We start from the raw sequence: 138187 nt of genomic DNA, 5'->3' as shown, positions 1-138187 counted from the left end.
TCACTTAGGAAATGAAGGTTCTGTGATCAATAATGCTGAACAAAGAGAAGAGGCTTTGATGCACCCCACATACAAACAGTACCCAAAAAAAAAAAGATGCAGTACAAAAGTCATGCATAGAACAAATGTCAAAAAAGTACGACTAGAGTACATTAGGACATTGCGAACACGTCATCAAACTCCTTTGTGTTTAAATTCACAACACCCAAATTTATCTAAGACATAGGGAGGCCTTGAAGACCACTATGAACAGGCCACTTGAGCCTAATCATACTAATACCAAACACACACACCCTAAATAAAAGTACTTGCAAGACTATACAGAATCACAGACTCAAAAAAACCGTACAGGTCAGAGTCCAAGGTTTAAAAGAATCAGCAGGTCAACAAATTTCATCAAAGAATGCCATCATGAAAGGAAGATGAAAAGAAATGAAAAAACAGCTCCAGCGACGGATGAAAATAAAACTAACCTAAACACTAAGCTTTAAAAAAAAATTAAAACAGAACCAAAATGGGTTTATAGCTCACAATACTCTGCCAGACAACTACATCTTCAAGACTTACCTTCTTTCTGACAATTTTAACCATCTCGCCTAGTATATTTCTCTCTGCAATTTGAACATGGACATAATCACCACAGTTCTTCACCATTGTCTCCAAAAGCTACGAAATATAGCACACAATTAACCAAAAGTAAAGAAACGGTTCCATATCTGACATTTAAATATAAAAAAAGCATGCAGATGGTTCAAATTGGAAGGTGAAGAAGATTAAAAGGATTTCAGTAAAAAATTACCGTCAAGGCTAGAAATTGAACTTTGGAGCTCTTATGCTGCAAACGTCTCTTTACAGCTTTCACGACATCTTTTGCCTGCCTGATAAATTTAACACGTCCACATCAATGAACAATCACAAACAAATTTTTTTAGAAGAAAGAGAAAAGGACAGCGCAAAACACACTATAACTGTTATACAACAAAATACCACATAACACAGCTCTTAAGAACAGAAAGAAAAATTAATACATAAATCTGCCTACGTTTCAGGTACCAAACGGGGAAAAATCCAGAAACAGGTGAGGAAATTAGAACAGGGCAAAGTGTTAATTTTATCTTTCCACCAGAAATCTACATATCTATAGAAATATTCTCGTTTTGAAAGAGTGTTATCCGCTACTTCTAAATCCTCATCTGTTTCTGGAATTAATTAATCAATCCAAAAAATTGACATACTCGAGATATTTCAATCCAATACATACTCCAGAAATTTCAAATTGTATAAAGAAGCCATATAAAATAATTCGACAATAATATATGTATATCATTAGAAAATCATTTACTTCACTCACTCTTCTCTCTCTCAGGCATACACACATATGCATACATACAAATCCTAGCGAAAAACAAAAGGAAAAAAAAAAACAACAACTGATACTGGTATTAGGCAGATAATTGTCAAAAGCAAATAAATTTCCAATCAATCAGAAACCCTAAGCTGACGGAAAATCAAAAGTCAACTCAAAAAACCAAAACAAAAAGAAAAAAACAAAACCAAGATAAAGCAAAAAGCTTTGAAGCACATATATTACCAATGATGAGAATTGACGGAATCACAGATATCTATGTTCATAGTCCAATCAGGGCTTATCAGAAGATCGCTCGTCGCCTTGTCGACAGCCACAGTCGCTGAAGACGACGATGATGACGACGACGCTACTATCATCTCTCTCTCTCTCTCTCTCTCTCTCTCTCTCTCTCTCTAAGACTTTCTGGTGCAGCAGAAACTTCCCCTCGGTCTAAAAATGAAACAGAATCGCAACTAACAAGATAGCCCACAACAACTCACTTTCCCGGAAAATTCCCCGCCATGCTTTTCTTGTTTGGATAGGTGGAAACTTCGAAACCCTAATAAGCTTTTGGGAAATTTGCAGTCTTTTACAGGAAAGAAATTGGATTTTGGATTTTTCTTTCCTTCTTTTATCTCTTTCTTTACCAAAATGCTTTCATTTCAATTTCCTCTTCGCTCTCCCTTTATATTTCTTTGTTCAATCTCTCTCTCTCTCTCTCTACGCCTATCCTAAGCTGTCGCCAAGTTTAGTATCCTTTTCCGGAACTAGTTGAATTTCAACAGCTCACGCGCCACGTGGATAAAACGCGCGAAGAGCTTCCGCCTAACCGCATAGCTCTTTATTATACGGTCACTATACTGTATTTGTGTACAGTCAGACCATGGGAAAATGTCCTTTTACTTTTCTTTTTTGGTAATTTTTATTTTTTTAATTTTGGTCATATTTATTTTATATTATATTATATTTATTCTTACGAGTGATCCTAAATTCATAGTAAAGGTAAGGCTGGGGTGGTCACTTAGTCTCAGTGGTGGTGATAATAAGCATAGAAAAGTCATAATGGGGACTTTTGTGGATAAGAAAGCAAGTATTGTATGTCTCGATCGGGGCCGGCCTTGTCTCTCTTTTATGTGTTCCACTTTTCATGGATATAAACCAAGCTTTCCACCAAGAGTTATTTGCATTTCTTTTATGTGTTCTCACTGCACAAGTATAGGAGTGTGTAACGTGAATAGCTCCATTCTAAAATTAGTCTAGTATTGGGAAATATGAGCTATTTTATCCTAACAACATCCACATGTAATTTTTATGAAATGATTATTTGATTAATTATATGGCAATAATCTAACCTAGTGACTTTTTCTTGCCTACAAGAACCTCCTAGCTAGGCGGGTGTTGTTGCTATTTCTTTGCTAGTTTTTACAACTTTAGAAGTAGTTTCGTATATGAATATAATTAAAATTAAAACTAGATATGTTTTCTTCTGTGGAGGCACAAATCAAATTAAAACTAGTAGTTTATTAGAGTTTAACCTTTCAAGTTTGTTTTTGGGGTCAATAACTTTTAAGTCAAGTATGGTCCAATAAGACATGCTACGGAATCAAAAAAGAGAAAATTTTCAAACTACAAGAGCCTGAGGTCATTCTTCTTTTATTTTGGATTATAATGCCATAAGATCCTTTTGTTTAATTTATATTTCCATCTAGTGGGGATCATTTTTTAACCCAAATAAAAAAACAAAAAACAAAACCTTGAGATCGCCATCCCTTTTAAAATTTTGCAGGTGGATCCTTAGCTATGTTTGCTTTTATACAGAAAAACACAGCAACGCAAAGGACCCACTAATATTGTAGTGTTTTGGAACAATTGCTCTTCCAAGAAAAGTTTTGAATTTGAGTTCTAGCATCCGTATAATGTGTGTGAGTTTAATATCTATCGCCCCTCTCAATATAAAAGATCCTAAAATAACCATACACAACAACAAATACTCATATGATCCTATTAAGGATAATATTAAAGAGATCATAATGGGATGATGGTTATGTTTCTGTAGACCTTTGACTTCAGCAATGTGATAATTAAAGACCAATTAATAAATCTGTCACACCTCATCCATGTCTAATCCACAACCATTTCAAATGATTAAATTTAAATCCTCCACGCCTAAAAGAAGCATACTAGGAACATTTGATACCATGCCCAAATTGCATGAGAGAAGAGTGGAATTAAACTTTCCTCGTGACCCTTTTCATTAGGTTAAAGGGATCCAATTTTTATTGACCCCAAAAGAAAAAAGGGATCCAATTTTTAATGCAAAGTGGTAGGTAAGAGCTAAAAGGGAATTTCCATATTAATAGAGGGCAGTTTACTTCACAGGCCAAAGCAAATTGTAAAAGAAAAACATTCCATGGATGTCTGTCTGTCAATAATGCCCAGCTAAATTTAATATAGAATTCCAACAGAACTGCATGCTAGTCAAAGCTGCTTCTTCTTCTTCTTCTTTTAAATTTTTTTAAATGTATTTATTTAATTTAATTTTGATAGGCCCGTGAGTGCTGGTTTGGTAGCTCGATCCAAACCGTGAGTGCTAGACATGAAAATAATGATGAAGCCATGTTTGATGTTTGTGCAAATCAATGTTATATACAATCAGCCTCCAATTACTGCACAACCACAAGATCTTCAAAACCATATGATTTTCCTCGATATATCCTCTCAATCTTGACGTTGACCACCCACACTTATACCAGACAATTTGGTTGACTGGTCTTCCCTTCTCTTTCGGCTTACAAGTCTCTCAATTGTGCTACCACATGCACCACTCATTGTTAATCAACACAGTTAAGCACAATAATTAAATTGGCTGCTTTTTCTTTTTTTCTTTCTTATATATAGATATTTTGGTTTTCAGCAGGTTTTGAATAATATGGGTTCGAATAAACATTGGATAGTACGAAGTGCTTAAACAAGAATTCTTGAATATCGAACAACCAGAACTATTACTCATTATAATAAAAAATTTCCATAATGAAAAATATAAATCAAAATTCTATAATTGATCATATAATATGATAAATTAATTGATGTATATTGCCATATCAATTAATGTCGTTGATTATAGATACGCAAATTTCTATAATTTCTTTGTGAATTAAACTTTATTCGTGTCACAAACTACATTATACATGTAATAACTCAGTTGTTTTGACAATTGCTTGAATTTTAGATCAAACTCAACTAGAACATATCCCTTTCATTAACCCTTGTCCAATAGTTTCCTTTCAATGTTTTCCAAGAAAGAAAGACAACAGCTCATCATTTCCGTCCAACAAAACAGCGGCCCATAATTTCCTTCCAAGAAAATAACAACATCACATCATCACGTAAATTATGAGATAACTTCCAACTTTGGACCATAGCGTTTTGTCAACCATATAATTAATATAGAAAGGAGGAAAGAGCCAAACCTATTTACATAGAATTTGTAGAACAAGAATTCATCAATTCTCATGTCTTAGTAGTCAACGATGACTCTGAAAGAAACATTACATTCCACGTACATATGATTATGACGTGGCCTTATCTATAAATACAACAAGGAAACCTTATTATTAACATAAATCAAGGGCTTGATCAGATTAATCTCTCTTAATTAGCATAATGATGATGCTAATACGAAGTGTACTGTTCCCTAACTCTGTTCCCATCATCAGCCGTCGGTACTGCAGCCCCACCATCCTGTTGATATTAGAATTGTAAGAAAAGGCATGCTCTCCTTCACTGTAGGCAACCTTGTAGTCACTGACATCGATGTCAATATCATCTTCAAAGGGGAACAAAAACACTCTCACTCCACCGGGCGTCCACTCTTAATTGACTTTGCTGGAAATCCCATTCCCATTCTCATTCTACCCCGATGTAAGGTTTGTTAATTAATTAACAACTGTCATTTATGAGATTTGAATTAACATCTTCGTTTCATGCGATAGTCTTGTTGATTTGTTTATATGTGCATATATAGGTAGTTCGTGAGTTTCGACGATAGATGGCAAGTGTTTAGGGGCGATAGCAAAGAATCAAGGGATTTGATTTTTAGTGCTAACTTGCTAAGTGATCTTCAGGGTTCCAATTGAAGACCACATTGCATGTTTTCTTAGCAAATAACACCACTGAGAATGCACCTGACTTCAAAATCAAAGGAAGTTGGCTCCAACGATCTTGCGTCATATATGCTGGGAACCCTTCTACCATCATTTCCCAAGTTAAGATCGATATATTTCCTTAATTTGTTGATAAACTACTTGTTATAGTGATTTCATTTGTTTACTTCTTTCCTTTATAGAAAAATATAATGACTCAGAATGTTGTAAGAAATATTGCAGATGCATAAGAAGCAGACCGCTAACTTGTTTGCCAAGGATACTTTCATAGTGACAATTTCTTCTGGCATTGATTATGCATTCATAGTTGCGCTTATTGTGATTCTTGATGCAACTAACCTTGATAATGGCGATTATTATCAAGGATTGAGTTCATCAAGTCCAATCAATTCGATCTATTATGTTTGTGCATGCCCTTTGCCTTTGTGGTTAATCTTGCCCCGGGCCCTCCTTTTCTTTTTTTGCTTGTTTTTTAAAATCCATTTCAATGCTAATAACTTGAGTTCTAGCACCAAAGTATTGTATCCCAAGATACTGTATTTGGATTTCCTCTTCTTCCAATATCTCGGATCGCTTAAATTGATAAATTGCAAAGTGAACATGCCCCGACAGAAATTAAATATACTAAAATGTAAAAGTTTTTCATAGTTTAAGTTACACAACAGGTCTTGATTGGTTTGAATGACATAAGTATAATTAAGGAAATCATTTTATTCAATTCATATGATGAAAATTCAAGTAGCAGCTAACTTATTACAAATGAATTATGATCAGCTTCGCTAATCTTCCCCCTTTCGATCCTGATTAATCTCATGAAGAATCACCACAACAGCAACTATAAATCCGAAATCAACCTGAGGGTACACTGTCACTGAAAACGCATCCTGTCCTAACACACGATTTTTAACACCGACTTGCTTATGCATCTGTAACATAAATATAAATATCACCACTCATTCATTTCTATCATTTACCTTAAAACAATAGAAAAGAAATCAATGGAACGAATTTAACTATATGATTGATCTTACTTGTGCAATGATGGTGTTCTCTTTAGTATATATGGTGCATGATCTTTCCTTAAAACTGCCTTTGACCTTGAAATCATGGGTGTCTTCTTTTGTGTTAGAAGCCAAGAACACATCCAATTCAGTCTTTAGTTGAATAATCCCCGACTTCTTGGCACTAAAAAGTAGTTCTTTGCTGTCTGAGCTATCTCCTTTGTATACTTGCCATCTCCTATGTGCTGTCAATATCTAATGCTCAAAATTAAAAAAACAAACACAACAATTTAGAACAAGCAGTATTATTAATTGGCACATGCAAATTACAATGTCATTTAATTTTTGTATGTACCTTTTGTCGAAATGTGACGATAGGAGCACCGGCGCTGTCAACCAACACACGATGATCATGAAGGCTGAGAACAGAACCTTTAACGTTGAACATGACGTTGCCGTTAACATCGGAGATAGCGAATGAGCCCTCCTTAATGGTCATGAGCTTCTCGCTAATGACTAGATCCACAGGGTAGGATGATAGGAACTGCGAGTTGACCACGACCACGGGGTTCGACAGAGGCGGAGCGCTTGGTCCAGCTGAAGGCACAGGCACCGCGAACGACATCGTATTCTATTGTATTGTCACACACTAGCTGAGGGCACAAGAGAGGCATATCATCGAAATTGGCTGGCAGTTGCAGAATTTATTGAGTTCCTTGACTTGTTCAAAGTTGAATGGTTCTGATTAAATCTTGAGGTTGTAAATTCTAACTCACACTTACAAATTACAATCATATAACTTCTTATTTTTAGTCTTTTGTAATTCTAGTCCAAATAACCCCGAACCACCTATAAATATTTATTAAAAAGGTATTCTAGTCAGGTAGAATTCTATAGTTAGGGTCTTATATAAGGCCCTTAGATAAAGCTCTATCTCTTAATTGTTGGATCAAGTTAGTTAGTCATCAAATCAAATTAGTTAATTTGATTCAACGGTTAAGAGATAAGACCTCATTTAAAGGTCGCTAACAGTGAAATTAAAAGACGTCAAGAAGACTATGAACTAACAAAAGAATTTGTTGGTGGTGGGAACTTGTAACGGGCTTATATGCCTCAATGATCAGCACATTTCCACATTAATTTGGAACCCGTGTATTAGAAAGTTTTTGTTTTTGCCTCTGCCTTGTGTTACCCTATTCGGGCATATGCATTTGGCTATGATTCGCGTACCGACGACTATAAGGTTTTGAGAATTGTAAAGCATGTCTGCTATGAACATGAAGTTGAGATTCGTCCGTGGCCAGGGGATCCTGGAAGATTCTTAGTGGTTTTTTTTTTTTTTGGGTTGAAGTTGCAATTCATTGCAAACCCTCAAAGGGGTAGAAAACAGCACAAACAAAGCCAAGCAAAAGCACCGGCCATAAAACTAACAGAAAACAAATAGGAACAAATCTAGCTAATTAAAACTAGTACAATATAACATGAAGATCATGTTCCCAAGCCAAAAACTAAAATGTCATAAGCAAAAAAAAAAGGCATTTAGCCCACATAAAAGCATATAGCCCACAAAGAGGCATTACGCCCACATTCAGCATAAAGCCCACAGTAAATATAAAATATAGGACACAGGAAACCTAGCTACCACAACCAAAGAGAAACTTCAAGCCGCCACCATCAGCAAAGAGAAACTCCACAACTGTAGATGGACAAACCACCAATCACCACCATGAAGAACCAAACATCCGTAGGTCTGCAAACCAAGCCAAACATCCCTCAAAACATAGCCCACCTGAGATTCACTAACATATCCAGAATTAACCTAACTAATACATCCAAAAGACAACATCCAACAAAAAAAGAATGAGAAAACCTATTCCATAGTCAGGAGGAAAGAACCAAGAACCTGGAAGGAGGTGGTGCAAACACCCGAGCTAGAGCTCTACACACCTTCCAATAAATGCAGGCCAAAATGCGTTTAAAATTTGTAGCTGCAAACTAAGGATGAGGCCAGATCAAATGGGAGGTGAAGGAATCCAGATGAACCATGGATTTTGGGTCAGCATGAAGCAGGACCAGGGTAAAGATGGTGGTGATAGGGGAAATCATGCCTATGGTCTTCATACCACCAAATTGGAAAAAAGGGGAGAAAGAGGGAAGTGTAATTCAAGGAGTAAGTAGGAGGGGAGGAGGGGTAGACCACCTTCCCCCCAAGATGCAGCGTTGAAGGGGTGGGGGTTTTTTTTTGCTAGGGTTAGAGAGAGAGAGAGAGAGAGAGAGAGAGAGAGAGATGCAGCGCTAAGATTGCTTTGCTGGTGTTCCTGCCTAAACTTCCTGCTTGGACGGCCCTAGACAACCTACTGATGATAATAAACACGCTTTTGTTAATGGTGTGTTGCATTAGATGTGGCAGTTTGTTATACACGAGGACGATAAGCTCATTGTGTCTAGGGGTGTGCACGGTTCGATTCAGGCTGGTTTTTGCCCCAAATTGGAACCAAAACTAGTATTATTTATTCGGTTCAGCTCGGTCTAGTTTTAAAAAAAAATTTATAAAATCCAATTCGGGTTGAACTAGTTTCAATTTGGTTCTAGTCTGGTTTGGTTTTGACCGAATTATTATTGTTATTATTATTTCAAATAATTTTTTTATACAAATTTCAATTGAAATTTTATTTTTTGGCTTGAAAATTAACAAATTATCCAATTTCATACAAAAAGAAATATTGAGGCTAGAAAAGAGAGATGTTTTGAAATTGAACTTGGGTAAATATTAATTATGAGATTAAAAATATAGCATTGGATATAAATAAATATTAAAATTATATATTTTTTAATTTGGCATGTTTAGTTCAGTCTGGTTCGGTTTGTTGGGTATAAAATTGGAACAGGAACCGATTAGAAACAGTTTGGTTCGATATTTTTAATTAGGTTTGATTTTTTGGTCAACAAGTTTTTTTCGATTTTTTTGGGTCCAGTTTAATTCGGTTGATCAGTTATTCGGTTTTGATGCCCACCCTTAATTGTGTCATTTGATTTGTCCGCTGAATTATTTGGCAAGATCCTGTTGCTCAAAGAAACTCTGCGGAGACGCAGAAGAAGGGGTGTGGGAACAGATTTTTGCTTTGTTTCAAGATACGGAGAATCGCTTGCTTTCTTTAAGCAGCATGAAAGCAGCGGTCCGATGAAAGTGTTTATGTTTCTTGTTTTCACTTGCGAGTGATGAAAGAGTATAGTGTTGCAGAATCATGGGCTAAATTCTTCACTATACGCCCGCAAGAAATTGTGCTAAGGCCGCTTGGTTGTGAAGGAATGTTGGTGAAGCCGTTTGGCTTTAGAAAGGTTGGTGAAGTTGTGTTCGTATCATACTCGTAGGGATGTTGGGTGATCTAAAGTTGGAATATATGGCACAATAGCCAGTACCGGTTTATGGATTCTTTTATTAATCATGTGTATGGTATGGTTTTGTTTGGAAATTATGTCTACGGTATGGTAATATGCAGTTGGTAGTGACACAACATGCAGTGGCAAATCCAAGATTGTTCCTCTATAGGATCATAATCTTGAATATTAAAAAAACACACACACACATTGAGTGTTGACCTAGTGAGGGTAAAGAGGGGGGTCCAAAACGAACAATATCGTGCACGGCGGAGCCGATTCTAAGATGTGGCAAATTTTGCCATTGTAGTTAAGTATTTGTAGCAATTCAAGGACATGTTAGTATTCTTGTCAATTTCTTTAAAGATGCAATGAGTAATTTCGTCAACCCAAAACCTTGGGCGTAAAACCTGGTTTGAAATTCTCCCTATTTCATATTAGGGCTCAAAATTCAACCACTAATCCCAATTTTTGAAGAACCCTAAATCCAAATGACCAATTTCAAGCCCTAATATGAAATTAGGGGAGTTTCAGACGAGCTTTTATGCTCAAGGATTTTGGGTTGGCCAAATTGCCCCTTGCATCGTTAATGAAATTGACAGGAATACTAACTTGTCCTTAAATTGCTACAAATATGAAACTACATGATCAAAATTGATGGAATTGAAAATACAGGTAAAAAATGGTTGAAGTGCCAAACTACAAGGACCAAAAGTAACATTTAACATTTAAAAAAACCTTTACGGAATGGACTTTAGAAACACACCCAAAACCCATTTATAATATAACAAAAAAGCTTTTAACTTCTTTTAAATTGCAAAACTGCCATAGATTTCTTAAAACAAACCTAACCCCAAAATCTCATAAAAAATTTCAAAACACTCAATAGGGCATGAAAGTAATTTAATAATGAAAATTAAATTTAATAGGACCAGCTTTCATTTTTTGGGTTTGTTTATAGAAATTAAATGGTGTAGAGTTTATCTATCTTATTAGTGCTAAGAATGAGTATATGACTAAATATCTCTTGAATTAATGGATATGTTGTGCTCATAATGTTTTTTTTTCTCATTCAAAAAAGTAGGTTTTTGTTTTTATTTTATTTTTTTGCTATGAGGCAGATCGGGAACTCATTCCCTAATGAAGGCGGGAATGAAGAATCCCCAATTTGAATATTGCATGAAGAGGATGTGAGAAAAATACATAACGGAGATAAAGATGGGTATATAATACTTAAGTCGGTCGAAACATCGGCATATAATCTCCTCAATCCCAAATCCCTACTTTTGTTGAGTTCCTGAAGGAACCAGGTTTCCAAGTTTATCTCTTTCTTCCTTTTTTTGGTTTGGTTTATCTAAATCTCAAATCCTTAAAAGAAGGCTTATTTATCGTAGTGCCCCTTGAAACTTTGGTCAAATTTCACTTTACTCTCTGAAAGTTAAAATGACTCAGAGTACCTTCTTAACCAAGGGTTGGTGGTTCACTTTGCCCTCTACTATTAACTCTGTTAAAACTTCTATTAAAAACGCTGATGTGGCACAAATAGGACCCACTTTTGGTTGAAATATATGTCACCTAAGTGCCACATGTAAAAAAATACAATAAAATATTTTATTTAAAATTTTTAACAAATAGAAAAAAAGGAAAAGAAAATAACATTACTTCTCTCTTCTCTCTCCCTCTTCCTATCTTTTGTTTGGTAAACATTAATGGTAAAGATAAGCAACAAAGCACATGCCATTAAAGAAATTATTGTCCTTGAATTTTAATTACTGAAATTCTGTGCTTGAATTTTAAGCAGCAAAGCACAGCTCCAAATCGAAAGTCAAACCCATTCAAACATCATACAAACCAAGAGGGATAATACCCAAAACCATTCAAGAAATCAAAACCAAGAGGCTGGGGCGCTCCTTTTGTTTATAAATTAAATTTTGTTTTTGTTTTATGGTTTAGAAAATATTTGGAGTTTTTGGGTTCTGTTTGGTAGGCAAGAAAATTTCAACAAGAAGTTGAGATTTTGGAGGTGGGTTTGGTTGGGGAATGAGTGATGTGAGGATTTTTGGGCTGCGAAGCTGGTTAGATGGAAGGGAGGCGCTGTGGGGCAGTGATGGCTAACCAAGTGGGTTGGTTGGGGGAAGGGAGTCGGGTACAGAGAAAGAAAGAGGGGGACAGAAGAGAGAAGGGGAGAGAGAGTAATGTAATTTTCTTTTTCTTTTTTATAAATAAAATATTTTATTATTTTTTTTCACATGTGGCACTTACATGGCATATATTTCAACGAAAGAGTGGATCCTATTTGTGCCACATCAGTGTTTTTAACAGAATTTTTAACAGAGTTAATAGTGGGGGGGCAAAGTGAACTACCAAACCTTAGTTAAGGGGGTACTCTGGGTCATTTTAACTTTCAAGGGGTAAAGTGAAATTTGACCAAAATTTGAAGGGCACCACAGTAAATAAGCCTTAAAAGAATGATGAGAGATAAAAGGGAACAAACATTCTAAACCCAGTTAAAGTAGAGAACGGATCTCTTCCAAACATTGTCACCTAGTTAAACTCAAATAGCATTGTTAGTGAACAAAATTCCGAAGTAACCACAGATTTATATTTTATATTTTATAGTATTTATTTATTGCTATATTTCCTTTGTTGAATCGGATTTGTAGAAGGGTCGGTGGAAACGTCTATATATTCTCCCCAGCCCCATATTAAATTAGAGCAAAAAGAAAACTTGTATTAGAGAGATTGTTAATCAGATCAATGGAAACAATCTCAGTGGGCAAGGTTCCTGAAGCAACCGGACCAAAAAAACGAATTAGATGCACGGAAGCAATGACCAGGCCAAAAAAAGGAATTAGATGCACGGCAGCAATGACAAGGCCAAAAAAAAGAATTAGATGGACGGAAGCAGTGCCATCGGACAACAGATTTAACGTTCCTGAAGATATCATCCACGACATCCTGCTGTTGTTGCCCATCAGATCTCTACTCACATGCACCGCAGTGTGCAAATCATGGAGGTCTCTAATCCAAAGCTCTGCTTTCATCCACACCCGCCTCAACCGCACAATCATTCAATCCAAGAAGCAAAACGACGATGGTCAGCTCCTACTGATTAACTATTACAGCGACAGAGAAAAAGCACGTATTTTCTCGCTGCATTGGGATAGTAGCCCTTCTTTCAGTGAGTATTCCAAGCTTATAAATCCATTCGTAACTGCTTACAATCAAATTAAAGAAGGTCATAAAAAGAAATATTGCTGTGAAGAGGTGGTCGGAACATGTAACGGGCTCGTATGCCTGCATGGTGTCACTGCCACATTAATTTGGAACCCTTGTATTAGGAAGTTTGTGATTTTGCCTCCGCCTAGTGTTGTTAACTTAATGGAAGTTAAGGTTACATGGAACCCAAATAACTATAAATCGAGCTATGCATTTGGATACGATTCACTTACCAACGACTATAAGGTTTTGAGAAGTGTGTGTTGTTATCTCGGCTTTAGGCGTGCAGTTGAGATTTGGTCCTTATCCAGCGGCTCCTGGAAGAGGCTTAGTGATGATGTTGTTCCTGCAAAATTCTCGCTTGGAGAATTTTCTCAGAGGCACGCTGCTTTTGTTAATGGTGTTCTGCATTGGATTCATAGGGACGAGGACAACACGTTCATTGTGTCATTTGATTTGTCCACTGAATTATTTGGCAAGATCCTCATGCCCAAAGCAGCTGTGAGAAGGAGTAAGAAGTCGTACGCCACCCACCTCGTACACGTGAGAAAAGAGGTTTCCGATCTTTCAAGATACCGGGACTCCCTTGCTTTTTTTGAGAGTCGTCACAAAAATATGGATTGTGTTCGTGTTCACATGTGGGTGATGAAAGAGTATGGTGTTGCAGGATCCTGGGCTAAATTATTCACTATATCCCCGCAAGAAGTTGTGGTCGGGCCGCTTGGTTTCAGAAAGAGTGGCCAAGTAGTGCTCGCGTTGCATCGGGGTGGGCGTGATGGACAATTTTGTCGGTCGATGGACCCTGACACCAAACAATTTGAGGATTTTCGAGTGGAAGGGAGCTGCACCAAGTCCTACCTCTTCATGGATTCTTTTGTAGAGAGCATTGTTTTACTTGATCGACCCAATGCTATTTCATACTAGAACAGTTTGGGTTGGTTCCAACTAGCATTATTTGGGCTTTATTTTCTCTCTTTTTCTGAATTTTCCTCTTCCCATGGAACTCCCTCTTGAAACATTTCCGCAGACTCGAGGCGGGAAATCCTTCTCTATACAAGTTCTCGGAGGAGGTTTTAGATTCCTCCAATATCCTGCCCTCAGAAAATTATCTGCGTTTGTGGTTGGCTTTTCTTTTTTACTGTTGTTTCCTTTGCACTGATTATCTACGTTCGTGGTTGTTTTTTATTATTATTATTTTTAATTAGTTATTTTCTTTGGAACTTATGTCTATTTGAAAGAAGGTTTATTTGTTGAAATGCTCAATCTCGTTTCCAAATAGTTCTAGTTTGCTCTTTGAAGTTCCAAATGACTCAATTTCCCCTTTAACTTCCATTCCGTCACCAGGTTGCCTCATTCTACTAGTTTTCATATGAAAACAGTTAAACGTGGCGCGGGTATTTTGATAAATTTAACTATTCAAAATTCAAATTAAATATAAAAAATGCTTTAAATTATTTAAAATAGGTAAAAAAAATTATGATTAAAAAAATCCCATCTTTTTTTTTTCTCCCTCAATCGTTGGCCCTCACCACCTTTTCCCTCGTCTCAACCAACCTACCCCTAACCAACCCTATCTCTCCTCTCAATTCTCTCTCTTTCTTTTGCACACACCGAGGGAGATCTAGATTGCCATAAACTCGAAATCTGAAGTCAATTTAGTGATTTTGTTTGTGAATTTTGAGCTGGTTGAGATGAGGGAGAAAGTGGTGGGGACTGACGACTAGGAAGGAAGAAAAAGAGGAGACATTTTTATCTTTATTTTTTTTATACATATTTTAAATAATTTCAAGCATTTTTATATTTAATTTTTAATAGTTAAATTTATCAAAATACCCATGTCACTTCAGCTTATTTAATGATTTTATCTGAAACCTTGTTCATGGAATGGGGCAACATTGGTCATGGAATGGAAGTTTATGGGGAAAATTGAGTCATTTAAAATGTTAGGGCAAACTAAGACTATTTGGAAACCACAAAGGGCATTTCAACAAATAAGCCTTGAAAGAAAAAGTGCATGTTTCAATCTTAAGTATGCCCAACGTAACTTTCTATTACTATTTATACCTTAAAATTTCTCTAATAATGGTTTGTTTACTAATCAGGAATTTAATTTCACCTATGGAGGATTTATGCGCTTAATGCACATCAAAGAATTGAAAAGTAAGTGGGGTCCACACAAAATTAGGAATTGAATTCCTGATTTTTGAGGAATTTAATTCTTGGATAACTAATACTTGCATAACTAATCTATTAGGAATTTGATTTTTTTTTAATCCATTATATCCTCACACAATTTTGAAATTTTCAAAATTTTCATATACTTTATTCCAACAATGAGAACATTTTACTCATACCCCAATTCCATATGTTTTAGTAAACAACTTCAATATGAATGCAGAATCTAACTCCCATGAATCCATATAATTTAGTAAACAATTTCAATAGAAATCCGGAATCTAATTCTCCTCAATCCGACTCCTCTTCATTTCAATTCCGCTTAATCCATACGGATTAGTAAATATATCATAATTGTGTCCTAGCATTTTGTTGCACAATGGCTTCATGCAAATAGTATTCGTTCATTTACACGAGTTTATTCATAGGTCACTACTAAGAGCCTTTCCATCCATGAGCCCAGCCCGAGGCTAGGGGAAAAAAAAATAAATTTGTGTTCCAAATGGAGCAGCCCGAGGGGGGGTATGGGACCCACCAACTCGGGCCGCCCGGCGCCTTCACCGAGGTCCAAAACGAGGGTGCGACGTCAACGCTACAAGATCGCTCAAGATTCCCCCGATTTGATTTTTTCCTATTGCCACGTGGCGTCGTTTGGGCTCTCCGATATGATTTTTTCCTCCAATCCAACGACAGCCAATTTTTTTGCAATAAAATACTAGAAAAAATTCGAAATTTTTTTAAAAATACCCAAAAATTAATGAATTTTTTTCTATAAATACCAGCCAATTTTTTTTTAAATTTATCTAAAATTTGAAATTGAAAATTTTATCCGATTATGAGATATGAATAGTATTGACATGTAGGAACCTAAAATCTAATCCTAAAATATTATCCAAATTAATTATTGAGGTAAAAAAAATTGTGAATAAAACAAAAAAATGAATAGTAACTGCCCTTAGTAAGGGCAACGGGTGAAACACAAAATTCGATTTGCAAGGGCAACCACTATTTACGTGAATAGTAATGCTCTTCCCCTTTGCCATGTCTAAGGGCAAATGGGTGGAATTGCTCTAAGAAAGCATAATATAAGCTACGGATGCACCCGTGACTTGGTCTACAGTTTGGATGGCTTGCATTGATTCTCACATAAAATTAATGGTTTTCACTAAAGCTGGGTGCATGGTACTTGTTACCCAGTCCAAAGCCGAAAAAGTGGTCAAGCGAGATGGCACCCGGCCCACGACCCGAGCACGAATAAAACAACAAATTTATACTCGACATGTATTTATAAAAAAACCCAAGCACTATTTAAACATAGAAACACACCCAAAATCAACCCCAAAGTCAGGTGTGTTTATAAATGGGTTTTGAGTGTGTGTAATGATGAGTTTTGGGTGTGTTTATATGTTTAAATAGTGCATAATTTCAACTCTCATTTTGGGTGTTTTAGTGAAACTCCCATAAAACAACTAACTCGGTCGATACATGATACACAGGCATGTATCCTCCTCAATCCCAAATCCCTAGTTCTGTTTCTTCGACGGAATCAGATAGATGGAAGAGAGTTGCTGAAAGAACCAGGTTTCCAGGTTTATCTCTCACTTTTGTTTTGCTTGGTTGATCTCAATCCCGAATCCCTAACATTTGTTTCTTCCCTTGTAAAATAAAAAAGATGATGAAAAGAAAAAGGAACAAACCTTCTAACCCAGTTAAAGTAGAGAACGGATGTCTTCCATACATTGTTATTACCCAGTTAACAAAGTTTCCTGGAGGAACCAGGTATATATTTTCTTTTTTCCTTTTTGTTAGTGTTTATTTATTGCTATATTGCTATATTGCCTTTGTTGAATCGGATTTCTAGGGGGTCGGTGGACCCAATGCTATTTCATACTAGATCAGGTTGTTGGATTGGTTCTAATTAATTTGGAGCATTGTGTGGTCTTAATTTAGGTTAGATTGGTTCTAATTAGTATTGTGTGGTTTTATTTTGAAAGTTACGCGTCTCTTGTATGATCAAAGACCAAGGAATAGCACATTTTTCATTCGTAAGTATTCATTCAATTCAACTGTCTCTGGTTCAAAGCTCTGCTTTGCTTTGATCATCCAAATCCAATCCAACAACCAAAACCACGACATTCAACTCCTGCTGTTACACACTTCCGATCCAAAGTTTATAGATCTATATTCGTAGCTAGCTTACAGTGAAATGGAATTTTGAATGATTTAGTACGGTTAGCTAATTACGGGTAGAAGTGGGAGTATTGAGCAAGCGTCTTTCTGGAATATCCAGACATCGGATTCTAGAATCTAGATATGCAAACTCCTACACCCAACGAACCCTATTAGGCGTCAGGGCAAAGTGGCGGAATTGACCAACTGGTAGCATAACTTTTCTTGTCTGCTCGTGACAAAACCCCCCTTTTTTTTTTTTTTTTTGGGGTGGTCAAAATCTGCTTTTCCTTGAAACCCCAACGAAGGGGAAGGGCAAGAAACAGCCCCAGAACAACGGTACATAAACACAAATACACCTACACAAAGGGAAAGGTCAAACTAAGCTAACCAAGTTTATATTAGATTGCTTCCCCTCGAAAACTCCGTTTAACATGGCGGGCAAGGGAGATTCTCGTGACAAAACTTAAAAATGAGTTACAAGTAGGACATGAATCTACTTTGCTGCATGTCCAACTCTAATCCGGTATCTCAATTCAATTCTAAAAATTGAAATTGGCGAGCGCACTTCTTTTTTAATCACTTTTCTCTATTTTTTTTTTCTTTTACATTTTTGTATGAATAATTGAACACTCATTCATGGTAACAACAATACAATGATACAAAGAATCAAATAATGAAAGAGAGGACTTCAAAAAGATTTAAGTATTTAATGCTACTGCAGAAGTATTCTAAGTATTTAAGTATTCAAGTATTCAATTACAGAAGCATTCACTTGTTGCAGCACAAAAAGACGATCTAGAAATTGAAATGTAGCATTTTACACTATTAAAAATTTGGGTAAAAACCACGATCCAAAGGCCACAAATTTTTTTTTTATGTTGTTTTCTTTTACATTGGTCACATATATGCAGTATTTATGTCATATGCAGAAAAGACACCATAGTTTCGTGTCTAACTTGAACAGAAGAAGAAAATTATTGTGCTTAATTAATTTAGGCACAACTTTCATGGCCTTTAGAGAGTACAAATAGACAACTTTTGTACCTAATGGTTCTAAATATATATATATATATATACATATTTACTTTTTTGTAAAAGAAATATCGTTACCTATATATAGGGCTGGGCATCTTAAACCGAAATACCAAAATAGTACCCTAACCGTACCATACCATACCGATTTCATACCGTACGGTACCAATAGAGTATGGTATGGTAGCGGTATCAAGATTTTGGTACTAGTCAATACCATACCGTATCGAATAGTACTGAAATATAATTTTTGATTCATTTGATAATTAAAAGCTGTTTTTTGTATATGGTTTCTTTCATTGATTGTATTAGCATAAATTTCCATGTATGCATCATAAAAATTGACTTAGCTTTCTTATTGGGTATGGAGCTGCATAGGACTCGAAAATTCTCCTTCACCATTTGGATTTTAACTATTTTGGTTTGTAAGTCATAAGGCATGAGTTTTAACCATTTGGATTTGATGAATATGTTGATGGATAATTATTGATTTGGTTGATTTGGATATTGAATATGTTGATTAAGATTTGGATATTGAATATGTTGAATCTTTGAATTTGTAACTTAGGCATCACTTATTTTAGTGAATGAATATGTTGAATATTGAATTTGTTCATTTTTTAGTTGTGTCATTTTGGTACTGGTACCGATTTGACATGATACGGTACAGTACCAATTTTGGCAAACCATAATCTTATACTATACCATATCGCTTTAAATTTCCGGTATTTGTAGCGATACGTACTCAATACCGTACCATATCGTACATCGTGCCCACCTCTACCTATATAAAGCACGGATACTAAATTTGTGTGCCGTATTGCACACATTCCAAAGTATGGTGCCTATATAGCACAAATACTGCAATTGTGTCTCTTTAGGTTGCCCATAGAGCACGAATACGAAATTTTTTTGTCTCTTTAAATCACATCATGTCTCATAAACTAAGAAGTTGAATATATGGGCCACATTTATATCTTTCGTGCCTAAACATTTTGTTTTGCACACATATTATAGTCTATATAAAATGGTCAAATATACACAATTTCTATTTTCAAACAAAATTCCTGATTTTCATGCTTTTAGTATATATTTTTTAAGAAGTAGTTTTTGCGGAAATGCCAAAATTTTATTTTATTAATATGCTAAGTAACTTTAGGACACGCCTACAATGATTTGTGTTTAATATTAATTTTTTTTTAAAAAAGTATAACAAAATAATAATTTTCATGACTAATTGTTTAAAACAGTTAGATAATAAGGCATGGAAGACTTTAAACCGTGCCTAAAGCTCTCACTGTTTTCAACTTTATTTTCTCTTTTCTCGTCGTCGCTCTCATTCCTCGCTCTTGCGCGCGCGCGCTCTCTCTCTCTCTCTCTCTTTCTCTCAACTCTCGACTCTCGATCCACCTCCTCCTTTCTCTCTCAATCTCTCTATCTCACTCAGATCCTCCTCCTCTCTCTCTCGTTCTCTCTCTCTCTCTGCATCTGGGATTGAGTCCAAATGATGGTTTGAATTTTTATTTTTGGATTTTTGGATTTTTGGATTTTTGAATTTTGGGGTTTTCTCGGACGTGAGTTGCTCTTTGCTCTGCCATCTGAATGCCGGGTATGCAGGTAAGCCTCCTCGTTCCTGGATAGTGAATTTATGAATTTTGTTTAATGAGATTTGGTGAATATTGTGAAGTCTCTGTATATACTTTAACTTTGAGTTCCATTGTGATATGATAACATAATTAAAGTCTGTGTGAGTGTCTTAATCTCTTGAGCATAGCCAAAATTAATGGTTGATAAGTGAGGTCTCCAATAATCGGCAAAAAAGAAAGACAAATTTATAAGAATAAAGTTTACCAACACTGATCAATTCAGAAGAACATATGCAAAACAAGTTATAGAACCACCAATTTAAAAGATAGATTGTAAGCAAGCAATCAACAATTGTCAAAATTTTGCTACTAGGTTGCTCATAGAACCTTCAATATCTAAATCCTTGCAACATACCAAATAACATGACAGAACCAAAATAATAAATAGCGCCAGACTGAACTAGTTTCAGGTTACAACCATCCTTCAGACCCTTGGTTTGATATTCTTTTGGAAGAAGAAAGATGTGGTTTGATATTCCTGGATGGGAAACAGATTTTGATTTGAGTCCAGATTTTTTTTTTGTTCTGTGTTTAGGCTTCTGTCAAGGTTTCGATGTTGGATGTATATTTTATCTGGTACTCCGTGAAATTCTAGTTAGTTGTCCTTATTGTTATACAACTTATCTTGACTATTTTTTGTTTTGGCTTTACATTAACCAGGTTTTTGGAGAATTTCAACTTGGATGCATATTTTCAAAACTCTAGTTAGTTTCACATTTTGTTTTAGATTTGCGTTAACTTGTAAATTTGATTAATAAACATATTCAAATTTTGACTGTCATGTACATATTTTGTAACATTTTTCTTGGTTTGATACACTTCACTGTATATGGTTTAGCTCGTCGGAATATTGAGCACAAAGATCAGTTTTCGTGCTTTACAAAGGTGGACACTGACGACATATTTGTGACCTATAACCAATGGAAACTCCTATACAGACAACCGACAATTTAAAAGTGGCTGCAGCGTGGTTATTGGCATAAAGCACATATATCTGTGGTTTTGGGCATTGAAGAGCACTAATAAAAATTGTGTCCAAATCCAAACCCAATTATTGTGGTAGTGTTAACACCTGTTACAAAAAGCTTTCTTTCAAAATGACTAAGAATAGGTGGAGGTTGCATATCGGTCACTTCTCTCTTCACCCAGAATTAATCCAATGTAAACCAGCAGAAAAGAAGATGAAACTCCAAAAAATCATCTGCAACGAAGCTGCCAACAAAGATGGGACTTAGCATAAACTTCACAAACTTTCCCAAGTAAAATCAATGTTCACAAACTTTCCCAAGTAAAATCAATGTATGTATATTTTATACTAACAAACTCAATGCATATATGTTCAAGTATAACATACCTTAACTCGAGTTTGCTAATCAACTCCTCCTGCTAATCAGCCCCCTTTGCAATTCCATCTGTTAATATGCAATACAATACACAATAAAATCATTATGCTATAATATAACCAGATTATTGCAAAACACTAACAAAGCTATTTATAGCTACATACTTGACAACATCTTATTCCATTTCTTCATTTGTCTTCTCTTCCACTTCTTCATTTTTGTTTTCACCCACTGCACCATTTGCAGTTTCTTCCAAGTCATCATCACCCTTATTTTCTTCCAATGAACCCTCATTTTCTTCCACTTCACTCTCATTTTCTTCCATTTCATTTTCATGGCCACAATTCCATCTTCGTCCCTTAACAATACAAACAAAAGCAAAATAAATATTATTTTTCATTTCCATCACTTAACAATCAATGCACAATAAATCAATGTTATATAACTACATAACTGGAAAAACACCTGATAGCATTATTTTCATCATTTGCTTGCACATCATCGTCTCCTTGCACAACATCATCATCATTTCGATCTCCGTCCCTTAACAATACAAACCAAAAGTAAAATCAATATTATTTCCCATTTCCATTTCAGCTTGACATTCAATGCAAAATAAATCTTGTATAACTATATAATTACCTAATTGGGTAGAGTTCTATCCATTTCAGCTTGGCAAAGAATTGTGTGATATCTAGTGTTGGCACACAATCACCAAGTTCAGTACCTTCAAACCTTGTTGTGTAAGGTTCTTCAAGTCCTCCTCTTGCACAAAATGATATTTGTGCTGAAAGTTCATCATAATTGGCGCAGGATTGATAAAAAATCCAGCCCAATAAGTTGAAATGCTCATCACGAACTTGTATACCTCCATCACTATGAAACCTGAAAAGTTAAATAAACAACAAGTGATGAGATGTAAAGAAAATTAAAAGAACTGAAGATGTAAAAATTTATTAATATAGAATGTATTTTAAACCTTATACTATCTCTCACAACTCGGTTGTCATCCTGGTACCAATTCTCAAGCTCTGTATCAGCGTTATCCCTATAGCAATTTAAACATTACTAATTATTACATAAGCCATACTAATGATCACTAATCAAACAAATATAAAAGAATTTACCTCCTCTTAAAAAGGCATATTGATTCAAGTAGAACTTCACTCAATAGCTGATGTGGGCGTCCAAGTCTCGCGATCCTCCTTCCGTCCAGTAGAGTCTCAGACCATATGTAAAACATAACATCAAAAGTTCCAGTCATAAAATTCAACGTGGCCAGGTTTCTCAATTCGAACTTGACACGGTTGTCATCTTCCAACAACCCTCTCTGGAAACTTCCTATAAAGCTACCCGTCACTGTTGTCATTCGATATACTGGTATATTGCAAGACGGCTGCTCATCAGCAAATAGGAACCTAAAATAATTAATAGATGGTTAGCCATATATACATTTATAAGTGCATAAAGAAACCTGAGATAATTAATAACAAAAAAAAGATGTTTAGTTATATATAAGTGATCCAAAAAAGAAGAAGAATGCTGGCTCACCTGTTGACTCCAATATAGATGGATTTTCGAACATTTGGGTCACCACATGGAACAACCATAATAGCCCTTTCTGGTGAGCTATCCAGCGGAGCCTCTGGATCATTTGGTATTTCTGAAAAAAAATGAATAAATAAGTGCAAAATTAAAGAAATATTAAAGATATTAAATTAACAACCTTCTATGATAAGTAAAAAATAAAAATAAATAAATATTTAAACAACCTTCAAAATCCACCATTATTAACGCCTCCTGCAAAAATCATATTAAAAAATTAATAAACTATATATAATCAAGAAAACCCATATATAATCAATAGCAACCGTATAGTATAAAGAAACACAAATATAATCAAGACCCTATATATATACTCCCATATTTTATGCATAACCCATATATAATCAAGAGAACCCGTATGGTATAAAGGAACACAAATATAATCTAGAACCTATATATGTATATGGTATAAAGGAACACATATAATCAAGAACCTATAAATGTACTCACGAACCCATATTTTATGCATAACCCATATATAATCAAGGAACCGGTATGGTATAAAGGACCACAAATATAATCAAGAACCTATATATGTATATGGTATAAAGGAACACAAATATAATCAAGAACCTATAGATGTACTCAAGAACCCATGCATAACTATGAAATTTTGGAACGAGAGATGGAGGGAGAGATGGAGAGGGAGGTAAAATGTCAGAGATGGAACCTGTATAGAATCTTGAGGACCAATGAGAGAAGCACGAAGAACAAGGTTCTATTATCTCAGAAATGGTACTGCTGTGTGATTGAGAATGCCTTAACAAAGTGTATAGAATCTTGAGGAGCAATGAGAGAGAAGCCTGAGGAACAAGGTTCTATTATCTCAGAAATGGTACTGCTGTGTGATTGAGAACGCCTTAACAAAGTGTATAGAATCTTGAGGAGCAATGAGAGAAGCCTCCGGAACAAGTTTCTATTATCTCAGAAATGGTACTGCTGTGTGATTGAGAATGCCTTAACAAATTAAGGCCTTAACAAACAAGCACACTAGTGCCACGTTATACTGTGAACACGCAAACAATATCTTACTACATCTAACAAACTCCTAGACCAAAATGGGCGAGTAATAGACCGGATTATGTATATATAATTCTTGAGGGCGGGAATGGAGAGCTAACTAGACCGGATTTTTGTGTATATATATATATTTATAAATTTCAACTAAAATTGTATTCATTGAGCTTAAAAATTCACAAAATGACCCAATTTCTTGTAAAAAGAGACGATTGAGTATATAAAAGAGAGGTGCTTTAAAGTTGGGTTTGGAGAGATATTAATTATGGTATTAGAAATTTAGCATTGGACTTGAATAATTTAAAAAATAAAATAAAAAAATACAAAGCCGGTCCAGTTCGGTTCAATGCCTGTTTGTTGACTTTTTAGTCAACACGATTTTTTTCATGTTTTTTCATATGGTGCAGCTCGGTCTTCCGATTTTCCGGTCTCAATGCCCACACCTAACTAATTATGAGAGAGAGATGATTTGATTATTTGAATTTTAGAGGAATGTGAGAGACTCAATTTCGAGTGCAAGAATGATGTTTAAAACTCCCCAGTTGCCCATAATTAGATACGCATGTATAAAAATTGAGTCAACGAAACATGAATGGAAACATAACCTTCGTTAGGGGTGAATATGTATGCCGAACAAATCGAATATTGGCTGTACTAGATCCAATGTCTAATTTGATATAGGTACTATTTATTTAATTTTATAATTGATAAGAAAATCGAATTACTGGATTAAAGTTGCGGATTGACTAATACTCAACTCACAATCAACCGAACCAAAGCCAAGTATTACAATTATACTCAGTATTCGATTCGTTCGCCATTAATGAAGCTTCTTATATCAGACTTTTTTGTTTTAGCAATGGAGTGCAAAATGAAAATTACCCTACCCTTGGATTAAAGCATGTCAAGATTACTAGCTAGCCTTGGATTTGGAACGCAATGGACGAACGTTGTATACTGAATCTGATGAGTCCGAGAATATTCATGCGGTTCTTGTGGAAGATGTCGCACTCCACAAGCTGGCATCCTTGAATACTGAATCTGATCCCACAAGAACTACGGTGCCAGCTTGTGGAAGATGTCGCACTCCACAAGCTGGCAACAGAAACGCGGTAAGAAGAAATTTGTTGTTGAGGGTGTTTGCAATCCCCCTTCAAAAAGGAAAAAAATTTCTTCCGTCGCTTAGCCTAGGTTGCTCTCTAAAACTTACTAGAGGAACCTTGGGGGTTAGAGCTGGTGCTAAAGGGGGGCCTAGACAGGCACAAGGCTCCACTGGTGTTGCTCAGTATGCAATCAATGATTCAATGCTTTGTTAGGTGGTGGTGAGTCCATGAAAAGAGTTGACAGGTGGAATTAGAAGAGGGATACGGCCACTTGGCACCACTTGTAGTACTCAAGAGTGCACCCGATGAAACAAAGCTGTGTGAGGTGGTGGTTAGCCCATCCAAAAAGTTGGAAATCCTTGAACTGAGGGCTAGGAATGGTAAGGTTGACGGCGGTGATGGCTGGCCTTTGACAGCCAAAGGGGTCCATGATACTATCATTATGGGATTGTCATGGTAGGGGCGTTTTCATTCTTCATAATAAGGTGCTTTTATGCTCTATAAGTCCCTTTACACTCTGCCTCTGTCTTTTCGACGGTGGTGTCGGTAGTTTAGTTTTTGCGCTGGTATCTTTGCTTTTCCTTAATATGCTTTTTCTCTATCGATTCCTTGTGGCTTTGTCTCGGTGTCTGATTTTCTCAAGAGGGAGGAGGAAATTGATTGGCGTAGATGAAGAGTGGTGGAGGAGGAGGACACAAGAATATGAGAAGTCGGACAAAATTTATTATTATAATAATTATTATTATAGTAAATTGAGCTTAAAACCATAAAATTCATTTTTAATCACATACAACCCTTTCCTTTTATTTTTCTATTTAAAATACCAATTTTTTAAAAATAAAACCCGATGACTAAGATCCAAGTAAGCAAGTTACCTAATCTAGCTTAAAATCTGAATTATTCTATTTTTCGGATTCCAACACTACCCCTATTTACAAGTTAAAGTGTTATGTGGGGTTGTAACTTGTAACTAATGACACACGTTTAATTTGAAAAGATCTTCACATAGTTGTAATTGATGTAGGAATTAATTTAGAAACTTATTTGAAATTAAAAAATTCAATGTTAACATATTAGTAAAGTTTTGGTTTATTTAATAATTTTTTTTTTGTTTTCCTTTTATGAATTATACTAATAGTAATCTATTTTATTATAGTTTTATGAATAATAGTGTACATTCTAATTATGTTGAAAAATATTTTGATAATTTATTTATTGTTTGTTTTATGAAAACATTTTTTTTTTAAATGAACCTATTTTTTCTCTGAATAAAGTACCTATTATTTGTTTTATGAAAAATATATATTTTTTAAATGAACCTATTTTCTCTCTCCAAATAATGTACTTTCTTTTTTTTCTCAAATAATGTACCTATTAAAACAATGTATGTATTTTTTAAAAACAAACCTATTTTTCCTCTCCAAATAATGTACCTATACACATTTATAGGTATATTGTAAAATAATTTACCTATGGGTAAATAATGTACCTATATTTTCTATAAATAATTATGTACGTAATTTTAATTTACGAAAAATGTACGGAAATTTCAATTACAAAGTAACTGACTTAGTTTTTTTAAAAAAATTGGTAAATAATATACCTCTATTTTATTTAAATAATATATTTATATTTTATACGTATATATTTATATTTATATTTTTCATAGGTACATTGTTGGATATGTAATTTACAGATTTTTTTTTTTTTTGGGTTTGCAATTTTAGGGGCGATATGTAAGAAGGAATGACAACCAAAAGAAATGAGGTGATTGATATGCTATTAATAGGGAGTATTAATTACAAGGGAATTTCACTAAAACACCCAAAATGTGAGCTGAAATTATAAAAAAACTCAACACCCAAAACACTTTATAAACACACCCAAAATTCATCATTACACACACTCAAAACCCATTTATAAACACACCCCAAAAAATATACAATTGTTGACTTTAGGGTTGATTTTGGGTGTGTTTCTATGTTTAAATAGTGTTTGGGTTTTTTTATAAATACATGTCTAGGATTGGGTTTATTTATAAATTTGTATAATTACAATTATGGCAGTTAATGAAATGCTTGAAATAAATTAGAAATAAAATATGAAGATTGGTGGCAACGATGTAAAAATATAGGAATATTATGACCTCTTATATCCTAATAGTCATTTAAATTTGAAATTGGATTTTACACATAGATTTATAGAGTGATGGGTATATGTCTAGGAAATAGAAAATATAGGGATCTATATTGGACAAATTATTAAATATATTAACCGAAATGAATGAAAATAAGATAACTTAAAATGAAATTGAAATTAAATGAGGTGGCATGTCCAAGTAAGATGTCACATTATGTGGTATGAAAATGTGATAAGAGTAGCATTACTCATACTAAAACATTAATCTGCCTTTTTCTTTTGGTAACTAGTCATGTTTAAGCTCAAGTCAACGAGAAATTATAAAGCGGTGCCACTCAAAATTTCTCCAAAAGCAGAGGCATAAACATTCATTTATTCATTTGTAAGAGTCCAGAAAACACAATAGAAGTAGTCTTGGAAATTCCAATAGGGTTAAGTGACATTACAAGTGAAAATCACTAATTTATTCATTATAATTATAATTTTATTGTAATTAAGAAGGAGCATCAGGAAGGATTCACATCAAAGCTCCAGTCTTCCCCGCTCCTATCCATATTAATCTCGTGAAGAATGACCACAACAGCAACTATAAAGGCGTAATCGACATGAGGGTACACAGTAACTCCAAATGCATCTCTTCCAAACAAAGCACTTTTAACATCATGTTTCTCGTGCATCTGCATTCACATTAATACATTATATATGTTATATCATCATCATGCATCATGCATCATGATGAAACTGATGGATAATATGCTAAATCTTACTTCAGCAATGATGGTGTTGTCTCCAGTGTATATGGTGCATGATTTCTCCCCCCAACTTCCTTTGACCTTGAAATCATATTGCTCTTCTTTTGTATTAGCAGCCAAGAACACATCTAATTCAGTCTTTAACTGGAAAAACGATGACTTCTTCGCAGTGAAAAGTAAATCTTTGGCGTCTGAGCTCTCTCCTCTATATACGTGCCATCTCCTATGGGCTGTCAATATCTAAATCAACCCAAATAAGAGCACTATGATCAAACTAGATCAAAGCAGAAACATGGGGGGTGTAATTTTTTAGTGCTTTAGAGCTGTTTTGATTTGATCTTATATGAGATCAACATGGGGGTGTAAATTCTAATTAACCAATTTAACTTAATTACTGCGATTCACTATAACTATCTCAGTACGTACACGTGTCGCCAACCCATGAAATACAAAAACAGGTCGGTACCTTTTGTCGAAAAGAGAGGATCGGAGTGTCGGCGCCGTCGACCAAAACGCGGCGGTCGTGAAGGCTGAACAGGGAGCCTTTGATCTTGAACATGAGATTGCCGTTGACATCGGAGACTGTGAATGTACCTTCTTGAGGCTCATCATCTTCTCCGTGATCACCAGATCCACTGGGTACGTTGCGTGGAACTGTGGGCTGACCACGGTCACTGGGTTCGCCAGTGGCTGAGCGCTCGGCCCAGCTGCCGGCACCGGCACCTTATACGACATATCGTTAGTTTCTCACCCACACTTGCAGAGCTTGATTGTTTTTGGGGTGTGATCACTGATCGGATAGATTGGGTAATATTTATTGAAGGATTTTTTTTTTTGGTTCTGATATTTATTGAAGGATGAGAATAGAGAAATGAGATAAGAGTTGACCGAGCTGGGCTTCGTTCGTTTGCGTTGACGTGTTCACATAGTGGGAGGGAATCTGTCGGCGTGTCTGAATCCGATTGAGAGTGAAAATTGCAATTGCGTGAAGTGGCGGAGCCTCAAGGATTGACATATCCAAGCGTAATAAATCCCATATCCAATAATGACATGGATGAAAGACAAATATTTCATTTCCAATTTTGTGATTTGAAAATTATTTATTTTAAATGTTATTGACTCAGTTATTTCTGTGTAAATAAGTATAATGTAATCTTTACATATGCATGTAACAAGGGAGAAAGCAAAAAAAATAAAAGAACAAAAAGCAAGAGCTAGTTGTGATTTTGAATATTTAGGGGCATAATTAAAGTTCTATTATTAGGAATATTTGTTGCACCAATTACTTGTAATTACCTTATGTCGAAGAGTGAGAGGGTCAAAAACTTTATTTATGGAAACACAATCTTGGTGAGTTTGCTTATAATCTTAATATTTGTTGCATCACTATACTTAATAATTTATACGTGTTCATATGCATAATCATACTTAACATTTTATTTTGTTTTATATAATCATGATTATACTTATGGACACGTGTCAAGTGATGAGAAAGATTGTAAGCATACACCTTGGGTTAAAGTATGATGAGCAAAAATACTCCCTTACGTAAATCTCCTTTTATACATAAGATCATGGGAAATAAGTTTTTAGGGCAAATCGTACGTGTTTAGTATATTAGAGGCTTTCCTGATTACTTGCAAAATTTGAGAAATTTGAAACAGAAAGAAACCAATAGAAAGTAGAGAACGTGGAGAAAGAGATAAACATGAGGGCAACAAAGGTTGAAAATTTAGAAGAAGAAAAGATATGCGAGGAATGTGAGATTTTAGCCACAAATGTCAGATCAATACGAGTGAGTGCATCATCGCATTCATATTTCATTTATCAAATAAATTATAATCGAGCAACATATACTAAAATAAATCTTAATATTTATGAATATTAACAAAGGCAAAGGCCAAAGGGATAGCAACAAAGATGCATTGTTTCCTCATTCGAGTAACAAAGTAGATCCAAACTAATCTACTCAATCCTTGGTATTAATTTTAATTTTCATTAATCTCATCAAGAATCACAATAAGCGCGATGATGAACGCATAGTCAATGCCTGGGTACACTGTCACCATGAAATTGTCCTTTCCAAACAGCACGCTTTGAATTGTCCGCTTCTTATGCATCTGCAATATTTTCCCCACAAAGATATTATATCGCTGTCAGTACACAGTGGATGCAGTAATTAATTAATATTAATGTAGTTGATTAGAAGATTAATTAATCTTACTTGGGCAACGATGGTGGAAGAGTTCCCACCATATATGACACAAGATCGTTCAAACCAACTTCCTTTGATCCTGAAGTCAGGTGCTTTCTCGGCTATGTTATTTGCTAAGAAAATATCCAATTTGGTCTTAAATTGGAACATCGAAGACCTCTTAGCACTAAAAATCAGATCCCTTGTTTCTGTGCTATCCCCTCTAAAAACTTGCCATCTATCATGTGCACTTACGAACTGCACATAAATATACATATGAGTCAGTTAAGTACATACAAGAAAATTAGTATAATCTCTTGTAAATGTTCTCTTGCTAGATTGTGTGTCAATTTATTATCAGACTACGAATTCAAACTATTATGTTTTACCAAATTCACAATCTAAAAATATTAGGCTCTTACCCTATAAACCTAAACGTTCACAAACAAGGCTTAAAGTGCAAAAGCTACATAAAAATATACATGGTTTTTTTCATGTGTTATGTTAACTAACAAAGTTTTACCTTCTTTCTTAGAGTAATGATGGGATAACCAGCTGTGTCAAGTAAGATCCTGTGGTCACGAAGGCTTAAATGAGCTCCTTTGACGTTAAAAATGATGTTGCCATTGATATCAGAGACTACAAAGTTGCCATCGGTTATGGTCAAAACTTTTCTAACAATTGCAAGATCTACGGGTTGGGGGCTGCAGAAGTGAGGGCTGACGATCGCAACGGCGGGATGAGCATAGGCTATTGTCCCGGGATCAGCGTACTCTAATGATGCCGGATTAGCGTAGGCTAACGATGGTGCGCTAGCTTCTGGTTGTTTCATGGTAAGAGAAATGGCGGATACCGATGAGCACCTGTATTTTGATTTGGTTTAGGATGGAAAGAACGGCAACAATGTTTGGTGAATGGTGAGATTGATCTTTTATGAAATGAGCATGCCAAAACGTGTTTCTTGTATTGACCGTTTCCCTTCAAAACAAAGCAAGTCAAGCCAATGCGTAGAACTTGAAATTGTCGACTTTTAAACAAATACTATAGTCTATAGAGGGTTCTGGAAACGTGGCTTGGTTTATTCCTCACAATTCAATCCTCTTATTAGACCAACTTTTTGGTTCAAAGTTTGAAGTTGGAAGTTTATCTCATAATTTATATTAGACGAAGTCATGGCGACAAGCTCATTCCTATTGGGAATCCAACTCCAAGAATAGTCAGAAGCCTACGCCAATTAGTAATTCGATCTACAAAAAAGCCCAAACATAGTTGGAGAGCCCGAAAAAATAATTTCATCTCTTACATGCCACACAAGAGCCATGCAGAAGCTGAGGGGCATTTGTGGGAGCAAATATTTCCATCTCCAATCACAGCACGCCATGTGGAAAAGAAGATTATCTATTTTAATTAATTAATTGAACCAGTTTATCTGGCCAATTAATTAATTAGGATAAATATCTTAATTAAATGATATTATCTTTATTTAATAAAATAATATCATTAATTAAGATATTATCCTAATAAAGAGAAGATAATGTCATTATCTCAGATATTATCTTCATAAAAAGAGATAATATCATTTAATTCAGATATTATCTCCATAAAAAGAGATAATATCATTAAATCAGATATTATCTCAGTCCGACTCAATCTCTACGAATTTGGGTAGAGAATAAACTCAGCATATTCTCTACGAAACCCTAGCCCCGAGGCTCCTATAAATAGATGACTTCATTCATCATTCAAGGTACATCTAAACCTACTCCTTATACCCGAGAAAAATACCCGAAGCTCTTTCTCCCTCTCCACTCTCCATATTTTCTCCACACGGCTCCGGCCACCACACACGGCTCCGGCCGTCCGGTTCACACCCCACATAAACACTACTCCGTACCCTTTGCAAATATTCTCCCGTGAGATTATTTGCACAAACATGTATGGTGAAGACAATTTTGTTTGGAAGTGTTATTATATATCCCAGCAAAAAATAAAGTGTTATTTTATTTAGTAAATTGAGATTAGACCCATAAAATTCATTTTTAATCACCTACAGCCACTACAACAAAAAGTGGCAACAATTACCAAATATCACCAAATAATGGTGACTGTTGCCACTTTTTTTTTTTTTTTTTGGTGAGTCCTTCCCTTTGTTTTTCTATTTAAAATACCCATTTTTTTTCAAATAAAACTCAATCACTAGGATTGAAGGATATTAGGTAAATATATATAATTGAGGGTGTAGGTATAAATAAATAAAAATCATTTATCCGACCTATAGGAGGTTAAGAGGGAGTATTTGAACTAATTTGATTGTAGGCCATTATTACAGGAGTACAAATATAAATGTGTAGTGAGAGGTATAATTCTTTTGCATAAAATTAGGGGATGAAAAACAGTCAGCCATCAAATAAAGATCTAGTGGCAAAATTTGTAAATAAATCAACTTACATGGACACATTGGCATCCAATTTTAAAATTGGATTTTACTTAAACATTGTATTTTTATTAGTGGGTTATCTATCTATATATATAAAGCAAAAGGCAGAGAATGGTGAAACATTCAAAATACCAGAAAATGTCCTTGGTTAATGCAAACATTAAGAATTGAAATTATTAATTAAATGAGGATAATATGATAAATTCACACTTTTTCATATTAAAAAAATTAAAATTAAAAGAAAAATCAAATAATAGATCCTATTTTTATGGAACACAACTATCCATTATCTTTTTTAATTCTAAAAATAAAAGAAAAAAGAAAAAAGAAAACCAATTGTTGCATGTGCAAGAGGCTAGTCGTTTATGATATTTGAGTTACAAAGGCCTATTTTAGCATGACCCTTTTATTCTCTCTTTTTCAAACAAAATTATGGGTTGGTTCATGGGCCGGTTCATTTTTTCCGTAGAATTATAATTCAAATTGTTATTCAGATCGCTATGGGTAAATGGATTTGAACTCAAATACATAGTGGGGAGTACATTCACTCTAACCAACTTAAGTCATATGTTTTAGTTGTGGGATATAAGTTGTTGAGGCCAAATCGTTTTCCATTATACTAAATGAAGAATTACCTAATTTGCATGAAATTTAAGAAATCTGAAAGAATAATAAACCAATATATGGAAATTAGAGAGCCAATTAACGAGGAGCACTTGTGGAGGAGAAACATGTGAACATGAGGAGCAGCAAACGTGGAGAAATATATATATATATATATGAACATGAGAAGCAGATCGCAATGATCACGACTAGAGTCAAATAATAAACTCATTATGCACCAAACCAAAGGCTGTTTGTGACTTTCAAGTTCGTCATCATCCTCGTCATCAATTGCCCATCACATGGCATTCAACAAAGGAAGATTATACTGGAATTGGGCAACATAATGACATTCATTGGATGCATTCGTCAAGGGTCAATGATTAATTTACATATTTCACACTTATTCAATCTGGAGACACATCAAGCATGCAGTATTCTAAACCCTTTTAATAGTTGCTAGTTATACACGCACAAAACAACAAACAAACAAAATCTTAAGAGGCTGTGGTGTGAATTTTAAAAAATTGTCACATAAACTTTGAAACATATCATAATTACACAATTTCGTGATTCTTAAAACATCTTCGTACTGATACGTAGATGGTAGTAATTATATTATGCGCAACGTTCAACATCACAAAAACAATATTATTTTTATTGTTGTAACAAAACTTCTTTAAATAAAAAAATCCAACACGTTTACAATGCCCTATCATGAGTATGAATGAATAAATTAGGCCAAAGGGACAAATATGCGTCGTTTCCTAATTAAAGTAAGAAGTGGATCTAAACTAATCAACTCATGATCCTAATCCTTGATACATTAAGTTGGAACAGTAGGAATACTAGCAGTGTTAATCTCATCAAGAATCACAATAAGCGCGACGATGAATGCATAATCAATCCCAGGATACACTGTCACCATGAAATGGTCCTTTCCAAGCAACTCACTTTTAACTGTGCGCTTCTTATGCATCTGCAATGTTTTCCCACAGCATATTACATCCCAATCAGTCAGTACGTAGTAAATATGCTAGAAGTAATAAATGTTAATGTAGTTGATCATGATTCATAAACTTAATTAAAGTAATCTTACTTGGGCAACAATGGAGTCGTCCCCAGCATATATGACGCAGGATTTTTCAGACCAACTTCCTTTGACCTTGAAGTCAGGTACCTTCTCTGTTGTGTTATGTGCTAAGAAAACATCTAATTTGGTCTTAAATTGGACCATTGAAGATCTCTTAGTACTAAAAATCAGATCCCTGGATTTTGTGCTTTTCCCCCTAAAAACTTGCCATCTCTCATGTGCAGACATCAACTACACAAAAAGATACGAATAAGTCAGTTAACTACAATAGAAATACGTAGTATAAACTATGATAAATATTATCTTACTTGACATTACGACAACTTATATTGTTGTCAAACTACGAATTTGGACTATTGATGAAGCAATCTTACTCTATAAACTCTAATGTCCACAAACAAACAGCTGGCTTAAAGTGCAAAAGCTACATAAATAGATACCATGGTGTTATGGTGATTAACAAGGTTTTACCTTCTGTCTTAGTGTGATAATGGGATAACCAGCCGCGTCAAGTAAATGATCTCCTTTGACTTTCAAAATGATGTTGCCATTGACATCAGTGACTACAAAGCTGCCATGGGTTATGGTTAGAAGTTTTCTAACAATTGCAATATCCACTGGGTAGGGGCTGCAGAAGTGAGGGCTGACAACCGCAACGGCGGGATGAGCATATGCTACTGATGGTGCGCTAGCTTTTGGTTGTGTCATGGTATGAAATATGTCGCCGATGAGCACCTGTATTTTGATTTAGGTTTGGGAAAGAAAGACAATAGTGTTTGGTGAATGGTGAATGGTGAGAGCGCGCATGCTTTTATGGGGAATAATCAGTTTACTTTGGGTCCAAGCGAAAACGTGTTTCGTACATTGTCCGTTTTCGTCTACAACAAAGCAAGTCCAACCAATGCGTAGACTTTTAAGCAGCATTCTAAATCTAATTAAGGGTCTTAAATGAAGGCTTGGTTTATTTGCCGTGGAGCTGCAACCCATAATTTAGGCCATGGGTCTTTTCATCAAACAAAAACATTAAGAATGACATGTCGTTCCATGATGTACGACCCTAATGTTTGACTTGGCTTCTATTAATTAATCAATATTCTTGTAGCATATGATTCCGGAAACAGAGCACCTCGTGTGTATGTAATCCATACATTAGTTACATGATGAAGCTTGGAAGGTCCCATTATATGAACATTTGGGCCCAAAATGTGTCTGCTTCCCTTGCCACACTCACGTGCTATACGGACGGTGCTATCGCTTTGGAAAATTGAGGCCATTTAAGTAACTCACTTTCAACTAAGGTCTTAAATATCGATAGTTTCGGAAATATCGGTGGTTCAAAAACACGGAAATATCGATAGAAATATTGAGAAAATATCGATATCAATAAAAATTAAATAAAAACCACGGAAATTATGATAAATACATGGAAATTTTTAATGAAACTTTAGAAGAAGTTTATTTAGTCAATCATCTATTATTTTGACATAAAAATTGGAAGGATATGCATTGCATAGTGGGTTTGTGTGATTTAAGTTGATTATATTGTGACCTAACAAACTCTGTGACTTAGAAAATCTGAAGTAATTAATGAAAGAGAATTAAACACCCCTTAGTAATTTATTTATAATTTTTAGTAAAATATTTTACACTTTATAAATTGCATGATAAGATACATGAGTAACCTTATTTCATGTTATTCACTGGACATGGTACACGTTGTTATATCTATTAATTTATCAAAAATTGAAAAATAATTAAAGATGTAAACCAACTTGATTTGTCATGAAAATTAGGCACTTTACCATGCTTAAAAAATAATAGTGAAGATTGAAAATTAACTAAGAACATAAATAAATTTATCCAATGAAGAATTAAATAAGAAATAAAGAAAATGATTATAGAAATTTAAGTAATTAAGCAACAATTTATTTCACTTTATTCATTGGACATGGTACACGTTCTTATATTTATTATTTATCAAAAATTGAAAAATAATTAAAGATGTAAACCAATTTGATTTTTCATGAAAATTAGGTATTTTACCATGCTTAAAAAATAATAATGAAGATTGAAAATTAACTAAGAACATAAATAAATTTATCCAAGGAAGAATTAAATAGCAAATAATGAAAATGATTATAGAAATGTAAGTAATTAAGCAACAATTTGAAGGAGAATTTAGTAATGTAAATACTGATAATGAATAATAAAATAATAAATAACATTAAATGGATTATCATTCACATTTCCCACTTCCCAAGTACTTTCATGTTTCCCTACCTCCCTCTCCCACTTCCCAAGGTTTTTTTTTCCTTTTTTATTGTTTGAACTTCACAAGGTTGCAGACGCAACCTTGCCTTCTCTCTCTCTTTTGGGCATTCACCCATCTCTCCCTTATTTATTTATTATTTATTCCTCTTCTTCCTAACACACACACACTCTCTCTCTCCCACTTCCCAAGGTTTTTTTTCCCTTTTTTATTGTTTGAACTTCACAAGGTTGCACGCAACCTTGCCTTCTCTCTCTCTTTTGGGCATTCACCCATCTCTCCCTTTTTTATTTATTTATTTTTTATCTATTCATCTTCTACCTAACACACACACACAATCTCTCTCTCCCTTTCTTCTTCTATCTCTACATCTCTCTCCCTCTCTTTATCTTCTTCCTCTTCCCTCTTCTCTCTCCTCCATTATAATCCAAAACAGTAAACACATAAACACCCACTCCATACCTTTTTTCCCTCTTCTTCCCTTCTCTCTCTTGCTCTCCTCTATCTGCTTTTTTTTTTCTTTCTTCTTCTATCTCTCTGTCTCTTTCCCTGCTTCCTCTTCCCTCTTCTCTCTCGCTTCATCACAATCCAAAACAGCAAAACATAAAAACACACTCCATAATATTTTTTTTTCCTCTTATTCCCTTCTCTCTCGCTCTCCTCTTTCTGGTTTTTCTCTTTTTCTGAGTTGAGAGACAGAGAAAAGCTAAGTTTCGGAGGCTGAGGGATTCTCTGAAGGCTGAGTTTAATTTTGTAAGTTCATATCGCGATATTATCGATAATATCGAGATATATTGTCCATTTAAAGCTGCAAATTGAACGAAAATATTGTTATTGAAATATCGGCGAAATTATCGAGGAAATTATCAATAAATTGACGATATATATATGGAAATGTGCTAAAATATCGCTGCCCCAAAAAAATGATAATTTCGCCAATATTTCGGCGAAATTATCGATATTTTGTTCTATGCTCCCAACTATGCAGGGGTCTGGCATGAACTAACTGATGAAGCCTACATTCATCTAATGCCAATGAACTAACTGACGAAGCCTACATTCATCTAATGCCAATGAACTAGCTGATGAAATACGTGTACAATGTGTCAATATATTCTAAATTAAGCTATAAATAAACTGATCTAAGTTTCAAATTTGTGGTGTGTTGGTTTATTATATTATCGTCTTTCTCAATAGTAAATGTTCTAGATGGTTTTTTTTTCTTCGTCAATTAATATATAAATTCTATTTAAGCCTGACATTGTTTGCTATACCATGGTCTTACATGGTGTCATTGCATAAGGGGATTACGAGAACGCCGATGAGCTGTTTGATGAATTGCTTCTGTTGGGTTGGTTCCTGATGTTTATGCTTACAATGTGTATGTAAATGGATTGTGTAAGCAAAATAAGGTGAAAGATGGATTAAAGATGGTTTCTTCCATGGAAGAGTTGGGGTGCAAGCCTAATTTGAGTATTTATAACATTTTATTGAAGGGTTTATGCAATAATGGTGAGCTTAGTAGGGCCAGAGAGCTTGTGAGTGAGATGACATTAAAGGGTATTGGGGTTTACTTGCAGACACATAGGATTATGCTGGATGGTCTGTTTGTAAATAAAATTAGGGGATGAAAAATGGTTAGCCACCAAATAAAGATTTAATGGCAAAATTTGTAAATAAATCAACTTACATAGACACATTGTCACCCAATTTTAAAATTGAATTTTACTTAAACATTGTATTATTATTGGTGGGTTTTCGTCTATGATATTTGAGTTACAAAGGCCTATTTTAGCATGACCCTTTTATTCTCTCTTTTTCAAACAAAATTATGGGTTGGTTTATGGGCCGGTTCATTTTTTCTGTAGAATCATACTTCAAATTGTTATTTGGATCGCTAAAGGTAAATGGATTTGAACTCAAATACATAGTGAAGAGTACATTCACTCTAACTAACTTGAGTCATATGTTTTAATTGTGGGATATAAGTTGTTGAGGCCAAATCGTTTTCCAATATACTAAATGAAGAATTACCTAATATGCATGAAATTTAAGAAATCTGAAAGAGTAATATACCAATATATGGAAATTAGAGAGCCAATTAACGAGGAGCACTTGTGGAGGAGAAACATGTGAACATGAGGAGCAGCAAACGTGGAGAAATATATATATATATATATATATATATATATATATGAACATGAGAAGCAGATCGCAATGATCACGACTAGAGTCAAATAAACTCATTATGCACCAAACCGAAGGCTGTTTATGACTTTCAAGTTCGTCATCATCCTCGTCAATTGCCCATCACATGGCATTCAACAAAGGAAGATTATACTGGAATTTGGCAACATAATGACATTCATTGGACACATTCGTCAAGGGTCAATGATTAATTTACATATTTCACACACTTAGGGCTCGTTTGGGACTGCTTCTCTAGGAAGTACTTCTACTCATAAGTGCTTCTAACAAAAGCGCTTTTGTTATAAAAATCTTGAATTTTCATAAAAAATTAAAGTGCTTCGTAAAAACTTGGGTGTGCTTCTAAAGAAGCACATAGCAAACTTCTCAGAAGCGCTTCTATGACTCGAAACACTTCTAAACTTTTTGTCAAATGTCAATTATCAGAAAGAACTTTTGGCCCTTTCAGAAGCACTCCCAAATAGGCCCTTATTAAATTACATGCACAAAACAACAAACAAACAAAATCTTAAGAGGCTGTCGTGTGAATTTTAAAAAATTATCACATAAATTTTGAAACATAACATAATTACACAACTTCGTAATTCTTAAAACATCTTCGTATTGATACGTAGATGGTAGTAATTATATTATACACAACGTTCAACAAAAACAATATTATTTTTATTGTTGTAACAAAACTTCTTTAAATAATAAAAAATCCAACATGTTTACAATGCCCTATCATGAGTATGAATGAATAAATTAGGCCAAAGGGACAAATATGCGTCCTTTTCTAATTAAAGTAGGAAGTGGATCTAAACTGATCAACTCATGGTCCTAATCCTTGACGTATTACGTTGGAACAGTAGGAAATACGAGCAGTGATAATCTCATCAAGAATCACAATAAGCGCGACGATGAATGCATAATCAATCCCAGGATACACTGTCACCATGAAATGGTCCTTTCCAAGCAACTCACTTTTAACTGTGCGTTTCTTATGCATCTGCAATGTTTTCCCACAGCATATTACATCCCAATCAGTCAGTACGCAGTAAAAATGCTAGAGGTAATAAATGTTAATGTAGTTGATCATGATTCATAAACTTAATTAAAGTAATCTTACTTGGGCAACAATGGTGGAGTCGTCCCCAGCATATATGACGCAGGATTTTTCAGACCAACTTCCTTTGACCTTGAAGTCAGGTACCTTCTCTGTTGTGTTATGTGCTAAAAAAACATCTAATTTGATGTGAAATTGGACCATTGAAGATCTCTTAGTACTAAAAATCAGATCCCTGGATTTTGTGCTTTCCCCCCTAAAAACTTGCCATCTCTCATGTGCAGTCATCAACTACACAAAAAGATACGAATAAGTCAGTTAACTACAATAGAAATACGTAGTATAAACTAGGATAAATATTATCTTACTTGACATTGCGACAACTTATATTGTTGTCAAACTACGAATTTGGACTATTGATGAAGCAATCTTACTCTATAAACTCTAATGTCCACAAACAAGCAGCTGGCTTAAAGTGCAAAAGCTACATAAATAGATACCATGGTGTTATGGTGATTAACAAGGTTTTACCTTCTGTCTTAGTGTGATAATGGGATTACCAGCCGCGTCAAGTAAATGATCTCCTTTGACTTTCAAAATGATGTTGCCATTGACATCAGTGACTACAAATTTGCCATGGGTTATGGTTAGAAGTTTTCTAACAATTGCAATATCCACGGGGTAGGGGCTGCAGAATTGAGGGCTGACAACCGCAACGGCGGGATGAGCATATGCTGCCGTTCCTGTATTAGCGTATGCTAATGATGGTGCGCTAGCTTCTGGTTGTGTCATGGTATGAAATATGTCGCCGATGAGCACCTGTCTTTTGATTTAGGTTTGGGAAAGAAAGACAATAGTGTTTGGTGAATGGTGAATGGTGAGAGCGCATATGCTTTTATGGGGAATAATCAGTTCACTTTGGGTCCAAGCGAAGACGTGTTTTCGACTACAACAAAGCAAGTCCAACCGATACGTAGACTTTTAAGCAGCATTCTAAATCTAAAGGGGTCTTAAGTGACGGCTTCGTTAATTTGCCGTGGAGCTGCAACCCATAGTTTAGGCCATGGGTCTTTTCATCAAACAAAAACATTAAGAATTACATGTCGTTCCATGATGTACGACCCTAATGTTTGACTTGGCTTCTATTAATTAATCAATATTCTTGTAGCATATGATTCCGGAAACAGAGCACCTCGTGTGTATGTAATCCATACATTAGTTACATGATGAAGCTCGGAAGGTCCCATTATATGAACATTTGGGCCCAAAATGTGTCTGCTTCCCTTGCCACACTCACGTGCTACGGACGGTGCTATCGCTTTGGAAAATTGAGGCCATTTAAGGGTCCGTCTGGTAACGTTTTCGGAGGATGTTTTCTGAGAATATTTTCAGAGAATGAAAACAAGAAAACAAATTTGCATTTTCAGGAAATGAAAATGCGTTTGGTAGATTAATAAAAAACATCTTTAGAAAACAAAAACAATGAAAACGTGTCTGGTAGTACAATTTGATAATAATAATAATAATAATATGTGAGTTATTTTTCAAGTGTATTTTTGCGAATTTATGTTCTAAAAAATATTTTAAAAAATGTATAATTTGACAAATAAAAAATTATATTGTTTTTTAAAAGTTAAATTTATTTTTATCTCTTTATTTTTTCTTCCTCTTTTCCTCTTTTCTTCTTTTTTCCTTTTCTTTCTTTCTCTTTTCTTCTCCCTTCCCAGGCCGTTCCTTTCTTTCTTCCTCTACTTTCTTTTTATTCTCCCTGCCCAGTCGTTCCTCTTTTTTACTATCTCTTCATGCCGTCGCACCCACTCCTTCCTTCCATGGCATGAATCCCATCAACCCACCTCTCTCTCTCTCTCTCTCTCTCTCTCTCTCTCTCTCTCTCTCTAATTGGGTGGTGATGGCGATGGTGATGCTTTGATTGGGTATGGGCGGTGGAGGTGCTAGGGTCGATTGCTCTTTTACTAGGTGGCGAGATGTGTTGGTGGTGGTGTTGGTATTGGTGTCGGTTGGGTTTGATAGATGGTGGTGATGTGGGGACTGGGTCTGTGAGGTTTGGTGGCAGTGGCAGAGTTAGTGGCGGTTGCGGTGATGATTGTCTGACAGTCGTGGCTGTGGTGAATTTGATTTTCGTTTATGTTTTGGTTTGATTTTCGTTTCGTTTCTGTTTTGTTGGGTAGAATGATGGGGTTGTATGTTTCTGTTTATGTTTTAGGCGTTTGTTTCCTGTGAGAATGAAAACACATTTTTTCTGTTTTTCCGAAATACACATGATGTTGTTCTCATTTTATGAAAACATTCTCAGTGTTTTCTGTTTTAGTCCACCGAACGAATTCTTGGTTTGTTTTTGTTCTCAGAAAATGAAAACGGGCGTTGAAAACTTAAACGAACGGCCCCTAAGTAATTCACTCCCAACTATGCAGGGGCCTCGCATGAACTAACTGATGAAACCTACATTCATCTAATGCCAATGAACTAACTGATTAAACCTACATTCATCTAATGCCAATGAACTAGCTGATGAAACACATGTACAATGTGTCAATATATTCTAAATTACGCTATAAATAAACTGTTCTAAGTTTCAAATATGTGGCGTGTTGGTTTATTATATTATCGTCTTTCTCAATAAGGAAATGCTCTAGATGGTTTTTTTTTCTTCGTCAATTAATATATAAATTCTATTTTAAGTGAAATTAAGGTATAAATAAACTTATCTAAGTTTCAAATTTAAAAGCTCACCTAATGAGATCTTTCTCGGGCCTATTTTCATCTTCAAACCATCCATCCTCTGGATCAATGTCCTTTGTATTATAAAATGTCTCAATACATTCAATCAGATATATACCTTAGAATGCCAATGAGCTTAGGGGTCTACAAACAAATATATATGTGTTGGTGTCATCTTCTTTCCAAATCTTCAACTTGACCTCAAACCTCCCAAGAATGTCATTATCTTTTGATTTATATCGCACCCAATTATGATCAAACAACAAATCTCTATCCAGAAGATTACACCTGCTCATTCGTAGACCCCTAAGCTCATTGGCAATGGAAGGTATATATCTGACTAAATATATTAACACATTTTATAATACAGAGGACGTTGATCCAGAGGATGGGTGGTTCGAAGATGATAATAGGCCAGACAAGGACCAAATTAGGTGAGCTTTTAAATTTGAAACTAAGATCAGTTTATTTATAACTTAATTTCACCTGATTAGAATTTATATATTAATTGATGAAGAAAAAAATCTAAAATTGAGGTTATCTTCATGTGCAACCATTGTTATCGTTACTCGCTTCAAGAATTGATTAGGGCATTAAAATATAGAATTACGGGTTAGTTCATGAGTTAGGGTGAAAAAAGCTTATAACCATCTCAACAATTCAGCTTGAAATTTATGTTGTATTAGAGCATCAACAATCATGCTCCTTATATTTTAGTTAAAATTTAGCTACTAGAAAGCTATTTTAGGAGCTCCTTGAAAATTCCAACTCCAACCATGCTCCCTAGTTTAGGAAATCATAAATGATTTATTCCTTTTTTTAGTTTAGCATAAATCCTCCCTCTTCATATATATATAAAAAGGTAAGCATTAAATAAATGAACACTTAAAATAGCATTAAAGTAAAGCATAATTTAATTATAGGGAGTCACTAGGAGTCATTTCTCTCTTCTCATATTTAGGAGCTCCTGGAGATCTTTCTATTTTAGGAGTTGGATATGAAACATGGTTTGAGGTGGGTTTTCTCACTTCTTCCTACATTTTATCTAAGGAGATGGTTTAAGGAGTCCAATCCAAATAGGAACTCTGGGAGAGGAAGAAAGAAAAAAGAAGAGGAGTATATATCCAATCCGAAGCGTTGAAATCATCCCACAGTCAAAAATAGAATTCCGTAACCAATTTGCATTGCTGGACTCTGTAATGGAGAAGCTCCGTACATAAATATATAGGATCTGGATCCTCTGCTTGGATTTTCTCTGCCATTGTCTGCTTTACTTTTCTTCTATGAGCGTCACCTCATTAGGTTCCGGATCCTATGCTTGGATTTTCTCAATCATGGTCTGCTTTACTTTTTTTCTATGTGCGCCACTTCATTAAAATTTCATCTAAGGGACTCTCCCTCCATTTGGATGAAGGAATTGAAAATTACATAAAATTCTAAAATAACGGAATTTAGATTTCCATCATTTCAAGTTTGAAGATTTTAGTGTTTGGATTTATGTATGTCAAATTTTGTAAATGACATAATTTTATAAATGGCATTATGGAAATTATGAAATGACGTCTATTTTGGTGGAAATTAAACTCGGGAATTTGATGCCCCAATTTCCACGATTTTTTCCATGCGTCATTTAATAAATTATGTGCTTAAGTTGCCAAACAAGGGAATTGTCAAATTCTCCTCTTAAATTCCTAACTTTTAGCTAAATTTTGAGTTATTTTCCCTCATCCAAACAAAGGGTAATGTTAACACATCACACACAAAACCCAAATAGCTCACAATTTTTATTTTAGAAGAAAAAAAAATCCCATTTGAACTAACTTGAGTTAACGTAGTCTTCTTCCTTCATCAATTTTTTTCAACATCCCAGCACGCTCTCTTTTCCAACCTCACAGTCTCTCCTCTTCCCATATGAAATTCAGTTCTTGCTAATGCCTAAAATTTCATCATGCAATTATGATACTACTTTCATATCATAAACCCAATCTCTCAAGTATGAAAAAACATCTTAACCAAAACAACAAATAGTGAGCATAGTTGGCTGCATCTATTTTTCTTGGAAGACGAATGGCCTTCCTAGAGCAATCTTTACTCATGTATAATCTATTATTTTAATATTTTTTCACAGAATTTCTTGATTTTGTAATTCTAGTTATGGTTTTTTTATATATATATATAAATTGTGAGCTATTTGGGTTTTTTGTGTGATGTGTCCAAGGTCTTAAATATCAATAGTTTCGGAAATATCGATGGTTCAAAAACAAGGAAGTATTGATGGAAATATCGGGAAAATATCGATATCGATAAAAATTGGATAAAAACACGGAAATTGTGATAAATACATGAAATTTTTAATGAAACTTTAGAAGATCGTTTATTTAGTCAATCATCTAATATTTTGACACAAAAAATTGGAAGGAAATGCATTGCATAGTAGGTTTGAGTTATTTAAGTTGATTATATTGCGAGCTGACAAACTCTGTGACTTAGAAAATATGGAGTAATTAATGAAGAGAATTAAACACCTCATAGTAATTTATTTATCATTTTTTAGTACAATATTTTATGCTTTATAAATTGCATGGTAAGATACATGTGTAACCTTATTTCACATTATTCATTGGACATGGTACACGTTCTTATATTTATTATTTATCAAAAATTGAAAAATAATTAAACCAACTTGACTTTTCATGAAAATTAGGCACTTTATCATACTTAAAAAAAAAGGGAGTTTCACTAAAACATCCAAAATGGGAGTTGAAATTATAAAAAACCCCAAGCACTATTTAAACATATAAACACACCCAAAACCCATCATTACACACACTCAAAACTCATTTATAAACACACCCAAAAAGTTGACTTTGGGGTTGATTTTGGGTGTGTTTCTATGTTTAAATAGTGCTAGGGTTTTTTTATAAATACATGTCTAGGATTGGGTTTATTTATAAATTTGTATAAAAAATAATAGTGAAGATTGAAAATTAACTAAGAACATAAATAAATTTATCAAATGAAGAATTAATAGTAAACAAAGAAAATAATTATAGAAATTTAAGTAATTAAGCAACAATTTGAAGAGGAATTTAGTAATGTAAATACTTATAAAGAATAATAAAATAATCAATAACATTAAATGGATTAAATAGAAAAGAAATAAATTATATTAAGTAATTAAGTAACTGATGATAAGTAATTATGTTAATTTCTATTTTGAGAAACAGCTCGCATGTATTATAAATACATATTTCATAGCTTATTATCACAAAGTGATAATTGGCATGATGGTTAAGTGGCTGCAGACCTTAAAATAGGGAAGGGGTTTGAACCCCTACATGCGTGAAGTGAGTTTTCTTTAATTTTTGAATGTTCAAATTGCGAGATCCTGCTCACAGAAATAAAAAAGAAATAAAAAAACATTAGATAAAAGCCCATGGATTTGCCTTGTGAACTTAAAACAGTAGCGTACCTTCAATTCAAATTCAACGTGCTAAGCCTGCCTTCAATCCTTGTCAGCATCTCTAGCTACAGAAAAGAGAGAAGATAACTTAATACTGCACATCTCAGTTGGAATTTAGGTGGAGTGTAATAAACTTGTACGCATAGAAAAATATATGCTAATGCCAAGAAAATACCTCTCTCCTTTGCAATACCAAAGTTTGCTGACATGCTGATAGATAAGTCTCAAGCTACAAACTTGAGTTATATGGTAAGGCATATGATAAGACATATGGGTGCTAAACCTGCAGTTCGAGAGCATTGCTGGCCCTCAGTTCAGCCTTCAGTCTTTCCAACTCTCTTTCCCCAGCAGCAGCCACGTTCTATTAAATAATAAAAATTCAGTGCATAGATTAAAAGACTGAGTACAAAGCAAAAGCTAAACTTTGATGCCTAATTTAGAGATTTTATGCAAGGAACACACATGAAGAGCATCGTTAACATGAGATAGATCATTGTATTATATTTTGACTCAAAATTCTAACATTGACCACAACCACTATTGGTGTACAGAAAAGAAGCCAGAGTGGCCCCTCTATGATAAATCAAGCCTTCCATATATGTTTCCAATCATGAAACCGAATATAACCAAATTGTGATAGACATTACATGGACAGCCCTTGACCACACGATCCAAGTTCTTATGATTAAGGCACCACACAAAAAGAAAGGGAAAACTTTACACTACAAAGCTACGGCTTTCCAATCTAGATGGATGAGCAAAAAACTAATCTCCCTAAACTCTGCTGAAACAGAAGCCCAAAGTGAGGCCCAGACTCTTAGTGAAAGGGTGGAATTGATGGGAGAGGGCTTAAGTCGGAGGATGGGTGGGATGTGTGGGGGCATGGTGAAGACGTCATAATTTTTGTGGAAAGGCTATAATGAGGGCTTAAAGTAAAGAGGTTATTTGAGGAGGTCAAATCTCACCATCAACAAATGTAAAGAAATCATGGGACTTAAACATTTTAAATGTTTTGATGGTCGGATCGATCTCCTCAAATAACCTCCTCACTTTAACTCCTCATTGTAGAAGCTCCTTAATTTTTGTGATACATTTTAGAAAAAAGTTTCATGGGCCGAGCTCATTTGCCGTAGAACCCTAACCCAAACGTAAACTGGGCCGTGGGTCTTTCCATCCAACAAAAAAATGATGTACGAGATAAACGGGAGATTTTTTTTATTTTTATTTTGGAGCAGAACGAGAGATTTGTTTGACATGGCTTTTATTGTCGTTACTCCTGCTCCCACCATTTTCTTTCGCTTCCAAGCTGAAGGAGTTAAGAAATTGCAGAAATGGGAAGAGCCCCATGAGACCTTGAGTTGAAACAAGTAGATGATCCGCAATAATCTGAATTTCGAATTTTTCAAAAATGGTGAGAGCCTCTGCTCTAAAACCCAGCAGCAAATTTTTCCTGAGAAAACACAGGAAATGGCCAGTCTCTCCCCACAACACCAAATGGCACCAAACCTTCAATCAAAACCAGGCCTTTCAAAGCCTCAAAAAATCATCACCGCCTCAAAACCAACCCCAACATCTTCTCTCCACACTCATTTACTCCTTCAACAGCTATAACTGTGAACCAAACCCTGAAGCGTACAACTTTGTCATCAAAACCCTGACCAAAACCTCCCAATTCAATGACATCGCTTCAGTTCTTGACCGCCTTGAATTCGTCGAGAAATTCAACACACCCGAATACATTTTCGCCCATCTCATTAGTTTTTATGGCCAATCTAAGAGAACCCAGGGCGCCATTGATCTTTTTTACAGGATTCCAAAGTTCAGGTGCGTCCCTTCTGCTCACTCGCTCAACTCCTTGCTGTATGTGCTTTGTGGGTCTAGGGAAGGTCTTAAAATGGTGCCTGAGATTTTGCTGAGGAGCCATATTATGAGCATTCGGCTCGAAGAATCGAGTTTTCAGATTTTAGTCAATTCTCTGTGTGCAATTGGGAAGGTTGGATATGCTATTGAGATCATGAATTGTATGATCAGTTATGGGTATGGTTTGAATGCAAAGATGTGCTCTTTGATATTGTCATCACTCTGTGAACAAAAAGATTCATCTGGTTTTGAGGTGCTGGGTTTTGTAGAAGAAATGAAGAAACTTGGGTTTTGTCCTGGTATGATGGACTATTCAAATGTGATTAGGTATATGGTGAAACAGGGGAGGGGTTTGGATGCTTTGAATGTTTTGGTTAAGATGAAAGTGGAGGGAATTAAGCCTGACATTGTTTGCTATACCATGGTCTTACATGGTGTCATTGCAGAAGGGGATTACGAGAACGCCGATGAGCTGTTTGATGAATTGCTTCTGTTGGGTTTGGTTCCTGATGTTTATACTTACAATGTGTATGTAAATGGATTGTGTAAGCAAAATAAGGTGAAAGATGGATTAAAGATGATTTCTTCCATGGAAGAGTTGGGGTGCAAGCCTAATTTGATTACTTATAACATTTTATTGAAGGGTTTATGCAATAATGGTGAACTTAGTAGGGCCAGAGAGCTTGTGAGTGAGATGACATTAAAAGGTATTGGGGTTAACTTGCAGACACATAGGATTATGCTGGATGGTCTGTTTGGCCAAGGAGACATTGATGAAGCTTGCATCTTTATGGACGAAATGTTAGATAAGTTTCTCTGTCGTTTTTGTTCCAGCTTTGATGAGGTAATTTATGGGTTGTGCCGAAAGGGTTCGGTTTGTAAAGCAATGGACTTGCTGAAGAAAATGGTTGACAAGAATGTTGCGCCTGGAGCAAAGGCTTGGGAAGCACTACTTCTTAGCTCAGGATCTGAACCTGGTTTTGCTGAGACTACCTGGACTGATTTGGTGAACCCAAGTTAAGCTGCTGAAGCATTGACTTGCATGTAGCATTTGTTACATTGTGATGTACAGAATCAACAGCTACAGTTGATTGACTTTACCTACCACAATGCAAAGCTGAAGCAGAAATTGCTGCATCCATGTGCATCAGATTCGTTTTCGTCTGGTCTTTTGTTGAAGAGAGGCAATTTATTCTGACTCAGCATACTGTACCATTTGTCCATTTGTTCTTCCTATTATGTTTGGCAGTAAATTGTATGTACCAACCTAGTATCTTCTGTCTTGCTATGCTGATGCTCGTGATCCCTTCTTGTGGGCATTTTCTTTACCAGAACCACTGCTTCAAATTCGATAGCTTCACTTGAACATATTAGTTGATGAAAATTTCACCAAAAGACAACAATTTCATTGCCTGTTGCGTTCAATACAGTTGAAATGAGCATGTGGTCTTAAGCTCTTCAGAATTAGCTATCCAGTAAATTGTGTTCCAATTTGTATTTTTTGATCCAGAGCTTGAACTGCTGGACAGCATGCTCTGTGTTGCACGTTTCTAAGACAGACCAACTATAAAAAACATAAACTAAGAACACACAGTTATATGAGTATTGATTTATCATAAAGTGGTACTTCTTGTTATTAAAGCCCAAGTGATTTTTAGTAGGTGATTATTATGTGGCCTCTAATAAGTTACAGATAAGGAGTTCCCCACCATTGTCGACAATTGCCCGTATGGAAGCGAACCTCCTACTTGCTTTCAACTCAATGTGAGGTCTGAAGTCAAGATATTGAAAACTGTTGAGAGAAAAAGAAATAAAGTGCTCTATTGATTTGCACACTTCTCTCTATCCTAATCTTGTGTGGGCAAAATAGCACTATTTACCGAAAAAGTTAAAACCAACAAATGATAAAAAGAAACGAATTTGCTGGCTTTACACTTTTTCTGTGAAATCATTGAGGCATCCAAAGATCGCTGTTTGTATCCTTTTCAAAACATTGAAGTTTTGTCCGTGTGAAAAGGGCTGCTTCTTTGCAAGGGATAGCAAAATTTTCTACATTCGCACTCTCATAAACTAATAAATCTGAAGTTAAATCAGCTATTAAGCTCGCTGAAAAGCTCATTAAGAAAGAGTTACCAATAATCCATGACATAAAAAATTACAAAAGTATCTTCCATAAATTATATTAAGTTGCTTTTGCAAGTTAAAAGTTTACATCTGCTCTGTCTGAACAGTAGGCTCTTGATTATGGTGGAAGATTAATTAAAGAGAAGTTAATTACGCAATTGGATAATTAATCGGATAAGAAACAGATTAAGGAGCTGAGGATGTACATGAGTTGGTTATCGTTGTCCTTCAGACGTGGATGAGAACGAGGTGTCAGCAAGGACGGAAAAGAGAGATATTTTATGTCTCCTTGGTGGTGGTACCAAGTTGCCAATTCAATGTAAATGACCTTAGCATTCACCCATAACTCTTGTCACAAAACCATGCAGCATCTGCAGAAGCATCTCTTTGTTTTCTGACAACAAGAACAATATGAAGGTTCCCAGATTTTTATTTCTATTTTATAAGAAAAGAAGAAAAATATTACAGAAAACAAGAGGAAAAGATGAAGTTAGATTAGTGAGAACTGAGATGGTTTAAAAGTATTAGTAATCACACAGTTAATGTTGGTGAACTATCATTGTTATATAAATGATGTTCATGGCAATTATAGTGAGACGTTGGAAGGGTTGCTTTCTTTTCAAAAGCATTATGTATTTCCACAATAGGAAAGCTATGTTCCTCATACTGGGGGGACAGATGAAAACTTAGAAAGCAGTTTCCCCTTTTGTCTATACAACTTTGAACGACTTATAGAAAAAGGAGATTAAAAAAAAAGAAATCATGCTTATAGAATAAAGAGTAAACAATACAATGAGATTAATTACTGCATCATGGTTGAAATTTAAGATTCTTTAGTGTTAGAACTCAAATATATAACAAGTTGCTAATCCTTCAAAAAAGAAAGAAAGTTGCAGATCTTATGATCATAAGATAATGATTATCTGCCATGAATTTTGTTGAAAAACTATTGTGGCTTTATTTCAAAAGCTATGAATTCTGCAAAAACGCATTGACTTTGCTTGATATTTCTCCTTAACAATTAATCATCTTAAGGCCTGTTTAATAACTATTTCAATTTTAGTTTTTAGGGAGAATGGAAGTGAGAATGAAGCGAAGATGAAATTGAGAGGAAAGATAAGAGGGGAGGATAGGAGGAATGAGTAACAAAAGTGAAAACAAAAACTAAAAACTGAAATCTATTTGAAATTGTTTTCACTTTCAAGTTTTTGCTTCTCTTTTGTTACTCTTCCTTCCCATTCTCCCCTCTCATCCTCACTGCCATTTTCACTCTCATTTTCCTATATACTCTAGCACAAAAAATGAAAACTAAAAACTAAAATTGACGAACCCATAGTATTTTAATTTCTCTATCCCCATGTGTTGAATGAAATCCCATTTTATTAAAATAGGAAAATATCAAGGCTGCAGCTATATTTATCTACTCAAACTAATGCTCAGAAAACAATTATGAATCATGACCTACCTGAGCTGGAGCAAACTCCCAGCATTTTGATCTGAACTGAATTCAATTGTCTGCATGGTTCTGATCTATAAGCAATCTTCTTGGTATATTTTTCCAGAGGTAACAAATAAGGTGTAGTGGTCATGATGGGGAAGAGGGGCACATGAATAACTAACTCATCACTGGATATGAGATATAGAAACAAAAGCTTTCAGAGACTTGACTGATGGGCAGGTGAAATATTGAGAGTAATAATATATCTCTGTATATACCCATGAGTTAGAAATGCACGTGCCCTGCTTCTCCATCTTGCTCAACACACACCTTCAGTTTCATATATGCCATAGCTAAGACTGTAGGAGCTAGAGCTCTACTCTCCTCACAAGAAGCTTAATCTAGAGAGAGAGAGAGAGAGAGAGAGAGAGAGAGAGAGAGAGAGAGAGAGTAGAACAGTGGTACTGAGGAGAATGTGAGAAAGGGATCTTAAAACGGTGAGTTTGAGACTCTCATCTGCACTTCCTTGTCCTGCTAAGCCACTCATTTATAACAAAACAGGCAAGTGAGTTGTGTTAAAGGTGGGCATGGAGAAATAAAGATTTTTTTATTTTTTATTTTTTATTTTAAAACAGTACTGCTGCAAGCTAGGTTTTAGTTGGGTGGGGGCCCGATGATGAGTTTGGAGTCCAAACAACTTGTGACACTTGCAACAACAGGAGGACCACCCCCACCATATATCATGATCACTTAACCAATATCAGATACTACAATTTTAGTGTGGCATTAACAATTTGTCTAAATTATATTTATATGCTGATGATACCCACCTGAACTGTATTTATCACCAGTGCATTTCCTTGGCAGTACCCGGTACTGTAAACTTTTCCTTTTTGCCCTGTGACAAATTTCTTAATGGGATGATCCCTACTGTCCATAAAACCTTCCATAATATTTATTTTTGTTTAATTAAAGAAAGATTTTGGAGTGTGTTTCTGTATCTCAACTAGCTAAAATAAATATATATCAGAGAAAAGCCCCAGTGAGAAAGTGTGTTTCTGTATCTCAACTAGCTCACTTCAGTCTTAATTGAATGAAATGGATGTCCAATTAGAAGAGAAACTATTATATTATTTTGAAGATCATGCATGTAGATATATATTGGCTGGTTGCATTAATAACAGCAAATCTGCCTGCCACATTTATAAGGTTATTACACCATACCAGATCCATGAACAGTAGTTGTTGTTGCTGCACAATGTGTTGCATGTCACGGGGATAGCGTTGTTCCACTATTTTCAACCAATTACGTTCCGTCATGCATGGTAACAATTCTACATGACATAACGTGATTGGATAGAAATAGAAAAAACAGTGTTATCTCCCTTGTGCTGAGTTCAAGCTTCAAGCTTGGCCGTAGAGAGGCTGCAGTGAGTGCATACATATCACATGCATCTTGCCTTTCATTCAACTACCACAGACAGGTCCACATCTGTCCCAATCCTGTATAGTCTTAATCAACTCCTCCAACTTCCAACACGAGCTCTCTGATTAATTGTTCATCTGCTAATTAATTAGTTAGTTGAAGTACTGAAAATTAATTAGTGCTTAAATCCAGGAAGAATATTATGGAATTAGATAGAGGCATAGATAGTGAGAAATGGACTTGAAATGTTACCATCCTCCTACCCTACCATGGTCTTCACGAGGTGATTTGCAACAGCTAGTGTTGTTTTATTTTCAAGTCCATCTCCCTGGGAGCTTGCTGCTTGCCACAGAACATGCGTGTGTCTTATTCGTCTTCAACATCAATTTTTGTATCTGTCTCAAATTCTGAGACAAATTCGCATCCAATAGAACCAATACAAGATGCAGAACATGAAGATGGTAAGATCAGGATCCTCTGCTCAATCTGAATGGCCTATGAAAATCTGAAGGACCCTTTTGATTTCTTTCTTGCTGTCAAAGTAGGTCGAGAGTAATGTATAAAAACTTCATGATTGCACTTATTGTCGAATTTACTAGACCCACTTCAACTTCCCATCAAGTTTGCTCCCAAGTCTCTTTCCAAGTGCACTTCCCTATGCTAAGTAAGCTAGATGCTTCTCAAGTCTTAAAACAGACGGACAGATAATTAATAGTTTTCTTCTTTTTTTCTGGGATTAAGCTACAGAATAATCCTTGGCTTAATAACTTCAAACCCTCCACACTGTTACAAAACCAGGCACTGTACTGCCCCATCTGCAGCTTTCTTTTTTTCCCCTTTGTTTTCTGCTTAATTACGATACTCTTGCCATAACGTGGACCATATGTGTGGGGGTAAGGATTATGACTCTGCGAGAGAGAGAGATTCGTGAGTAGACATCCATGTTCACTTCACAGGATTGTGGAAATCTTGAGCAACCTATAAGAAATCAAACAAAACTAATACCCAATCTGTATACCAAAGCACGGTCCAAGTAAAAAGGCAATGCCTAAATAGGTATACAAAACTTATTCACATTTCTTTGCTTTTTCATTGCTAGCTAGCTAGCACCCAAATAATTATACGGTTTTACATAATTTTTTTAGGTGAGATTTCTTGTAGACCGTGATCGAGGAAAAGAGAAAAGTAGAAAAGAATTGATGAAGATGGGCTAGCACACATTGTGACTTAACTATATCAAGTTTGAAAATGGATGGCGAAACGCACATACATGATTGTTAGTCGTCGATGTATTTGTATAATGTATTTCACAAAGCTGTTTAAACCAAGCATGGTAAGACATGTAGCAAGTGAATGTGCGTCAGCCTGCATGCAAACATTGAAAATACTGTTATGTATAACAAATGCGGGTGAATGTTGGTATTATATTAATTAGTCACATTGTTATGCTTAACAAAAATGATTAATTAGGCATATTGTTATTGGTCTAACCATATAGCAATTACTTTATCGATGGATGATAGTTGGTTGCTTAACAGTATTCTGGATCTTTTGAATCAAAACAACAAGTTAATAATATTTTTGGATCTTATCAACACAAAAAATATGAATAAACAAATGTTGGATGCGGCCCATTGACCTGGCATTCCACTCCACTTAAGCATTGATAGAGATGTGAGTAGTAGAGACAAATCTAAACAAATAAAAATAAGATTTAAAGAAATGGGAAAGGCTGAGGTGGTAAGATACATTTTGGAATGTCTTTTGGGAATTAGGGATTATAAAATCTCAGAGATGTCAATTCTGTAAGCTATACTTGACATCACATGCCAAAAGCAATATTAATTTATGATTAACAAGTGTAAATTAAGTTTTTGAGTTAGTGGTTAGTGAGGTGGTTCTCAGCGAAAGGTAGGAGACAAGTATGGAAGTAGGTAAAGGCTGCCATTTCACACTAGTCATGTAATGGACATATCACTTAAAACCACTGGCACACTATCCCTTACAGTGGACAAAAATTAATATTAATTCTTTGTTTTACTTAATCAAAAAAAATTATCAAAAAATATTGGAGGTAGATAAACATATTTTGTTGTGAGACCTAACATCATATATATATACACACTTCTAGAAGAGTGTGCTTAATATTTATTTCTTTACAACTATTATTTATATTTAAAATCATGTCATTTACTTACATACTCCAAATTAGAGTTCCATTGCCTACCTATTTAAATTTTCATTTACTAAATGGTTAATTAATAATTAGTGTCTCTTTTTCGACGAGAGTTGGTTGAGTTTGGTAAGGATCATTCTTTTCTCTATCAAGACTTAGATTTGAGTCCCACTGCCGATAATCCCTCTTAGTAAATAATCTATATAAATCCTCAAAGAGACCTCAATATGTATGCCTTGGCCTTGGAATGGGTAGCCTCCCCTCCCCTTAAACGTTTTTAAACAAAAAATAATTAGCACTTTCTTATATTTTTATGTTTTAGCGTGTGCATAATTATTTGTCTTTGTCTCGCCTAGTTTCATTTGTTTGCTACGGTACATGTCTTGTTTCAACATTCATCAACTATAATTCTATTTTATTTCTATTACTTTTATTTAGATATAATTTAGATAGCAAAATAAGTTTATACACCTAATTTTGTTCCTGCTGATTGAATAAGAATCAAATACAATCAAGTGGAATAAAATTCTAATGAAACACAAAAATTTAACATTCACAGGTGATGGAGCATCATAATAATCAAAGATTTAGTGATAAAGTTCCCGATTATAAACTTTCATCATTTTTCTTTTCTTTTGAGATGTAGTAAATTTTTATTAAAATTGTCAAAGGTTATAGACTCAAGGGAACAAACTCATTATTTTGAAACTAAATGAAGAAGCTAACTTGATTATGCACACAAAATATGTCTTGGACCAAAAGAGGATATTAAAAATTGTCTTGGTCCTGTGACAATTTAGTCATGAGTTATATACTATCAAAATATGTACACAAAGAACACACCCTTAATTAATATGTTGTTAAATGATTAAGAATTATCCTTGCGCCAAAAGAAGATATTAAAAATTGTAATTGGAGACTGGGCCATTCGTGTTATCAGCCCTAAAATCTGCACATAACTTTATTGACTCTCCAAGATTGCATAAGGCATCGTCATGGTGGCGCAACGTCTACGCATTAACTCTTTTATGGCTAATTTTCAGCCGTTGATATATGTAAAATTCTACGGCTTGAGCTATATTTATGCATGAGAATTGTTGCTTATGTAGTTTGAATCTTTCTGGGTTAAAAGTTTGACAAGGAGCGCCATTAATTCAATTGTGAGTGACAAGCATGATATGATGATTATATTTTGTCTAATCAAGTGGAAAAGCAGGAACGATTGTCCCTTTTTTTTTTTTTTGGCAAACAGAGTAGATTCATTGATATGAAGGCAAATACAAGATTATACAAGAATAACACTGTCCTTAAAAGAGGCTTCTTACAGGCAATAAAGTAGAAATAAAACAATAAAAACAACCAGTGCAATAACAATAGAACAGAGTAGATCCATGATATTTGTTTTTGGTGGAGACAAATGGGTATTCACTCAGATGATCTAGGATTTGGCACATAATTATGTAATATGACCTCATCTTGAAGCCTATTATTGTATTATTATACCACGTAAACTTGACATGTTTTTCATAATTGTCACACCCCGATAGGATAAACATCTCACCAACCTTTTATTATTTTATTTTATTTCTCAAACAATGATAGCTAATCCTTTGACATCAGTCCTTTCTCTCAAATTTTTGATGTAAATCAATCAAATTAGCAGAGGTTTAGGGATGGGAACCGTTCACGTTTCAAACTTATTTTTTAGGGCTCTTCAATCCAGTCAATTATCTCATGCGCTCTAAAAGTTCAATATTGTGATTAAGCATGATTTTCAGCCATTGATGCCGTTGAGAAAACTAAATTGTTATGTGTTAGTTTTCTTAGTTTTATGCATACGAAAAATGACACTTAGGTTTTTTTTCCCCCAAATAAAACAAATACATATATCACTAAGTCAAAAGTCAGTTGATTTCTTTACATTCTTTGAACACATGTGATGCAAGAAGAAATCGAGGGTGTGTGGATTCGAAGAATGTGAAGCAATCAACTACACCAAATAAGAGGCAAGAAATTACACTTAGAGCGAGAGCATCTCTCACACTTATAAACTGTTTTTGGAAGGTGCATGAGACCAAAATAGAGATGATAGGAAAACGAGTTAAGAAAAGTCCACTTACATCAAAGAAGAACCCTAAGACCAAATGAGGGTGAGACCAAAATAAGGGTCGATGAAGAAAAGTTATTAGCTTACACGAAAGAAGAAACATAGGAGGACCAACCAAAAGCAGTCACTTTCCGAACCCATTCAAATGCCCACGTTTGATATCTTTCATAAAAAGCTAGCTAGCCTTGTATGACTAGGATATATCGAATTATTTGCAGAGAGAATTAACCTAAACAACAACAACACAAAAAGCATGCAAATTGGCAATCAATGAAGTCATATAAAGTGGTCCCTTCGTCCTAAGATTTCCAAATAATTGAGGTTGTTAGAGAAGCAACATGCATGAGCTAGCTAGCATATTTTTGTGGTAGCTTACAACTCTGAAGATTGAAGTGATATATCTGATAGTTACAGGGAAAACGAAAGCCGCCATGTTTGGTACAACGACAATGGAAATCCCGAGTGCTAGCTAAAGATCGTTAATCAGGGTTTTAATTGGATATTGATGTTTCATAAAGACGTGGATGGCCATACTTAATTGACAGGAAACTATTAGTACATTGTATATGAATTCCCACTTTGATGATATTGTCATGCGCGATTCCTTTAAAAATGAAAGATTCATTTGTCTTTTAAATCGTGGTTACGGATATTCAACCAATCTGTTAAAAAAAAAAACCCTAGCCCCCCACCCTTCAACGCCGCATGGGGGGGAGGTGGCCTATGCCTCTCCTCCCTTAATCCTCCATCTCGCCTCTATCTTCCTCCCCTCTCTTTTCTCTCAATCCCTCTCTCTTTCTGTATCCCCTTTTTTTCTTCTCCTTTTTTCTTCCCTTTTCTTTCCCATGGATCTTGGTTTTGTTTTTTGTTGTTATTGTTTCTAGTTGTAGGTTTGGTAGCATTTTTTTTTTTAGTTTGTGTGTTTTTTGCTTGGATGTAATAAGAGTTACCGGTGGTGCTATCTATTCCCGCAGAGGCGACAGCGTCAACATCAATAGAGGTAGTAATTGTTGCTATATTGATTCGTATGTGATGTGGAAACAGACACCATTATCGCCATGATTTAGTTGTTGCTTTTGGCCCATATATATATATAGGATTTTGGCTCTAGTTCAAGGTTTGGAGATACAATAATGAAAGTTACCGGTTTGTGTGGGTTGTGGTTTAGCTGGTGTGGTACTAAAGGTTTAGCCGGTATGGCTTTATGAATTTTTTTGGTTGCCAGAGAGGATGTACACTGAAGGACCTATAAATTTTTCAACAGATGTGCAATTTTTAAAGGCACAAGACTTGATCAATGACTAAGTTTTTATAAAGACTTGGAATTCTCTCAACAACAAAAAATAAAATAAAAAATAAAAGACCGGTGTGGACGAAAATATATATATATATATATATGAATATGATGTTTTATAAATACTTTTTTAAAAATTTAGCTAAGATGTTTTGTAAAGAGTTGGATGAAGTTCTCTCTTAAAAAACAGAAAAAGACTTGGTGTGGTGGGGACAGAAAAAATCTCTCAAAAGATCATTTTTTTTTAATAGCAGCAAGAGATGTTTAGTTTCTTAACTTTCCTCTCTTCCGTGTACAATAAGGACATCAACTTCATCTTCTCCAGTGGACATGTTCTTTCTTGGGTGGAACTTTCTCTGCCTCCATTTTCCACGGAAATAAGAAAAAATGCCAAGCAAAACCCTCCAAAACCCCACTCACACTTATCTTTCTTACCCTTCACTCTTCTTCACCAACTCACCATATCTCTCTTTGGTACCACACCAGTATTTTTTTCCCTAGCAATGGGTTGTTTCTTCTACTCCATGTATAATAAGGACACTATTTTTTTCCTTTGGCCCAAAACGACGTCGTTTTGACCAGGAGGCTTTTATTTATTTATTTATTTAAATTTTTTAAAAGAGAGAAATGTAGCATGCTCACAAAGCACAGCGCACAACAGCAAAGGAAGAGTCAGTTCATGGGGCCTTTTGTCGAACAGATGGAGTGCACCAAAAGACTGAGCACAGTGCAACTTTTGGGAATCTGGGCATCTGCAACGATTTCTTCGGCGAGGGGAGGTTCAACTGCACCTTCTTGCGCCTCTATAGGTTTGGTAAATGTGGAATGATGTTCCTGTTTCTTAATTTAAGTCTATTACTCATTAGGAATTTGATGTACTTTTTATTGTAACTCACAGGAACTCTTTAGGAGTCTGCCGTGTTTTGTATTCTAGTTTTCAATTGCAATACAGATTTGCCGTTTCTGTTATTGCGCGGTGGAGATGTATTGTCAGTAGTAGTACGAGTCCTTAGAGATGTTGAATCAGGGGGTTGAGTATTTGTTGGTTTAGGCATAATTCTCTCTAGATTAAATCAACATGTCATAATGTTTGGTCATTGAAAATGTTGTACTCATTTTGACTCTTTTGTGACTTTATACTATGATATATTTCATCAATAATTACTATCGCTTTTTCTCAACAAAAGTGAGTGATTCAAATATGACATTATTCATTTGGTATTGGCATTGGTGGTCCAAGTTGAGTAGTCATTAGTCAAAGATTTGGGAAATATTTTGATATGGATTAGAAGATTTGCTCATATCTGTATATGTCTTGTTGCACTCAAATTCGAATATTTCTCTACATAAATTAGAGTAGTTTAGAATAATGTTTTGATAAAGAGGGGATGGGGCAAAGGGTGATGGTGAGAGAGAGGGCAAGTATAAGGGGAGTTATGAAATAAATTTTAGTTGAGTGTATTTAAAGAAGGGTCCAATGAGATTACACAAATTTCAAAAGCAAAAAAATACAAAGGTTTTGTTTTTACTTTTATAGAGGGTTTGTTGAGCTGGATTATCACAGCGGTTGTGGTCCTCCTCCTTCTTCCTTGCTTGGCATTCAGGATTAAAATTTCAGGATTTCTTTTCTCCTAATGTAACCAAAAAAATAGAGGGTTTTAAGTAGAACCATCCTAAATAGGGTCAAAGAATGTAATTGAACAAAAAAATTGCTATTTTACTTTTGTGTAAATAACATGTAAAAGGGATTATATGATGATCCAAAAAATTATGAAATTGTAATAATAGCCAGTGACCTGGCCTGGGCCACAGTATTCATTTCAGTACCATGTGCTCTGTTAAACTGGGCCAATCTTGCACAAAAGAACCACCAAACCTGATCTCCGCCCATCATTTATCGATGTTGAGATCCAGAAAGTTGGAAGAAAACTAGTCTCATAAAAATCTGATTAAGCCCAAAGAAAAGTTGGGCCGACATTTTTGGGCTTGGGCTTGGGCTATGCTGTGTTACACTCTTTTCTTGTTTTGTTTGGGCTTGGGCTATGCTATATATCCAAATAGCATGCTATACCATACAATTTTTGGGGGGTAAGAAACACTAGTGAATAGCTAGGTAGGTATGTTTAGAGGTTCCGAGTCTAAGACCATATAAGAGCAAATCATGTGCCTGATTATTCCATCCCAACTAACCCTTTGGTTTTATTTAACTTTAACTCCAACCAATGACTTTTTTGGATTCACTATCATATCCATATCCATTGGCTAAATCCTCCTCACTCCACCGCTCTTGGACTTTTCTTGTGGGAGTGGAATGATTACATTAAAAATAGACAATTAAATTAATAATAAAACAAATTAGGTGATAATTGTAGCTAGAAAACAAAATTATCTTTATAAAATTAATCAGAAAAATAATGATCTAAAAAATAATTGGCCGGCGTTATTTTGTTAAGGCTAAACAAGTGCACGCTGATAACATTTTTTTTAAAATTATTTCTTTTCAACAGCACCTAACCGACAATGAGCAAGACGCACTCCCTCCAAAATTTGGCATTTGCTACCGTCTGAAACGAATTTTTAAACATTAAATTTGAAAATAAATTGAGAAAAAATTAACTATGTTTTCACTACCTGCTCACTCTCTCTCTCACTAGAGTCCCGACGATCATTTTCCGATGGCAGCGATCGCATTTGGCTGCTCCAGCTTTGCTTTACTTCGCGCCAAACAAAACGATGCCGCTCCGGAACCGCTTCTGTGCGCGCAGAACTTCAGCTTGTTGCGATTGAAGCAGAGCTTGAGAAGTTGTGCTTCGCCGGCGCGGTGGAGGAGCATCGGGGTCCCACGCGCCTCCGTGGAGGTGGTGGACGATCGACTTGTTGAGAGAGAAGAGAAGGAGAATGTTAGGGTTCTGAGAGTGGGGGTAATTTGTGGAGGTCCCTCGGCGGAGCGTGGAATTTCTCTCAACTCAGCTCGATCAGTTCTTGATCACATTCAGGTAAAGCTTTTCTTCACTATAGAGCTACACGTGGTTTCCTTCAATTTCCGTTTGGATTCCGAGAAAATAGTGGAAATAGATAGTAAGAAAATTGTTGTTTCTTTGAATTTTGAAACAGGGAGGTGATATACATGTGAATTGCTATTACATTGATTCTGACCTTAATGCGTTCGCAATATCCCCTGCTCAGGTTTGTATATCATGCATTGCTTTAAAAAAAAAATTGGACTTGTTTCTTTTCCTGCTTCTAAATTTTGCGCATTCACAGGTATACTCAAACACTCCTGCGGATTTTGATTTTAAACTTGCAAGGTAAGTTTTTGTATTTTGAAACTTCGGAATTTGCCGTCTCCTTCTCATAGGGACCAAATATGTTGAGCTGGCTAACTGTGAGTTTCTGCAGCCTTGCCCAAGGTTTCAAGTCTTTGTCCAACTTCGCCGAACACCTGGCTTCCTCTGTGGACATAGTGTTTCCAGTCATACATGGTAAATTTGGTGAAGATGGTGGCATTCAGGTGTACTATTGCATAACCTTTACTTCCACTGCAAGTTTGCAACACAAACAGACACTAATGGATTTATTTTCTATTTCTTCCTTTGGTATGTAATATTTCAACATATGATGTTTCAGGAGTTGCTGGAAAAGTATAACATTCCATTTGTTGGCACGGGATCAAGTGAGTGTTGCCAAGCATTCGACAAGGTACGAGATGACGAATTGGACAATGATTGTTACTTAAATATGTTTAAATTATTTTAATATATATAGAGAAAGAGTTAAAAAGAAAGAAGATGACAATAACTGTTTGTGCTTTTGAATTATGGCACAGTACAATGCCTCATTGGAGCTCAGCAGACAAGGATTCCTAACAGTACCAAGTTGTTTAATACAGGTACTATCTCAACTTAGTTGTCTATATTTATAAAATACGCGCTTTTGTCAAAATTTTCTTTATCTACATAATGAGGGATTAGCATCTGTACAATAATTTATGTAACTAAGTCATAATTTCCAACAATCTAGACTTCAGTAGGCTGCGTAACTTTTTCTCATGCATGATGGCATCATTAGTTGCACTTTTGAAGTTTGTTTCTGTCACTAATTGTGAGTATTGATATTGGTTCTTGAGGATACAGTAATTTGGATGGTTGTTTAAATTTTGTGAATTTTGGCGTTGATGTATTTGTTATTTTTAGTTTCTCTGACTCTAATGACTTATAGGGAAGTGAAGCAGATGAATCTGAACTGTCAAAGTGGTTTGCAAGAAATCAACTGGACCTTACGTCAGGGAAAGTTGTGGTAAGGCACATATTGAGTGCTGTAATGTAATCAAACCCAGAGTGTAATAGTGTTTTATTTGGTCTATTTATGATAATATAACATCTTTATTATCTTGTTCCAGGTAAAACCAACACGAGCAGGATCAAGCATTGGTGTTACGGTTGCATATGGCCTGGCTGATTCCCTTAGCAAGGCTAATGCAATTATTACAGAGGTAGTTTTCGTATTTCTTTGTTCCCTTTTTTTTCCTTAAACTCTCACTCTTCTAAATGTTTCATGAAAGTTTCAAGAGAGTTTTAACCATGTGCATGAACTTGGACCATGTTGGTTTGAATATGAATTTAGCTGGAAATAGAAGGTGCAATATCATATTCAAATATAGAGTAGAAAGCATTCACTGATAAAATTTGTTCTCTTTTTCATGTTTGATAGGGAATTGATTCCAGAGTCCTAGTTGAAATCTTTCTTGAAGGAGGGAGTGAGTTTACAGCAATTGTTCTTGATGTGGGATCTGGTTTAGATTGCCATCCTGTTGTATTAGTACCAAGTGAGGTATGAATGCTCCATTTCTGTGTTTGCTTTATGTCATTGTATTGCGAATAATTAGTTGGAATATAGAGGACATCATTATCACCTTGTAGGTATATTACACATATAATAGATATTGATTAATATTACTCCTTAAAATGACCAGGTGGAACTTCAATTCCATGGCAGTGTTGATGTTACGGAGAAGGATGCAATTTTTAACTACCGGAGGAAATACCTTCCAACACAGCAGGTAGACCAGTTTTTGACCTTACAGAATCACATACATCTGTGTTATTTTATATGTCCACATTTTTCTGTCTATTTGAAAGGGTTCATAAAATGTTTATTATTTGACTTCTGGTGCGTGATGTGTAATAAATTTCTTGTGTCATCTTTCTGATTTTTAGTCTATGCATGCCAAACAGGTTGCCTATCACACTCCACCTCGTTTTCCTATTGATGTCATTGACAGTATTCAAGAAGGAGCATCTCGGTTATTCCAAAAGCTTGGCCTCCGTGACTTTGCTCGAATTGATGGATGGTTTCTGCCTCAATCTATTCATGTAACATCATCGTCAGATAGCAAATTCGGAAGGACTGAGATGGGTACAATATTATTTACTGACATTAACCTGGTAAGAAGGCTGTCTAATAGTCTCAATGATATTTATTCTAGGTGTTGATTCTTCTTAGATATTCATATTATCTTTATTTCATTCATCAGATTAGTGGGATGGAGCAGACCAGCTTTTTGTTTCAACAAGCCTCGAAGGTGCTTCTAATTTTAATTGTGTTTAAATGGAAGTCGTTATAGATTCTTTATGGTGTGAAGGATTGTTGTTTTTTAGCATCTTAGTATTTTACATTAATCACTACAATAGCAGCTTTAGCATTGTTGTATGGAAAATCTTAAGCATGCCTTTAAGAATGACTTACAGAGTTCAGGCAGCAAATGACAAATCATGAAAAGCTGTTGTGCATGACATCTCCCCTCGCCTGCCATTTCTTTTTTTCCATTCTCTCAGTACTTGTTACATTTTGGTGCCACTAACTTGCTTGAAGAACCTGCTTTTCTGATCCAGGTTGGTTTTTCTCATTCAAATATTCTCCGGAGCATAATTCGTCATGCTTGTGTGCGGTATCCGAATCTTGCATCCTTTGGCAGTGTATCAGATTATGCACCTAGAAGATCAAAAACCTCACTGCTTAATGAAGCAGTTCATAATTGCAAAGGCACTCACAAAGTTTTTGTTATTTTTGGAGGAGATTCATCAGAGAGGCAAGTATCTCTTATCAGCGGAACAAATGTTTGGCTCAACTTGCAAGCTTTTGATGATGTAAGTGTCCAATTCATGGGGCATGTAGTTTTTTGAGTGTACAATATGCTTTATGGTTTGGAAGTGTGAAATGTTCAGAATGGGGACATTGGTTAAATTTTCAAGAAGCTACATAGAAATTTTCAGGGAGACAATCCTATTTTGAAAATTTTCAAGACGATGAATGTATAAGCATATGAGTTAGCTATTTTTATAAGCTTTTACAGTCATTTAAAATCTGAACATCTGTTAATGTTTTTCATCTAGAAGAGGAACGTCTCATCAAAGCTTTGATTCTGTGTTCGAAGAATTTTAGTGGATCCTTTCAACTTCTCCTGAGACTATCTTCAGTAGTTGATCAATGATTTAGTTCACTCTGTAGATAACTATATTGTCATTAGAAGTATTCTTTATTTGATCAAAGTGCATGATAGTTATGACTTTATCTGACATTGACAATCTTGTTGGCTACAGCTCGAAGTAATTCCATGTTTGCTTGCCCCCACAACTGGAGATTCATCTAACGAAGTTGATGTGAGTTCCAGAACAGTTTGGTCTTTACCGTAAGTCTCTCTCTCTCTCTCTCTCTCTCTCTCTCTCTCTCTCTCTCTCTCTCTCTCTCTCTCTCTCTCTCTCTCTCTCTAGGTGGGGCAGAAGTGAAGATCACTTCTTTTTGTTAGTGTAAGTTATACGTATCATTTTATTTGCGCTTCCACTTCTCTTATTGAAGTTATACTCATTTATTAGAATTACTACCAGAAATGAAAATTGGTGTAGAACATTAGAAGTCTTGTTTGCCCCTCGAAGTGATACTTCAGCAAACCTGTGAACACTTTTGGCAACTTTTATTTTCTTATGATATATATAAGCTAGTTAATTCTCCATCTTCCTTGACATGCATATTATGTTATAAAAGATCTACCGGAATCCTGAGTTATTAATTGCCATTTCATTTGCTATGTACTTAAATACCTTGAAACCAAGATATCTACCAATGCAGTTTAAAAGAGCATTAAAATGTTTTAGGGTGACAATGAAACTTCAGTGCAGTCCAAGTCCTTAACTAAAGCATATGGGTGTTGTAGACAGGGCCCTCTTCCTCTAAACACTCTTTCTTCATACAATTTAATTAGGTTTCTTCATGAACAGTTATTCTCTTGTGCTAAGACACACCACAGAAGAAGTTCTTGATGCATGCACAGAGGCAACTGAACCTGACCGAGTTGCACTTACATCTCACTTAAGGAACAGAGTTGTTCAAAATCTCATGGAAGGCTTGAAGAAACATTCCTGGTTTACGGGTTTTGATATTACTGATGAACCACCTGTAAAATTAACAGTTGAACAGTGGATCAAGCTAGCCAAGGAAGCTCAGGCTACAGTTTTTCTTGCAGGTTTTCTTTGTCAACCATTATCTGCTAGTGATAGATTGTTAATATTTTATTTTCTTCATTATATCAGTACAATATAACATAATTACTAATGTCTGAGAGATCTTCTGGGTGTTTTAAAAAGAATTTCACTTGTATTGGTTGTGGGAAAATATAGTCCAAATGGAGTGTTGATTTTATGAACCATCTTTGCTGAAACAGAAGTTCAGAGAGAGAGAGAGAGAGAGATGCAGATGATAATGTGCATAGCTAGGAAGGAATATGTGGACACTAAGTTGACACTGACTTTTAAATTAGTTTAAAATCGTAGATTCATAGGGTTCTGATTCTGTTATTTAGGGACTTGGGCAAGAAGAATTTGTAGGTTCTTTAGCTGCTAACAGAATAGTATCAAGTGGTTCTCTCATAGTAGTAGACACAGCCTTAACTCCGAAGCCTTGGTGGATATGACTTCTAATTGATTTTATTGGTTTTCATTTTTGTAAGTCACTATTTTTGTGAACATAATTGGTAAGAATCAAGAACAACTTATAAGAGTGTGACTAGGCTCCATGCAACTGTGCTTAGAGATCAGAAGATTCAAAAAATAAAAGATTTAAAGTACTTACGAGGTTTTATCTAATGCTATTCATATTTCATAGTACATGGAGGCATTGGTGAAGATGGCACACTTCAATCTTTGTTGGAAGCTGAAGGGATTCCACATACAGGTTTTTTCTAATCAATACTCAGTTTAGGAAGATATTGTTGTCTTGTTTTTGTTGTTGACCTTTTTTCTTATTGGTTAAGTAAAGGTCCTGGAGTGATGGCTTCAAAGATTTGTATGGACAAACTTGCAACATCTCTTGCTCTGAAACATGTATGCTAATTAATTCATATGTATATGTCCAAGAAGATGAATTAGGTTTTGTTGTTATCATTTGTGCTTTATATGACCCACATATTTTGCTAGTTAACGAAGTATTGTGATCTCTTATAATGAACAGCTGTCGGACTTAGGAGTTCTTACTATAAACAAAGATTTGAGGAGAAAAGAGGATCTCCTTAGTATGCGAATAGGAAATGTATGGCATGATTTGATCTCAAAGCTTCAGTGTGAAACAATATGTGTTAAACCAGCAAGAGATGGATGCTCAACTGGGGTAGCAAGGTTATGGTAGGTTAATCCTTGGTGTACTTTTTTTTTTCATGTTCTGTTCAATGGTAGTGAATAGTTATACTAGGAAGCTCTTATGGCACTTCGTTTGTGCATGCAGCTGCGTCGGAGACCTTTCAGTCTATGTAAAAGCATTGGAAGACTGTGTTCTCCGGATTCCTCCTAATAGTTTGTCAAAGGTATGGAATGGTTTAATTGCAGATTTCTCTGTATGGCCTTCATTTATCCATTGTACAGAAAACTAATATACCACCTTTAAGTTTTGATCTTGGTTTTTGATGTAGGCTCATGGAACCATTGAGATGCCAAACCCCCCTCCAGAGCTCTTAATCTTTGAACCTTTTATCAATACTGATAATATAATTGTATCTAGAAATGAAAATGGACATCAGATCTTGTGGAGTGGACAGAGTAGATGGGTTGAAATAACTGTTGGCGTTATTGGGAAACAAGGATCAATGCGTTCGTTGAGTCCTAGCATCACTGTCCGGGAGAGTGGTGACATTTTATCTCTTGAGGAGAAATTTCAAGGTAAGCTTTTGTTAAATGTTTTATTGTTCATTTGTTTACAGGTTCGGTTTTTTACTTAAGTTTCCTGCTGACATATCATTAATAACAATTCACTTGCTTTTGCAGGTGGGACTGGCATCAATCTCACTCCACCTCCATCATCAATTATTAGGTTTGTCAAGAACCTTTATTTTGAGGAAAGGATGGATCTGTTTATTAAGAGTATTGTTTAGTGAGGAATGATTTTGTAATTTTATGGTTTTCCCTTTCTTGTGTTTGACTTCAAAGATATTTTCCTTTTTGTGCTTTGTATGTTTGAATCATATTGTTCTAATGTCTTTTTCCCCTCCTTAAATCAGCAACGAGGCCTTGCAGAGATGTAAGCGACGTATTGAAATAATTGCAAACACTCTTGAATTGGAGGGATTTTCCCGAATTGATGCATTTGTCAATGTAGATAGTGGCGAGGTATGATGTTTATGGACATTTTCCTTTATATCTTTTTTTCTTTGCCTAACTGATTGGAGTTTGGACGACTCCAAAAAAAAGTGTGGATATATTTTATTAGTCATCTCATTTTCACTCTGTTATCAATTTCATTTTCCAAAGGTCTTGATCATAGAGGTCAATACAGTGCCCGGAATGACGCCTTCCACTGTCCTTATTCATCAGGTATTTCCACTCAAACTTTTTCTATTGGGGGTAGAGAATTACTTCGCATCCAATAATAATTGTTTTGAATTTGCAATTGGAAATTCAACCGGCACATTTTGCTTTTGCATTTTATTAGAAAAAAACATGTAATATTATGCAAATAAAAACTCTTACCGGCAAGCCAAAGAATTTGCTATCTCAAACAAATAAAAACTTTTTTAGAATGAGCATATTGATTTATTTTTGATAGAGCACACAAATGCCAACAACAAAGAGATCCTCACGGACAGGAAGTAGCAACTGCTAACTGGTTAGACCTTTTGTTGTGCATTTTCAGGCACTAGCAGAGGAACCACCCATGTACCCTCACCAGTTTTTCCGTACACTGCTTGATTTGGCATTAGAGAGGAACATCTGAGCTCTCAGAATACTATTGTCAATATCTCCATTGTTTTCCTCTGTAAACTCCTTTGTAGGGGGGCGCCACTCTCAACTTGTGAGCTTGTTAGAAACAGAAAGCATATGTATTTGTTCAGTTTGTAATTTATGTGGCAAGCAGATTACCTTAAAATGTTTGTAATGTTGCTGTAAATGTAAGGTCAAAACAAACTCAGATCAAGGCAAAAGCACCACAATTTCACTACCAGGCAAAGCCTCAATTTCTTTTTTTTCAGGACCCAAAATAATTAAAAAATTAAATTGGTATAAATATCAGGTCACTTGTTCAGTGACGTGGCAGTTAAGCGGCCGACCACCCAAAAACTTTGGGTTGAAAAAAGTCGGAGTTTCTTTTGAGCTCGTGAAGCTTTTCTGATCTTTGTGTGGGTCCCGTGCGGTACCAAATTGACGTGGCCCCGACGTGTGCGCGGGAGTACCGTTTTGAATCTTTACTGCATTAAGAATTGAATTATTTTATTTTCTTCTTTGTAAAGAAAAATAGTGATATAGCTTTTGCAAACCTTTTTCGTTTTTGCTTTTTGTCTGTTTGCTTTTTCCAGTCTGACAAATATTCTTCTGTTCCGGCCGGAGGACATATGTCACTGGCTGAAGACCGGTAATTGGGAAAGAATTGGTGACGGCAAACAAGAAAAATGAAGTAATGTTCACATGTGAACCTCTCTGATTATTTGCTCACCATCCATAGCTCTCTTCTCTTATCACAGAAGTACAGAAACTCAGTTTCAGAAAATTGTAAGTAAATCTTGGACTGCTTTCTTTCTTTCATATTTATTGTGTGAATTGTGATAGTTTTGAATTGCTTGTTTGAGAACTAAATGCCTTCTCTCCTGTGAGCGTGGACCATAAATATCTTAGAACCGTTGTGTACTTAAGAGCCTCAAGTCTTTCTGTTTTTGAATGGTTGGGTTTTCATTCCACAGATGTCTGTTGGCAAGTACGTACTTAATTAGGATTTTGGTTACTTACTAGTTTATTTAGTCCTACTGTAATTGAGGATTATTTCCTATTTTATCTAGGTTAATACATCTTTGTACTTCTTTATAAATGGAGAAGAATACATATTTGAAATATCTGAATATGTTGGAAAATTCCCATATACTTTATTTTGACAATGTCTGCTTTAGAATTTTGTGTATAGCAATTCAACTTCCATGGTGAATGAAACTTTAGTTTGCAATCCTTTTCTTCACAAGTTGGAACAGGATTTCAGAAAAATGATTTCACCCTCTCTCTCTGTGTTTCCTTGTTTTGAATTTTTTGGGACTCTGGCTTTGATCATCTAATGTAATTGATTAGGTTATTGATCATGAACATGTAAAAGGTGAAGAGCTACAGTATGGTTCAGCATTCTGAACTTCAGTAATAACTAATGAGCATGCTGGTGTAAACCGTGGGCGTTCTGTTGGTACTTTTTGAGTTTCAAACTTCTCGAATTGTATGAATTTCAGTTTTGCTTGCAAAGTGACTCCGGCTATGGTGGTAGCATGACCGAGATTGATAAAAGAACTTGAGGTGCTACTAAAATGGTTACAGGGCTAATGACAACAATGTGCTTTATATTTCGACATCACAAGAGGGACGGCTTACTTAGCGATGAAAATCACAGAAGAGATGAAATCTCAGGATCTGTACCTTCTTCAAAAAGCCAAGGTTTGCGAGAATGTTTCAATGGGATTCTTGCTCAGAAGATTGATTGGGCATCCATGAGTAAAATCTTCAAAAAGTGGATCAAGAACCCTCTGAATATGGCCATCCTTTTATGGATAAGTTGTGTTGCCGTCTCAGGAGCAATCCTATTTCTTGTGATGACGGGAATGTTAAACAGCGTCCTGCCTGAGAAGTCAGAGAGAAATGCCTGGTTTGAGATCAACAATCAAATCCTCAATGCTCTCTTTACTCTTATGGCTCTTTACCAACACCCAAAGAGGATCTACCACCTTGTACTTCTGTTGAGATGGAAGCCAAAGGATGTCTCATTGCTTAGAAAAATGTACTCTAAGAATGGTACTTACAAACCCCATGAATGGGCACACATTATGGTGGTAATTTTTTTACTCCATTTGAATTGCTTTGCTCAGTATGCCTTGTGTGGGCTTAACTTGGGATACAAAAGATCTGAGCGACCTGCTGTTGGTGTCGGTGTCTGTCTTTCAGTTGCAATTGCTGCCCCTGCAATAGCAGGTGTGTACTGCATTGTTAGTCCCCTCGGGAAGGAGTATGAAGTTGATCATGAAGCGCAGGATCATATTCTCACTAATGGCACAAGCCGGTCCAGCCACTCGATGATGAAGTCATTCAAGAGGACATTTTCATTTGCATCTAGAGATGGCCAAAGGATTTCTGAGTATGCACCTCAATGGAGAGGGGGTTTATTTGATTTTCAGGATGATATTGCTATATCTTATTTATCTCTTTTCTGCAGCTTTTGTGTTTTTGGGTGGAACATGGAGAGGCTTGGGTTTGGTAACATGTATGTTCATATTGTAACTTTTATCCTCTTCTGCACAGCCCCATTTTGGATCCTCAGTTTGGCTGCCTTCCAAATTGAGAATGAAATTGCCAGGGAAGCTTTGGGTTTAACTGGCATTGTCCTTTGTATGTTTGGTTTGCTGTACGGCGGCTTCTGGAGAATTCAAATGAGGAAGAGATTCAACATGCCAGCAAATGACTTATGCTGTGGAAAGCCTGCAGTTACAGATTGTGCGCAATGGCTTTTCTGTTGCTGGTGCTCACTTGCTCAGGAAGTAAGGACAGCCGATTTCTATGACATAGTGGAAGATAAGTTCTGCGGGAAGCAAATGAGTGAGCATGGCAAGCCTGCGCTATCACCCTTACCGCGTGAAAGTGGAATTACTGAATATAGATTTGATCAAACTTCTCTACTTTCGAAGAAGCCTACAAGTCCAAGCAGACTTCAACAAGATTACCATAGTCAAGATAGACAGCTCCCCAAGGTGAAAGAGGAATCTACAATGGAGCCCCCTGTACCATTGATTTTGCAGAGGGAAGAGAATATCCAACCAAAGACACAAAAAGGAAGGAATTATTAGCGAAGTTCTGGAAAGACTACAGGAACTATTATGTGATTTTGATAAACTCATTGTCTTTGGCATCTTTATATGTAGTATGTTGAAATGAAATATAAGCTTATATTACACTTCAAATACATGCATATTGGAAAATTTTGATTCTCTATGTCTTTGCTAGAATTTTTGGGCAGAGCTAGCCCACAAAGGTAAAGCTCATGGTTCAATGCAATGCAGCAATGGTATTGAATTAAGTCATCTGATACCAATTTGACCACACAAAATGTGCTTGCATAGAGCTAAAACCACAATGATTTTGGTCAAAAAATCCAGCCCCAAAAATAAGTTATAGACCAACTGAAACTGAAGTAATTGATTGTGAGATTCAGTGGTGGTGGCTATGTAGCCTATTCTGCATTAAACGGAACTTGTAAACTAAGAAATCAACAATCCATCAAACAATTAAATAAGTGGTCAAGGGTTTATCTTTATTAGTAGTTCCATTTTATTTGACAGACAACAGCAGTTCCATTTTCTTAACACATCACAGAAGACCAGAGATGTCTATCATGCATTGTTCAAATTCAAAGCTTCAACCCACAAGTACCCTTCATTTTATTTTCTCAAAATTTATTATTATTATTTTTTCTTGCTAATCAACAAGTTGTCTGGAGCTCTTTAAGCACCAAACCACCCACATCTAAATAGCAAGCAGAATGCTTGGCAAGGAGCGGTGGAACAGGTCTCTTGGCATGCTCTGCCACACAATGAAGTTCTCCCAGCCCTGCGGCTTCAGATCCCTGACAGTGAGCCACGTGTTGAAATACTCCCTGAAATGGGTGATGAGGCCTTCTTTGAGGGTCCACACATGCACCCAATAGGCCTTTGCGCCTTCCCATCCCTCAACAATCACACAGTCACCAACCTCTGTGATGCTTCTTGGCTCGAACCTGAAGTCTGTGTGGCTTGCCTCCCCTGTAAGCACACGCATCATGTGCTGGCTCTGTGGAGGGCCATGGAACCACCATTCGAGGTCACTTGCAAGAGGCTTTGCTACTGCTTCTGTGTGGCCTTGGGCCAGTGCCTTGTACAGGGCTTCCACTATTGCATTGTTCTGCATTTTTCTGGCTTGTGCAGGGCTTCCTCCTTATTAGGTCTGAGGGAGACAAGGGAGAAGTTAACTAGCAATATTTGGCTTGCCCTTTGGATGCATAGGAATGTGGCTAGGTGTTTTTATAACAAAATTGAGAGCCTAAAATTTCATGGCTTGAGAATAATAGAAAAATATTGGTTCTTGCACAAATCATAGTGTGACACGTACTCAAAACCTTTTTCCATAGTTATTTTAATAGATTATTTCTGTATATATGTGTGTGTGTGTGTGTGAGAGATTTGCGAGAGCAAGAGGAATGACTATTTACACGTAAGAAACCAGCAGTGTTTTCAAGAATATACTTCCCTCGTGGGCACATGTGAGTTAGGCTAATTGGCTAAGGCAGTGTGCTAATCCCCTTACACCTAAATTTAAGTCCGCTTCTTTATAATTTAGATTAATTTAGAGTAATTTAGACTATAACTTATATTTGAAAAAACGAATATGCTACTCTAGTGATAGATGCTTTCATGACATGGAGATGGTCAGGATTTGCTCCAACCGCTAGATGTATTCACTGTTTAATATGACTACATGAAGTATTCTTCTTTCGGCTCATAAATAATTAATGTATCAACAGGAAAAGCATGCACTTTGGTCAGATTAGATATTTGAATAGATGTATTAAATAATCATAAAGCTCTAAGCTTTCCTGGGGACAAACGACAGGGGCTATTGTAGGTATGGAAGTTGCCGATGAACACTAAACCTACCATGGCTTGAATCTAAAAAGTTGGGTTATGTCACTTTACTTGTGCATCATCCTAGAACAATTTTATTTTTATTTTCTTGGTATCTTTGTGCTAAAATTGACCCCTTTGAACTCTCATATCTGGATTCTTTCGAATTTGTCATACTCAACCGACTTAATTAATCCAACATCTTCCAAAAACTTGGAAAATCATAAAACATGGACAAAATGATTTCATAGTGAAAGCTAGGATAGGAGGATTTGTGTCGAATATTTGATTAATCTTAATAGGACCTATTTGACTGTTTGTTCGAGAGAAACTCAAACTAATCTGACATGTTTATTTTTAGTCATATTTCATATATCTTATGAACTAGAAAACTTGGTATTAGGATGCTCTTATTTCTAAACTAAATATATTATTCACAAAATAAACACCATATGGTATATAAGTCTTCACAAAATATGACTTGAATTTTCATAACATAACGAAAATTCTCACCCTAACTAGCATATTTTAAAAGAAAAGAAAAATATAGTGGGGGAAAAAAGAACATAAGGATTGAGATTTTCCCACAAACCCGCATAAGAAGTTGTTGATTAATGTTTGTATGCATGGGATATACTGTTCACAATTTAACATATGTGGTGATGATAGTATAATATATATATATATATATATATATATTGTTATGTAGACGTTATGTATTTTCTATTACTCTTTTATGCTTTTCTTTCTGTTCATAATAACGTGTGGACGTAGGCATAGGAAAATAACTATGTGTATATATAATATATAATATAACATATTTATTATCTACAATTGTCTCCTTTTTCCTTTCTTTATAGATGAAAATGAAGGTAGCCAAAAACAGCTCCATGACACATCAATAGTACTGAACATCCCTCTCCTAGAGTGTAAAAGAAGTCATCGAAGATTGCATGTAGCTGATTTAAAAAATTCCTCCCTTGCAATTTGCCTAAGTTGTCTTGAAAATGAATCATTTGTTGTCTTTTCACGAGAAATAAAACGAAACAGTGCCTACGCATAATACTATAATAGAAAGAAAAGATGGAGGGAGACTTCTGTAATTTAGAAAGTTAAAATGGTAAACTAGTTGACGGTGGCGGCTCAGGAGATGCCAAGCTGTATGAGTCCGTCCGACCGCTTTGACTCTATTGTCGTCGTTTTTTAAGGAAACTATTAACCGGTGAAGGTAGAAACGCCGTCACTTTCAGCGCGAAATGTCATTGAAATTCCCCAAATCTGTCTCAATTTTCTTGGCTGGCCTAACCCTTCAATAATGGAGTTGTGTGTTTTCTTTTTCTTCCATGCAGTCCCACTCCCCACCCACCTACTCTATGCTGGCAAATATTGCATGATCTTATGCAATTTGGTAATTAATTTGTGTTCAAAAACAAAATTAAGGTCAACTTGGTGAATTAGGAGGAGTCATGCTATTTTTCACTTTTCCAAAAATATGTGAAACGTTAACACAGTTTTCCATTCTATTTACTTTATATATATACAAACGATATTAGAGAAGATGGATTCAAATACAGAACTTCGAGTGCAAGGCTTAACCACTCGAGCTACAAGTGAAGCTAACCGACATAAATTTTGCAGCTAGCTAGCACAACCCATGAATTAAATCCTGTGAATTTTATAGCCCCATATACGGAGGGGAGCCCTCTGTTTCTTCATTTTTAGATCAAACCTAACCCTAACTTAAGAAAAACAAAAATGTGACAATGATATTGAGTGGCCAAACATTTATGAAGACCAGTTGGATCCAACCCAGATCCCCTCGTGCACAAGAGGATAGAGATTCTTGTAATTTAATCCGATTGAAGCCCACATAACCAGAATTATTGAATGTGCAATGAATTGAGAAACTCATATGGATAGGAACTATACTGAACCAACCACGCATTATTGTTTTTTTCATTAATGTCTTCGATCCACCACTTCTCATTTTCTAGATTCTAGAATCTTTCTGTCTGACTGATCATAGAATGTTTGGAAAAGTCGCTTAAATGGATTTGCATTGATTGTCTTTTTATCGTATTTTTTGCATCTGCAATATAATCCACACGAACTTCTCATCCACGAAATCTATGTTATCTGATCTTCTTGACAGGTAGGAGGAGGTCCATTTTTTATGTTTGGTATTTGACATCTCCCTTGGAGATGCTCTTATTAAACTTAATTAAATCCGCATTCAAATCTGGGAGACTTAATTAGGCTACAAAAGTTGGGCATCATGTTATGGGCATCTTTGGATCAAATAATTAGGCTGAAAAACTAATTATCTTAAAAGTGGACATTGAACAGAAGTTTACGATACCTAAAATGTGTATCACGCTGCTTAACTTAACTTAAATGTGGTTTTAGGCTTTTGTGTTTGTCGAATGATTAATGTGTCATTATGGTTTTTGATGGGTTTAAGTTTCTTGTCTCAATCATTAATCCACATTAAGGTTAATGTCTTGTTGACTATTATTATTCTCTTCCACATGAATGGAAATTTGTACTATTTCTGTGTGTGGTAGAGTTTTAGCAAAATTATAGATGGGCCAACTAGGTTGCTAAAACCATGTGGTGCATGTTTCTTAGACTTGGCTCTTCAGAATTTTGTTATTAGGCTGAGATCTTGGTATGTGGTACCCCAACAATCAACATTGAGATAAGGTACTTTCGAAACTATTAAAGGATGATTGATTGATTGATTGGGATCCAATGTGAGTTAGAATTCTTCTAGCTTCAATCGCGCTCAAGCACATGTGAGTGAAATATGACGATTTATGCATTGTGAATTTTACGTAAATTAACAATTAATAAGCATCAAAATGCGTGTGAGCTAACGTCAATTGCTCACACACATAAGTGAAACCTTACCATTGATGCATTGTGAACTATGTTGAAGAATGAGTCATACATCGGAAACTTGATTAAACAAAATACAATATATAATGAATGGTTTTACTATTAATATCACCAAGGCCTATCACACATACTGGCTATGTAGGTAGTTAAGTTTGGAACAATATTGGCGTTGTTAGTAGTAGGCCGTTGGCCCGTCTCTTTGAATTTAACAAACAAAACATGTATCAACCTATTAGAAATTAACTACGTGCGAGGTTTAGAGCATTTCCAGCAAAGGATGGTTGGGGGGGAACCCAAAATGGTGTTTCCAGCAACAAAAATATGCTAGGGCAAGGTGTGGGCCCTAACAACCTGGGCTAGCCCTTAGGAAGTTTGGCCTGAGCAGCAAAACGAGTTTTGGGTGACGTCACGACAACGTCGGTAAGGTTTAAATTTTTTAAAGTTGCACGCACCACGTTAAAAAAATTGACACGCCCTGATGACCCCTCAGCGAGTCTATTCCACGTGGCGGTAAATGTCCGATCCACTTTTCCCGAAATCCAACGAGCCATTTTTTCGCCAATAAAAAAATTTGAAACTCCCCAACGGCTCTCTTCCACGTGGCTCCTTCGGACGCTCCGATTCCCTTTTCCAGCAATCCAACTGCAGCCAATATTTTCCCAAATAAAAAAATGAAAAAAAAAATCGAAAATAATTTAAAAAAATACTGTATTTTTTTTTCTATAAATACCAACAAATACTCTTCACTTTTAATACCAACTCCTCATACATTTTCTTCTCCTTCTACTATTATTCACTTTCTACTCAATATTTTTTTAGGAGTTTCACTAAAACACCCAAAATGAGGGCTTAAATTATAAAAAAACCCAAGCATTATTTAAACATATAAACACACCCAAAACCCATCATTACTCACACTCAAAATCCATTTATAAACACACCCAAAAAGTTGACTTTGGGGTTGATTTTGGGTGTGTTTCTATGTTTAAATAGTGCTTGGGTTTTTCTATAAATACATGTCTAGGATTGGGTTTATTTATAAATTTGTATATTTTTTTCACTTTCAAGTTGTATTTTTCTAGAAAAATTTATGGCTTCTTCTAGTGAAACCGGAGGGGCATGGAGCGTCATGGAAGATGTTAGCTTGTGTGAGTCTTGGCAAGGCAACGGCCAAATTCGATGCTCGTTCTTCTCGTGAACTACGGTGGCTCTGGTTTTCTTCATCCAGCAAAGCAACAGCCACACTAAGTTGCTCATCTAGTTCTCTCTGCGCCCTTTTGCTTGCAGCTCTTCTACGCATTCTTGCTCGCCTTTCTCACTCTTGCCTCTCCAAAACCTCTTCCATGTCTGACATTGAGAATGGAGAATGAAATCTAAAATCTGATAAATGAAATCTAAAATATGAGAAATGAAGATGTAGAGAAGATATGGTGTGGGGGTATGAGTTGAGCCACTGGTTTTATAGAAAAGTTTAGGCAGATAGAGATGACACGTGGCGCAATTTTAGAGAGTGAAAATCTTATCTGAAATTTGAAATTCACATGAAATTTGGAATTTGAAAGTTATCTGGAATTTGAATTTCGAAATGTATCTGAAATTTGAAACCGAAAATCTTATCTGATATGAATAGTATTGACACGTAGGAACCGAAAAATCTTATTCGAAAATATTATCTAAATTAATTGTTTAAGTAAACAAAGTTGTGAAAAAAACAAAAACATGAATAGTATTTGTCATGGCAAGCTAAATCTGGAAACACACTTTCTAAGAGGGCATACTATTCACGTGAATAGTAATGCCTTAGGGCGCCCCTTGCCATGATGGAAATGCTCTTAGTAGCAAGTGAGATGGCAAGAGAGTGATCATAGAGTGTGTTAGGTGACGAGTGACAATCCAATGTAGTTGCTAAGTCACATAGTCACACAGAGGCTGTTGGCCATTCTCATTCAGGTTCGATTGGTGAATGGTCAAATAGGTCGCATGCATTGTCACCTTCACTAGTAGACCCTTATCCAGATGGCAATGGCATTCACGTTTAATTTTGCCTTACAATTTTTTAGCTGCTTGTTTGGTTGGCAATGACAAGTTAAGACAGCTACATGCATATATGGCCCCCTGATATTAGATTGGATGTTAGAAATCTGTGTGTCATCTGTATTTGATTTGCTTTCATAATTTATGTCTTTCTATTTATTTTGGTTTCTTTGTTCGTTCTATTGTGAAATCGGGGCTTGAGCCTTGAGGCCCAGTAGAAATGAAAAAACCAAACCCACTAACATATATAAATGTGGCCTCACTTCTGTCACCAAACAAAAATATGACCTAACTTGCAGCACGAGCTTTCTTTATAAGAGGTTTTTGGCTAAACAGAGCAGACAATGAATGCCTTTCTTCCACTCCAAGCGTAGGCTAAATTGAAACAGAGGCCCACAGCCCAGCTTTCAGTCTCTGATGCCTTCCCCAAAATGGCAATAAAACCATTAACCCTTTTCACTGTTTCCAAGCTCCAGTTTGAAAGCATTGCAGGACTACCATTAATTGATTGGACCGTTTGAAACGGTCAATGAGCTTTTTTCAACCACTGCTATTAAGACCAAGCCACTCTTCTTCAAGTTGAGAGATGGATTGGATTTTACCCTACTTCAGGAAAAGTTTCCACACTGGATTCACTGTGTCAGCCAAATGTCACATCCAAAAGATACAGGATTTGATTTACCACTCAGCTGTTAGAATTTTCAGAGTTCAATCAGCTCAAACTAAGCCAAATTCAACTGAATTTTCCCTTCATTCAACAAACTAGTAGTAAATTTTTTTTTAAGGATAGCTTAATCCATCAGTTTTTATCCTATTAGTATGAAGGTAATCACAATAATAATGATCATATTTATGAAATAATTACTTAGTGTTTCTAACTAAACCAGTTTATATGAGTTTTATCAGTGTTTTTTTAAAATATTGGATGGTCAGACAGAATTGTATTTGATACACAATACTTAACATAAATTAGTGCACTAAAAGGAAACAAATACAACATCATCCCCATTATCTAATCTAAGCAGAATATGAAACAGATAGTTGAGGATGAAATACTAGATGTTAAGCTATATATCTATATCCAAAATCCCAAGCTCAGGGAATTACAACCTCACCCTCATCATCTTCTGTAGTTGGTAGCATCAACCATTCATCTGGGGAAGGGCTCTGATCATTTGCATCAACCAAAGATGGCTCTTGATCAAGTGCTGTACAACTGTTCTGGTTCTGACCAAACAACCAATTAGAACTTCCCAGTGATAAAGGGTACTTTGATTTTTCAGCATTGTTACTATCCAAGGTATTTAGAAAAGATAACCACCAAGAATAGGAAGAGGCTTGGTTCTCTCCCCACTCAAATTCTAAGGCTTCCATGGTTGCTGCTGCTGCTGCAGATGGTGCATGAGCCAAAACTGAAGGTGCAGTTGTAGACCAAACAGGTCCAGGCAGAGGCATAGACTCCACCAATGAATTAAATTGTGAACCAACAACAACATGGGATGAAGATGCTGATGATGATGAAGATGAAGATGAAGATGATGATGATGATGATGATGATGATGATGCTCTATGGAGTTGTAAGGCTTGAAAAATCTGCCTCCTAATTTCAACAGCATTAATGTCACAAAGCTGGGAAGCCCTTCTGCTTGCCCTTCTTCTCACTGGCTTGGCTGGAGAATTGGATTTCTCTGAGGAAGAGCTCATGTTGGTTTTCAACTGAAATGAAATTCAAGCAGGCTTTTCTGTGGCAATAAAATATACGGGGAGATAAAGAAGTGAATTGAAGTATAGGGTAGGGGTTGAACTTGAAAGAGTTTGATAAGAGTTGAATTAATTGGAAGGCCTGAGAGGAATAAGTGGCGGAGTTAAGTGAAAAGAAAAGATGGGTCAGAAGTCACTCAGAAGCAATGACATGTATGCTGACACGTAATGGATGCAATGGGACACATCAAATTTAAAGGTTGGGATCCTTGGAAGTCACTGTCTCTCAGTCACTCTGTCTGCTAAAGTCTACCTCCTCTTCCCCTCTTTCGTACTTTCCTGCTAACATCTTTAAGGCCTTGGATTTTCCTCTAGGCAAAACAGTGTTCCCTTTCGCTAAATTGCAATATTTTCCATAGAATCGTACCACAGTAGATGTTTTGACCAAAAAAAATTTGCACAGTGGATGTGTATGTTTGTATGTGGCTTTGGGACTTTTGAGGTTGGGAGGAGAATCAACAAACCGACCTCCATTTCAAAGTTTACATTATTGTTCATATCTGGTCCGATTCCAAATTGGAAGCAAGCACAGTCCAACTAAATTCTTCCGACTACCTTGAACAGCTGCCATCATGCATGGTCCAAAATGGGTTCACATTTGTCCCTCGCTAACTCGTACAATACGACCAAAAATTATTGATGTATGTTGAATCGCGCAATGTCTTATTGCCCGATGATTATCAATTATTGATACATATGAATTTCACAATGCTTCATTCACTAATAATTATCAACAAATAATTATCAATCGTTGATACATGTAAATCTCACCGTGTCTCCTAATTATAAATATGTTTACCTTATCTATTTGTCATTTGAGAAGCAAGTGTTTGATGATTTCTCACATCATCAATAGCCTGTCAACAGACATGGACAAATTCAGCCCAATATACGCCCCCGTGCTTGGTGGATTTATGTACTGAGCTAGTTGAGTCCTAGCTAACTATACATTACATTGAGCTAAGTTGGACTGAATTGTCCATATGCTGCAGCAGCCCATTTAAACCTTGGCTTGGCAGTCCACCCTATTGGGCTTAAAGCTGCCTCTCTCAATCCTAGATCAAATTCCTGTCCAGTCCACATCATCTCCGGCTGTCCTCCATAATTTCAGACCCAAAAGCATACCTACTGTTGTAAATTATATCTACTTTTGTTTGTCTTGTCAAATAATTGTAGTTTTTATACCCCACACTGCCTGCCACTCTCAACGTCTTTTTGTGAAAAAAGGCACCATGTGATGTGACCCTCATACAAACCAAAGAAAGAAAGAAAAAGAAGAAACAGAAAATGAGAAGATGGCGGAGAAGGTGATTGTTGTGAGCATAAGGGAGTACGCGGTGGTCAGCCAGCTGAGGAGTCGACGATCCCTCAGGGGGTCCTGTGGCTCTCCAACTCGGATCTAGCATTCAATAACTATCACGCGTCCACTGTTTATTTTTACAGACCAAGTGCAAGTAGTGACCTCAACTTCTTTAACTCGGGACTTCTCAATCAGGCCAGGTGCCCTTCTACCCAATGGCCGGTCGCTTCAAGCTCAACCACCACAACGGCCGTCTGGAGATTGATTGCAATTTACAAGCGGTGCTCTTTGTTGTGGTGGAGAGCAACTGTACCTTGGATGATTTTGGCGATTTTGCGCCCCCTTCCGATTTTCGTACCCTCATCCCCGCCTTTGATTACTCCGGTGGGATATCCTCATATCCCATATTGGTGTTACAGGTATAGGTGACGCACTTTCAATGTGGTGGAGTGTCACTTGGTGTTGGCATGGACCACCGTATAGCAGATGGAGTTTCCAATATGCATTTTGTAAATACATGGTCTGATATCGCTCGTGGTGATCTCACAAATATTACTCAACCCTTCATGGACAGGACGTTACTTCGTGCCCGAAACCCACCTCGGCCAGCCTACATTCCCCCGCATTGAATATCAACCTTCTCCCCAAATGAAATTACCTTCTCATCATCTGAAAACATAAATATACTATTGCGTCCATTTTTAGATTTACGGAGAGCAGGTCAACATTTTGAAAGCCAAGTCAGGAAAATAGTGGGAGCAACATTGATAATACAAAGTATAGCTCATTTTAGATGTTGGCAGGTCATATCTGGAGATGTGCTTGCACGGCACGTAAACTTGCGGATGATCAAGACACCAAAGTATTCATTCCCGTTAATGGAGGGTCCAAATTGCAACCCCCACTCCCACCTGGCTTCTTTGGCAATATCGTTTTCAGAGCTGCACCAATTGCTACCACTGTGGTATGCTGCAAGCTGTGTTCACAATGCTTTGGCGCAGATTGACGATGATTATCTCATATCAGCCCTTGACTATCTTGAGCTTCATCGTCCTTGTGCTTCCCCATTTGTTATGGGGCCTCTTTCAATTAGGTGCCCCAATCTCCGGATAAACAGTGGGATTAGGCTACCGATTTATGATGCTGATTTTGGATGGGGTCGACCCATTTTCAAGGGGCCTGCTGCATTATTTGACGGGATGTGCTTTTTGTTACCAAGTGCAAGTAATGATGGGAATTATCTCTCATGATTTCTCTGCCATCTGAGCACATGAAATCATTTTCCAACTTGTTGTATGACATTCAGGGGCACAATTTTAAGATTGCCCCCAAATTATAACCTTGTTTTACTATATGATGTTATTTATTTATTTAGCTAAATTGTAATAATAGTCCCTAAATTATACACGAGTTACAATTTCGTCCTTAAACTCTAATAATAGTTGTTGTAATCCTCAAATTAGGTTCCCCTCCTTTCTCAGTCACTCACTCTGTCTGCAAAAGTCTACCCCCTCTCCATAGAATCATAGCACAGAGGATGTGTGTGTTTGTCTGTGGCTTTGAGACTTGTGAAGTTGTGGGGTTGGGAGGATAAGCATAAAACCGAACCCCATTTTCAAAATTTTGCATTATTGTTCATATTTGGTCCAATTCCAAAGTGGATGCACAGTTCAACTAAATTCTTCCAGCAACCTTGTACAGTTGCCTTCATGCATGGTCCAAAATGAGTTCACATTTGTCCCACACTAACCTGCACGATACCATTATTAAACGTTGATTTGTTTGAATGTGTCATACATCAATGATTTTTGTAAATTTTGTTGATTCATGTGAATTTTTTAATACTTCATCAAGAAATGCCGACTCCCAGCTATAGATATATAAGAGCCAAAACTGTTAATGGCATTCCATCCAACATAAGTATCTGATCAATCATTAATGCATGTAAATCTCACAATGCTTTATCGGATGGTGAAAACCATCTCCTAAATATAAATATGTTTACCTCATCTATTTGTCATTTGAGAAGCAATTGTTTGATTATTTCTCACATCATCAATAGTCTGTCAATAGACATGCACAAGGCAGATTTTGTTAGCTGAGAATTTGAAACGTGCCCCAAATTCAGCCCAATAGTATGTATGTACTGAGCTAGTTGAGGCCTAGTTAGTTGCTATACATTGAGCTCAGTTTGAGTTGACTGTTGCATAAACTAGCTCATAAATAAATCATCCATCACATTTCTTCAAGCTCTTCATTTTTTGTGGTGCAAATTTGTGTCCTTTAAGCAAAAGCTATGCCAGGTAGATTTAAAAAGATTGGACTGAATTTGTGTCCTTTAAGCAAAAGCTGCCATTTCTGTCCAGTCCACAGCCTCTCCGGCTGTCCTCCATAATTTCATGCCCAAAGCAGATCTCCTGTTGTAAATTGTAATTACAGTTTTTGTCTTTCTGGTCAAATAATAATATTTTTGTTGAAATTTTATTATTTAATTTTGGAAATAATGTTTTTTGTTGACAAATATATTCTCATGTCAATTTATATCAAATTGGAACACTGGATTAAATTAGGGAACAAATATATATATATATATATATATATGCTGGATAAGGATTAGGGGACTATACATTTAAACAAAAGAGCTCTGCCAATGTTCCGTTCAATTTCTGTACTATTTTAGCTTAGTTTATGTACATTATATATTGGTGACATGCCACTCCAAGACGCTAGGGGCAATGCATCAGTCTCCCTTCCTACCTTTGTACATAATTAATTAAGATGACTAAAAACTTATAATTATAATTAATTAAACACAAGTTGTGGGTTAGAACTTTTACAATGGATAGGCACTCAACCTATTCAGTGGTTGCATCTCATTACCTATCAACTTTTTTTTCCCTTCTTTTTTTTGGGTTGAGAGAGAAAATAAAGAAACAAGTGGGAGGCCAGTGGGTTTAATTTAGTCCTCGATAGTTGAACAAAGGAAGAAAGAAGACAGAAATTTACAACTCATTATGTGGTAATGTTTGAACATTGACAGCTTCCAAAATCTTATTTTTCTGATCGATTTCCAAGGTTTGATTGAGCTGTTCAGAATCACCTTTCGGGAATTTATTATTTCTCTATAGCTCTGAAAGGAAGCTAGTTTTGAGAGAGAGAGGCAGTGTTTCTTTCTGAAATGGGTATATGTGCAGATGCTGAGTATGCTAGTATGCTCCTTTATATAGCATGCACGTGGATTCCGTGGAGTATCAAACCCTATAGTGGGAATGGGAATCCGGCAAAGGAATTCCAATTATCCTTCAATTAATACTTCTAATTATTCTCATTACTCGTGTGTTTGTTAGATAAATAAATTAGGTCAATTGGTTAATACATTGTGTTCGACTCTTTTAAGTACAAAATCTCCTCTATATGAATTGGATTAGAATAATTAGAATATCGTTTTGTATAAGTGAAAAAATAGTTTCTATTTTTGTGGATCGAACTCAAAGTCATATATTTTCATTAATCGTTTACTTCTAATTATTCCCGAACAAAGTAACTTGTCTTTGTCAGCAGAGAGAGAAGAAATAGCAACATTAGGGTCAGAGTTTTCTTAAACAAACATTTGATATCGAACTCTGGGCTAAAGCATATATATGGAGGCCACAGATTTCATGTACTTGGTCAAACTTTCCTGCCTGTCTTTTCTCTCCTACTTGCTCTTTCAGAATCAAAGACCTTGATTTTTCAATTTGCGTGGGGTTAGTTTCATTGGGTCAAATGTGCAGCTCTTATTTAGATGTCAAAACCATGACCAAACATCTTTCGATACACGAATGTGCATCTTCCCTTTTAGGCTCTAACCCATATTCTTCTTCATGTTCAAATCCTAAAAAGTAATGCTAGTGGCTGGCTAGTGGTTACTGCAATAGCGAACCCTATTCCATTAGCAAACTTATAGAGTCAATGATGCTTAATTGTCTTAATATAGTTGAGAGTTTTGTTTGGAGAATTGGTGATTCGTCAAATTTGTTATGCTAGACTTTTTATTTAACCGTAATTAAACAAAGATAAGCTATTCACAGTGTACTCCAAATTTACATTTTTTTCATTTAGGTGTTCTAGAATAAAATTTATATCAATCAATAATTATGTATACACATGTAAACAGTTAAATTTAACATTCATTCTCACTTTTAAAAAAAAAAAGTAGAAAAATGCACTACAGTGTTGAAGATTAAATGTAAAACTATATATCTCTACTTAACTAATAGATACCTACAGACTCATTAGCTTGACACCGGAAGAAATATTTACACTTGAAAATTCGGATTAATATTGATATTGATAAACGAAACCTATTACAAACCCAAACACAAATGGCAAACCTTTTGGTGATCTATGCATGTACAAAATACCAACACCATGAAATGGGAAAAGAAAAAAAAAACCTACAAGCCAACACAATTTCTTGAGGTGGTAATTCCACCGTCCACAACAAGGTTATGGCCACTAACGTACTTGGATTCATCACTAGCAAGATAAAGAGCAGCCTCAGCTATGTCTTTAGCCCTTAGGGTTTGCCCTTTCAAATTGGCAAGCCCCCTCACAAAGTCCTCCATTTTCTCTACTTCTTGCTCACAAGGCATCCCCAAATCCATGCATTCTTCTTCTTCCTCATCATCACCGCTTGTCCTCCAAGCGTTCACAAGCATTGACGTGGCAACCCCAAATGGAGAAATGCAATTTACCCTAATCCCATACCGACCCAATTCGCAAGCTGCGTTCTTTGTGAGCCCAACAATGGCATGCTTGGAGGCTGTATAGGCATGCGGCCCAAGCCCACCTGCCACCCCAGCTACACTTGATGTTGAAATTATGCACCCTCCATTTCCTCTAGGCACCATCACTCTTGCAGCATGCTTCATCCCCAATGCTGCTCCTCTCACATTCACCCGCATCACCTGGTCGAATTCGTCTGTGTCGAAATCCATGATGCTCTTGTGTTTCGACTGGTTTCCGAGGATCCCGGCATTGTTGAACATAATGTCGAGCTGCCCGTAACGGGAAATTGTTGATTCAACTAAGTTCTCAATGTCTTCTTCCAAGCTAACATCACAATGAACGAAGGTGACTGAAGGGCTCAAGGAATTGGCTAGGGCTATGCCAACTGCGTCCTCCACATCGGCAATGATTACTTTGGCACCATGCCTTGTAAAAAGCCTCACTGATGCTTCTCCAATGCCTCTAGCACCGCCTGTCACTATAGCAACTTTTCCATCCAACCTGAAAAATATTTTTTTCATCAAACAGTTTAGTTGGTTTTCTGGTGTGAGTCTTGTAATGTATTTGAACTGTGGATATAATGAATTTTTGCATTTTGGCACTGTTCTCATGCAAACTATTAATGCATTTTGGGTAACATTTTAGTAAAATTGAGAAAAATTGAGTTAAAGGAGAAAGTACCTTTTAGGAGGAGGAGCAGTAGTATTGTTGTCCCCTCCCAACCCATGAATTCCATGGAGGGCTTTTTCAGGCATAACTTGGGCAGGCATGGTTAGTTGGTAGCTAGCTCTAAAGTCTACCTAAACAAAATGTAGAAGAGAGAGAGAGAGAGAGAGAGAGAGAGAGAGAGAGAGAGAGAGACTCTTGGATGGATGTTGAATGAAGAAGGAAAGGGTTTTATAGACAAGTAGAAGTAGAGACATACACATGCATGCGGTGAGTGGGTTCCAAGAGAGGGCTGTTTGTCTTATTACAAGGTAAGTTCCTTAGAAATTGATGTCCCTCATCTTTTGTACCTCCTCCTTGGCCTTGCCTTCAATTTGGAATTTAAGAATGGCAACAGATCTATATAAATTAAAGAAAACATTAATATTAAAGAACTTACAGCTATTCTAGCTAACTAAGTCACCAATTATATAATAAGACCTCCCTAGATGATGGAGAAGAAGAGATTGTATATTCATGAAATAACCTTTTTTTGTCACTTGTAACACATAAGCGCTGTGAAAATAGAAAACTTTACAAACGTCGTATTTACATTGCAGGATGTGAGACACTTGAAATTTCGAATACTACTATTATTCCACAAACAACGACATCCTTTTTTAAAAGGCATGTATATGAAAGGAAAGTGTATAGTTTTACCACATTTTCTGCGTGCATTTGTCAACTGATTTTGAAATATTAGGTGAATCTACACAAATGGTCAAAAGTGTCACAGCTAATAGTACCCATTAGGCGAATGTGCCCCCATCTGCTCCTTTTCATTGTATAAAGTTAGTCAAACAGTCCATCATCCTTGGTACACATGCAGCGTATTCAATCTCAAAAATTCTGGTCTCTATGATTGCGACTAAAATTCAACCAAAGAAAGATTGTGACTAAAACATGATCTTACAGTCTTAATTTCAATTTTTAAGGTGAAGAATGTGTAACTCAAATTATTATGAACATTTAACTTATGCTCGAGATTCTGTATTTGAATCCCTTGCTCTAATATTATTTGTGTTATTAAAAAAAAACACAATTTTGGATTGAAGCAACAATTTGACTAATGAAAGAACCAAAAATAATAAATAAAATGCTGGTTAAGTTGAACCAGTTGGCAGATGATACCAAGCTTTACACATGGTCCCAGGTCCGAAGTAATGGGTGGGGACCTGCGGGGCTCTCTGTGCTGGCTGTGATTAATTACTAGCTAAGATGGATTATGTGCATACGAAATGGAGATTAAAGATAATAAACAAAACCTAAACGCAGAACACAAACTGCACAAGATCTCATGATTTAAGCAGCAAAGATTTTGATTCTAGCAAAGCCAATCAAGTTTTTTTGACATGAAAAGGCAATAAATTAAATCAAAGGGTCGAAGATTACGTGATTTAAGTAATAAGATTTAGATTTGATCGTTCTAATTTCTGGACCTCGGTCTTCTTTTTGAGCAGCTACAGACTGTACGTGTTCTTGGAGTTTTAACTTTTAGCCTTTAAAATATTTAAATTTTGATAAATATATAAGCCACTCTGATAATTCCTCACGTCAAGCTTTTGCTTCAATTAGAAAAATGGACACACCATAATACTTTAATGATTTTGGCGTACCTACTTTGACTGGTTTTTCACACAGAATTTGGAAGTGGTGGTCACGATGAAGAGAGAAGAGCCCTCAAGTTTATGACCAAAGACTGCAGCTTTTTTCAATACATGACTTCTTCTTCGATTTCGTACTTCTCTTTTCAAGTAAATAAATATGTCATGATCGTACACTGTGTTTTGTATTATGAAAATTTAATCATTATTTAAAGTATATTTATATCGTACAAGAGTGTTTTCGTGTCCAATTGCAAGTCTGACTGATGACTTCTATGGTAGCTGGCAGCTAGACCGTCACACCATATGGGGAGGCATGAGATATGTTGATCAATTCAAGAGGATCTCAAGTGAGAAAAAAAGTCAGAAAATTTTGGGGTTGGTAGGTACATACATTGATATCAGGAATTAATACTATATTATATAATCTCCATTTTACATACAACATTAAATTATGTATGTGGCAGAGATTGAAGAATTGGCTTCTTAATCTCATGAGCTGTGTTTTACAGCCAAATCAAGAGATTAAACAAACCCTATTTGAAATACCTGATTATTTATTCCTAATTATGATTATGTTTGTGGGTCTATGGAAACTTTTGTAGCCAATAAACAGAGCAAGATAAGATGCCATCGCCCTATGGCCATTGTCTTTGTTATAAATAGTGTTTCTCATTTGCGGTCTCTTTTGAGCCGGCCCTTAACTGTTGCTTAAATGCTATTTCTTTTTATAAACTAATGTTATTATATTTGGTCCATCCAAATTAATGCAACAAATCTTCAAGTGACTTTGCATTATCTACATAATTAGTGGGTGCTTGACACTACACCTTGTGAGTAATTGCTCCTAATAATGGTGATATGCTTGTGTATCTAATGGAAATGGACCACCATAAGCGATTTGTATATGTTCCCATAAACTAGTGGTGGATCCACCATGGGGTCAATGGAGTCAGACGACCCCATGGCAGATCTGAATTTTAGTGGTACGATCTGGTTTTTTTCCTTAGCAACCATGGAAGCGACCACATGGAGAAGAAGAAGTTTTGTGGCCAGCTGGGGTTCTGTTTTTTATTATTTTTAACTGCTTGGCAAAACGACATCATTTTGGCCAAGGCAATTTTTTAAAATTACCTAGCCAAAACGTCGTTTTGGGCTAGGACTTTAAAATAAAATAAAAATAAAAAAATAAAAAGGCGAGTTGAACCCTCTAAATAGTACAAACCCCAAAAGTCACCTCCAAAATCCCAATTTTCATATTTCTCCTCAACAACAACCCTAACCCCAATCTCCTCAAAGACCTCCACCACCTCCTCCCTTGCCACTGCCGCCATGGGTGCTAGTTGCAGTTCACTACTAGCCGTCCCCGTCGCCGCCGCTATTTTTGTGAAAGTTTACAATTCAATTCAAGTAACTTTTGTAACTTGTAATATTGTTTTTGACATTAATTATGAGTGAAAGTATTATCGTTTCATTTTCAAAAAAATTTTTTTTATCTTAAAAAAATATTGGGTAGTTTACACTATGACTTTATGAGTGGCAATTCCTGTATCCGCCACTGTCATAAACCAAAAGGAAAAAAGAGGATGAGATCATTGACTCCATTTGGACGTTATGTTACTTTTTTTGTAATGAAAATACGATATTATTTTGAATTATTAACGTGCCATAAAACAAAGATTCACAGAATTATTTTGTTGGTTTACTTTGGGGTTTCTACATAATGATTTGTATGTGAGAATAATGTTCTTTAAATATGTTGTTTCGTCAGCCGCGTGTATATTTTAATTCAATTTCTCCTAGGGTTGAATTCGGTTCGGGAACCGTAAATTTTCCATCCACACACACACCAGAGTTTTGTTTTTTTTTTTAATTTAAAAAAAAAGGCAAATCCAAATGCATCACATCACAGGATTTGTTTTTGTCTGGGTTATGGGGTGTTGGAGATTTTAGGCCCAAATTAGAGTAATTGGGCTGAAGAAGAGTTTGGAGTGCTCGAAGAACAGTTTGGGTCAAAACTCCTTGAGTTTGAAGATCCACTGCAAATTTTGAACAAAGAAAAAAACAAATTAGTCTCTTTATTCAACAACTATGGATTATGAGATTTGAACTCACAAACTTCGACAAAATAATCTAAGATTGAGTGCCACTTTACCAATTGATCATTGGCAAATCAAAATAGTTGAAAATTGAAACATGTTATTTTCTGAGTACAAGATTGGGTGCCACTTAAAATAGTTCAAAACGAAACTTGTTATGTTTTTTTTCCCATTTATGAGCGAGTAGAATCATGTACTATCTATTTGTCCCATAATGAGATATAGTTGAGGTAACAAATAAGCGAAGGCCATGGACCATGGTGGGTCGGCCTTTTTAAGGTACGTATGGTGGGTCAAGAACAACAACCACTAGTCTAATGTTAGCTAGTATACTATTTTAAGAAAATGGTGGGATATCTGTGCATCAAAGCATAGTTGCAGCATTAAGAAACAAGTTGCCCATACAGTTGTTGGAGTCTTAGAGATGTTCTTGTTGGGAAGTGTATAATTTTTTTTAATATATGCACAGTTGAAAACGTATCATATGCATCCCACTAATGAATCAAAACTTTTAAGCAAAGGTTGCATGATTGTAGTTACTCGCCTACTATATGGTTATGCAATACTTAACTCCATTACATTCATAATTTTGACAATGAAATATAAAACCTGAGAAATTGATCTTGATATCATTTGCCCGCTCACTGTTGTGGACCCCAATTCTTTCAATGTTATTTTATTATTTTGTATCTTGACACTCGCAGACGTCAGATGTGTGTGATGCTCGCTGAATCATCAACGGTCGTATTGGTTCTGGAGTAGTAGTTTTATAGCAAAGGAGAGGCGAATGAGAAAGGCCCAAGAAGAGGGACCAAAAGGGGGAAACAGAACCTTAGAAAACAAAAGCTAACAACTACTGGTACATCCCATGGAAAATGTTAAAAGGCTTTACCAGAAAGCAAAGGCACCTTGAAAACGAGACCCCTTTTGCTTTTATAATTTTTATTCCAGTGAAACAACTTCCACACACCACCAACTTTAACCTTACTCTATCTGTCTCTTTGAAATCAGGAAAAGGCTCAATTTCAAAAGACCGGAAGAATCTGTACAAGATAAAAAGACTCAACGAAGCTTCCATATTCCCATTAAGATTTCAGACTGAAAAAAAAAAACAGTGATCAGGTGCATCCAAAAGTACAGGAACCCTAAGTCACATCAAAATAGTAATAGGATTACAATCGAACAAAAGTTCTGGTTCCATTGATTCCCTTGTGGCCGTGGGCCTTGTGATATGACACTTCAAGTCCTGCCTTTCGTGGGCCCCACCTTGGCTGGTTGCACTTGGTTGGAGGTGCTGCTGCTTGATACAATCGAATCCAGAGTTACCTCATGGAGTCATCAAAGGAGGGAGGAGAGAGGGACAAGACTAGACTACTGAGGTTACCTAAAACCTAAATTTGTCTTTATATTTTCTATTTTTTCATTTCTTAATATTAACTTTTTTGGTTTTTTTACTTCTACGTTTTTTCCTTTTTCTATGAAACCATGAACTGTAGTCTGTAACAAGCAATATAAAAGAAAATTTGAAACATATACTTGTCTTCTGGTATTTAATAACCTCACAATTTAGTGAAGGTCAATACTCAATACTTTCAATAGCATCATGATAGTGTGTGTGTGTGATAAACATCAATTTCCTATAATTTAGACGATCGCTTATATTAAAAAAAAAAAAAAAATATATATATATATATATACACCATAGCTCATCATAAATGAATAAAAACGCCATAGCTCCTCTTGGACCCTAATGTGATAAGAACTTAAGCTCATTATTCTTAATCAAGCAGTTAAGATCTTCAAATGATCACAAATATATATTTTTTCCTCTCTATTTTTAAATTTTTGTTTCGCAATTGTATCACTTTTTTCTTATGAACATGGGAGACTTGTTTGGCAAGCACTACTCAGCAGTAAGTCTGAATGATCTACCAGCAAAAGAAATAAAAAAAGCATACTGATCTTGGGGGGAAAAGCATAATGATTAAGACAAGAATGTGATGTATTTTATTACTCAATGTTGCCAACAAAGAAATAAAAATTGTGTATTTTAAAATATAAACTTTATTGCTCTAGCCCTTTTTGTAGAAAAAATCATATACAAAGAAAATTAAGGAAAAAATAGAGAGTTGCCTCTATTGATGTCATCATTCATTGGGGTGTAATCTCATGAATGGTATTGAATTTGCACAATCACTGTCATTTGTCTTAAAAGTTTAGAGCTGAATTTGATTCTCAAGGATTTTAATTTCTCCTATTTAGGGCTACAAATCCCTCGCAATTTCTTCTATTTATTTTATTGATGTGCAAAATGTTCATGGCAAGTTCGAATAATAAAAATGTTTAAAACTACTCTAATTTAGAGAGTAATGGATTCAAATCTGACTGCAAGAAGGTGAACACAGTCAAAATCAACTGACCTATAATTTTTTTTTGATAAAAAATTTGTGCTAGGGTTCATAGTTATTCAAATTCAGTACTTAACCCAAAAAAAGAAAAAAAGAGAGAGAAAAAAGCAGCGTAATTTCCAAGCCAATCGTTTCATCATTAGCCAGCTCTCTAGACAAACTTTGGATAGGGAGCACTAACATGCTGTGGTCTGAAAGGCAGGCGATTCCAATCTGAACAAACAAAGATATTGTATTACAGCATAAATAGCATGATCCAATACAACGAGCGCATCATAAGCGGCGAGATGCGCGCGCCGAGCAGCTCAACTCACTCACTCGCACCGTTGCTTTCATTCCAAAATTCTTAGTTAAAAATATAATTAATTCCTTCTCTCTCCCTTTCTCCCTCTCTGTCTGTCTCACTCCCTTCACGTCTTTCTGACCACCGCATGTTCATTCATTTACTCACTCTCTCTCTTCCGCTCTCTGCCTTCTGGAAATGTGAAATCGAAGAGCAGAGGCCAGAGCGATACATAATTATAGCATACGGTTTTTGAGAGATTAGGGTTTCTCGGAGGCGAGAAGTGAAGAATGCCGTTGACTAGGTACCAGATAAGGAACGAGTACGGCTTGGCCGATCCGGAACTTTACGGAGCAGCCGATAGAGATGATCCAGAGGCTCTCTTGGAAGGCGTGGCCATGGCTGGCCTCGTCGGCGTTCTGCGCCAGCTCGGCGACCTTGCTGAGTGAGCCTCTTTTTTATTTTTACTGTTTTTGTGTGGTTTTTTATTTGAATTGTGTTGAAAATCGTGGCTGGGACCAGAATGCTGAACCTTTAGGGTTCGATTTTTGGACTTTTGGAGTTGATGATTGGATAGAATCACGAACTTTATTCCGAATTTTTGGTGCCAATTTGGACTGTATTACTTGATTGACCGCGAGTTTAATTTATTTACTTCATTGTGTTGCTGTTTAGGCTCGAGTGCCGAATTATGCTTACTGTCTGGGTTTAAATATGTAGTTCTTGGAGATTACCATTGGATTAGGCTGATTGAAGTGCACTTTAATTGGGAGTGTTTGAGGAATTTTGAGTCTGTTATGTGTTACGAATTTTGGCTATAAGATCATATTAAACTCAAATGTTTTCGAATTGGGATTTAATTTGGCCACTGCAAATCTGGGCATGTATAAACAAGTAATTCTCTGTTCAGGAAATCAGGTTTAAAGCCTTTTCGCCTGATATGTAATTTTGCTATTTATTTATTTATTTATTTAAAATTTTTTTTCAGTTGAATTATATCCTTATATTGTACAATTGAAATTTTATTGTGGAGTTTTAAATAGTTTAATTAGTAGGTTGTTGAAAAAAAAGTTTAATTGGTTAGTTTTGCTTATAGGTTTGCTGCTGAAATATTTCATGACTTGCATGAAGAAGTAATGGCAACTGCAACAAGAGGCCATGGTCTCGTGGTTCGTGTCCAACAGCTTGAAGCAGACTTTCCTTCAATCGAGAAGGCATTTCTATCTCAAACTAATCATTCATCATTCTTTTCCAGTTCAGGTTTGATTACTTGTTATGTAATTGTTTCTGTATGACTTGTTATGCACCTTCATAACAGTTAGATGACAATTGATTGGATCTTTCTGTCATAGTTATTTGTAGCATGATTCATGTGAGTACTACAAAATTATGATGCATTGATGGCAGACGTTTTTCTTTTGGTCATAATTGATACTTTGACATTTAATTACAGCGTAGTTATGTGAGTGCATAATTCTGTTGCAGGGGTTGACTGGCATCCTAATCTGCGTTCTGAACAGAATATGATCACCCGTGGTGACTTACCTCGCTTCGTAATGGATTCTTATGAAGAATGCCGTGGTCCTCCTCGGTTATTCCTTTTGGACAAGTATGATTAACTAATTTGTACTTACTTATGCTACTTTGACCTAAACACTGAAGGGAATTGATTTTGGAAACTTGGGAAATGAATGGTATCTCTCTGATCCTAACAGGTTCGATGTTGCTGGGGATGGGGCATGTTTAAAGAGGTACACTGATCCGTCATTTTTTAAAGTGGAGCCAGCATCCTCAATAGCGACAGTAGAGATGCAGAGAGAAAAGAAAATCCGTAAAGTGAAGGTATTGCAATGGAATGTTCATTCCCTTATAAAAAATTTATACTTTGTGGCCATGGTTAGAATTATACACATTCATGCTCATTAAAATCTATGTCTTTAGGACCAGCCACACATACCTTTTTGTTGAAAGATGCAGCCATATAGCTGCATCCCTCAGTTATTTACTATTTTATAAAATTACTTAAAGGTATAATATAAATCTTGAAAAAAGAAAAAAAAACCACATGTGACTGCTCCCGTGAGAGGCTCGCTGTAACCCATGGGCAGCGACCATGATCGTTGCATGGTCTTGTGTTGCCGAGTTCTTTATGACAATCTTACTTGAACATATGCCGCCTGATCTCTTTGAGATCAAAATTATAAACCTGCGCCTTGAGTTCTATTTATGCTACTCCTTTGACTGGAAGTATGTACTAGGCATCTCCTAATCTTGATTTGGAGGGTGTGCCTGCATGCATATCTGTGTGGACCCATGGAATTTTACTTTTTTGGACTTCAAGATTTGCAAACTAGGTTCTCCTTTTGCTGTTGGAAAGTCACTTATGTACTATAACTTAAGCCATTATAATATTTGTATTGTTCTTTTATGTGTAGCAGAAGAAAGGATCACGCTGGAGGAATGGAGAAACCCCAGAAGCTGCACTGACATCACATGCCAAGTGAGAACTATTTTTTGATATCACTGCATTATCATCATTCAAGTTATTGTTAAATCTGCGTGTTTAAAGAATAGATGGTTGAGTGGTGACTCTTTACTTTTCAAATAATACAGATTGCATGAGTTGTTCCTGGAGGAGCGTATTGAGAATGGTCACAGTGACCCTGCACGGCTTGTGAAATTGAAGAAAAGACATTTGAATGGATCTGCAGTTGACTCAAAAACTGGGAAAAGTTACATGGAGAAATTTCTGGAGACTCCTTCACCAGAGCGTAAACTTGTTTGTGAAACTTCTGTTACTTCACCACTCTTGAGATTGACCTCAGATAATACTGGTGAGCCAGAGCTTAGAATACTTGACATCAGTATTGTGAGTCCTGCAGCAATGTCCCCAGAAACCAAAAGCACAAGCTCTTCACCTAACTCCCAAGAGGCTATATTAGAATTATCTGTGGATGGCTTTAATGGGGAGGCTTATGATGAAGAAGTTGCAAAGAGGTCTGAACCAAACTCTGATGTTGAGACTAATAAAAGTTATTCCAACCTACAGAAGGTGGCAGTTGATAAGCGATTAGCAGGTGATGGAGAACACAAAACTGGAGGCAGCGTAGAGGGGTCCACCCCCTCCAGTTCTGATGATATGACCAGTGAGGTAGACAATTACATGGATGCTCTTGCTACAATGGATTCAGAAATGGAAACTGACAATGAGTATAAAACTAAGAACAATGTGCGGTTCCTGAATGTTGAAAAATACGGGACAGACTCTGATGCAAATGAGGAGGAACATCTGGATTTTCCAACTCGGTTTCCGGATTCTCAGTCGATTGGGAATTCCTCTACATCAGATGACGGGAAGAATTCGTTCGAAAAAGATAGAGCCAGTATTTCGCACTCTGATACTAGCAATTTGGTTGAGAGTACACCATCAGAGTGTAATGGAGCAGCTAAAGAATTCCCTTCTACTGAAACTTGTGGAGCTGATAATTTTGAGATGTCATCCGACCAAAACTCTGAAATTGCTGAGTCTTTAGAAGCTACATCGAAGGAGCATGTGGTGTCTCAAAATGCATGCATTAAGGAAGAAGTACTTCCTGATAGTGGAGATACATCTTGCAGTGCATTTGTTAGGGAAACAAGTCCTACACTACAACATTCAGACTCTGGAGCAAACTCACAAGTGGTATCATTGGCGGGACTTGTGTTAGATGAACACCCTCTGATCAAATTAACGTTGGTTATAAATCATTAGACATCAATGAAAATGGGACACATCTGGATGATTCTCTCTCTGTTGTCCCTAACGATTCCTCCCAGACTAAGGATGAATTCACAAATACTTCTTCAAGCCATCCTGTTGATGAATCAGATGATGAAGATTTAGGTGTCAGTTCTGATGCTTTGCTCATTTGTCAGATGTTGAAGAGCTTGCTTCTGAAGATCAAAGTGGAAATAATGCTGTGAATGAAATGTCTCAGACCCAGTGTGCTAATGAAGATTCTATAGAAAGCTTCGCCAGAAGAAAGAGTGATTCACCATTTTTAAGTATTTCGCCCACAGAAGAGCATGTCTCTTCTGCAGCACTGCCAGAAGTACAAACACCTTCAGGTAATACAGTACGGCCTTATTATAGAGATATTATAAATCCTGATAACATGGCTTCCAAACTTGATGATCCTGTCACACCAACTGCAGTCATTTCCGAAGTTATACCATTTGTTGTGGATGCTGCATGGAGCACAGAAGGGTTATATCCTGTAGTCGATGCTCCACAAACACATGACCTAATGGAGCAGCAGGATGCTCCGCAGACACATGGCCTAATGGAGCAGCAGGATGCTCCGCAGACACATGGCCTAATAGAGCAGCAGGATGCCCGGCAGACACATGTCCTAATAGAGCAGCAGGATGCCCCGCAGACACATGGCCTATTAGAGCAGCAAATCTCTGATTTAAGTGAGGATGTTCCCCAACTTGAATCCATCTCAGCAGAAGTGGTTGCTCCACATTATAAGCAGAAACTCGATGTCGAAGAGACATCTAGGACCATGGATGGTGAGGAGTTACGGTTAGTCACCAGTGGTGCTGATGTGGAGAGTGGCGATACAGTTTCTGTGAAACTGGCATCTAATTGTCTCGCTTATCCAGGCCATGAGGATCATGCAAAGTCAGATGATGTGGTACCTGAAACACTTTATGTAGAAACTGTGGCTGTGCCCTATACTGATGTTGCCCAACCTGATGATCATGTCAATGATGTTAGTCATTCATCTCCAGATGCAATTTCTTCTCCACCAAGGAATTTTATAAATTTGCATGAATCTCTTCCTGGATTCGGCGATTCCCATGAGAAAGAATCGGAATTGGATGAGGTAGTTTTTCCAGAATTTGTCACATACTCAGAAGTGCAAAAGGAAGCAAGTAAAAAAGAAGTTGTTTCTCTAGATTCAGAATCAAACTCAAGCAAATCAGTTGCTTATGACCATTCCAGTTCTACCAATGGTGATCATCTGGATGAACTGACTGAGAACAGTTTGGCTGTCTGTGATGTCACCGCAGAATCAAACCCAAGCAAATCAACTACTTATGACCATTCCAGTTCAAAAATATCTGATAATGGTCATAATTCTTCCCCCAATCAACAGTCTGAAAACAGTTTAGCTGTCCATGATGTGACCACAGCCTCAACATCTTTAGAAATGAGCAATCCAGAGTCCGAATCACAATCTCTGGATCAGCGTGATGAGGAAGATGTTGTATCTTCACCCACCTGCCACCTCCCAGAGCCTGAAACTAGTTCAGAAAAATCATTGGAGTTGCAAGCTAATCAAGTTGATGTGGAATATTTGCCAAGAGATGGAGCAAGGGATTGGCCAGAAGCTGCCTTAGAGCAGTCGCTGGTGTTCCAATCTGATCAACTTGATGTGGAATGTTTGCAAGAAGATCGTGCAAGTATTAACTCGTCAAGTCTTCAATCTGCACAGATAGGGGCTGCAAATCACATGGATGAGGAAATATCCAAAGATTTACCATCAACAGAAAACGTCAATCAGGACATAGGCTTGGATGCTTCCTCAGAATCTTGTCCTCGAGACCTCCCAAGTCAACCTTTAACATCAGTGGTCTTACCAGAATCAGCAGGTCAGGAAGTTGATGTCACGAAGCAAACAATGGAACCATTAGAATCTACCCTTCCTAGGTTAGTCCCTGAAGCAACTGCAGTCAATCTGGAGGACATGCCACCATTGCCACCTCTACCACCTATGCAATGGAGGATAGGAAAGCAACATCCCTCCCTACCCTCATTCCTGCCAATACAGCCGTCAGAAGCTGATGAGAAAGCTCAATTTGATATACCAGCACCACAGAGAGAGGTGCTGCAGCCTCAGAACCCATTTTTGCCTCTCACATATGTGGAAGACGGGAAGTCCCAACATGTTTCTGAACCCTTGATGGGCAATGTGCTGCACCCTGCCCCGTATTCATTGCATTTACCAGCCATGGTTAATGATGCTAATTATCAATACAGTTTCCCTGATTTAGGGGGAACACAATTCCCTAACCCATTTTTATCATCATCAGAGATATCTGATGACAGGTCTGGACATAATCACTTTGCTTTAGAAGGAGAAAAAGTTCAGTCTAGTACAAATCCATTCATGGTACCACATACTGAATGTACAACTTTTAGACATGAGCCTGAATCTTCTGGTGGAGCAATTATCCTACCTCTGCAGCAGTTAACACCGGAAACAGATTTGGAGTCTAAGGTACTTGAACATTCATTGAAAAATTCAGAATGGGAACACGGAAAACCCCCTCCCACATCTGTGACAGCACCAACAATGGTAGATGAGCTGCCTCAGCATAGTTTGACAACATCAGAGGGAGAAACGACATGGTCTTCAAATAATTCTGCTGCAATGTCAGACTATGAAGTTGGAAGGTCCAATGGAATTCCAGTTAGTAAGCTCCCTCGTCCAAGAAATCCCCTGATTGATGCTGTTACTGCTCATGGCCAAAGCAAGGTAAATGATTATCATTTTATGGTGTCTATCTTTCAGAATATGCTCTACAACATACCTTTGTAACATGTTGACATTTTGCAGTTGAGAAAGGTAACTGAACGAATTCGGCCTGAGGTTGAACCTAAGGTAGATGAAAGAGATTCATTGTTGCAACAGATAAGAACTAAGGTTAGAGCTGCCAATTTTTGTTGTATTTTTTGCTTTTGCATCACCCACCTTTTCTCGGTCCGGGTTCTATCTACTTTCAAGTAGGAAATTATTGAGTGAATATTTTCTTGCCTTAGTCCTTCAACTTGAAGCCTGCATCCGTGACAAGACAAACAGTGACAAGACCCAGCGTTCAGGGTCCGACAACCAACTTGAGGGTTGCTGCCATCTTAGAGAAAGCAAATGCGATTCGCCAGGTCTCTATCTATTTATCTCTCTCTCTCTCTCTCAATATTTCCTTGTCTATTAATAAATTTAATATCATGAGAATTTTGTTACAGGCATTGACAGGAAGCGATGAAGATGATGATGATAGTTGGAGTGATTCTTAAAGGGAATTATTCTACTATAGCTCTTCACCAGTGCCGTTAATGGCTTTGAGTGGTGGTGGATGCTCTTTCTTACAGAAATCTGGAGTTTTCTGTAGTTTGGTGTATTCTCCTTTTTACTCAAGATTCATATGTATTATACGACCCCCTTTCTCTTTTTCTCTCTCCTCCTCCCCCCCCCTCCCGCCCCCATGAAAATCTATTTGTTGAAACGTCGCTCAGCTCTATCGATAGAAATCTAGTGTGAGGCAAATGCTTTATGCAAGAATGACAGCTGCGGCGCAGCGTGCAAGCGCAGTTCCAATCTACTTCCGCTTATAATCATTTTTAAGATATTGGCAGGTGTAAATTGTTGGAGTGATATAAATGTAGTATGTAGTGAAATTTTGTAATCCTGTATGTAATGGTTCTTACAATGCATATATATATGTATCCATATACTCCATTTTCTGGCTCATATTTCAGTGGCCATTGTTTTTCTGTTCATATGGTTTTGTCGACGTGTGGAACTTCTTCAAGAGTACAAATATTTAGATTCAGTGTTTTTTATTCTTCCATGGCCTCTCGTTTTACCTATTCTTTCAAATGTTCGTCTGCAACTTAAAATTCAGGAGAAATATAGCAAGAAAGAAATTTTAGATTGATGCTACTGTCACCTTTATTTTTTTAACCCCTCAATAAAACATTTTATTTAAGTCACTCATCAATTAAAAGAAATACTCATAACCTAATATTTCCTAAAAAATTCTCCCTCGTTAAAAAGTACATGTTAATTAATTTTTTTAATTATTTTTAAAACGGACTTTTAGATTTGTAATATAATAATAAGATATTAAAAGTGGTGGGAAAATAAGAGCATATATAACACGGCTGCCATAACATAACAGCAAGACGACCGTAGAGCCGTTGCTCTCCAAACTATGCTCCACAGTTGAAACCTGGTTATGACAGTCTTGCCCATCAGAGCCTTCCCTGTACTTTCTAAAGCTTTGGAGACCAAGCAATGCCTTCTTCAAGGTTTCAACTCCTTCAAGCACCTCAAGCATGCCCACGCTCGGCTTCTCCGCCTTGGTCTCGACCAAGACAACTATCTTCTCAACGTGCTCTTGCGCTCTGGCTTCGATTTTGGGCACGCCAGCTACTCTCGCCTCGTCTTCCGCCAAACTACGCAACCCAATATATTTCTTTGGAATACCATGATTCGTGGCCTGGTTTCCGACGATTGCTTCGACGATGCTATCGAATTCTTTAGTTCTATGCGAACAGAGGGGATCTTGCCCAATAGCTTCACCTTCCCTTTTGTTTTGAAAGCTTGTGCTAGGCGTTCGGATTTTCAATTGGGTTTGAACATTCATACCCTTGTGGTGAAAACGGGGTTCGATTTTGATGTTTATGTTAAAACTAGTTTGCTGTGCTTGTATGCAAAGTGCGGCTATTTGGAACATGCCCATAAGGTTTTCGATGATATTCCCGACAAGAATGTGGTTTCTTGGACTGCCATCATTTGTGGGTACATTGGAGCTGGTCAATATAGAGAAGCTATTGATACGTTTCGCAGGTTGCTGGAGATGGGTTTGAGGCCTGATAGTTTTAGCCTTGTTCGGGTTTTATCTGCGTGCGGCAAGTTAGGAGATTTAAGCAGTGGGGAGTGGATAGATAGATACATAACTGAGATTGGCATGGGAAAGAATGTGTTTGTGGCCACGTCTTTAGTTGATTTGTATGCCAAGTGTGGACAGATGGAAAAGGCGCGGGGTATCTTCGATGGAATGCTTGAGAAGGATATAGTATCTTGGAGTAGTATGATTCAGGGATATGCATCAAATGGACTTCCAAAAGAAGCCATAGACCTCTTCTTTCAAATGCAGAAGGAAAATTTGAAACCTGATTGTTATGCCATGGTTGGGGTGCTTTCTGCTTGTGCAAGATTAGGAGCCCTGGAACTAGGGGAGTGGGCTAGCAATTTGATGGATAAACATGAATTTTTTGTGAACCCTGTTCTTGGTACAGCTCTGATTGACATGTATGCCAAATGTGGGTGCATGATTCAAGCTTGGGAAGTCTTTAAAGGGATGAAGAAAAGAGACCATGTGGTTTGGAATGCTGCAATGTCTGGGCTTGCCATGAATGGACATGTCAAAACTGTGTTTGGACTCTTTGGACAAGTTGAGAAAAATGGAATTCGACCTGATGGGAACACATTCATGGGGCTGCTTTGTGGGTGTTCTCATGCTGGTCTCGTTGATGAGGGTCGTAGGTATTTCAACAACATGACTAGTGCCTTTTCTTTGGCTCCTACAATTGAGCATTATGGATGCATGGTGGATCTTCTTAGTCGTGCTGACTTGTTGGATGAAGCTTATAACCTAATCAAAACTATGCCGATGAAGGCTAATTCAGTCGTTTGGGGAGCGTTGTTGGGTGGATGCAGGCTACATCGGCAAACCCAATTGGCTGAACTCGTACTGAAACAACTCATTGAGCTAGAACCATGGAACTCAGCACACTATGTTCTCCTGTCAAATATTTACTCTGCAAGCCATAAATGGGATGAGGCAGCAGACACTAGGTCAAGAATGAATGAACAAGGGATGAAGAAAATCCCCGGTTGTAGTTGGATCGAAGTAAAGGGGGTTGTTCACGAATTCCTTGTCGGAGACAAGTCCCATGCATTGTCAGAGAAGATATACGCAAAGCTCGACGAGTTGGCTAAGGAACTGAAAGCAGTAGGTTATGTTCCAACCACAGACTTTGTGTTGTTTGACATAGAAGAGGAGGAGAAGGAGCACTTCCTTGGTTGTCACAGTGAGAAGCTGGCCATTGCATTTGGTCTCATAAGCACTGCTCCTAAAGATACAATTCGAGTTGTGAAGAACCTTCGTGTATGCGGCGATTGCCATGAGGCTATCAAGCTCATTTCAAAGATTACAGAGAGACAGATCATTGTCCGGGATAACAACCGATTTCATTGTTTCATTGATGGTTCTTGTTCATGTAAAGATTATTGGTGAAGTTTGATTTTAAAAAATCCCAATTTTGATACCAGCCCTTTGGTGCCAATAATCTCAAAGATGATTAACATGTTTACTTGTATGCTTAACCAGTGTGAAGTGCCGTCCTAATTTAACCCACGCCTGCTATTAATCAGAGGTTAAATCAAACTCAAAGTCCGATATTTGGGTTGCTAATGAGAACTTAAACTACAAAAAGACTAAACATTCAATGTCACACGTCATGGAAGTTGACAGCTGAGGGGCCACACGTGACAATGGAAGCGCTGCGATTAGCACAGCGTTTTCTTATTAGTGAGTGATGAATGATGGTGATAAGATCAAAAATCAAATAGCGCCAGAACCACCACATCTATATAATAAAGACATCACCCAAAGGAAAAGTCCTTGAAAACAAAACAAAGACCACTCCAAGTCAGCCAGAAACGACGTCGGTCTACTAAGACAAGGCAACGATATAATCGGATGTCGTTTTCTCTCCCCTCTTCTTTCTTAACACACTCTCGCGCAGTCACGAATGGTTGTGTCTTCTGAAAGCTGCGTTGCAATTTCCGCTCCACTTTCTTAAAACAGTTTTTCTCAGTAACCAAACAGAGATAACATGCCATACAGATAATATTCACTACTCACTGTATCCAAAAAAAAAATTTAAGGTAAGCAAATTCAAAAACCCAAAAGCCCTAAACTTTTCCAATATTTGTTAGTTACAAATTACAAGTTTTCTTTGTTTGCAATTTTTATATGGGAAAGTCGCTTCCCTCTACGGCCAGGCTGTACCAAGTCGCCAAAACGACGTCGCAGAGTCTGATAACTCCAAAGCATCCGAGGTCCGCATCGCCGAACCCAGAAATAGGCCAAAAGTCGAAGAGGCCGCGGTTGAAGGAGATGGAGACTGAGAGCAGCTCAAAGAAGGAGACCAACCACCGTCTGCCGCTTTCGGAGGTCGTATCGGATTGCATAAAGCGGTGGTTCAAAGACACGCTTAAAGAGGCCAAAGCCGGAGATATTAACATGCAGGTCTTGGTGGGTCAGATGTATTATAACGGTTATGGTGTTCCCAGAGATGCCCATATGGTATGCTTTTTTGGGTTTGTTTTAATTTCTCGGATTTTGTTGGTTTCTCGGTGTGGTTTGGGGTTTAGGCTTAAAGTTATGAGCTTTTAGTTTTCTGATCTTGCTTTCATGCTCTTATCCTAATCAGATTAGACAGAGTTGTAAGCGTTTTGTTTTGATCTTGTTATGCTAAAGTTGCAAGCTTGTGTTTGGTATCATCTTGACCATATAGTTTTTGTTGGCCAAATAAGCACCAAAGGCATTACAAATTGGAGTTTGAAAGTTTAGAATATGGATTACAAAAATTATATGGTTGTATTACAAACGTTTGGAATATTGATTGCAAATTGGACTTGTCACCCATAATTAAAGCTTTAGTTGTGATTGAATTGTGATTTGTACTTCTACGAATAATTTTTGGTCTTTGTGAATGCAGGGAAGAATATGGATTACAAGAGCGTCAAGGACGCGATCTTCAGTTTGGAAAGTTAGTGATAAGCAGCCAGGTTGACTTCTCTCTTTGCATTTACCATTGTCTCAATCATCATTTCCATTATTGATTGTGCCTCTGTTTGGTCTTCTGCACCTGTGGCAGGTTATAATGCAAGTGATTCAGATTCAGATGAATTGAAGGGTGATTCTTAGCTGGTCCATGTCCGCCTTCATGTCCAATTAAAGTTTGAGCTGGTATATTCTTGGCCTTCTGCTTCATACTGAAAATTGAATAATATACCATCCAGAAAGAACTAACAATGAGTATGTGATCCAGCATGTCAAAAATTTCAAAAAATTTATAAATCCTATGAACTCTGAAGATGCTGGATTTGTTTCCTTTAACTGGGTCTGCACTTTATATGCTTTCTTTGCCTTCGTTTGTTTGGAAAACTCCATTTTGTGAGTATGTGTATAATTGATCTTACTTGATAGTTGGTATTTTAATTTTGATCGACACACCATATCTTATTCATTGTTGTTTTTCTGCATTATTACTGTTGATACATACATAATATTGTTTGTTATCCTAGATTTTCAAGCATAGAATTTGCCTCTTCTTTCTCGAGTCTTTTGGGAGTGGAAATAATAAAGATATATGATAGAGGGGGAGGATTGATGTCTGCTGTTTTATTGGACGTAGCTTTGTTTTTCCTTCCTCCATACTTCCCTCCCCTTCTAGCCATCAAGGGGAGGAGAATCACATATTTCCTGCCCTTTATCCTTCATGATTTACCCTTGACTTCCTTCTACTTCTCCATCTTCCCGAATTTCTCTTCAACCACTCAGAGGAGGAGTGCCAGATGACATAATATGAGTGATGAAATAGCTGTGCCCTTTCAAAATCCCTTATTGTCTACTTAATATTGATAATGAGTTTATGTTGTCTAGGCTTTTCATTTATTTGCCCCTAGTAAAATTTGTTCGATTTAATCTGTTCAAATTGAATCCTGAAGAAGAGAGAAGTTCAAACTATGCAGTAAGAAAGAACTTTCAAGCTCTGTATGCTAAATATGTGTGTGTGTGTGTGTGTGTGTGTGGATTGATGTGTGTGTTAGCTGTCTCACAGAAGATTTGCAATAATCTTTTTACTGATAGATAGTTTAGCATCATGTTTGTATCTGCATAGAAAACTTGAAATGGATTCAGCACTGCCATCCTTCTTCCCCCCTCCACTTATGGCTGTTCATTGATAATCCTCATGAGACTGGGTACATGAAACCGTATGGGAACCATTCCTATGGTGCATGTGCTGGGCCGCCAATGAGTGGCAAGAAAAGCCTAGAATGATAAATGAATTTCATTTCAACTCAAGACATAACTGTAATGCTTTGCCAAATAATGAATGGCAAGAAGTAATGCTGTCTTTCTTCAACTTAGCTTATTCGGATAAATTGATCTAATTTTGTGCTTCCCGTGGCAGGATGTGCTTGGAAACGTGCCCGACCTGAGTCATTGATGCGCCTGTATCAAGTCTTTATACTTCTGTTTCCTTGTCGTCTTTTTCTTTTTGGACCTATCAATGTACCTAAACCTTTATTTTCATGGTAAAACAAGTATTTGTTAATTGCACTTTCATCTCCCAAAGTTCCTTCGAGTTATTGTGAAGAATTGCCAACACATACTTACATTAAGGGCTCGTTTGGGACGTGGACTGTTTTGACTAATTTATGTTGGATAATATTAATCTGTTTTGGAGAGGATTGACTGTTTATCTATAAGATTATAAGGTGTTTGATGCTGTTTTGGATAAATAGTATGATTAAGTTATGTGTTTGGTGCTCCGTCAAATTATTATTTTTATAATTTTTTGGCAAGATTCATGTAACCTTTTTTTTTTTTTTTTTCTTTGGTTGTTGCCAAGATCTATAAGACAAGATTACATGAACTAACTCATTATCATAACTGTAGAACTTAGGATTATAAGTTACATAGTATATAAGCACACCTCTATTGGTGGAAAAAAAAATCACATCTTGGTATAACAAACTTCTTTTCTTGATATATATATATATATGGGAGTTGTTCAAAAAAATCACATACAAGACATGAAGCATGATAGGAAATTCAAAAATTAGAAAAAGTGAGCCCAATTGATAGGAAGCACCACCACCCTATTCATCCTCTAAGGGCTTAGATAAGGCCCTCACTCATGAGGAACTAAATTAGAAAAAGTGAGCCCAATTGATAGGAAGCACCACCACCCTATTCATCCTCTAGGGGCTTAGATAAGGCCCTCACTCATGAGGAACTTTTATTGCAATTTCTAAGTTGACAGTGAAAAAAAAATTTATTCCGCTGCAGCGGATTCTATTTAGTGTAGGAAAAATAGCTATATATTTTGGTACACTTGATCTGTAAGGGGATAGGGCTTCACCTAAAGGTCATATAGAAGATCCTCATTATAGAATTCTTGCTCTTGTCATGGTACTATTTGATAGACAAATATTGAACACGCTACTTATTGCCAAAATAAAACATGGGAGTTGTTGTGGTTGTCAAGCATGAGTCAGCTAAGTGACAGGAAGATGTGTTTATTTATTCACTGGAAAGCACCTTGGGACTCTAATTACTCACAAAATTACAAAAGTATTAGGTAAACGCCTTTGAAAAGTCTATATTTATGGTTTAGCATCCAATACACTTCGATAACTGCTGAGTTAGCATAAACATTATTTTTTATTATTAATTATGATTGTCTTCTTAATTTGTTTTTGAACTTTGTCCACTTGTATTTGCATCTTTGACTTCTTAAGCTGCTTGGATAAACATTGCAAAGCGTATACTGACGATTCTTTTAGTCGTTTTCGATACTTCCGGAGGAGGTCATGTGTATTGTTAGGTGCATTAACTAAACACATGAATATATTACCCAATTTCAGTGCCAAAACCTCGCGAAGAAAAGAAACATTACTTGAGAGCCAAGGCATCGGCATGATGTAAGTACAATTTTATTAAGACATAGGTCTCATGAAGATCTGACTTTTCATGTAATGTTTGTTTAAGGTGGAGCCAAAAACCAACTAGGACCATCTTTTGTTTGTTTCCCATCTGGATGTACATGTAGACACGCATGTGACGGTTTCAAATTCTTTTAATTGCGCTTAACTTGTCTAATCAATCATATAATCAATGTTTACCAGTGCAATTCATCGTCGACATTGTTCAATTTTGGGTTCCCATTTTCAACCGTGATGGAGAAGTTGAATTTTACTTCACATTACACATTTTGTGACAAATGATGTGTTATTTATCAATTAACGATACGATTGTTGTAATGCAGACTTTGCCACGTAACATAACGTGGTCTACAATTACTATCCTTCTTCTAATTGGATTTTTTAATTGGTGGAAAAGTGGGAAGAAAAAAAAGGTAGGTGGCGTCACGTGGCATAATATAAGGTTTAGACAGGGCTTCTGAGCCGCACTGGATAGACACCCAATTTTATATTCCTTCTGAACAGATCAAAACCAACTGGAGACTTACAGCGAAGTGAGTAATTAGTATCTTTGTTGTATCAGTAACTAGAGTCCTTCAGTATTGCACCGCGTAACAACAAATATTCACACTGTTTTGAATATATGCACGTTTGGTATTTGATATTTTCTAGATGCTGATCCAATTACTACATCATCATCATCATAATTATCTCAAATTTTGAGAGCAATTATGGTATGATGTGATGGCATCATAATGCTCATCATCATGCATGATGCATCACCATCACCTGTGAAATCGTCTTCATTTCTGGACCACCATAAAAACTGAAATCAGAGTGTGCCAATTGTTGTTCAAACAAGCTACAGTAAGGGTGAGAAGCTGAAATGAAGCAGGAACTGAGAGAGCCCCTTCTAGCCCAAGCGCAAGAAGAGCCTTCTAATTCTCAATATGATCCTCTTCCTTCTCATCTTATCAGATATTTATACGTAGGACACTTTTTGGCCAGATGGGGTACCAGGTTCACTGCTTTTCTCATCTCTCACTACTTAGTTTAGTGGTTTATTAGTGCTGTTTAAGGTTTTTCCCCAACTAGAATTTGGGCTGTCTTCATTGTGTCAAAGGATGTGTACATATACATTGAAATTAATATTTTTTTCTTCGTACTTTGCTGCTGAAATTTGTTTCGAACTTAAGCAACTACTAGGAAAATCAGTAAATTAAATTACAGAAACCAAGTTGAAGATTTTGAGCATGCTAATTAGTGCTATCACAAGAAATGTTTTCAAGGAAGAAATAAGCAAATTAAATTACAGAAACTAAGTCAAATTATCACCTTCTTCTTCTTATTTTTCTACATCTGTAGGCAGAAATTGTGCTCATGGAAGTAACAAGTTCCCTATAGATCAACCTATCATCTGTTTAAGACACTTATAATTTGACTTCTATTTGTGATTGTGCCTCCTCCATGTGATATTTAATTTGATTACTCTGATTGTTATGATCAATTTCGCCTGTAACTTTGTGCAAGGAAGACAAGAAAAGGCTCCTTGTTTTGTTTTGAGTATTAATTTCCGTTGAATTTTCCCTGTTTTACAGAATGTGGGAATTCTCTGTTGGTCTTTACATGATAAGCATTTGGCCAGATTCTCTACTCTTTGCTGCTATCTATGGTGCAGTGGAATCAGCCTCTACCGCCCTTTTTGGACCCTTAATTGGACACTGGGTGGATAGATTTCCATATGTAAAGTAGGCTAACTTATGAAACTTACAAGAAAAGAGAGACACAGAGAGATAAGAATTGTAAAATTATGTTACATGATCTTACAACTCTATATAATATGGACAGGTTCTCCGGCTTTGGTTGGTAACACAGAACCTCTCTTTTATGATTGCTGGAGGCACCGTAATGGCATTGCTGGTCTACTCAGATTTGAAGCTCACAAGTTTTAATGCATTCATCTTGCTTGTAATATTAACCAACATCTCAGGAGCTGTTGGAGTTCTTTCCACCCTTGCTGGCACCATCTTAATCGAAAGAGACTGGTAAATAGATGTCTAATTACTCACAGACTTTCAGTACAATGAAATAAAATATGATCCTTTAAAAAAGTACTTTTTTGTTCTGTGAAAGCTAATTTTCGATCCACCCTTACCACCCTTCTCCAATTTATATTTTTCTGCTTTCAATGTATATGTTTCAACTGCTCTTTCTGCAGGGTGGTGGTAATGTCAGAATGCCATTCTGATCCAGAAGTACTACTGACCAAGATGAATTCATTCCTTAGGCGTATTGACCTCTTCTGCAAGCTATGTGCTCCTGTGCTAACTGGCTTCATTATCAGCTTTGTATCACTAAAGGCTTCTGCTTTAACTTTAGCCCTCTGGAACACCATATCTATTTGGCTGGAATATTGGCTCTTCATATCTGTATATAATGGGATTCCGGCTTTAGGCGAAAGCAGCCAGAGGAAGATATCAAGATCTTCAAGGACTGATGTGGAAGAGAGCACATCTACCTCTGATCAGGAAAGAAATAGTTTGCTTTCTCATGATGAAAATGATTCACGACCGGCTGAAGAAAGCTGGATAAAGAGAATAACAGAAGCAGTCTCAAGGATCCCTTGTGTTGGAGCATGGAAAGTGTATTTGCAGCAAGATGTTGTACTCCCTGGAGTAGCTCTGGCTTTACTATTTTTCACTGTCCTCAGGTCACAACCTAACTTCTTCTTTTTTTCTTTTCTTTCTGTTCTTGTGACTTTGGCTTTATATTCTAGCTGTTCTTACCAAATTAATCTGTTGTTTCCAGCTTTGGAACATTGATGACAGCTACCCTAGAATGGCAAGGCATACCTGCATATGCTATCGGGATAGCTCGTGGAATAAGTGCTGCAATTGGAATTGCTGCTACAATTGTTTATCCTATCTTGCAATCTCGTATTTTAACACTCAGAACCGGGCTCTGGTCTATCTGGTCTCAGGTAAAAAAAACTTCAGCATATACATTAGAACATCAAATTCTTTTTCAAGTGACATTTTTCAAATGCCAATCCCTTTTCATGGGAACTTTGGACCCTCACGTTAGTTTCTGGTGTTTATGTGGTTTGAATATGCAGTGGACCTTCCTCCTCCTATGTGTTGCTTCAATTTGGGTCCATAGTAGCCTTTTATCAGCATATTTGCTGATGGCAGGAGTCGCTACCTCTCGGCTTGGATTGTGGATGTTTGATTTAGCAGTAATCCAACAAATGCAGGTAAGCAGAACAACATATCTTGTTATAAATCTTCTTTTGGGTTTTCTTTGATTTGTGATGAATGTATTTTCATCATTTGTTTGGTGTCTTACAATATATGTAACATATCTTCATTTTGAACAGGATCAAGTACCTGAATTCGATCGTTGTGTAGTGGGAGGTGTTCAAAACTCCCTTCAGTCTGGCATGGATTTGATGGGTTATGTCATGGGAATAATTATATCTAATCCACAGGTAATTTATATACAATTTATGACTTCCTGTAACTTAGTGGAGAAAAACTAGTTTGTCACAGGTTCATGTAATTTCCATTCTCTCTTGTCATGTGTCAGTCACATGAATAAAAAGATGCAATACATGAATCCGTTTCATGTAAGTTTTTGTCATCTGAATACAATTTTGTCCATTTCTTCTAATTTGAACTGGTTCCATTTTTGTTTTGGACCAAAGACCAAAATAGTCCAGTTCATATGTTTGTCAGCGTCCCCATGTTCAAGTTCAACCTTATAAATCCGTAGTTTGAAAATCCAAGATTCCTTAATATTTGACAAGTCTCTGCACATTCTGATTATCTAAGGTATGGGCCTCTAAGAATTGGACATGCACTGGATCATCCTCGTCATCATATATGCATGTGACATTTCTCAGTTACAGAATCTTCTGGTTCAAAATTATATGAAGTTATTAACCCATGTTGTTGTGCTGCATTATTGTTTAGGATTTTTGGAAGTTGAATTTGCTGTCGTTTGCTGCGGTAACATTGGCTGCACTACTCTATACCCTGCACCTTTACCGCATACGAAAACACCTCCTCCATTTTGAGAAATTACCTACGTGGCTTAAATGCTTTACAACATCTTCATAATCGCATTGTTGGGCCTTGCCACCATGTTCCATATGTATATTTGATTTTAAAATATATATATTTTTTAGGCTTATTTATGTACATGTTTCATGTGCTTTCAAAGATATTTCATAGTTACCACATGTTCTTTGAAACTTCTCAAAATACCATCTACATTTTTAATAACTATCTCACGTTATCCATTCCCTCAGTATTAAGAGACGTTCCGTTACGTGGTGGGTGGAGATTTTTGGGAGAGAAATCTTTTGGATGCTGTTGTGATGAGTGGATGAGGCTTGGTTGTGGGTTCAAAAGTTGAGAGGATGAAGAGGAGGAGGGTGATGAAGACTAAAAGGGCACATATGAAAATTATGGATTGGGCTTTGTACATAAGGAGATTATTGGAATTGGTTCGTCTGAAAATTGTGCATGTTTTTTTATGAAGAAGAAGAAGAGGAAGGAGATGGGGAAGAGGATGATGAAGAAGAGAAAAGCTTGTTACTTTTGTCAACAATGGTTGTGCCGTTGTCTTCTGGAAAGAAGACTAGAAGCAAACCTATACCCGAAGAAGTGGGGGCCACATCATGTAACGGAATGTCTTTTAATACTGACAAAATAGGTAACGTGAGACAGTTATTAAAAGTGTAGGTGGTATTTTGAGACGTTTCAAAGAGCATGTGGTAATCTGAGACAACTTTGAAAGACAAAGCATGTACATAAATAAGCCTATTTTTTATATATATTTTTATAGGCATGTATATGTACTAGGTTTTTTTTTCTCTTCCAATAAGGTGTGACATTACCAAAATGTCATTGGCAATATTTAAATTACTGACCTTGTAAATTATTTTAGCATTGTATTATCTTTATAGCGTGTACTTAGCCATACTCTGTTAGTGAGTGATTCAATTTATATATCTTTCTTATAAGAAACTTTTTTGCCATAAAAACCATGCACACAATGAAATCTATTTTAATCACAAATAAATTCAAGTCTTTTTTACCCTGTGATTGTATTCAGGCCGCGAATCTCTTAAGATTCTGCTTTTGTTCATGATTAACACGTTTGAGTTGTGTATTAACTATTTTGGTTATCAATAAAATTGTACACATCTTATGATATTTTTTTCAATAAAATATCTTTCTCAACCTAATAAAAAAATAAAAAAATCAAGAGTTGTGATTTACGGACAAGGGAAATGGTAAAATGACCTTTTGTTATACATGGTATGCTTTTGAAAAAGGATATTTTGGATACTCAAATTCTCACTTGTGTTGAAGTTCACGTGGAAGTAGCAACTCCACGTTTGAGTTTGACACCAAAAACCAACTCAACTTTAAGGTCATATCGTTGGGCCATTGACCTATTACTTATATGTGGCTGCTACAATAGCCCCGAAAGTCCGCTTCCCTTTTGGTCATTAAATTCAAGAATCCGGGCAATTTGTCCGTACAGTGACTTTTTCTCAAGGAAGAAATTTCTGAAGACTTGAAGGGAAAGAGACGGTAGGTTTGTTTTGGGCAACAAGAGAACATGGAATTAATGCGAGTTGTTCAACCAAAGTGAGAGAAAAAAACAGAATCATTAAAATGATGATACGGTAATTCTCTGCTGATGGAGTTAAAATTGGGTTTGTTGCCGTACTATATCTAGAAACTTCATCTTCAAAGCAGTAAAACCAAATTCAATCCGAGGACTCGAAAGCAGACTCCTACGAACGTCCATGCTTTAGCTTTTACTTTCTTTTATAAAATATAAAAATTAAAAAATAAAAAAATTACCTGCATGTTTTAGTCATGTAACTTTATGTTATTTGACCAAGTTCTAGAATCTAAATGAAATTATAAAAAATTATCTGTAATCTGCATCATTTACGGAACATAAGGAAAAGCTTAACTGAATCGAAATGAAATTGGTGCCATGAATTGACTGTGAAAATGACGGCAAATTACAACAACGAAATTGCCGAGACAATTCAATCACGTGGCTGGCCTATGACATTGCGTACAAGTTCTCACCAACTCTTTCTCATGTACTTCCACCTTTGTACATTTATTCGTATCTATCTGTATAGCTGGCCAAAAAAGTACTGGAAGGTACTGTGACAAGTCTTAGCCAAAGTTTTCCCATAATGTAAAGATAAAAGTAGATTGAGCACCGGCGTTATTAGTGTCATACAATAATACATCAATGAAATCACAATTAATCAAGCATTCGTGTCACGATTGATACTAACCCGTGAAACATTTAATTATGAGGAGATCTTAGCTCCACCTCTGTGTCGGCGTGCGTGGGTGTGTTGTTCTGTATATTGAAACCAATATTACAAATCCCTGATTTAAATGGGACTGGATTGTGACTTTTGAGTCTCTCTCTGGCTCCAATCACTCCATCACAGGTAAAGAGGTGGAGAAGGTACCGGGCTGCCGTACTAGGATTTTTATTTTATTTTATATTTTCAAAAGGTTAAGGATTATAGAAAGTGGGTTTGGTTGCATGACAAATATTGTAGTTGGGGAAGTGGTGACTTGGTCATATTCATATGGTGCAAAAATGACTACTCAAATCTGCGGAAGCTTGGACTTTGCATATATATTTTATATATTTATTCAATGTTAGAAAAAATAAAGGGACCTTTGAACATTTCACCACCAAAATCTTTCTTAAAAAAATATATCCTAAAAAGTATAATTAGCAGAGTTTAATTTAATTTAAACTCAAATCATTCAGCACGGCAGAGCTTATTTGGGGTTAGAGGAGTTTATTATTATTATTGTTTAATTTGTTTAATTCACAGGTTGAGCTTTATTTGTGTCTGGTAAGAAAGAGACGCATACCTAAATGACAACTCGATTGCAATGCGTAAACATAAAAATAAATATTATTATGGTTCTAATGGGGAGGTGATTATAAAATATTGTCAACCAGCATTCGTCACTGACGACAATCATTTCATGTACGAACATTGTACAATTTCAAATTCTACAATCATTCCATTTGAATTCGTCCAAGCACATTTTCGTTTATGTATTAGGCCCTCCTCCCTTCATATTTTTAACCCTTTTATTTATTTATTAGATTATTTTTGTGATATTTACTTTAAAATAAATAATAAATTAGGTTCTTTTTATCTACAAATTAACCATAAAACTTCTTAATCACTCTTCTCTATGTTGGAATATAAATTATTAACTTTTGAGTCTTTAATAGTGTAGATGAGATTAATATTCAACCATTTTAAGATATGAAATTCCGGACTATAATGAGATGATATTATAAAGTCGGCTAAACAGTGTAGTTAGTATCATATTAACTTATTAACCAGTTAGCGTTCCTATTCAAATTATGTTTTAAAATTTTGTGAAGAGTCCCATCTAATTTGAAATCCTAGTTCCGCCACTGTATTAGAAAATATCCACCTTTGGATGGGTGGATACCCCAATCACTCAATGCTTTTAAAGCCCATCCAACGGTTGATGTTGTCCACGTACCTAACACATAGATGTACCCAAGAAAATCGGAACATTTTAGTGCCTTTAAAAAAATTCATTTTCACATAAAATCTAAAGGCGAGAATAATAAAAATGAATTGATGTAATTATTTATGCTTTTGGCCAGCTCAAGCAGCACATGGGCAGGTTCAGTAGAATCATCCCGCAATAAGATTTTTTTCTGAAGCACACAATATTCTATATCATTTATTTATTCATAAATTCTTCTTCTCTAGTTACTGCCTTTATTTGTTAGGTCTTCTCAAAATACTTTCCTCAGATCATATCATAGTTTTGTGCAAAAGATAATATCAGGAAAAAAATATAAAAAATTATTCTGATATTATCTTGTTCAACATGTGAAGTGCAGATGAGCCGCAAATCATCTGCAAATCCTGGATGAAAGCACTAGCTCAAGGGCATGACTGTAATAGAATAAAAAACAGTAGGGGCATTTTGGGAACACAAATAGCCCACATAGCCCTGCATGAGTCACAACCTCCCTGAGACCAATATCTGGAAAAGAAAAGAAAAAATATTTATTTTGTTTCTGAAAATTGACTATGTTGGTTTTGTAGCTTTTTAAATTTTCTCTCTCCAACCGTTCTTATCTGAGTAAGGCTTGTACTACGTAAACGAGTCTATATAAGTACGGCAATATCTACTCGAATATCTTATTTCCATTTGCGTATTTTTTATTATATATATTTTTCATTTTTATTTTATTTATTTTGTCAGGTTGTTCGTACTGTCTGCACTTGAATCTGTCCTTCCTCACATAGGTCCTCCACCAAATAAGCTGCTTTGAGAGATAAGAAAACGACTTTTTAATACCTAAACTACCCCCGCCTCCCTTCCCTAATTACCGCCCGTCCTTCACTGTCCTTCACGGTACGGAGTCTCATTTGACATCCTAAATGACCGAACTACCCCTTGTTTTCCATATTACCAAAATTTCCCCCTTCTTTTGTTTTTTTCATCTAATTATCTTGACTTGGGTGTATTACAATCAAACATTTAAGGAGAAAGTCACAAGCGCCAATCACCATTTGGTGAAATCTTTACTTTTTTTTTTCTTTTGTTGAAAAGTTGTTAGTTTAAATCTTATGGAAGAAAAAGTCATAAAAATTGAAGCACTTAACTAGAATGCTTGCTCAGTTATAATTTCAATAATTGATTATTTATACTCTCATTCACAATAAATATATAAAACACTAAGTCATTGCAATTCTAAGCAAAATATATAAACACAAATTCTCTAATCTATTCCACGCTTGAGCTCCTCATTGTAGAACTATCATCCTCCCTACGACTTCTATACCCAAAAAACACAAGTCTATTTTATTGGATTTTATCTTGTTATCTGGGCCATCTTGTAAATACTATCATACTATATGTTGACCCAAAAAAAATATGTACTATAGCCAATTGGGGATGAAGGCTAAAATAGTCCTTTCAAAAGAAACAAACAAGAAAAGAAAGAGCTATTATGAACGAGAGCACAAGGCCATTAGAGTCATTCAGTTCTTCTTCATCTTCACTCCCCACCTCCTCAGCTACCCAACTCACCCAAACCGAAAACCAGATTTTCTGCCAACGGTTACTTCAAAGCCTCAAAAACCATTATTTCTCCATCTTCACCTATAAAAAAATCAAACCTCTTCTACTCTCATTTTCTCATCCAAATCCCAAAAAGTTTCAGACACCTCCAAAACCATGAAGAGGCAAAGAACCATTGCAACATTCAACAGCAACATGAACAACAACAACAACCATCTGTTCCATTTTCTCTCAGAGGAAATCATATTCATAATCCTAGACTTTCTTAACCAAAACCCAATTGACAAAAAGGCTTTCTCTTTAGCCTGCAAGTCCTTCTACGCCATAGAAGCCAAGCACCGCAAGAAGCTCAAGCCTTTACGCTCAGAGCACATCCCAAAAGTCCTTAACCGATACCCACATGTCTCCCACATCGATCTCACGCTCTGCCCTCGAATCACAGACACTTCTCTTACCACCATCTCAAATGCGTGCATGTCTAGCCTCCGGTCAATCGATCTTTCAGGGTCCAATTGCTTTTCAGGAACTGGGTTGCTGAGTTTGGCCTTGAATTGCAAGAATCTGGTGGAGATCGACTTGTCAAACGCCACTGAGCTCAGAGACTCTGCGGTTGCGGCTTTGGCTGAAGCAAAGAACTTGGAGAAGCTTTGGTTGGGGAGATGTAAGCAGATCACAGATATGGGTGTTGGGTGTATAGCAGTTGGGTGTAGGAAGCTGAGATTGATTAGCTTGAAATGGTGTCCTGGTGTTGGTGACTTGGGGGTGGGATTGCTTGCTGTCAAGTGTAAAGATATTCGAAGTTTGGATCTCTCTTACTTGCCGGTAAGTGCTTGTTTTTGTTGATTTAATTCATGTTTTTAATGTTAACTTTATACCCTGAAAGATAAATTCTTGTTTTCATTGATTTAATTCGTGTTAATTTTATACCCTGAATCGTAATTTTTGTTTTTGTTCGATTTAATCTTGTTTTGCTTTGACAAGCACTCTGCTTTTGTGTTATGTTATTCTAAAGACTGGATCTTTGTCTTGGTCGACTTTAATTTTCTTTTCCAATCTTCAAGTCTCATTGTGTATCAAGATGATCGGTAGGTATGCTTTGATTTTGAGTGGCTTCATAATGATTTGTTTTTCTTGATTCGCAGATCACAGACAAATGCTTACCATCGATCTTCAAGTTACAATATCTTGAAGATTTGGTTCTAGAAGGATGCTTTGGTATCGATGATGACAGCCTTTCAGGCCTCAAACATGGGTGCAAGTCGCTTAAGGTAGTTATTCTTAGCTGGTTCGGTTCAGAGGCCCCTGTTGTTGTCTTAGGCATCTTGTATTAATAACATAACATTTGTATAATTATATTGTGGTTGTCATATGTGCTACTAAAAAGTTAAAACCTTCGACTTTTAATATCTTTTCTATGATTACACGAAATGATTTGGTTTGGACAAAATTAATTTGATGCTAGTTGGTATAGACAATAATTTTAAAAAAAGGACCAACAGCCTTTAGATTTTGTACTTCTTGCTTGTTACTTGTCAGAATGCATTTCGGCTTCTACAAATTTTGACATCTGCACTTGTTTTACTTTTGACAGAAACTTGACATATCAAGTTGTCAGAACATTACTCATGTTGGGCTGTCCTCCTAACTAGCGGCAGCGGTGGATTTCTAGAGCAAATCATATTGTCACATGGCTCTCCTGTAAGTCCTGACTTTCTTAGTGTTTTTGTAATAGTTATATTGTAATTTCTTAGCTCACAATTTGCACTGTGGTGGCACTGGTGGTCAGGTGACTCTTGCTCTTGCCGACAGTTTGAAAAAGCTTCCAATGTTGCAGTCAATCAAGTTAGATGATTGCCCGGTTACCTATGCTGGACTAAAAGCCATCGGAAACTGGTGTGCGTCGTTAAGGGAGCTGAGCTTAAGTAAATGTGCAGAGGTGACTGATGAGAGTCTCTCCTCCCTTCTGACAAAACATAAGGATCTGCGGAAGCTGGACATCACATGTTGCCGAAAGATAACTTATGCTTCTATTGACCACATTACAAATTCATGCACCGCACTCACTTCTCTTAGGATGGAGTCATGTACCCTGGTTCCTAGAGAAGCATTTGTCCTCATTGGACAGAGATGCCAATTTCTTGAGGAGATTGACATAACAGATAATGAAGTTGATGATGAAGGTTTTTACCTTACTTAACCTTAGTGTAATTCTTTAAGCACTACTGTAATTTCCATACTTATGTAAGTTCCTTCTATTTGCAGGTCTGAAGTCCATCTGTAGATGTTCCAATCTCTCCAGCTTAAAACTAGGAATTTGCCTGAACATTACTGATGAGGGAGTTGCAAACATTGGAATGTGCTGCTCGAAGCTTGTAGAGCTCGATCTATACAGGTTTGTAATTCATGATTTCTGAATGTTTATGATGCAAGGTAACGCGTAGGTCAAGCAAGAGCAACAATAGATTTACAATCTGCTAGAGAAAATGCGGAGTGCTTAATCAAGGTCTTATTGATTCTAAAGCATGCTAAAACACAGAAAATATAATAGAACTCTCTCTTTCAATATTATTATCTAAAAAGGCTCTGTCTTCAAAAGCCTACATAAATCATGTATATAGGAAACAAATCCCATCCTGTCTACAACCTCTTCTAGGTGTTTGCCCAAATACGTGTTTGTGTAAAAAAATTCAGAGACTGATACAAGAAGGAATTAATCTGAATGCGGTTGTTTTGTTCAGGTGCACAGGAATTTCAGATTCAGGCATTTCAACTGTTGCAAGTGGTTGCCCTGGACTCGAGATGATTAATATAGCCTACTGTAAAGACATTACCGATAGTTCATTAATCTCATTGTCAAAATGCTCAAGCTTGAACACCCTTGAAACCCGAGGATGTCCTCTTATCACATCTTTGGGTCTAGCAGCAATTGCTGTGGGATGCAAGCAGCTGGCCAAGCTGGACATAAAAAAGTGTTCCAGCATTGATGATGCTGGGATGATTCCGCTTGCTCATTTTTCTCAGAACCTTAGACAGGTACTCTCTCATTTCTTGCTTTTTCTGGAGCCAAACAGTTCACCGGAGAACGACAGTTTCATTTGACCAGTCCATTCATACTTTCTTGCAGATTAATTTGTCATATAGCTCTGTTACAGATGTGGGGCTGTTATCCTTAGCCAGTATCAGTTGCCTACAGAGCTTAACCATCTTACACTTGAAAGGCTTGAGCCCTAGTGGGCTGGCAGCTGCTTTATTAGCCTGCAGGGGGCTAACAAAAGTAAAGCTCCAGGCAACCTTCAAGACACTGCTACCGCAAGCTCTTTTCGAACATTTAGAAGCACGTGGTTGCGTGTTTCAGTGGAGAGACAAGTTCTTCCGAGTAAGCTTTTAATTTCAAGCTTAATGTAGACATTAAAATTGACAATGGTTGCTTGTTAGTATACTTGATTATCATATTGACTTCAGTTTGTATGATTGACAGGCTGAACTCGACCCTCAGTGTTGGAAAATACAGTTGGAAGATATCATGCAATTGCAATGAGAGTCAATGACCAATTAGTTTTTCCCACAATCCTTCAGGTTGAGATGCTCAGGCTTTTTAAGGCTCCACATTGTGAAGAAGGCCAAGTTCTTGGCATGAGGATGTCTAGTGTTTTTTTCTTCTCTCTCTTGAAACTTTGAGAAACAGGGGATTTGTTATGTAATTTTTAACATATATTTGGACAACATTTGTTACGTATATAATTTCTCGAATGAAAAAGGAAGGGTGGCTTTTATTTTCGAAAAGTTCAAAATCATCTGAGTCGCATTAAAATGAAGCCGTTCTGATCAATATGTTTGGCACAATTATACATCTCCGTTAATCGTATGAACCATTTTACCGTCCAAAGCCAAAAAAAACAAAACAATAAAAGGTCCTGCCGGGAGTCGAACCCAGGTCGCTGGATTCAAAGTCCAGAGTGCTAACCACTACACTACAGAACCTTTTTATTTGAAATACTTCAATTAATGCTATTTCTCTACCGAACTAAGTTACTTTTTACTACGGAAAATGCTAGGTTTACCACATTTTTCATACCACAATTGTACCACCTCTCTAATAGATGTGGGCCCCATTGTATTGGTAGGCTCCACCTTTATTAGAGAGGTAGTACAATTGTGGTATGAAAAATGTGGTAAGCTAGCATTACTCTTTTACTACTGTGGAGACCCTCTAAAATCTAAATTATGGTATGCTTCGACAATTAGGGTATTTATACCTTTTATACTGTGGATTTTTTAAAGCTGTATGGTCAGTTATCATCTTAAATTTTTTGTTTTGCATAATTTTGTGTGTATAGATTTGTCTATTATGATATAATAATTGCTTACCCCTTACCCCAATCATTAGTATTACAATCCATTCATCATCATTTTTGTATATATAATATTATATGTTTTCATCAGAAGAACCTCAGAATTCAATAACTTAGGAGGGTTTTGTCCAGATTCAAATACATTATATCAAGCAAGAACCAAAATCTAATTTGGTGACATCTCATTGTCAATTACCAAAGAAAATTGAAAAAAATAATAAAATAAACCAACAAAGACAATGTAAAATCTCTGTGTTGGTGTATGTGGATGCATGGGAATGGAATGAGGCTTTTATTAGCACATGACATTTCTGTAGCTATAAAAAATTAAAAAAGTTGTCTCAAATTCGTTTGAAGTTTCAAACGTTGCAAGCAGGAAATCATAATGTGCAAATAATTACAATGCTTCAAATTTCTGATGAAAAAAAAAAAAACAGAATTTAATGTATCAATTATCGCATTAACAAAGATCCCAGCTGCCTCTTCCAACTACAGAGCTTCTGCATAATCAGCCGCCACTTACGTGCGCACAGGGCAGTCAAAGTCAAACCCACAAGCTTTGACTAGAAAAAAAAAATTTCTTTTTCCACGGTCAAACATCTTTTTAGCTTCTTAGAAAGAGCGTAGAGACCCTGGCAACACACCAAAGCCCTCATCTTCTGTCTGCTTTCTCCTCATCGCCGTGCCTCTCTCTCTTACATTTGTCTCTGTCATTCAACACTTTAAATTGTTCTATAAATTATTCTCTCTTCATCTTCTCAATTTCCTCAATTCAAAAGCCATGACTTCCTCTTTCACTCACCTCCTCACAAGTAACATGAACAACATGGACACCAATATTGACCAGGAAAGAACTAACTGGGGACTTTCAGACTATTCTTCAGACCGTTTAATGGACAGAAATGGCATTGAAATCCCAAAATTCAAGTCACTTCAGCCCCCTTCTCTGCCTATGTCTCCTCCTCCTGTTTCCCCTTCTTCGTACTTAGCTTCAACACCAGCTTTTAGCCCAACTGATTTTTTCAGCTCACCCATGTTCCTATCTTCCTCTAATGTAAGTTATAAACTTATTATGTTGTTGGGTTCTTTCGTTCTTTCGTTCTTTCGTTCTTTCGTTTTTGTTTACTGATGGGTTTTTTGTGTTGTGTTGTGTTTGTTCTTCAGACTCTTCAATCTCCAACAAATGGAGCCTTCTCTAGTCAAATCTTTGACTGGATGAGTAATTCTAAAGAAACCCAGCAAGGAATGGAGAGGGAACAGAAAATGTTCTCTGAATTCTCTTTCCAACCAGAAACAAGGCCTGCTGCAACATCATCCTCATCCTTTAACATTCAAGCTTCTTCAAACATGGCTTCAGTGGTAAGACTAAATTAATTCTCTTCATTCTGTTATCTTTACAAGTTAGTTGTGCAGTTGGAAGCCTTATTTTTTGTAATTGTTCTGAGACTTAATCATTCTTATGTGAACAGGAAGAATCGTTGAAAACGGAACAGAAACCATGGGATTTCAACAGAATCTCAAGGCAAGCTGATTCTTTAACAGAGAAGACAGGAGTTAAGTCTGAATTTGAGCCACTACAGATCATCTTGCCAGAGATTGGCACAAACCAAACAAATATGCAGACCAATGGACCTAGTGGGGCTCCTAGGCCTGATTCAATACATTGCACTCAATCTTCTCAATTTGTCAGAGAACAAAAATCAGATGATGGGTTCAATTGGAGAAAATATGGGCAGAAACAAGTGAAGGGCAGCGAAAATCCGCGGAGTTATTACAAGTGCACATATCCGAATTGCCCAACAAAAAAAAAGGTTGAGAGATCATTGGATGGACATATCACTCAAATTGTATACAAGGGAAGTCACAACCATCCCAAGCCTCAGTCTACAAGAAGATCAACCTCTCAGTCAATTCAGGGTTCTTCATATGGCATTTCTGATCAATCTGTGCCAACAATATCCAATCCGAAAATGGAATCTGTCACGATGCAGGAGGACTCTTCAGCCTCAATTGGAGAGGATGAGTTTGAACAAAACTCACCACTAAGTAATTCAGGAGGAGCTGAAGATGAAAATGAGCCTGAGGCCAAAAGATGGTAAGTGCATAGACTTGTGATTTCGATTGTGAATTGTGTATATGTTATTGCCAAAACTGCAGACGATTAAATGTACTTTTTCATATTTTGCAGGAAGGGAGAAAATGCAAACGATCAGCCCTTTTCAGCTGCTGGGAGTAGAATTGTAAAAGAGCCAAGAATTGTAGTGCAGACAACAAGCGAAATAGATATTCTGGATGATGGGTACAGATGGAGGAAATATGGACAGAAAGTAGTGAAGGGAAATCCAAATCCAAGGTAACCATCCTATAAATTTGTTTAGCTTTCTTGGGTTTTTGAGTTTAATTACTAGCAAACACTTTTTGAACTTTTCTGATTAACCTAATCAATTGTTTTTCCAATCTGTAGGAGCTACTACAAATGCACATCGGTAGGTTGTCCGGTGAGGAAACATGTGGAGCGAGCTTCACATGATACAAGGGCTGTGATCACCACATACGAAGGGAAACACAACCATGATGTTCCTGCAGCGCGCGGCAGCGGCAGTTATAGCAATGGAAATAGACCTGGTTCTGATAATGGCAGCAACAACAACAGCAATGTGTCCATGGCTGTGAGGCCCTTAGCCTTGCCTAATCATTCGAACTTGAGCTACCTCAGCTCTCTTCAGAATACAAGGCAGCCAACAACAGAAAGGCAATCACCCTATACCCTCAAAATGTTGCAAAGTGAAGGAAGTTATGGATTTCCGGAGTTCTAAAAGCTGACGTGCAAATCAGAATCAAATGTTACACTTTGTGTTTAGGGGTGAAACCAAGACGACAAGATTTAATTAGACTTTAGTTTTTTTTTTAAATGTATAGTTCCTGAGGAAGTAGTTCTCGAAGGGTTAATTATGTAAAGACTGGCATGTGTTGCATTTGTTTATTTGTTTGAGGATAAGGCCTCTTTCTTTTTGTTCCATGTTATAATTATTCTAGGAAGAACAGAAAATAACAGGTTGAATAAAGGGTTGCTTGAATTTGGAAGAAGTGAATTTTTTTCTGCTAAGCTAATAGGTTTCTCATTCTTTGTTTTTTCCCCCTTCCTGTTGGCTTTTCCATGGCACAGCAGGTGATTTAACACTTGAGATTGCTCAAGCATGTAATTCCAACTTTTTACTTTTCCCAAATGGCTTTTCCAGAGCACTTAACATAAAGAATAAACAAAAATAAAGCCTTGCAATGTTTGGAAAAGTTTCTGACTCTTCCAATTTGTTTAAACACATGGAGACAACCCAAATCTTTCAACCTCACTCTCAACTGTAGAGTGACTTGGCCAACTTTAGCTTTCTATGCCAAACAATTCATCATCATTTCTATGTTGTTAACTTGAAGAAAGAAACTCTCTCTGTTTGTTCAACATAATTAAAAACATCAGATATATCCTAACCATGTTTAATCAAATTTCTTAATAGATTGAAAAACCAGATTCATTGTATTTGACCTTATTTCTTTAGTTGATCAGTTTTCCAATTGGAAGAAGTTTAAAGTTCGAACCCCCATCTCCGATTTATCCCAAAAAAACGAAAAACTGTCAAATAAAACGGTTCACAACAGCAAAAAGTCTCTTCGATAATAAAAAGAGAAAGGCACAGTCTCTTTCTAAAACTTCCTTATTGGAGAGAAGCAAAGTATCTATTCACGTGTAAAACAAGATACATCTCATTGTCTTATGCACAATAGCCTAATGCCTTCCTTCAAAACCAAACCAAGAATTACATATGGGGCTGTGTACATACGCACTTAATTACAGCACATTTCTGCAGCTAGCTGATAAATGAAACTATATCACACACAAAAATAAATAAATAAATGAAAAAAAAATCCTGCAACATGGAAGAATTATTGCCCTCAATATCAATCTATCAGATGTAAGACTGAGATGACAGTTTGTAACCGGAAATGAGAGCCGATAAGGCAAGAGTAACGAAAGCGAGGAAGGCCATGCTAATGGCTGATGCTGAAGAGTCTGTAAATATGTTGTCTTGCGCTTCTCTCATTCTGTTTGTCAACGGAATTGCCGACGACGCTGATGATATCAATAGATATGCCATAATCTGCAGCAAGCAAGCAAATCAACCCACAATTCAAAGTTTGGCCTTTTCGCTTAGCTGGCACTCATGTAAGGCCCTCTTACCAATTTCGTCATCCAAAGCTCCACACTACAAGAACCTTTTTTTTTTTTTTTTAATTGCCACAATTGGAAATTTACGCGTATTCATCAGAAAATTCTAATTTCCCAAATAAGTTGATATTCTAAATACATTTTACCAAGAAAAAGAAAAAGATCAAAAATTTAAAACAAAAATTAATTTATTTACCTGATCGCCGATGAAGTCGGCTAAGGCTGACGTCCGGCGCTGAAACAATTCTCTGCCGGTGGAGAGTTGGTGGACATGTCGCGCTGCTTGCACACCGGTGTACAGCGTCGACAGAATCGCTATTGCCAGGACATACCTACAAATATAGATATAAAATATTAATTCCGATTGCACACAATTCAAATAAACACCAAATTATGAAATGAATTGAGGAATTATTACCTGTATTCTTCATATTTATCGAAGTCTTTCCAATCGCCGTGCTTGTTGCTGGCCATGATGATGAAGGCCAGCAGAGAGAAGACCAGAGACAGTCCCCTCAGAGCCAGAGAGCCTCTTCTCACCAAGTCCTCTCTCTTCCATCGCCGCAGGATCCCCGCCACTCCGAACCCCGTGCCCGTAGTCTGACCATGGCCCGGAGTCTGGTTCTCCACATCAGCAGCCGGTGGAGCCGTCGGCACCACTGGCGGTGGAGGAGATCCTGCGTGCTCTGGATGTTTGGGCGACGTGCCGTTTTGATCTGTCATGATCGTTTTTCTTTGTGTTCTGTTAGGAATGAATTGGATTTGGAATTTGGAAGAAGGGTTGGGGAAATGGGAGCGAAATCAAAGTGACAAGTCAGCGTTTGGTTTTGTTGGCAGTTTCGCGTGCCGTGTGGGTTTCACTTCGCGCGCTCACGCCCGAGTGAACCATTGGCCCGCGTGAGTGATTGGAGCACATTGTAATTGGGATTCCGAACGTGGCAAACAATGATTCGATGAGTCGTATTTAAGGGATTGTGGGGTGTTTTGCATAGGATCCGATAGTTAATTGGTGCACTGTAGGGCGATTGTAACTAACTAACTAACTTCCTGACAGGTTGGCATTTGACTGGAGCTGCAGACCAATGATTGTAGATGATTCCACTGATCACAAATGTTTGACAGTCCGTCCCCTCATCATTGGGAGAAATTGCTATACGAACCGCGACTGTTAGCGTGTATAGATTTATCGCCGCTTAGAGTGGTTCCACCGCTACAGCCCAGGCCAGGGCTTGGAGTGTGTTTGTGAACCACTATGAATAGCGTGTATATAGGATTTATGTTCTAAAATTTGAAACGAAATTTTCATTAGAATATGTTTGACACGGACTTGACGAGGTAATAAAACAAAAAAATCTCAAGTGGAAACACAAAATGGGTATTCCGTGAAATATATTTTCTCTTATGTGTTTGTGAACCACTATGAATAGCGTGTATATACGATTTATGTTCTAAAATTTGAAACGTTTTCATAGAAGTTTGGGACTTGTTGACCCAAGGTCTAGTACAACACCAAGTGGAAAATTTTATTTAAGTAACATTCCACGCTATAAACTTAAGTGAGCCCAAACTACGCAAATGCATGAGGTTTACTGAGCAGATTGTGGGATGAATGATTACGAGTATTCACGAGGCCCATTGATGGGCCAAGAAGTAGAAGTTTTGGGCTGCTTGGGAGCACCAAAACTCGAGCCCATTTATTGAGCCCAAACATATGGGTAAGTATGACAGAAGGAGTGGCCCAGTAGCTTAGGAAAATATCCAATGACTTGCAAACACTTGGAAAAATCCCACATCAGCCAAAATATCCAGCACCTTGATCCAAATAGGTTGTTTCCAGCAACTTGAGCAAACTCACAGGCCGCTAGGAAACAAAATACCAATAGCTCCAACCCAGCATCGTGGAAAATATCTAGCATATCTGTCAAAACCATCAAAACCAACCAAACTCGTGCTGATCACCTTTTGACTAGCACCCATACTCATTCTTTCCTTTTCAAGCTTTGGTGAGAAAACAAGAAGTAAAAGTGGGTGGCTCCTCACCCACATGGAGAAGTCCAGCTGCCTAAGGACCTTGGAACTCCAAAAAGCTTCATGCCTACATGCTCAGGCTAGGGAAGTTTCACCAAATAAGATGGAATGGAAGAAAGTGAAGGAAAATTGGAGAGGGTGGCTTGATAAAATTAAGATTTTCAGTGCCTATAAAAGGAGCCACTTTCTACCCAGCAAAGACAACTCATCTTGGTTGTTGCAAGCCTCCCAGTAACCATGAGAATTCATCGAAGGCAAACATCCTCTCAATGGAACCCTTCAATTTCATGCTTTGTTCTTCCATCTTCCTCATTTCTCTCTTTCAAAACCTACATCTAAATAGAGCAAGCATCATCTCTCATCTCTTGAACCCTTCGATTTCAAGCCTTGTTCTTCCATTGCTTCCCATTTTCTCTTATGTCAAATCACCCAGGAGCTTGATGAAGCTTTCGTCAAGCTGCTGGAAATATGCTAAAGCCACCCATGCTTTCATCTTCTTCCTCTCTTTCTATAAACACACATCTAGAGAGCAATCATCATCTCTCATCCCTGAAACCCCTACAATTTCGAGCCATATTCTTCCATCTCCTCCCATCTTCTCTTCTGGAAATCGCAGCTCTTTCTCTCTCACATGATAAACTCATGAATGCTCAGCTCACATGCCTTAAGCTTCTCATGTCAAGCCAAGAATTTATCTGTAAGCGATTGTTGGTTTTATTGGTGAAGAAGATCAAAGTGTTTCCTAAGGCTCAGCTACCCTTTCGAAACACTCTTGGGGTATGATCCTTAAACTCGAACTGAGGCAGCTTCACTGTTTCTTTTTTGCCCAAGCCCATTCGCCAGGCTGTTGGAATAAAAAGACCCTTACAAGACTCAATGAATTTACTTGTTGGATTCATTTGATATTAAAAGATTACTCATTTTTATTGGAATCTCAATCATTCACTATAGACAAGGATTTCTCTAAGCATTCATGATTGAATAGTTAAAATGCCTAACTCGTAACTGTAAAATCCCTAGGTCCAATCATTATACTAGATTCACGTACGTTATTGGAATCCTCCAATTAAAAGTCTACTGAAATTGAAATTGGCCTTTTTAATCAAGAGAATATGTTAATTCATGCCAAATGAACAGGCTTGCACATTCTAACTACAATGCGATATCTAAATACAAATTCTGCTTCGATCGAAAATCAATAGAAACAATATTTTTCATTTTTATTTTTTGGTTGGATAGCCATTGTTTTATTAATGGTGGTCTACCTTGCAATATTAGTATGGGGGAAATACAGCGTGGCACCACCAAACACATTGGCAAGCACATGATGTGTTGATTTGACATATTCAGCTCCTCCTCCAAGCTCCAGCCACCCAAGGAAAACAAAAATAAAATAAAAATAAAAGCAGGTTGACATGTTGTTTGTGAGTAAATGGTGTCATATGATTCTTCTGTCAATGTGGCATGAGGCCCATAAAAACAAATGTAGCCATTTGTAATCTATCAGATGTAGGATTGAGATGACAATTTGTAACCGGAAATGAGAGCCGATAAGGCAAGAGCAACAAAAGCTAGGAAGGCCATGCTAATGGCGGCTGCTGAAGAGTCTGTAAATACGTCGATTTGTACATCTCTCATTCTGTTTGTCATCGGAATTGCCGATGAGGACGACGATATCAACAGATATGCCATAATCTGCAGCAAGCAAAGCAACTCACAAAGAAATCAAAATTTGGCCTTTTTGCTTAGCTAGCTTAGCTGGCACTCACAAGAACCTTCTTTCTTTTTTTTGGCATAATTGCAACTTAGATACATTTTACGTACCAAGAAAAAGGAAAAAAACTTAAACTAAATTAACCTGATCGCCGATAAAGTCAGCCAAGGCCGATCTCCGGCGCTGAAACACTTCTCTGCCGGTGGAGAGTTGGTGGACATGTTGCGCTGCTTGCATGCCGCTGTACAGCATCGACAGAATCGCAATTGCCAACACATAGCTACAAATATATATATATATATATATATATAATATTTAATTCCAATTTCCAGTTGTGTACCAAAATTCAAATAAACACCAAAATTATGAATTAATTTATACCTGTATTCTTCATATTGATTGAAGTCTTCCAAATCGCCGTGCTTGTTGCTGGCCATGATGATGAAGGCTAGAAAAGAGAAGACCGTAGACAGTCCCCTCAAAGCCAGAGAACCTCTTCTCAACGAGTCCTCTCTCTTCCATCGCTGCAGGATCCCTGGCACTCCGAACCCCGTGCCCGTAGTCTGGGCGTGGGCCGGAGTCTGGCTCTCCACGTCAGCAGCCGGTGGAGGCGGTGGAGCAGTCTGCACCATCGGCGGCGGCGGGGATCCTGCGTGCTCCTGTCGTTTGGGTGACATGTCGTTTTGACCTGTCATGATCGTTGGGGTGTGTGTGTGTGTGTTTTTTTTCCTAATAAGGCGGCAGATTCGACCACAAGACCACGTGTTTCTTTTGGAATTCTCTGTAGGCTTTCGAATTAAGTTTGGGAGGAGAAGACAGGGTTAGGGAAATGGGAGCGAAATCAAAGTTACAAGTCAGCGTTTGGTTTTGCGAGTCGCATTTATGGGACTGTGTGGGGTATTTTGCATGAGATCGGATAGTTCGTTGGTGCACGGCTGGGCGATTGTAACTAACTAACTTCCTGCCAGGTTGGCATTTGTCGATGATTCCACTGATAAAAAATGTTGTGGAATTTGCTGGAGCCGCTTGTGGATGTACGAAGCCCAATTGCTAGTATGTATACTAAGGACTTATAGCCGTTTATGTGCTTTGTGAACTACTATTGCTAGCCTGTATACAGTATATAGGGTCATGAGAGTTATTGAAATCTTGTGATACCCATTTACTGTACAGTCCCCCTCCCCTTCCTACCTATTGGCAAAAAGAAAAATGGGGAAGTACATATTCAGCTCCTCCAAGCTCCACCCACCCAAAGGAAAGGGCAAAAAATAAAGGCAGTTTGTGAGTAAATGGTGTCATATGATATCTGTTCTTGTATCAATCTGGCCTGAGGCCCATAAAAACAATGCAACCAATTTCCTGTTGTTCAATGCTGAGTATGCCAAGCCCAATTGTGTTGTCTAAGACTCATGGGTTGAGCAACCCAGTTCATAAAATAATGGGCCAGGGCCCACGTAGGTCATTAAGGTCACATCAAACCAAGATTAGTTAGTAATAATGGTTGTGTGTCCCATTAAGCAAAAATTCCTTTCTCATAAAGTAAAAAAAAGTAGTCTGTTTGTCCATTCAATACGATTTGGTTTCTAATACACATCCGACATTATTTATCAGTTGAAATTAAAAGGCCCAGGCCCACCATCCAGACACCTACTCATTTGTAGTCAGACATCTCATCAACACTCGAAAGGGAACCAATTGCTTATTCGTAGCTGTAGTTTCTAGCTTAAGGTGAATCTGGATAACAACAAGGGCATCAATCACCACTCATGTGTGTGACCCGATTTCATCCATGTCGAAATTGCTCCTACATGAGAGACGTGACAACCCGCCAAAATAAAATGCAGTGCAGAGGTAAATTCCTTTTTGCTCTGAACGAACTGTCACCTTGTATACCTTTGGTATTCTAACAATTTGCCAAAATACAATGACGCCAAGAACAAACAAATCGTATTCCCAAACTCACGTCTTTTTAATGGATCTTTCAAGGTTTTTGTATTTGAACAAATTCTCCTTTATATAAAAAGGAACGAAAGGACCCAACATATATTACACCACATACAAAGCAGAGCACAGAAAGGTGTGAAAAACCCCATCTTGCATCTTTCTCCATTTCTTAATTAATTAAGCACAACTTTGTAACTGAATCAATCTCTATCTCGGCGGATAATTGGTAAGGTACAAGAGGAAAAGAGTGACATACATGGCCATGGATAATGAGCCCTTTGAAATTTTGAATTCATTTGGCCTTTCAGAATCATATTCCCAAAACATGACCATTTTTCTTCGGTAAATTTAGATGCTTTGATTGTTATTCTCGTTTTTTTTTTTGTCAAAGTTAAAAAAAGAAGAGGAGAAACTCACACACACATATACCATATGGTTTGAATCCATGACTACTTACTTGGAAGCGCACCAAAAATCTGGGTAAATCCAATTAACACCCGATTGGTGTTCGTTAATTCTTGTTTTAACTCTCTTGATTTGGATTGATCATTGAAAAGGGTTTGGAGAGCAATGTAGGGGTCTAGGAGAGGAAGCTCAAGCTGCTGTGGTTCGTTGCTACAACTACCAAAGTTCAACGGTATTGTATCACGAGGCAGCTCCTTGCAAAACAACAAAACCGAGTAGATATCACACAATACATATACAAACGAAAATTGATGTTCGATGCCAAAGTGTGATGTTGACTTCGTTCTTGTTGAAACACGATTCTGAAAATGTTCACATGGGCTCCATCTTGAGCACATCAATTCCTCCGCCAAGTATTGAATTGAAGGACAAAAAATTGAATTGGATTGAATGGACGCTAACTGTGGAAACTGTAATTATCAGATATAGTTGTGCAAACCAAAGATCATAAAGGCCGTGGTTTATGTGTGATCAATTTTCACTATATTATACTTCCACGCAATAAGGATGTCAAAGTGGTGGCATTCTAAACTAATCACGTATTAGCACGTGAGAAAGTTAAAATACATGACGATATATGATTGTCTTAAGATGATTCTAAAGTGACATTCTCGAGATAGGTAAGTTTCTCTACTCAAGACTTGAAACATTATATTCTTTGTTTAATTATGAATAGAATCACCTCAATGAAAAGAAAAGAAAGGGACATAGAATGATGTTGTGGCCTAGCTGGCTAATAGGATGATAGATGCCTTTCTCTTTGCAATATACATGAACCCTATCCAAAACTAGAAAGACATATACCTTCTTCTCCAAGCAATATAACTCTCTCTCTTTTTAGTCAAACTCTCTTGGTAGTTCTACAACTTGTTGTATAAAAAACAACTCACACGTATTGTCCAATGATAAAAGAAAAAGCTCCAAAGTACTTAAACATGCTAATTATTTACAATAATTAGTTGGAAAAAGGGGTTTAATTGATGATGTTGATGATAATAAGGATGTAAATTTATTAGGATGTGCTCGCATACATATGATAACTTGATAAGGAAGGGAGTGTCAAGTCAGGAGGAGCTAAAGCGAGGAGTCAATAAGGGCGTTGAATCTGGCGTCGTTTACAACTGCACTTAGATATCACGGGACATGTGGACCTCCTCGATCTTTGTTCTTTTGGCTCTTTCTTTCTTGCATTGTCTCACAGCCACTCTACAACATTGAGCTTACATCTTCTTTCTCTCAACTACGCCACCATAAACGGTGCCGTAGGAATCCTCCAGTCACCCATGTTTCACGCTAATACATCAACACCATGCCAACTCGCATCCATAAATAAAAGAGTAATATTAGTCTTATCATATTTTTTATATCATAATTTTATACCATATAATATAGTGATTGATGTGTACATATCACATCATGTAAAATATTAGTTTCTATTTTTTTAATTTTCTTTATTAAAATATATTTTTATTAATTTAATTGATATGACATATGATATAGACATGCACATTATATGATATAGAAATATAAGATAATAATGTGATAAGTGTAGCATTACTTTAAATAAAAACTGAAATTAAAAAAGAAATTCCAATTCCAGAATTATAATTGGCTGTGCCAATTGTCAACCCAACCGGCGCGTGTCGTGTTCCTACTTTACAAACGGTTGTGGACCCAAAGAGGCAAACAAAGCCGCAAGAATGGTCCAAATCGCATAATAGGTAGGGGCCTGTGGGCCTTAAAACAACAAAAGGCAAAACCCTAGAAAAAAGCACAACGGCTACTGCGGCGTTCGGTGCGCCCACTGAAGCATACGGTTACCCGTGGGTGGCGCCCCTCAACGCAGGCACAGAAAAAGAGCCTCCAGCGCTGTGGGCGATGAGGTGACCGGGTGATCCGGTGAACTACATACCCAACCTCCTTTCTTCATTTATTCATAAATTGCTTTGCTTGGGCAATCAGCTTCCCAGAATTTGACTTGTGTTTGTTTACTGTTTTGGAGTAGTACTGTGTTTGTTTACTGTTTTGGATATTCTTGGAGATAGATAAGGCTCAAATTGTTATTCTTGCCTGCCACCCACCTTGGAATCTTTTTGGGAAAAAACCCTTTATTTGATCATCGTCTTCTTCTTCTTCTTATTTATGCCTGCAGCGACTTTGTTGGTTGCATTGCAGTCATAAGATTCTTAACATTATTACCTGTTATGGGAGTAATCATGGATTAATATATAATTAATAAGAATCCATTTATTGTCATCACATGCAGCATGGCCCCCAATTTCCAATTTGGCAGTAGTACTTGGTCATTGGATGACTTTGATTAATCTCCCTTCTTAGCTTAGCGTTGATTGTTGGAGATTAACTTTAGAATCCAGGAAAAGTTATTAACACTTTAAAATAGTCAATATATATTTTTGCATAAAACATAAATGATAGATTACATTATAAACTAAGAAGAGTGCATAATATCTTTTTTGACATCTAAAATTAATGCATTACTTTATAATCAAACAACTTGCATATAACAGGTCACATTTCTCTTTATTTATCCTCACGTGATTTATTATGTGATAAAATCAGAGAGAGAGAGAGAGAGAGCGCGTAGTTAAATTGTAAAATATGCCAAATAAACAAATTTTACAATAACGAAAAATTATAACTAAAATACAAAAAGAGGTTCCAACTAAATTAAATTTTATTTTCCAATAACGTAAACAGGAGACTCAGCCGGGCCAATACGTTTTAAAACTCAATCCGGACTCGTTTTTTCCCTTGGCAGGTTGCGTCTACAGCCAATCAGGCCCTACACGAAACCATCTAACATGGCAAGTTGTAATGGCAATCTCGAAATTGTCCCATAATCCAAGGGCAACATCACCAAATCATGGCCCGTTAAGAAGCTTCCAGCGAATATAGGCCTTCCACGCAGCTTCTTCCCAGGCGTGCGAAACCGGCTCTTCCCGGTGTCCTAAACGTGTGAGAGCGACCGCGTCATTCTCTAACCCACGCACCGTTTATCTCTCTACGTCTTCTCTAACAGTCCAACGCAGTCTTTTCAGTTTTCACAGTTTCAGGAAGCCAAAACCTCTCTCAGTCATGGCTTCGAACCGCTCTCCGTTCCCAAACAGAAATAAAATATCTTTCTGCTAACAAAAAACCAACCATGGCTTCTCGCTTTGACCATCCTCCTTCCCCGCACCACAGTTTTAAGATCTGCAACTCTCTTTTAAAAGCACCTGCCTTGATCGGAGCCAACCACACCTCCGCTCGATTCTGCTCTCGCTAAACCATACACTAAACCCTTCTTCCTCTTCCAATACGATTATTCAATTTTCAGAAATTCAATTCATTCTTTGATTGGTTGTGAGAAAAACCCAGGATTCTCTATTCTTTTTGTTTCTGTGAAAAAGGTGTATATTTGACAGAGATGGAGCCAACCGCAGGCAAGCCAGGCCTTCTGAAGAACGTTCTGGTACGCTGCTTCTTATTCGGCGTTTTGATCGTACTGTGCCGTTTTGCCTACGTCGTCACCGTCACCGGCGAGTCGTGCAAGCTCGGCAACTTCTGCTTCTTGTCTCTGCCTGAAAATCTCAACTTCGTTATTGCGAGAACCGGCGGTCCGGCCATAGCCGCCAAAAACGGCGCCGTACCTTCGACTTCGGCGGGGTCCTCGCTACCGGATCTCTACACCAGCAAGGACTGGATTAAGGCCATCCATTTTTACTCCTCCGTCTTCCAAGATCTCATGGCGCAAGGCTTCCTCTCCCAGAAGGCCAAGTCTCTGTGCGTAGAGACCCCGACCGGGCATGACGTGTACGCTCTGAGAGAGTCCGGCGTCAAGGGCGCCGTCGGTATTTTCAAGAAAGCCTCGAGGCCTCTGGTAATTCCAGGCGACCCGCACCGTTTACCGTTCGGTGACAATAGTTTTGATTTCGTTTTCTCGGGCGGAGGCAGACTCGATAAGTCGCCAAAGCCGTCGGATTTCGCCGCTGAGATCGTACGGACGCTGAAGCCCGAAGGGATTGCGGTGGTCCACATCGGCGCGAAAGACACCTACAGCTTCCATTCGTTTATTGATTTGTTCAATTGCTGCAAGCTCGTGACTTCGCGCGACGTCGAGGGTTTCGATGATTCCATGCCCAAAATTCGCGAGATGGTGTTGAAGAAGGAGTGTGATGATGGTGAGATTGAGCTTCTGAGCAATACTAGGATTGAGAACGGTGGTGGCAATTTGGGTAATAAGTGCTCGGTTCCTGGGCATAAGCTAGAGTTGGTCAGGAAAGCCGAGCCTTTGATTGAAACAGAGCCGTTGAAGCCATGGATTACTTTGAAGAAGAATATACAGAATGTCAAGTACCTTCCAGCAATGGCGGATATAAGCTTTAAGAAGCGGTATGCTTATGTGGATGTTGGAGCTAGAGGCTATGGCTCCAGCATTGGCAGCTGGTTCAAGAAGCAATACCCAAAACAGAACAAGACTTTCGACGTGTTTGCCATTGAGGCCGATAAAACTTTTCATGAGCAGTACAAGTTGAAGAAGAGGGTTACTTTGTTGCCTTATGCAGCTTGGGTGAGGAACGAAACACTGTCGTTTGAGATTAACGGTGACCCGGGCGAGAAGGTGAAGGAGAAAGGCAGAGGTATGGGGAGAATTCAGCCGGCGAAGTCGGCTGATGGCGGGTTTAATGGGGAGGTGGATCAAATTCAGGGGTTTGATTTCGCAAATTGGTTGAAGAAGACCTTTTCGGAGAAGGATTTCGTGGTGATGAAGATGGATGTGGAAGGGACCGAATTCGATTTGATCCCGAGGCTGTTTGAGACAGGAGCCATTTGTTTGATTGATGAGATTTTTCTGGAGTGCCATTACAATAGGTGGCAGAGGTGTTGCCCCGGTGAGAGGAGCTCAAAGTATGAGAAAACTTATGGTCAATGCTTGGACCTCTTCACTTCACTGAGGCAAAGTGGAGTTCTTGTTCACCAATGGTGGTGAAATTTACAGGTTTCTTTGGTTATATATAGTCCAGACATGTTTTTCTTTTTATAGTTTTGTAATTTTGTTTCAAAAAGAAAAACTTTAGCTTCCCAGAAATTTGTTTGTTGTAAGAATTGCAGCTGGAAAATGAAATTTTCATTACTCCGTATCATATAGAAAAGCTCTGTTTCTTCCATTGGATTTAGTTTGTGTTTTATCTTCTATTTGGTTACATGAATATGGGCACATTTGATTGTTTCTGTTTTAGACAAATCTGCTTCTTCTGATTTAAGGAAGGATTCATAAGATTGATTGAGCAGTTGAAGGCCCAAAAACGGTAGGACAGCTATGATCATGCATCACTTGTTTTTGTTGGTAAATAACACCAAACTTTCTAAATTCGTTTCAGATGCTTTAAATTTTTTTAGCACCATATAAGCAGCTAATTAGTAAATAATATTGCTCGTTAAGTTTCACAGTATTTGGAAACACAATCAATCATTGCAATAGGATCTTGATAGATAATTAAGAGAATAATCTACGTAGCCTGTAGCATATTACATGGTAGGGAAGACTATGTTTGCGGCTCAAACAGGGAAAGCTTCATCATGTTGACTTCTTTGACTCAATCATCGGGTCACCACCGACTTTGAGCCTCATAATTTTGGTTGAATGCCATTGCCACCAATTTGTTCTTGACATGGCTCTGCACATGGGTTTAGCATTTAGCACATGTTTTGTTCCTCATCACCCTTGTTGTCAGCCCAAATTCTGCATCGTTGTCACCTTACATTTCCATCACCAACATATCAAAGCAATCCTTAACAATCAATTTCATCCAACGCTTGAGCAGTGAAAAAAACATGAAGATATTTAAAATTAAAAAACCAGAGGTGTAAGCATACGTGAATTAAGCTAATTGAATCATAATAATGAGTCCGCCTTCTTGTACCCTAATTCAAGCCCTCCTCCTCGTAATCAAAATTGACATCTCATCCATGTCAGCCCAAAACAAGTTCTTAGGCTTGTGTAACTTGTTCATGTACCCATACAACTACAATTGGGCTTATCCTAATCTTCTTCTTCACCATGAACCGTCCACCTCTCGTGTGTTTTCTAGATTTAAAAATATATATGTTTGACAATGGATATATCTAGAAACCAAGAGTCGTACAGATTAGAAGAAAGGTTTTGTTTT

At 36.8% G+C, this 138187-nt stretch overlaps 21 protein-coding genes, 2 long non-coding RNA genes, 1 other non-coding gene and 2 pseudogenes across 31 annotated transcripts in view; 13 read left to right on the top strand and 13 right to left on the bottom strand.

Annotated features, from left to right (window-relative positions):
• LOC103343419 (ENTH/VHS/GAT family protein) overlaps positions 1-2098 on the bottom strand; it is a 5388-nt gene extending 3290 nt beyond the window's left edge. The window contains exons 1-3 of the mRNA XM_008247074.2: positions 1592-2098; positions 800-878; positions 568-666 (exon numbers count right to left, since the gene is read on the bottom strand). Of these exons, the coding sequence (XP_008245296.2) occupies positions 568-666; positions 800-878; positions 1592-1725 (312 nt within the window). The 5' untranslated portion in view covers positions 1726-2098. The remainder of the gene's footprint in view (positions 1-567; positions 667-799; positions 879-1591) is intronic.
• A 4089-nt stretch (positions 2099-6187) lies between these two features.
• On the bottom strand, positions 6188-7322 carry LOC103343420 (protein LURP-one-related 15-like). The gene is made up of 3 exons (XM_008247075.3): positions 6868-7322; positions 6543-6767; positions 6188-6437 (listed from the first exon to the last, which is right to left on the bottom strand). The coding sequence occupies exons 1-3, from the start codon at positions 7135-7137 to the stop codon at positions 6291-6293; spliced, it is 642 nt and encodes a 213-aa protein (XP_008245297.1). The 5' UTR covers positions 7138-7322; the 3' UTR covers positions 6188-6290.
• A 5332-nt stretch (positions 7323-12654) lies between these two features.
• LOC148921142 (F-box protein CPR1-like) lies at positions 12655-14337 on the top strand. Its single transcript, XM_089043803.1, has one exon. The coding sequence runs from the start codon at positions 12720-12722 to the stop codon at positions 14031-14033; it is 1314 nt and encodes a 437-aa protein (XP_088899929.1). The 5' UTR covers positions 12655-12719; the 3' UTR covers positions 14034-14337.
• Positions 14338-16750: 2413 nt separating this feature from the next.
• LOC148921141 (uncharacterized) lies at positions 16751-21018 on the top strand. Its single transcript, XR_016123367.1, has 2 exons — positions 16751-20105; positions 20795-21018. It is a non-coding gene; the product is annotated as an uncharacterized LOC148921141 (long non-coding RNA).
• Positions 21019-21161: 143 nt separating this feature from the next.
• LOC148921140 (uncharacterized) lies at positions 21162-22869 on the bottom strand. The gene is made up of 7 exons (XM_089044213.1): positions 22605-22869; positions 22457-22525; positions 22120-22362; positions 21943-22020; positions 21642-21835; positions 21489-21546; positions 21162-21346 (listed from the first exon to the last, which is right to left on the bottom strand). The coding sequence occupies exons 1-6, from the start codon at positions 22844-22846 to the stop codon at positions 21521-21523; spliced, it is 852 nt and encodes a 283-aa protein (XP_088900339.1). The 5' UTR covers positions 22847-22869; the 3' UTR covers positions 21162-21346; positions 21489-21520.
• Positions 22870-27682: 4813 nt separating this feature from the next.
• On the bottom strand, positions 27683-28943 carry LOC103343426 (protein LURP-one-related 10-like; annotated as a pseudogene). Its single transcript, XR_016126106.1, has 3 exons — positions 28560-28943; positions 28109-28333; positions 27683-28018 (listed from the first exon to the last, which is right to left on the bottom strand). The product of XR_016126106.1 is annotated as a protein LURP-one-related 10-like (transcript).
• A 1004-nt stretch (positions 28944-29947) lies between these two features.
• Positions 29948-31284, bottom strand: LOC107880142 (protein LURP-one-related 10-like). Its single transcript, XM_016797048.2, has 3 exons — positions 30811-31284; positions 30318-30545; positions 29948-30213 (listed from the first exon to the last, which is right to left on the bottom strand). The coding sequence occupies exons 1-3, from the start codon at positions 31117-31119 to the stop codon at positions 30082-30084; spliced, it is 669 nt and encodes a 222-aa protein (XP_016652534.2). The 5' UTR covers positions 31120-31284; the 3' UTR covers positions 29948-30081.
• Positions 31285-33964: 2680 nt separating this feature from the next.
• Positions 33965-35192, bottom strand: LOC103343422 (protein LURP-one-related 15-like). Its single transcript, XM_008247076.2, has 3 exons — positions 34892-35192; positions 34427-34651; positions 33965-34306 (listed from the first exon to the last, which is right to left on the bottom strand). The coding sequence occupies exons 1-3, from the start codon at positions 35126-35128 to the stop codon at positions 34154-34156; spliced, it is 615 nt and encodes a 204-aa protein (XP_008245298.1). The 5' UTR covers positions 35129-35192; the 3' UTR covers positions 33965-34153.
• A 4288-nt stretch (positions 35193-39480) lies between these two features.
• LOC103342926 (protein LURP-one-related 10-like) lies at positions 39481-40772 on the bottom strand. Its single transcript, XM_008246592.3, has 3 exons — positions 40474-40772; positions 40006-40233; positions 39481-39885 (listed from the first exon to the last, which is right to left on the bottom strand). The coding sequence occupies exons 1-3, from the start codon at positions 40732-40734 to the stop codon at positions 39709-39711; spliced, it is 666 nt and encodes a 221-aa protein (XP_008244814.2). The 5' UTR covers positions 40735-40772; the 3' UTR covers positions 39481-39708.
• A 6611-nt stretch (positions 40773-47383) lies between these two features.
• On the top strand, positions 47384-49388 carry LOC103342922 (Pentatricopeptide repeat (PPR) superfamily protein). The gene has a single exon (XM_008246588.2). It carries the CDS (start codon positions 47553-47555, stop codon positions 49023-49025), a length of 1473 nt encoding a protein of 490 aa, XP_008244810.1. The 5' UTR covers positions 47384-47552; the 3' UTR covers positions 49026-49388.
• A 764-nt stretch (positions 49389-50152) lies between these two features.
• LOC148921139 (uncharacterized) lies at positions 50153-53756 on the bottom strand. 4 transcript variants are annotated; one of them, XR_016122385.1, is made up of 3 exons: positions 53245-53690; positions 51594-53129; positions 50153-50522 (listed from the first exon to the last, which is right to left on the bottom strand). It is a non-coding gene; the product is annotated as an uncharacterized LOC148921139 (long non-coding RNA). The 4 variants fall into 4 exon arrangements; XR_016122387.1 differs by having other exon boundaries at positions 53256-53690; XR_016122386.1 differs by having other exon boundaries at positions 53261-53690.
• A 7319-nt stretch (positions 53757-61075) lies between these two features.
• On the top strand, positions 61076-69051 carry LOC103342923 (D-alanine-D-alanine ligase family). Its single transcript, XM_008246589.2, has 24 exons — positions 61076-61565; positions 61684-61755; positions 61834-61877; positions 61969-62080; positions 62197-62268; positions 62396-62458; positions 62788-62865; positions 62969-63061; positions 63280-63399; positions 63542-63628; positions 63804-64013; positions 64103-64150; positions 64461-64715; positions 65169-65257; positions 65844-66088; positions 66727-66795; positions 66880-66944; positions 67072-67241; positions 67342-67420; positions 67526-67772; positions 67878-67923; positions 68111-68219; positions 68361-68423; positions 68743-69051. Exons 1-24 carry the CDS (start codon positions 61245-61247, stop codon positions 68821-68823), a joined length of 2838 nt encoding a protein of 945 aa, XP_008244811.2. The 5' UTR covers positions 61076-61244; the 3' UTR covers positions 68824-69051.
• A 280-nt stretch (positions 69052-69331) lies between these two features.
• LOC103342924 (uncharacterized) lies at positions 69332-72052 on the top strand. 2 transcript variants are annotated; one of them, XM_089049881.1, is made up of 2 exons: positions 69332-69596; positions 70161-72052. In XM_089049881.1, the coding sequence occupies exon 2, from the start codon at positions 70388-70390 to the stop codon at positions 71912-71914; it is 1527 nt and encodes a 508-aa protein (XP_088906007.1). In that variant the 5' UTR covers positions 69332-69596; positions 70161-70387; the 3' UTR covers positions 71915-72052. The 2 variants fall into 2 exon arrangements, with proteins under 2 accessions (XP_088906007.1, XP_008244812.2); XM_008246590.3 differs by having other exon boundaries at positions 69457-69596; positions 70313-72052.
• A 429-nt stretch (positions 72053-72481) lies between these two features.
• Positions 72482-73108, bottom strand: LOC103342925 (wound-induced protein 1-like). The gene has a single exon (XM_089049890.1). The coding sequence runs from the start codon at positions 73008-73010 to the stop codon at positions 72591-72593; it is 420 nt and encodes a 139-aa protein (XP_088906016.1). The 5' UTR covers positions 73011-73108; the 3' UTR covers positions 72482-72590.
• An 8458-nt stretch (positions 73109-81566) lies between these two features.
• Positions 81567-83146, top strand: LOC103342939 (shikimate O-hydroxycinnamoyltransferase pseudogene; annotated as a pseudogene).
• Positions 83147-86013: 2867 nt separating this feature from the next.
• On the bottom strand, positions 86014-87332 carry SDR2 (NAD(P)-binding Rossmann-fold superfamily protein). Its single transcript, XM_008246585.3, has 2 exons — positions 87168-87332; positions 86014-86987 (listed from the first exon to the last, which is right to left on the bottom strand). Exons 1-2 carry the CDS (start codon positions 87254-87256, stop codon positions 86153-86155), a joined length of 924 nt encoding a protein of 307 aa, XP_008244807.1. The 5' UTR covers positions 87257-87332; the 3' UTR covers positions 86014-86152.
• Positions 87333-93579: 6247 nt separating this feature from the next.
• SCAR2 (SCAR homolog 2) lies at positions 93580-101134 on the top strand. Its single transcript, XM_016796903.2, is given in 12 exon segments — positions 93580-94030; positions 94682-94845; positions 95071-95194; positions 95301-95427; positions 96021-96085; positions 96199-97298; positions 97301-97483; positions 97486-97692; positions 97780-100112; positions 100194-100280; positions 100397-100516; positions 100601-101134. Coding segments are annotated over 12 exon segments (4716 nt in total). The 5' UTR covers positions 93580-93875; the 3' UTR covers positions 100652-101134.
• Positions 101135-101504: 370 nt separating this feature from the next.
• LOC103342917 (Pentatricopeptide repeat (PPR) superfamily protein) lies at positions 101505-103733 on the top strand. The gene has a single exon (XM_008246583.3). The coding sequence runs from the start codon at positions 101593-101595 to the stop codon at positions 103657-103659; it is 2067 nt and encodes a 688-aa protein (XP_008244805.2). The 5' UTR covers positions 101505-101592; the 3' UTR covers positions 103660-103733.
• Positions 103734-104120: 387 nt separating this feature from the next.
• Positions 104121-106776, top strand: LOC103342916 (Sel1 repeat protein). Of its 3 annotated transcripts, none has more exons than XM_008246581.3 (5): positions 104121-104312; positions 104410-104733; positions 105149-105218; positions 105308-105399; positions 106628-106776. In XM_008246581.3, exons 2-4 carry the CDS (start codon positions 104545-104547, stop codon positions 105355-105357), a joined length of 309 nt encoding a protein of 102 aa, XP_008244803.1. In that variant the 5' UTR covers positions 104121-104312; positions 104410-104544; the 3' UTR covers positions 105358-105399; positions 106628-106776. The 3 variants fall into 3 exon arrangements, with proteins under 3 accessions (XP_008244803.1, XP_008244804.1, XP_088901435.1); XM_008246582.3 differs by having other exon boundaries at positions 104172-104312; positions 104430-104733; XM_089045309.1 differs by lacking the exon at positions 104121-104312 and having other exon boundaries at positions 104401-104733.
• Positions 106777-108809: 2033 nt separating this feature from the next.
• Positions 108810-113173, top strand: LOC103342915 (solute carrier family 40 member 2). Its single transcript, XM_008246580.3, has 8 exons — positions 108810-109163; positions 109742-109892; positions 109992-110188; positions 110362-110853; positions 110952-111123; positions 111259-111396; positions 111520-111630; positions 112115-113173. Exons 1-8 carry the CDS (start codon positions 109030-109032, stop codon positions 112259-112261), a joined length of 1542 nt encoding a protein of 513 aa, XP_008244802.3. The 5' UTR covers positions 108810-109029; the 3' UTR covers positions 112262-113173.
• A 4129-nt stretch (positions 113174-117302) lies between these two features.
• LOC103342914 (F-box/LRR-repeat protein 3) lies at positions 117303-121075 on the top strand. The gene is given in 9 exon segments (XM_008246579.3): positions 117303-118114; positions 118435-118560; positions 118884-118929; positions 118932-118990; positions 119079-119472; positions 119555-119684; positions 120031-120325; positions 120417-120668; positions 120771-121075. Coding segments are annotated over 9 exon segments (2028 nt in total). The 5' UTR covers positions 117303-117448; the 3' UTR covers positions 120831-121075.
• A 126-nt stretch (positions 121076-121201) lies between these two features.
• TRNAQ-UUG (transfer RNA glutamine (anticodon UUG)) lies at positions 121202-121273 on the bottom strand. The gene has a single exon. It is a non-coding gene; the product is annotated as a tRNA-Gln (tRNA).
• Positions 121274-122350: 1077 nt separating this feature from the next.
• LOC103342913 (putative WRKY transcription factor 26) lies at positions 122351-124731 on the top strand. Its single transcript, XM_008246578.2, has 5 exons — positions 122351-122698; positions 122809-123003; positions 123114-123739; positions 123833-123997; positions 124109-124731. Exons 1-5 carry the CDS (start codon positions 122426-122428, stop codon positions 124458-124460), a joined length of 1611 nt encoding a protein of 536 aa, XP_008244800.2. The 5' UTR covers positions 122351-122425; the 3' UTR covers positions 124461-124731.
• Positions 124732-125340: 609 nt separating this feature from the next.
• LOC103342912 (CASP-like protein 4B1) lies at positions 125341-126690 on the bottom strand. The gene is made up of 3 exons (XM_008246577.3): positions 126285-126690; positions 126063-126198; positions 125341-125798 (listed from the first exon to the last, which is right to left on the bottom strand). The coding sequence occupies exons 1-3, from the start codon at positions 126587-126589 to the stop codon at positions 125607-125609; spliced, it is 633 nt and encodes a 210-aa protein (XP_008244799.2). The 5' UTR covers positions 126590-126690; the 3' UTR covers positions 125341-125606.
• Positions 126691-129239: 2549 nt separating this feature from the next.
• Positions 129240-130433, bottom strand: LOC103342938 (CASP-like protein 4B1). The gene is made up of 3 exons (XM_008246606.2): positions 129990-130433; positions 129753-129888; positions 129240-129589 (listed from the first exon to the last, which is right to left on the bottom strand). The coding sequence occupies exons 1-3, from the start codon at positions 130301-130303 to the stop codon at positions 129398-129400; spliced, it is 642 nt and encodes a 213-aa protein (XP_008244828.2). The 5' UTR covers positions 130304-130433; the 3' UTR covers positions 129240-129397.
• A 4529-nt stretch (positions 130434-134962) lies between these two features.
• LOC107880137 (methyltransferase) lies at positions 134963-137185 on the top strand. Its single transcript, XM_016796897.2, has one exon. It carries the CDS (start codon positions 135445-135447, stop codon positions 137005-137007), a length of 1563 nt encoding a protein of 520 aa, XP_016652383.2. The 5' UTR covers positions 134963-135444; the 3' UTR covers positions 137008-137185.
• Positions 137186-138187: the final 1002 nt, after the last annotated feature.

Source organism: Prunus mume, linkage group LG1 (assembly GCF_029339155.1).
Source record: "Prunus mume cultivar Tortuosa linkage group LG1, ASM2933915v1, whole genome shotgun sequence".
In the NCBI taxonomy this organism is placed as follows: Eukaryota; Viridiplantae; Streptophyta; class Magnoliopsida; order Rosales; family Rosaceae; genus Prunus; species Prunus mume.
Note: the sequence above shows the minus strand (reverse complement) of the source record. Positions and strands in the feature narration are given on the sequence as shown.

Bases quoted from the DNA above. Each gene is read 5' to 3' on its own strand.
- LOC103342922 (XM_008246588.2), top strand. From the start codon at position 47,553: ATGGTGAGAGCCTCTGCTCTAAAACCCAGCAGCAAATTTTTCCTGAGA.
- SDR2 (XM_008246585.3), bottom strand. From the start codon at position 87,256: ATGCCTGCCCAAGTTATGCCTGAAAAAGCCCTCCATGGAATTCATGGG. The intron at 86,988-87,167 runs GTACTTTCTCCT...AATATTTTTCAG, and splicing joins ACTGCTCCTCCTCCTAAAAG to GTTGGATGGAAAAGTTGCTA.
- LOC148921140 (XM_089044213.1), bottom strand. From the start codon at position 22,846: ATGACAACAGTGACGGGTAGCTTTATAGGAAGTTTCCAGAGAGGGTTG. The intron at 22,363-22,456 runs GTTTAAAATACA...TTAACTTTTCAG, and splicing joins GTTGTGAGAGATAGTATAAG to GTTTCATAGTGATGGAGGTA. The intron at 21,547-21,641 runs GTATGTAGCTAT...GCATATTAACAG, and splicing joins ATGGAATAAGATGTTGTCAA to ATGGAATTGCAAAGGGGGCT.
- LOC107880137 (XM_016796897.2), top strand. From the start codon at position 135,445: ATGGAGCCAACCGCAGGCAAGCCAGGCCTTCTGAAGAACGTTCTGGTA.
- LOC148921142 (XM_089043803.1), top strand. From the start codon at position 12,720: ATGACCAGGCCAAAAAAAGGAATTAGATGCACGGCAGCAATGACAAGG.
- LOC103342924 (XM_089049881.1), top strand. From the start codon at position 70,388: ATGGTTACAGGGCTAATGACAACAATGTGCTTTATATTTCGACATCAC.
- LOC103342915 (XM_008246580.3), top strand. From the start codon at position 109,030: ATGAAGCAGGAACTGAGAGAGCCCCTTCTAGCCCAAGCGCAAGAAGAG. The intron at 109,164-109,741 runs GTTCACTGCTTT...CCTGTTTTACAG, and splicing joins TTGGCCAGATGGGGTACCAG to AATGTGGGAATTCTCTGTTG. The intron at 111,124-111,258 runs GTAAAAAAAACT...TTGAATATGCAG, and splicing joins TCTGGTCTATCTGGTCTCAG to TGGACCTTCCTCCTCCTATG.
- LOC103343422 (XM_008247076.2), bottom strand. From the start codon at position 35,128: ATGACACAACCAAAAGCTAGCGCACCATCAGTAGCATATGCTCATCCC. The intron at 34,652-34,891 runs GTAAAACCTTGT...CTTTTTGTGTAG, and splicing joins TTATCACACTAAGACAGAAG to TTGATGTCTGCACATGAGAG. The intron at 34,307-34,426 runs GTAAGATTACTT...AAAACATTGCAG, and splicing joins ACGACTCCATTGTTGCCCAA to ATGCATAAGAAGCGCACAGT.
- LOC103342926 (XM_008246592.3), bottom strand. From the start codon at position 40,734: ATGACACAACCAGAAGCTAGCGCACCATCATTAGCATACGCTAATACA. The intron at 40,234-40,473 runs GTAAAACCTTGT...CTTTTTGTGTAG, and splicing joins TTATCACACTAAGACAGAAG to TTGATGACTGCACATGAGAG. The intron at 39,886-40,005 runs GTAAGATTACTT...AAAACATTGCAG, and splicing joins ACTCCACCATTGTTGCCCAA to ATGCATAAGAAACGCACAGT.
- LOC103342912 (XM_008246577.3), bottom strand. From the start codon at position 126,589: ATGACAGATCAAAACGGCACGTCGCCCAAACATCCAGAGCACGCAGGA. The intron at 126,199-126,284 runs GTAATAATTCCT...CTATATTTGTAG, and splicing joins GATAAATATGAAGAATACAG to GTATGTCCTGGCAATAGCGA. The intron at 125,799-126,062 runs GTAAATAAATTA...TGCTTGCTGCAG, and splicing joins CCGACTTCATCGGCGATCAG to ATTATGGCATATCTATTGAT.
- LOC103343420 (XM_008247075.3), bottom strand. From the start codon at position 7,137: ATGTCGTTCGCGGTGCCTGTGCCTTCAGCTGGACCAAGCGCTCCGCCT. The intron at 6,768-6,867 runs GTACATACAAAA...TTTGAGCATTAG, and splicing joins TCGTCACATTTCGACAAAAG to ATATTGACAGCACATAGGAG. The intron at 6,438-6,542 runs GTAAGATCAATC...TTTATGTTACAG, and splicing joins AGAACACCATCATTGCACAA to ATGCATAAGCAAGTCGGTGT.
- LOC103342916 (XM_089045309.1), top strand. From the start codon at position 104,401: ATGGGAAAGTCGCTTCCCTCTACGGCCAGGCTGTACCAAGTCGCCAAA. The intron at 104,734-105,148 runs GTATGCTTTTTT...TTGTGAATGCAG, and splicing joins TTCCCAGAGATGCCCATATG to GGAAGAATATGGATTACAAG. The intron at 105,219-105,307 runs GTTGACTTCTCT...CACCTGTGGCAG, and splicing joins AGTTAGTGATAAGCAGCCAG to GTTATAATGCAAGTGATTCA.
- LOC103342917 (XM_008246583.3), top strand. From the start codon at position 101,593: ATGACAGTCTTGCCCATCAGAGCCTTCCCTGTACTTTCTAAAGCTTTG.
- LOC107880142 (XM_016797048.2), bottom strand. From the start codon at position 31,119: ATGAAACAACCAGAAGCTAGCGCACCATCGTTAGCCTACGCTAATCCG. The intron at 30,546-30,810 runs GTAAAACTTTGT...ATTTATGTGCAG, and splicing joins TCATTACTCTAAGAAAGAAG to TTCGTAAGTGCACATGATAG. The intron at 30,214-30,317 runs GTAAGATTAATT...AAAATATTGCAG, and splicing joins CTTCCACCATCGTTGCCCAA to ATGCATAAGAAGCGGACAAT.
- LOC103342913 (XM_008246578.2), top strand. From the start codon at position 122,426: ATGACTTCCTCTTTCACTCACCTCCTCACAAGTAACATGAACAACATG. The intron at 123,740-123,832 runs GTAAGTGCATAG...CATATTTTGCAG, and splicing joins GAGCCTGAGGCCAAAAGATG to GAAGGGAGAAAATGCAAACG. The intron at 123,998-124,108 runs GTAACCATCCTA...TCCAATCTGTAG, and splicing joins AAGGGAAATCCAAATCCAAG to GAGCTACTACAAATGCACAT.
- LOC103342938 (XM_008246606.2), bottom strand. From the start codon at position 130,303: ATGACAGGTCAAAACGACATGTCACCCAAACGACAGGAGCACGCAGGA. The intron at 129,889-129,989 runs GTATAAATTAAT...ATATATTTGTAG, and splicing joins AATCAATATGAAGAATACAG to CTATGTGTTGGCAATTGCGA. The intron at 129,590-129,752 runs GTTAATTTAGTT...TGCTTGCTGCAG, and splicing joins CTGACTTTATCGGCGATCAG to ATTATGGCATATCTGTTGAT.
- LOC103342925 (XM_089049890.1), bottom strand. From the start codon at position 73,010: ATGCAGAACAATGCAATAGTGGAAGCCCTGTACAAGGCACTGGCCCAA.
- LOC103342923 (XM_008246589.2), top strand. From the start codon at position 61,245: ATGGCAGCGATCGCATTTGGCTGCTCCAGCTTTGCTTTACTTCGCGCC. The intron at 61,878-61,968 runs GTAAGTTTTTGT...GAGTTTCTGCAG, and splicing joins TTTGATTTTAAACTTGCAAG to CCTTGCCCAAGGTTTCAAGT. The intron at 63,629-63,803 runs GTAGACCAGTTT...CATGCCAAACAG, and splicing joins AATACCTTCCAACACAGCAG to GTTGCCTATCACACTCCACC.